The sequence below is a fragment of the Haemaphysalis longicornis genome, unplaced genomic scaffold (genome assembly GCF_048455015.1).
Source record: "Haemaphysalis longicornis isolate Haplotype H1 unplaced genomic scaffold, Haemaphysalis longicornis Haplotype H1 scaffold_4, whole genome shotgun sequence".
Classification (NCBI taxonomy): domain Eukaryota; kingdom Metazoa; phylum Arthropoda; class Arachnida; order Ixodida; family Ixodidae; genus Haemaphysalis; species Haemaphysalis longicornis.
This window is the reverse complement of record NW_027526361.1, coordinates 44,986,182-45,130,360: the sequence shown is the minus strand read 5'-3', so window position 1 is coordinate 45,130,360 and position 144,179 is coordinate 44,986,182. Positions and strand designations below refer to the sequence as shown.

The window sequence follows — 144,179 nt, the reverse complement described above, 5'->3', positions numbered from 1 at the left end:
GCGAGGAGAAAAACGGAGTGCCGCGGGGGTCGTTCTAGGCGTACTTTGAGGGAACGACCCTCTACGAGATGGCGTGAGAGTAGCACGCCCCTCGTGTGTTCTGCGATGACGCAATTACTAAGGCATGCGGTGAGGGCGTCCACCGATACCATACATGGTAACAGAGCGCGGCATGAGAGGAGTAATATGTGGAGGATAAAATGGGACTTTAACCGTACATACATGTCTGTCTGAAGTTTTTTGCCAGAGCATATTCCGCAAAGACGAAACAACTAACAGCTGCGCTCGAATTTCCCATTAGGGAGTATCGTAACCTTAGCCATTTTTTTTTTCTTTTCAAATCTCTTAGCTGTAAAAACGCAGTGCCCTCTGTTGCTGCAGTCACCTTGCCCGAATAATGCTTGAAGGAGAGCGTAGTTGAGCTTACAACCGATGAGGAAATGTAGCTACCAGTACTGCTCTTGAACGGAGGCGTGTGCACGATCGGACCAGTCACCTCCGAGTCAATGCGGAGAACATTCCATAGAGCTGGGTAGAATAGCAGAAGTGTGCCCCCTTTTTGCAATGCGACAATTTCATAAATAGTTTGCGCAGGGACAGCATTTTTGCTGGGGTCCGAATTACTGGAAGGCTTTATGGCATCCTATATGTGACATAGGGTGCGGATGGTGCTTGATAGTCCTCTTATAGTATCAGAAAATGTATCTCTCTAGTTTGTGCAGAAAAGTTTATGGTAGACAAAAACACCTATTTTGATTTGATTTGATTTGATTTGATTTGATTTGATTTTTTGGCGAGAACCAAGGGCAGGCTGAGACTAACTGCGGATGCAGTAATTTAAACAAAATTAAGCATAATAGCACAATCGTGATAGCACAATAGCACAAAAGCGCATTCATTAATACATTTCCTAAGTATTATGCAATGCATAGCTCTAAAACGCACCGAAGACGGAAGCGTACACAAAAACATAGTAATTCACACACATTAAGTTTCAACGATTACACTGCTACATCACAGTCACGTAATGATGTATTTTAGTTTGCAAATATTCTTAACTCCATCCTTTAAGGGAGAAAATCGACATACACTTCAAACACGTAATTATACGTCAGTATTGCAGGCGTTTTCCTTCCGTAACATGTCTTTAACCTGTTTTTGAAACGTGGGTTCACTGGCGTCGAAATTTGATTTTTCTACATGTTTATTTATTATTTCACTTGACTGGTAAATGAAAGACTGCTCACCATAGTTCGTTCTCATACCTTCGCAATACCTTTGCAATATATTCGTACTTAGCGAATCCTAAGGTCCTACTCATCATGGTCTTAATGCTCTATCTGGCATAACTTATTTTTGTGTCTAAGCTTTAGTTAAAGCCTAATCTTGCAATGAAAAAGCAGTTGTTAGAAAACTGTTTATTCTTGGTAATTCTCATCAACCCATCAGAATACTCGCTATACATGAAATTAACGCTCTTTCCTGCATACGTGCCCAGCGCTCCCCTTTTAGTCCAGGTGTTTCCAGTAATCAATGCGTAGCAGTCTTCCTGTCTCTCATTAGACTAATGCAGCATGTATGAACCCCGATTTCTTCAATATTTCACCAACTAGGAAGGTGGTACTGAGATTTAAATACACTGAGCTCCATTTTTATCATCCTCCTTGCATTGCTTACGTACTTCACAAGTGTATACAAAGGCAGTTGGACCCGTATGGCCAGTTAGCACCATTTTTTTTCACCCTCCACAACTGCTCCAATGAAAGCGTGAATTGAAAAAACTCAAAGCTTCCGAATTACGTTTCTAAGAACAAGTACAAATAAAAAAGAAAACAATAAGCGCAGGAATGAAGCCAGATTCAGCTCTCCCGATTCGGGAGGTCGGGTAGAAACGGCTGCAGTGGTGTCTAAAAAACAACTCATAAAAATCAACGCGGCATCTGGAGACGAAGTGACAGGCAGTAAAAGGGAAATGACACTCCTTTTCTCGCAAAACAAATCACTTTTACGCAAGGAAACAGACAGACAGCTCAACAACAGAGAATGCGTCCCTTAACTTGTAACGCCTTCCTTTCTTGTTGAAGAAAGAAGTTTCCTTTTTCGCGAAATAGGTTCTTTTATACTCACGTTGCATTGATGCTATCAAACACCGACCCGCTGAAAGCGCCCCTTTTCTAGAGAAAAAAAAACAAGCGGGTTCCGGTACTTTGTAAGTTGGTGGGAGAACGTGCCGTCGTTGCTTAAATTCAGTCACAAACCGTTTGCTCTTACTTTGAATTGCGCCTTTTATTTTACGCGAACTCGAAAAACGCGGTGAAAAGCAGCTTTTATCTTTTGTTTAGGTGTGTCTGAAGCAATTTAATTCCATGCTTTTTACGGCAGTAAAGCAAAAAGTGCTGATAAAATAGGTTGCCCTTCGAGCTGCCGGATCTGGGACAAGCCTGAGAAATTCGAAGGTATACACCCGTATTCTCTCGATTCTAAGCACCCCTTTTTCTCACGATCGCTATGGCCAACATGAGGGCAGTGCTTACATTCGAAACACCTGTATCACGCCCCCCCCCCCCCCCCCTTCCACTTTTTTTCGCGGCCGTATGTCGAAGAGACGGTCACTAGGAGAAATGTTTCATTTGCAAAAAATTCAAAAGAATAATAGGTGCAAACAGTGAACCCACCACTTACGTATGATAATGAATCCCCCTCACTACCATTCGAGTCCGTTGTGGAGTTTTGGCCGCCGCTCCCATTCTCCCCCAGCAGGTCGTCTTCTGCTCCGATGAAGTGGTTTGTAATTAAGAACTACATAAATTAATTGGCCACAACGTCATCTAGGGCCCGCTTCCACGTGTATGAAATCCGCCTTGCGATGGTTGCTTAGAAAGGGGGAGGGGGGGGGGAGGGGGCTTAGATTTGCTTGCAAACTTTCTTTCCCGATGGTAGGCAAGGGTGCTGAGAATCTTGGGGTGCTTATATTTGCAAAAAATACGGTAACTACAAGTTCGGCTTTCTGAAGTTTATAGGTGTTGGCACACTGTTTGTATTTGCAAGATATAAAAAACAGTATTTTTTTTCTTTTGGGGTTGGGGCGTTAGGTCACTAGAATAAATTACTTCGCAACAGAATCCAGAGAAATTTGCATCGAAGCGTGCAAACTCTATAAAAAAATTACCCCAATCGTGCGAAAATACGTCTTTTCAAACTCCATTTCAAATGGTAACTTCAGGGCTATAACAAACGACAAGAAAGAACTCAGTAAACACGACAAAGCTATGCCAAAATGTTGCGCCAAATAAAGCTCATGTCGTACAGTTTCCAGCTCGATTGCCCCAACGAGAGGAAAAAAAGCCCAGAGCCAGGTATAAGAGAAAATGACTGACGTCATGTAATACTAATGCCCAAGAGAACACTTTCCTCTATATAAATCCTTCGTGGCGTCTTTCGTGGAGGAACTCGGGTCAAAAACCACCCCTGAACATGCGAAGTCGCTCATCTTGATGTAAACCGACATTGCTCGCCGTTAGCGCCAAAGAAATTTCTACTCACTCCCAAGAAGAAGAAGAAGCTTGCCAAAGCGACGTTGCAAAAATACTACCATCTTGTAGACGGCAGTTAAACAGTAGCGTTTAGTTGGTTGTCGTGTTACCGGGTTAACTGCCAAGGGGATTGAATTCATGGCTGTTTGTAAAGGAGGCCTATAGGGAAAATGTCAGCGATTTATCAAGCCCCTTCCAGTGTATTTAATATGCCGCCAGCTTCTATATACGTCTTTTCTTGCAGCTGCGATCGGTTTGTAGCGGCACCAGTGACTTATACTGGCACCTCGCCGCAGTGCTTGGTTTGCAGTCGCATGCTGCTGTCACAAAGTGCAACGTGTCAGCGCGCTCCACCGTCGTCATTACTGATAAGCAGGTGCCAGGTTTGCCTTACAATGGCTTTTTCCCACAAGCCGACGTGTAATGCGGGGAAAAAGCAAAACAAGGGTGGCCACCAAAGGAAATTACGACAGCGTTGCCTGGTGAGAACGTATGATAATATTCACAATATTTTTCTTATAATTTCTGATAAATTATGTTTTGCGAATCAGCAGCTAGAAGGCGAGCTAGCAGCTAGAATCAGTAGCTAGAATGCGAATCAGTAGCTAGAAAACAAGACGGCATTGCCTGATTTCGAGGGAACGGTACAAGCAGAATTTTTCCATGATATTCACGACAACATCTATTCCACATGCAGCAAAGTCAAACATTTATACCGCTCCAACTGCTCCGTACGTTGCCGACCAGTGTTGAAAAAAAAGAATATCGTTTAAAGGACCGCTAACATTGCAACCGAAAGTGTAGGGATTGTTGTCGACTTCTTCACACATGGTTTTGGTGCATCATTTGTCACATTCCGAACGCTCTCATCGATGTGGCTGAGAACCCCTGAATTATATGTAGCTCTAAAAGAAATGACACCTCTTGAACAGCCTCTATAACGAGCGTGTATCTACCCGCTCTGAAGCCGGCCGTTCATCAGCGGTATCATTTATCAAAGCCCTGGAAAGAAGCGGTGAGCTTCTGGGGATATGTATTTTCCGGTCTGTGCTTTTAGAAAATCAATGGAAAACACGGAGAAGATCATGGCTCCCGATATGCGAATTCACGCAATATTGAGAAGGCGTCAATGTCCCATTCGATTTAAGTACCGCAGAGATTTATGAATCCGGTTCGTCGTTCATACAAAACGAGAATATGTAGTTGCTTTATAACTAACTTGTTATGTGGACGCAGCTCCGATATTTTGTGAGTGTGTATTAATCTGACCCTACATTCTTCATAGCGGCCACCCGCTATAATTTTTTGTGATTGGCCGCAGTCTTGCATGTTTTGTGTTATGCGCAATATCAAGCAACGACCAGTCACGAACTGCCCTCAAGGGCTAACCGTCACGTGAATCATTAGATGGGTCTTTCACTGAGACTCAGACAGTCATTATTATGCTAGTAAAGGAACCATAAAATTCCAAATTACTGCGTGTGGGCACCAGTGGCGCATCTTAATGCTTAAGCATTTCTATCTGCTCCCGACAAGAAAATCCTGCTTTCTGTCTGTAACGCTTGATGTGATCTGTAACGCTTGATAGGAGGCATTAAGGCCTTCCCATTTTATATCATACTTGTTATCTAAAACTTTTTCCCAGCGCTCAAATGTGTACAGTGCTAAAACTGATTTTACTTAAAGCTGGGTGTGTAGCGTTTCATGAGCTCTTAAGAAGGTGTGTAAAAAGGGAGCCTCTTGGGTCATCGTACGGCCATGTCAAACCTATTTTACCGTCACTAAAACAGTTTTCTTAGCAATGTATTCAGGTAAACCAGTGCAGCCACCTTTACAAGTGCTTGGTGTATACTGCTTTATAGAGATATACGGGGTTTATTCGAAGTGTTCAATATAAGGGCTAAAATCTTCTTATTAAAAAAAGAAACTCTTCTTTCCCCCTGAAAAGGCTTCCCAGCAGAGCGCTATCACCGAATAGTAAAATGACTTTAAAATGGCTCGGTGGCAAAGCGGCCATTAAGGAAGAATACAATCTTGTTCAACTTGAGAGAACTGGGTTTCCGTAACTCACTTAATACTATTTCAGCCGCAAAAGAAATCTTTAATAAAAAAACGCAAAAAAAGGCAAGTAGCTCAAATTTCAAGCTACACAACGGCAACAGTGGCGCAATAACGGCAGCAATAACGCAATAAATGGAAACATTGAAACGATAGTTATTAGTGTATCAATTGCGCGTTCGCGTTCACGTGATTCGACCAAGGAAAGTACAGACCCCACTGCAACCGTCCAGTCATGTTTTTTGGCGATAACTACGGTCGTAGGCCCCCAAACGCACAAACAAGTTTCCGTGGCGTCATAGAGACCTTGCCAGAAAGTGGCTGGGAAGTATTTGCTGCTTCATCTGCTTTCTTATATAACTCTATTGCTCGCTCGAAGTTTTCTATTACATTGTTATAGTTGTTATCGGGACAAGGAAGCCTTTTTAAAAAAGTGCCTCAAGCATGTTTTTTTTCTTATACCTGCTTACCTCCTCACCTGCCCACCTGCCCTTCCGTCTGCTCGTCTGCCCGCCCGCCTGCCCGCCTGACGCCTGCTCGTCTTCCCGTCCGGCCATCCCTCCGTCCATCCATCCATCCCTCCATTCGTCCATATATCTGTCTGTCTGTCTGTCTGTCTGTCTGTCTGTCTGTCTGTCTGTCTGTCTGTCTGTCTGTCTGTCTGTCTGTCGGTCGGTCGGTCGGTCGGTCTGTGTGGCTGGCAGGCTGGCTGGCTGGCTGTGAATACGTGCCTGTATGAGAGAGAGGGAGAGAGATAACTTTAGAGGCCTCCAAAAGAAATATTCGCCAAGGCATTTCAACTCGTGTTGTCCTTCATAGGCTGGGAGTTTAATTACACAAATATCTGTGAAATTTGGTCACGTTTTGGATGGCGATATCAAAGTTATCACTTGTAATCTATTTACCAAAGTGGTAGGCCCACATCATGCAAGGGCATCAAAGCATAAACTTTTACGAGAGTCTCGAAGTTCATACCTTGAAAACTGACTTAATCGTAAGTCTGTAAACAACATACCTCGATCCTTCAATACACTCGGCGCCACGTTTCCAGCCACTGCAAAGTGAATGTGAACGGTACAAGCAGCCGCTCTCTGGAGACCGTGAAGCAACACGACGGGTATAGAAAAAAAGAAAAGGATAACGGAAGCGCTTGCGGCGGGACATAAATTAAAGCGTCGAGGCTGAGGTCAAACTGCTTCAAAACCGGGTCGGGAGCTTCCGCTCTCGAAGTCCCCCGATGGAAAGAGACTGGACGAAAATAAAAAGTGGAAGCGAGTGCAACTTCACTCGCCTTTAGGAAATGAAGGACGACGGAAGTATCGACACTTTTTGTGCGGGCGTATCATCTGCATTGACTAGTGCTTAAAGGGACCCTGCAACACTTGCCATCGACTACTAGTAATGTATTTTGGGATAAAGTCTATTGTCCCAGAAATCTCCTCCCGCAAGAATTATGAAAATCCGTTCACAATTAACGAAACTACGCGCGATGAGAAATCGCGCATAATCGTTCCCTCTCAACTCGACCGCGGACAACGCGACGAAAGCTGCGCGCTCTCTCCCGGAGAGGGGGCGGCTCGCGGCGTTCTCTTCGACGGCCTTCGATATATCAAATGCCGGGTAGTTTTCTCCTTTTCTCCGCAACGCGGAGGGGCCTATTTCCGGTCTGGTGCCACAAAAAAGCAGGCATGGGTGCCTGCTCGCAAGTGCGCGCTGAGGCTGGTAGGACGTTTTTGAAGCAATAAACGTTTGTAGTCGAGTGGTCCTGTTGAAAGGGAAGTATTGAGCTCATCACTCAAATTCCGCGCGCACTCAAAACACAAAAGAAACGGCAAAACTGTGCCTACAGGTTCAGGCATAGAAGAGGTTCGTACACAGCGATGACGACGACGGAAATGGGAGAATCTAGCCGCGAAGTTGACCAGTGACAGCCGATCGGGCAGCCATGCCCTATGTGACGTCCCTTAGGCCATGCCAGGGGTTGCATAATGAGGACAACTGAAGAGAGAGCGGTTGGTTTTTCCGCGTCTTTCACATCGATTTGCGCGCTCACCGCTTCACGTGCACGTGTAATATTTGGCTCAGGTATTCCTGGCAGTGTAATCTAAACGTCGCGCAGGTTTACTTGCACTGCTCAAAAAGTGTTGCAGGGTCCCTTTAATGCCTTGGTAACTATCTGTACAATATGCCTACCCCGGGCGACTTTTTGGATTTAGTCTTAAGAAACGTTGATGTGGGGCTTAAAAAATATGATGTTCATCTACCTGATCATTCCTTATTAAATGGACACTGCACCACTTTCGATAACCGCTTTCACTCTTCCCTTCGCGTCTAAAAGCACTGCGAAAGCTACAGTTATGGCCAACAGGGAGCGGCACTGCGTGATTTGCTCGTCGCACCAGATACGGCTTCCGTTTCTGCTTTGTTTTTGTGGCTTTATATTTAAAGTTGCTATCGAAAAGCGTTTATTGCTGCAACTGAAGGAAAACCGGCCAAAAGCCGCTACATGACCTCAGTGACGTAATTCGGGCCGTCGAAGAACGTCAAGACCGAGAAAGAGCGAAAGATCTTTTGAGCGACTTTCCAAGTTATCTGATGAGCATAGAGCAGTTATTTTTGGCTGAGGTGCTTTGCGACCCTCTAATCTAAGTACTGGGTGTGTTGGGTGACTACGTTCTGCAAGCCTTTAAGATTTCAAAAAATCTTGAAAAAACTGTTGCATCATCCCTTTAAGATTACCTAAAAGGCCTCTTTTTTACTGAGGGAAGGGAGCTCGTTGGATGTAGCTTTGCGGAAAGCTACACCGAACGAACTGCTTTATGGAAACGTCCCATTATTGAACGTATCTCTTCCATTTCCCGAATAAAGAGAGAGATGAGAGAAAAATCATGAAGAAACAAGGAAGAAAGGCTCGGGTGTTTGCGAGACGACATTTCCGATTGGGCTACCCTGCACTTAGGAATTGACTACATGGAGAAGAAGAGACGTTAAAGAAAGACAGAAGGAGACAAACACCGAATTATGGATAAGATGAGTAAGTGGTAAAAATCTATTAAAGCCTGTACGCAGAAGTTTCTACATTGCACATCCACATTTATAGAAGCTGTCACGCATGCCAGTAGACTTCAAGGACGTCGCGAGCGGTTAAAATAACAAATACGTATGTAAGATACATTTCGCTGGTCTCGAAAGTGATGATGCTACGTGGCGCGCACAGGGCATATACATCGTGGACAGGGCTACGCTAGTCGCCGCCAGGCTGGAGCCTGCGGCCACCCCGACCCCTTAAACCTACTGCAAATAATAAAGTTTTCTCTCTCTCTCTCTCTATACGCCTCGAGCTTCGTGATCGCTGCTCCGCCTGCCGCCGCTTCTCCGCGGCGTTGACGGGATGTGCGCTGCGTGGCTGATAGGGGCTCGTGCAGTGTTTTGGTTCTGTTTCGCTTCTTTTCGCATTTCCGCGTCCTAAAAAAAACTTGTTATGATGACGCATATAAGCAAAGAGTACGTTTAGGTCGCTTAAAAGGCAGCTGCGCCTTCGTAGAGCACGCGATCGCCTGAAAAAGCCACCCGCGGGGACGCGGTTCAGCGCGCATCGTCGCCGCTATTCCGGGCGTCGGCGACGGTAGCAGCATATCACCCCTGTCACCTCCAAATACGTCAGGCACAAATGAATTCTACTGTCACCTCGTTTAGACCTGATACTGGCACAGGGAGAGGTTGGCTTCATTTTGCAGCGTGGACAACGAACGCGGCTTTGTTTCGAATATATACGTCGTAGAAAAATATGTTTCGGGGATGTGATTAACCAATCCCGGACAATAACTTACGCATTTTATAAGAATATAAACCATGCGAAAATGTTCAGTATTTTCCAAGCCTGTACGTCGTTAAATTAGTGCGTGCACACACGCCTTATAGCAAGAACCAAGGCAATCTAATATGAAACCACGGAAAAATACATGCTGTGCAAGTGCGGAAGAAACATAATAGCTCTAACGGAAATTAAAAAAAAAAAGAGTGCAGCTTCTGACATGCTAAAGACGTTCGTCGAAAAACTTAAGCCAGGTAGGGCTCGCCAGACCAACTATACGCGAAATGCCCTGCTTTTTCGCGAGACATAGGTGGGGGGTAGGGGAGGGGGACGCTGTGTACAAATGCAGAGCGGTATCAAGCAATGAACATTTTAGTAATCACGCACACAAATCTCGCATTCACTGTAGTTTTGTTTTTCGACTTCAACGAACAGCTGATCGTTCGACGGATGCATTTTTGGAAGTATACAGGGTAGGCAGTTCACAAGCGATGAAAGGTGTCGTTGGAAGAGTGTGATATGTGATAAGTCCCTCTGATTTGAGTTTCCCCTTTATTTAGCAGGCTCGATCCCTGTGCCACGTGACGATATTTCGAAGAAGCGTTTAGTCACGGTCGCCGATTATATTTTAAGCCCGTCTGGCGCTGCTGGCAGAGGATATACGTAGCAGACGAATGTTTGCGGGCGCTCACCTCACGACAAGACGACTCTTTGTCGTGTGCTGATCCCCGAGTATATTCTGCATTATCCGTCGTACTTACGTTCAATATTCCCGAAAATAACACACACTGGCTTGTAAATTGTGGTGATCAATATATGAGGTATGATATTGGCAAACGTAACTGGCGTGCTGTCAGGTATCAGTGTTCCTCTGAATATGTAAGCGCACAAAACTGATTTACATCGTAGCGTATACCCGTAGCACGAACATCTGAGGCACCGGTGGTTACGGAGACGCTGCTAGTAAATTCAGTGTAGTGTAACTACAATCAGGTCCATGCATACGCCGGTTCTGCGACGCTGGCCTGTGACACGTACCTGGCGCTTATACAGACCACACTAAGATCGCGTCAAAAACATTTACACTCTCGTAAACACACCCCATTTGCGAACAGAGTGACTGCTCCACATAAACATGGATTTGCAACGCCCGCAAACAATAAATCTCAGTCGTGAACATGCCGCAAAAGCAGCGGCGACAGTGGGGAGTGGGACGGAGACTCCCGCGCCTGCTTTCGAAACGGGCCGCTAGGGGGATTTCAGTAGCGCCCCTACAGGCCGCGCTCGAGGCGTATAGCGAGCGGGACCGAAAAATGTAATGCGGCCGACAAATTTGATAGGAATTCAGCGTTACTAACAGGTACACCTTGTATACCGACACATAAGCCTGCAGAATTCGGTATGGTGTGCACCGGGAAAATAATTTGTTGCAGCAAATTTGTTTTTGCCCAGAAGCTTTTTCACTCGTTTCCTCGAGTACTGGTGGTGTGTAGAGTAACACCTTTTTAGCATTATTTTGTCTGAGTGTGGCGGCCGCCAATCCTATCCGGCAAGCGAAAGTGACTTCAATGAAGCGGACGAGGGAATAGGCGCTACATTCAGCCAGAGCAACGAGGCCGGCTCGTCGCTTTTCAAGGAGAAAGGGGAGGCCAAGAAACGAGGCCGTTGCGCCGTGGCCCTCTCGTCATGTCGTCGCGGAAGGAATTCGTTGACGGTCCTCGTTCTCCCGTGATCTTTGGAGGAGGAGGCCTGTAAAATGACTCCGCCGTTTTCGCCCCTAATCAGAGCGGGCTATATTTGTAAACCTATATCACGACGTGTGCGGTGTATAGGCCTCAAGCAAGGACACAACGCGCGTTGCGGAACGTATATCCAGAGAGGGCAGTCTCTGCACCTTTTGGAATGCTAGCGTCGGCGATGATGTTCTTTGACGTAAACTGATGTACTAGTCTTGTAGTTTCTGACAAAAAATGTGAAATAAACTATCCGTTACAAGAGCGATCTGAATGGTGCACAAAACCTGTCTACCCCATACTCGTCATTCGCTCTTCTTTCTATTACTTACAAGTTCGTGAATCAGCCTATCCATGAAGTTTGTTACAACCAACAGCTATAACAGCGTAACATCCATATATAAACCAGGACGTAAGTCTACTTGTAATCTACGGGCTGCTAAAGGGATACTAGGCGGCTGCCTCTTTGTGTTTGGCATAGGGCTTGCAACAGTGAGGTTTCCTTTTTTTTATTTTTTTAATCATTCTCTATAAGAAGCTTTGTTACGGTCAGACGTTTTGCTGCACAAGGTGACCTGAAAACCACAATGTTGATGCCTGCCCAGATTTCTAAATGTATTATTTTAAAGTCTCACTTTATCACCAACCCTTACAAACAAACATTTTACGAAAGTATTTCGATCACGAGGGCACGGACAAACATACCAGTGAGTACATAATTCCACCCTTTACATTTCACTCCAGAGTTCCGCTTTGTTGCGAGCAAAACGGCTGCCCAGACTTTTCGTACAGCTCGAGTACAGAACTACAGGTGACTTCATTTCTTGTCTGATTCACTCGGATTGGCTTCAAAACAAACATTTGCAGCGTAAAAGGCAGATTGCGAAAAAAATACAATAGTTCAAATAGTTTATTGTAACCTACACTCACAGAAATCGCCGCAGGTGAACTTCACAACAAATCCCCAGACCTAGCAATCAGCGTGACCAAATTTGCAAATTCGGCTAATCCTGAGACCACGTATTCCATTAGAGCAAACAAATTGAATCTGCGCTAGGACAACATCAGACATGCAAGCCTCGCGATGTTGTCTCACCACAGGTTATATTTTTTGCTATAATCGTATGCTCGTCCTCGTCATTCCCCAAATTTGCACATTTGGTCACGCTGGTTGGTAGTTCTGGGGATTTCTGATGAAGCCCACCTGTGACAATTTCTTAGTGTGTATCACCTTAAAAATAGATTTGGAATAAAATACCGTATCAACTTATCATTTCAACCGTGTCTGGTGATAGGTAGACCATAGGGTACTGCATGGAACAATATTTACCGTCGACGTATTACTTTGTGTTCGGTGGGGCACATATTTGATCACGAAACAGCTCTTCCTGTTGTGTGCTGTGCTTTATCGAGCGCCAGCACGGACAAGTACCTCCATCGCGTGGAGCCCGACGTGACCAATGACACGTGATTTAGCGTAGTCGCCTTATCAACACAGACGCTTGGCGGCGCACACACATGGTTGCCCGTATGCGTGCCACGCCAGTGAACACAACGTATACATACATCGTCAATAACCCCATCGGGTCGGCGGGTTCAGCTTTAACAAAAAGCGTCCCCAGACAGGCATGGAGGCCGTCGTAGTGAGTGAGTGAGTGAGTGAGTGAGTGAGTGAGTGAGTGAGTGAGTGAGTGAGTGAGTGAGTGAGTGAGTGAGCGAGAAAGAATTCTTTTATTGACTGAAAGTGCATATATGTATGCGTGCGTGTGTGAGGAGAGCGGGAGGAAGAGAGTAGACACTTTTATGGCTTCAGCACAGCCGTTCCCAAATGAGGGTCCTCGGACTCTAAAGGGTCCGTGAAGCCCCATCAGGGAATTCGGGCGTCCCTCCAGCGACACTCCCTCTTTCCAATTTTTTTACCAAAAGTTTCCGACAAAGCAAATAGTGTGACCTCGCCGTATGGCACGCATGTTTAACTTCTTCTAACATGCATTGCAGAGTGGGTTTAATAAAAGGCAGGAATATAAAATGTGTATGAGCGCATTTAGCTGCAAGAGCTCTTCATGTTGTTACAGAATATGACAGGTGTCATACGTCATCATGGGGTCCTGCATCACTTTCGGAAACTCAGAAGAGGTCCCCGGCAGGGTCATACATGAGAACCACTGCTTTAGCAGCATAAAATTCTTTTGGGATGAAAACTTCAAATTTAAAACGGCTTCAAAATAAAAGCTTGTCGTTTTGTTTTCAGGTCTCGTGGCATTACAGCTTCGTAAAAGAATAACCAAACCCTTACCTCTGGAATCAGGGGTCCGCGCGAAGCTTGAGCTCAGTGAAAACAAAAACAACCACAATCAACACGCAATGGCGGAAAAACCAAGACGAGAACATTTTCACCAAAATGAAAACGCAATGACTGAAACGAAAACGCAAAACCACCGATCGAAAAAACCGAAACCCTTTCACGTGTTCAACCATGCGGCGCAGCTCACAGCAGGACGTTTGGGCCTTGCGATTACTCATAAAAGGCCAATATTTTTAGCATGATTTGCAAGCACTTTACACCCCCCCCCCCCGCCCCCGCTGCCTATACTGTCTTATTCAACAAAATTAATAATAAGACCGGTGTATTCCTTGATGAGGGAAATAATTCGCTCAAACACCAAATAGTATGGGTACGCCAACGCACCCCAGATTTGCCCCCACTCCCCAGCTTCACCTTCGAGCCCTGGAGGGCTTCCCTGGTCAATCCGGACCCGGATCCCCAGCTCAACCTGGTGACTCGAGCGAGAACAGTTAGTCGAAGCTAAGGCGGGATGGGGATGCCTGTCGACTCACGGGGCAAGGCTCATAGCAATTGCCTCCGCTGGATAAATAAATACTTCTTTACGCTCTCTATCTCTCTCTCTCCCTCCCTCCCTCCCTCCCTCCCTCCCTCCCTCCCTCCCTCTCTCTCTCTCTCTCTCTCTCTCTCTCTCTTGCTTCATTTTGGGTGCAATAACCTCATTCGTGCGGGAACCTTTCAGCGCTGTTTAAAGGGTTGCGCCATGTAACACCGAAAGTTGGGCGAGTTGGTAAATCATCTTGGAAGAAACACACACAGCGCGCAAAACAACAGGGCGAAAGACGGAGGGATGTACAACACAACGCTTGTGTTGTACATCCTTCCGTCTTTCGTCCTGTTGTTTTGTGCGCTGTGTGTGTTTCTTCCAAGTTGCGCCATGTGTTGGCCCCCTTTCGACACTTTGAAGAGCGACATTGTCGTGAGCTATAAAGGTTTGTGTGTTTTAGACATAAATAACAAGTATTTCCCTTTTTAGAACTTTTTCTTCTGGCTTATTAGATATATAGTTTTTAGGTGCAGCAAAAATGGGAATACAAGCATAGTTATTTACCCAGTTAACACTACTGACATTTGAACACTGCACGGGCCGCAATTTTTAGGCCCTGCCCGGCCCGGCCCGGTAAGGACAATGCCTGGGCCCGGCCCGAGCCCAGCAAAACATTGGAATAGAAGCCCGAACCCGGCAGGAGCCCGACAAATTTACTAAAATACGAGCCCAAGCCCGGCCCGACTCCGGCCCGGGACGGACGAAATTTCATAAAATAATCCCGTGTCAGACAGACTCTAAACATAAACCAGAAAAAGTTTGGTCTGTTTAACCTACATTTACGCATAGTGGGAGTATATTGAGTTTAAATTTCTTTTAAGTTTGGACTGACCTTTGTGCAGCATAAGTATCCTGGCATCGAGAATGTATTTTCGAGAATCTTGGTGAAGTGTGCACTGTTTTTGCGAAAGTCTTCGAACTTAAGGCACACCGAGGTTCGAGTTCAAATTATGTTGAGAAAAGTGTATAATCTGTTTGTGCCTTTCTTGAACTGATATTGCACCTTGCGTTGTTTCATTAAATTTGTTTCACAAAAGACTCTCCTTCCTATATGTTTTTGACGCTGACATGCTCTGCCGAAAGCAAGTTTAACTTGTTCTTTTTTTTTTCATTTAATTCCCTAAGGTTTGTCCCCGGCGCCTATCAAAGTAGAGCCAAGTTCTTACCGTGTTCACAAAGTTGCCTACACAAAAACACGTGTTTATTCGCAAGAACAAAAATGCACAGAAGTGTAAGAAAGAACCCAAAGATACGTTAGCTCATCCTTGGTGGCGTGATCTGCACAAAGTGCAAAGTCAAGGTAACTTTCATGCTTTTTTTAGTTTGAAAAACAGTGGAAAAGACAATCATGTTGTACGTTGCGACCGGAGTGCCCTCGTTTTCTGACCCAATCCCTCCCACAATGCTGATGGAGCCCATGCGTTTTCTTTATTGGCTTTAGAACTTTACAAATGAAATGCGTGATGGTATTTTTGTTATTTTTTAACTGCGCCGTAGTGCCTGCACTTAGATTTCTTTTTTTTATTTAACCTAAAGGATGAATGAGCGAAATTTTTGTTATCAAAAATTTAATATTTGTTGCAGATGGGTGCCGCACCACAGGCCCTGGCCGGGCTGGCTCGGGCCGGCACGGTCCGAAAATTGTTCTGTTCAAGCACGAGCCCAGGCCGGGCTCGAAGAAATACCGGCCACCCTGCCCGAGCCCGGCCCCGGGCCGTCCCGGTCCCATGCAGTGCACTAACTCACATGTCTAAGCGGTCCACCAGCGCTTGTAAAAGTGTAAACGAAAACGCCAAGTACGTCTCTTTCCTTCAGGCTGCATTATACATCAGGAAGACAGCGCGCATCACCTGTACATTTTCTGTGTTTAAAGCGAAAGCTTTCTTAGTGGGACCCATGGCATTCTGTCAAAAAGCTATATAATGCATTTTCCCATAGACAGGTTGGTCGACCGAAGAGCTCTGGTAAGATATCAGGACACACGGTGCGCGTTGTGTCGAAACGGTAACTTTAAAATTGTGAAAAAGGAATGGTTCTACATAAGACAATATAGGCATCTATCATAAAGAAAGAGTACAAGGGCATACCTTTATCTCATAAACCACGTATCAGTATACATTTAGACGGTTCGTTGATGCGTTTAGTTGGTGCGCGATAAATTGTCGCATGGACTCCTTTTTCGTTTGCGATTTGAGACTTTGAAGGCTTGCCGATCGATTGAACGCGCTTTCAGCGAAGGTTATACGCACTTCAAGCTTGCGCACTTCTCGCAACTTTCTTTAGAAAGGTTGATAATTTTTTCACCGTTTTCCCACTTACGTATTCATGAATCGCATAGCGAGAAGTTCCTTGCTATTTCTTTAGGGCTCCGTGAATAAAGATGGGGATCTTACTGATTACAAAACAACTTTCTTGGGATACAGAGGAGCGTTTATCGCTTGCCCGGCCGGACTCGGTCGCCTCCTGAAATAAAAGACCCGGTCCCTTCAGGCAGCTCGAAATTGGTCGCTGCAAGTTCCGAGCGCGGTAATTAAAAAAGTAATGAACAGGTGCTTCATTGCGTTCAAAACTATCTTATTGTTTTTTTTTCTCCCGAGATTGGCGTATAGAGTAGCCTGATTTTTGAATGATAGCTTTTTTTAAATTTTCTGTACTTCTCCATGCAATAACTAAAAAGATAGGGAATAGAAGCAACAAGTTATATTCGAAGTGGGCCACAACGGGCCGTACGGGAAAAGACGAAAACCCGTTCCCGAGAAGCGGCTTGATGGAGACAATTTGGAGCTCTCAATTCCTCCGTCGATTTATCGGGCTTACTTCTCTCCCGCACAATATTTGGGATTGCGATTTGTGAATCTCGGATTGCAAGTTTTGTTGTCATCGTGTTCTCGCGTAAGCGCTATATGGTGTAGTTTATTTCTCGGCCAATATGTCATAACAAAAATATTGCAATACAAGGTAGCTGCATAATTATTATGTTCCTTGATACTTTTGCATGAATTATTTGTTTTCACTAATAAATTCCGACCTGCTATAAAGCGAAGATTTTTATCAACGGTTACGAAATTTTCAATGTTTGCACAGTGTGAAAACGTTTGCCTGTGTCGGTGAGTCCCAATGCATCTGTGCGGACAGAGAGATGAATTGTACTATGGGGTTTAATGCGGAATGTATTATATTCTCATGCTGCATTCGCAGACCTGTCCCGCGTGCTTTGAAAATAGGACGTTCAAGTGGCACAGGTGCCTGTGTGTTAGCTGAAACTCGCGGTCGTGGGTGGCAAGGACAGACTTCTGGAAGAATCTTTTCCCAGCGTAGTTTACAAGGTACTTGGCGGAGATCGTGACTATGGGCCGTATTCCGAGTGCGTCCTCCACTGCATGTGCTCCCTCGACTCGGCAGACTTACCCTGGTATTCTGAATCCTTCCTCCACTCGAGCCTCCAGTGGAGCAGGCCCTTGAAATCGATTTCCCCATGCATAGGCAATGGGGAATCCTTCCCTTCAGCCAAGTGGAGGGAGCAATCGGAGTGGAGGAGGGACTCAGAATACGGCCCTTAGGGACCCTACAATGCAAAATGGCTTCCAAGGATCTCCTCCACTGGAGGCTTGAGTGGAGGAGGCATTCAGAGTACCAGGGTATGTCTTCGTCGGTTAATCGGGCAGCTTAAGTCAGATGTGTAGCCAGCGTCACAATAATGCCGAAAAGAGAAGAACTACGCCAATTGCTCTCGCAGAGCACGCGGATGCTACGGGTTACAGTATTCATTGATTGATTGTAGGGTTTAACGCGCCGACGCAGCGCAGGCGCGCCATAGTGGAGGGCTCCGGATTAATTTTGACCACCTGGGGATCGTTAACGTGCGCCTAAATCTCGTACACACGGGCGTTTTTGCTTTTCGCCTCCATCAGAAAAGCGGCTGCTGCAGCCGGGAATCGAAACCGCGAACTCGTGTTCAGCAGCACAAAGATCCCAGTATTTGACTGGGCAAGTTCAAAAATGATGGGTCAAGAAAGTAACTGGAAATCATGACTTCATATGGAATACATAGAAATACAAGCCACACGTCAGGCTCTGAGTCGAAATGAAGGGACCCTCCCGATGTCGTACACGCTGTGCGTACGTTACGTGCTGAACAATATATAAGCAAACACGAACCATCCTTCGCCCCATCGGGAACAACGCTACTATGGTGGAACCGAAATGTCTATTGCTGGGTTTCTGTTTTCAATTTTTGAAAGCTTATTTTAAAGCCGTAATAGTTTTGTGTATTTTAAAGCTTCAAAAGTTTCATTCGTTCGGTGTCCATCCTTGCTTAGCGTATTTGTTAGCTACGTCTAAGCAGCTTTTTCAATTTTTATAGACACACCAATCACCAATAAAGAACTTCAAGCCGTACGCGCCATAAAAGATGAAGTACTGGTACTTTCACTTTAATCTGCATATTCATGGTAAAAGAAGGCGCAGTCAAACTTATATACTCTTGTTAATTCTTTGTTTCTTGGTCCGTGAGCGTGAAAGGCCCGTGGTGCATTGTTGCCTAGGCATGCAGCGCTGCAAATGCAGCAATAACCAGGGTCAGAACGTGCTGTTGGTATGAACAAAGTCCTCAAAGATGCTAAACCTTCGCAATTTGTGCTTTACCGTACAAATGATCTGTGTTTAGGTGAACCCTGAAGCAGCAGAAAAAAAATGCAGTAAATTCTCCTGCACCTGAAATATCAAGGGACGCCATTCACGCCGACCGACGTTAGTGTTAGCCGCCGTTAGACACTAACGCATGTGAAGTTAGTGTCACATGCGTTCTATACATTCTTATTACCTTGAAGCCAAATAAATTTGTTTCGGCTGGAAAATACATTGGGCGGCCAATGAATGCCCGAGGAGACGTTTGACATGGAAATTTGGTTGTACACGACGGGGTTCGTCGCATTTGATGTGAAAGACAGCGCTCTCATGTCGAGCGAGGTTTTGTTGCTACGCGGAGTTATCTCCATGGCACACGTCAAGGCTCGGCATTCGGCAGGGCCCTGAAACTCGTGCGTATAGCCTGCCCTGCCTTGCTGCTTTGTATATGCTCACCGCGCCCCCCGCTATGGTCGGCCTCCTGTGGAGCGTAAAGCTGAGCCGCATGTTTCACCGCCTACCGCGCTATCTGAGGGCGGCGCAGCGAGCATTAATTCGGTCTCTTGTATACTCCCTTTGTAGAATCCCGGATGAATGCTCCGAGACAGCGTTCTATTCACTGCGGGATTACCAACGCGGGAGCAGCCGGCCGCTTGCGCGAACGCGGACCAGGGGCGGGCACGAGTGAAGAAAAGGAATGAAAACGAGACACCACAGGAATCGCGCTCTGTGAAAGAGCCCTCGCGTGGGGAGACGGTAAAAAGCTAAGCATGTTTAATTTTTTACCCTGATATGTCCATTTATTTCATTTGACTGCCTCTTCCCTCTTTCTGAGTGGATGAGAGAGAGAGAGAGAGAGAGAGAGAGAGAGAGAGAGAGAGAGAGAGAGAGAGAGAGAGAGAGAGAGAGAAAATACGCGCGCGCTCTGGGAAACAATCTAAAAAGACCTCTCAAATTAGCGCGCGAGGCTAATGTTTCCGGCGTTTCAGCCGCTCTATAGCGCTCAAATGGCGCAGATTGTTCGGCGTCCCTGCAGCTGTGTTAAGTGCTTTCGCGAATGACGATTCCTATGCCGTGGTAATCATACAGACACGATTAAGGAGTGAAGATATGCAGTAAATGCGCTTTACGAACCCATTTGCAGCCCATACCGCGTGCTTTTGGAAAACCGATCAGCGGATAAATTTTAACATTCCTCCGTCGTAGTCTGGCAGTGAGTGGAATGGGGGGAGGAAGTAAACAAGCTAATCTGGGTGCCGGGCATAGCAAAAATTCATTCTCTCGCGGGCGCGTTTTTTTAAGTATCTTTGGCCGCACTCGTTTTCGGGGATAGTGTGTCGTAAGTTGAAGCCTTTTTTGTTTTTTCGGTGATTATCCATATTTTTGTACACCTCAGCAAAGTCTCTCAATCAGATTTCGTTTCGCGTGCTTCATATGAACACATCGTACGCTTATAGAGTATAGACTGAGCGCCTCCAGTGTCAATCAGTGTCAGTGCTTTAGCGCTGGGTGTACGCGTCTGCTCCAACTTTTCTTCCTTCTTCTTTTCTCTTTTTTGCCTATTTTCCCTTTCCCACGTGCAGGATAGCAAGCTGGGCTCTAGCCAGGTTAACTTTCCTGTCTTCCTTTTACACCCTTCCTTCCTTCCTTTCAGGTTTACAGAAAAACCCTTAGGTGCAATATTTGAGGGCACGAAAAGCCAGAACTCCATCTTGTGCGCACAATTTTTATTCGGGTGCAAGCAAAATTACAATTCAAAAGTACGAGTACAGAACTTTCTTACCACGCATAGAATCTATTTATGACCCCTTTATGCATTTTAAATGGGATGTTTGGTAGTTTCCCTACCTTAAGGTCAGTTTCAGCTACTGTTTTGTAACCGGTTTTGTGGTTTTGCCTCTTTAAGATCAATTCGGGCTATTTTTGTTGAATATTTTTAACACCGTAATTGTTTCCCAGTTGGGTGGGTTTCGGTTTGAATTTAATCAAATGTGGGTGATTTTGTCCGGTTAAGTTGGTTTCGTGTCTCCACAGAGGCCAGAAAGGGCTGGCTGAGGTATCTGCGGTAAACATTTACGTACCGTACATTTTTTTTTATTTCGGTTGCTGCATCCATATTAGGTGCTCTTTGGGTGTTATTGTGCTGTGTGTATATGATGAGACGCAAGGGAAACCTGATCCGACGGCGCGCAGCCGGTGGCTCGGCCCGCCCGACGTAGGAATCTTGAAGGCGCGACCCGGGGAGGGGATTTGAAAAATAAAGGCACTCTCAGACTGAATTCCAACCGTGTCGGTTGTACATCTCTCGCGCTCCACGAACACTACAGTTGTTTATTTCAGTTCGTGCAGTTACGTGGTCCTTGAGGCTTGTGTTGTAATAAAACCCCCATAGCAAGCTCAGGGGATGCCTGGCTGTGCTGACTAGGAAACGCATATACGCAGCCCTAAGGGGCGTTACACTCGGGTGGCCGGCTGGAGCAATTAAGCGAAGTTTGTCGTGTCATAGTTCGGTTTTCACGCGGAGAGCGCGCAGTGAACGTGCACACAATTACACCGCAAGGCAGAACACACACGCTGCTCGCCACAGTAGCCAATCTAGGATGAACGGGCAGTGAAATGGATTCAGAAAGCGCCTCTTTGTGCCCTTCTCTGATGGCACACGCCCTTACTATTTCCCCCATCGCCATCTGTGCACACTTCCCCATGGAACGAACAAGCCATCAGACGCTTCCGCTCCGACAAACCGCATGAGGCGCTGGCTTGATATTGGCTGAGCTTGAAGGCGCAGACTGCGCTACAAGGAATTAAAAAAAAAACGACGCTTTTTCTGGGTTTATACTTGGGGTATTTATTTATTTATTTATTTATTATTTACTTATTTACATACTCTCAGGGCCATTCAGGCGTTACAGAGAGGACAGGGTACAAAGTACAAAAATAATAATAATCAAGAAACAAGCAAGAAATGGATGAAAATGGCCAACAATCTCAAGTTATACAGCCAAGGAGTGCGTTTTTGAAAGTGGAATGATCTGTGATTGATACAACAGAGGCCGGAAGGTGGTTCCAGTCCCTGCTGGTTCTGGGTACAAAAGAATCATAAAAAAGGTTAGTCCTGCATTGGGGTATGCCAACTTTCAAATCGTGGTCTATGCGACATGATAGGTAGCTGGGACGAGTGAAAAGACTTTCTTTTAGGATTGTATTGGTATAAAAAATTTTATGAAAGAGTGATAAACGAGATAATTGTCGGCGGGACGAAAGATCTGGAAGATGTAATGCAGATTTCATTTGCGTGACACTAGCTAAACGGGAATAATTTGAAAGTATAAGTCGTGCTGCGCGATTCTGGAGTGATTCAAGTGTGGAAATGAGCGTGTTAGTTGGTGTATCCCAAACTGATGAGGCGTATTCTACTTTTGACCGCACTAGCGTTTTATAAAGCAACAATTTTAGTGCGGTAGGGGCGAGAGAAAAGTTTCGACGAATAAAACCAAGCATGTTGGTTATGGGCTGAATGTGAGTGTGCCAGGTGAGGTCATTAGTAATGTAGACACCAAGGTATTTGTAACTCTTGACGGGGTATAAAGGCAAGTCATTCAGAAAATAAGCGGGGTCATGAAGATTAGTCTTCCGCGAAATTCTCATTGAATTTCACTTAGAAGTATTAAGTTTCATCATCCAGCAGTCACACCATGCAGAGATGTTGTTCAGGTCAGATTGAAGGCAAGAGACATCGGATTGGTTAGTAATCTGTCTATATATTACGCAATCATCAGCGAACAGCCGTATGGAAGAAGAAACAGATTCAGGAAGATCATTAATATATATGAGAAACAGGAGAGGGGCTAAAACTGACCCCTGTGGCACACCGGACGTCTCTGGGTGAAGGTTGGATTGGTAACCATTGACACTGACATATTGGGTACGGTTATGTAGGAAATACTCAATCCCTTTAAGTATGCTCGCGTCTAGGTTAAGTTTGCTCAGCTTAAAGAGAAGAAGTTGATGGGATACGGTGTCAAAAGCTTTCGCAAAATCGATGAAGATGCAGTCAATGAGCAACGAGTGATCTAACGCCGAAAGAAGGTCATTGGAAAAGGCTATTAATTGGGTCTCACAGGAATGATATTTACGAAATCCGTGTTGGTATGGTGAAAAGAAGAAATTTGATTCAAGGAAACTAATAAGATTATTATAGATTATATGTTCGAGGAGTTTACACAGAACAGAAGTGAGGCTAATTGGTCTGTAGTTAAAGGGAGAATGAACATCACCAGACTTGTGCACCGGGACCACCTTGCCGATACCCCAGTCTGAAGGAAGGGCGCCACTTCGTAAAGACTGTGAGAATATGTATGACCAGATAATGGATGAGTATGCTTCAGTGCTTTTTAGAAACTTGTAGTTAATTGCGTCGACACCCGAGGAGGATGAGAGCTTGGCCTTACGAATAAGTTTAGCAATGCCTTCTGACTCGATTGTAATATCATTCATTCGTTCAAACGGTACGGTGCAACGAGAAGGGAAAGTTATTGGTGTAGAATCTGTAAACGACAGGGAGAATGTGCTATTTAGGACGGCGCAACATTGGTGAGAGGGTACAGGTGTATCATCGGGTAGTCTTAATTGTACGTCATTGGTTCGGCGCATGGTAATCACGTTCCAAAACTTCCGTGGATTAGTGTTTAATAGATCAGGAAGAGCTTGCGTAAAAAACGTGTGTTTTGCGCTTGAGAGAGCGCGTTTGTATTCTGAAGCTGCGGAGAGATAAGGGGATAGTCTGTTGCTCGACCTGGAATGCTTGTAGCTGCGAAAGATGCGCTTTTTTTTTTATTAAGACGCCGTTTAAGCGTTAGGTTAAACCACGGCGACTTGTGCTGTGCCAACCGACGCAGTGGGATATATTTATCTGTTAGTTTTTTAACTATATCTTTGAATAAGCACCAGTTATCATCAATGCTACGCTCCCAGAATTGCGGAAAATATGAATCGACAAAGTTCGCAAGCTCCGAGTTAATTGCGTCAAAATTAGCCTTACTGTAGTCCCTAATTGTTTTGTAACACTTAAGCGGACGGGGTAGAGCGGAAGGAATGCTGAAGTGTATAACCGCGTGGTCGCTTAAACCGGGCAAAACAGTTAGGGAAGAGACAAAATCAGGTACCGTAGTCAATATTAGGTCTAGCACATTGGCTGAGGAAGTGGTTACGCGCGTAGGTGTTCTTACAATTTCTCACAGATGGAATGTGTTACACAAGTCAAGAAATGCTAGACATTCCGAGGAACCATTGGTTACTACAGGCTGGTCTTCCCATGAGATTGCGGGAAAATTAAAGTCTCCCAAAAGAAAAATTGGAGCGCTAGGATACCTCATAGTAATTTTGCTCAAACAGACAAATAGGTCAGCAGAAAAGGTATCTGCGGCGTTAGGTGCACGATAACATGCGCAGAACACTTATGCGCAGAACATGCGCATAACACTAATACCGCCTTAGATCTAAAACCATTATGAGATATTTTTAATCACAAATTGAGGTGGCCCTCCGTGGTCACATGACCCGGATGGAAAGCTGTATGCAACAAATAAGAGCGAGAGAGAGAGAAAAAATTTAATGAGCTCGGAAGTGAGAGTGAAACCCTAGTCCGGGAATCCATGCGTTGTTACAGCAGTCCTCGATGTCCAGCGAGTCTTGACACCTTGTTTGTGTTCCCTTGATATTTTGTAGGTGTTCCTAACACGTGCCAAGGCCTTTGCAGGTACTGAGTAATACTGATACTGAATAATATTTTTTTCTGTTCAATGAAATAGATCTAAAATTTTTGATGGACCTTGATCAACCCTTTACCACGATCTGTTGCAGCTTTGCTTGGGTGCGTAGGGACAGACCCATCTCGGGATTGTCGTTGAGACGCTTTCTCTTGCTTGCGATATTCGTTTGCGTCCTTCCTCCCGAGGCACCTTTGTTTTCTTTTAGGGGCCAAGCCCCGTAGGGGCTGGGGCTGTAGGCCTCTCCTGTCGTCGTCGTCGTCGTCGTAAACGTCGCCTCACGTAGTCACGGTGCTAAAACACCGGGACATTCGTTTACGCTTCGCGCCGAAACGCTTCGTAACCCGTACTAAAAGAACACCGGGACACTTGTTTACGCCTCGCGCTAGAACGCGTCGTGGTTCAAAGACACGAGACTTTTACAGCAAAGCTATATACACCCCAACGGTTTCATCTCCGTCGGGAAAAACGCCAAAGGGCCAAGAATACACTTGTACACTGCATGCTTCGCCCCTCACCAAGTTTCACGCTAGTGGAGATGGCCCGGGAATTTTTTTACGTCTCTTCGCCTAACTCGCCTACAATAGCACGGCGTTTGCCACGACACGCGCGCTACGCCACGCCATCCTTATGCATTCGGCGCGCTTCCGCTCCTAAGGCTGGGTCCCGGCGCTCCGCCCCTGCTGTCACGCTCTCCTATTGCGTAGCCGCGGTAGTTCGCTCCGGAGACTTCGGCCATCTCGACGAACGGATGTGGCCGATGTGAGCTTCCTGTGCTTTTGCCTAAAATCTGTTATCGTCCCCATTGGCACATCTGAAAAATCCCGGGCCATCTTCGCTAACCTGAAACCTGGGGAGGGGCGAAGCATGCAGTGTGCGCCGGTGTTTCAAACAGCAAAATCACGGCTAATGGGCAATGCGAGATAGAAGACGATTTTGTTTCAACTATATACATGTGTACATTTATTTTATACAATCAGCAATCACGTAGCTAATCCCAGTCACTACGCATAATGTACTTCTTGGGTTCTTCTCCCTCGTCCTAATCAACCTGATGCTGATGAGGCTCCTGCGCTTCAATGTCGTAGATCGCGATGAGTTCAGGTAGAGGTATACAGCTTTGCTGAAAAGGCTCGTGTCTTCGAAGCACGAAGCGTTCTAGCGCGAGGCGTTGGAAAATGAGTGTCCTGATGTTTTAGCACCGTGACTACAGGAGCCGACGACAGGAGACGACGACAGGAGACGACGACAGGAGACGCCGACAGCCCGAACCCTTAAGGTACATCACCTCTAAACACACCTTATAACCCCCCCCCCTACAAACAGAAAATCTTGTGAGACAAAGAAGCGCATTTCAGTGTCACATTTTTTTATTGAAGCGGTGGATGGGATAGATACCAGGTGCTTTTTCGCGGAGGAGCCTAAAGACGGACGAAATGCAGGCAGTCGGCGTATTGTACTGAAGTGTAGAGAGACGAGCTATAGTTGGGAGTTTAGATACGAAGGCGAGGCCTTTTTTTTTTTGTAATAACTTATATGCGCATGTGCAGCGGCCACACGTGCGTGTTCGTTGGGCTCTGATGGGGTATATGTGATTTCTTTGAAAATAAAGTACTCACTTGATAGTAAGTGCCGGGGTCATCCAGCTTTTTGGTCCTTGTTTCAGTTCGCGCTTAAATTTCAACGATGAGCGTTTTGTGTTTGTGCTTTGCGTGTGTGCGTTCCTGCTGTAACGCGTTCATGACAAAAAGCGGAACATGCTTGCCATGTTTTCCGATTTCGGAAAATGGTAATTCGAGAAAATCGGGAGGCGCCCACATCTCGTATGTGAAATCCACCGCGCGCTGCGCGCTGCGCTCCTCGTCTTCCTTGGCAACGGGGGGAGATGGGCGCGCGCTGCCTGGCCGCTGACATGGCACATACCCACGTGGGGGATTGGCCAGGAATCTCCTCGTCTTCCTTGGCAACGGGTGGAGATGGGCGCGCGCTGCCTGGCCGCTGACATGGCACATACCCACGTGGGGGATTGGCCAAGAATCGGGCGTGAGAAGGGCTAATGCACCCGCTTAAAGGAGTACTGACACGAAATTTCAAAGCTGAGATCCGCTCTAGCAATCAAGTACAACGACAACACAAATAGGTGTCTGTGAATAAATGCATCTTTCTTTCTTTGTAGTTGTGTGTGTGTGTGTGATCTCTCTTTCGCGAACATTACCGAACCGCGCAAATTCAACTCGTGCATTCGCACTTTCACATTCTTCCCCTCGGGGAAATGCGGGGAATTTTTTTAATACGAGCTGCGTCATCAGTTGACTTAATGTTATGTAAGGATAAACAATTCCACAAAAATGCCTGTCTGGGTTTTCCGTAATGTGTGTTTGTAACTTTATGCAGTTAGCCCGTAGAGTTTAGTCGCATTTATGTTCGAAATAATATTTTTCGCAAGGACGTGAAACATTTAGCAGCGTTAGGAAGATACCTCCCCATTATCTGCGTTTTCTTTTGTTTTCAATTTTATCCGCACAGGCGGAAAACCACCGCGACGTTTGGAGGCTTTTAGGTTCGTTGCTAAACAAAAATAAAAGCGCAACTGCAACCATTCATATCAGTGTAATTGGCCTTTTTTTTACCGAAATGGTGAAAGCACTCGCGTGAGCCCATAGTGACATTTTTCGATAAACATGCTTCATGGTCCGGCCTACCGTTCTTTGGTGGACTATATCCGGGATGCTAATTTACCTTCCCGCATATTGTCGCGTACAGAAAATGCGCGTTGGGGGTGTTGGTGAGCTTTACTAAAACGCTAATAGAAGAAGCAGCGGAGAAGAACGCTCTTGACCACGCAGCACTCGAGCTGCCAGAGCAAAACACTGATGATGATGGGTTCTGGGTAGCACTCGTTCGTCGTCGTCATCGCCTTGGCTGGCATGTCACAAATTAAATGTTCATTCAGATGCTTGGGGGTACGTGACAATATAGATCGGACTCACTTCGTATCTACTAAGCCTTGAGGCTACGGAAAAAACGAAAACGCAACAATACACAAAGCATTGAGGTGCCTTTTTTCAGATTTTTAGTGGCATGCGGGTAATGGGGTTGGCAAGAACACGCATGGTATAGCAGTGGCGCCCGCAGAATTATTGCACATTGAACTTTGAATTGACCGTTTGGTTGATAACTTCGGAAATGACAGTTGTTTCGCCAAGTGCCTCGAGACATTGCGCAGATTTATGAAATTGGTCGGTTGCATTAACCTTTGCGCGTCACGCAAATTTCAATTCGGGCAGTGCATTGGTATTTTAGGTTATCGTCGTCATCGCCCTTGTCATTGTCCTTATTGTGATTCATATCGGCTATTTGATTAGGTATCCTTGAAAGAGAATTCAATTCTTGTAGAACTTGTTTATCGATACCGGCTAGTGAAAGGCTGTTTCTGGGGTAAAATCTCGGTGGCGTGCAGTTTACTTATTCGATACAAAACACTCAGAACAATTACAGTGTTTTTTTTTTTTTTGCATTGCGGGTCTAGGTGACTAAGACTTGCAGTTATCGCTGAGTTCATAGATGTGTGACCACTGACAGAAGTAAAAGCGCCCTAGCAATCATTCCTGCTTCTTAACTTATCATCATGATCGAATATCCGTAATACCTCAGGCTTTTTCCAAACTCAGATACACTCGCTTTGTGCTTCCCCCCCAGTAAGGCCTTCAACACTTAACAGTCATGCAGCACTAGACTTCAATCTTTAGAGAAGTTCTGCATGAAGCATCTTACCGCCGTAGTGTGCTCGCATTTGAGGGGGAAAAAAAAAACCTCAACGGCGAAGTGTCGAGCGCAAGCTGGCGCCTCGATTAGGAGAATAACAGAATGAAATCCATCGGTTCTCTCACGACAAGCGTTCAGTCCGTGAGCCCCGTTCTTCTACTACGATGACCCAAGTTCGAGCTACAATGCTGAAAGGAGCAACAAAGTCGAGGTTTCACAGCACGGCGAACTGACCTGCAAACCAGACAGAGCGACGTTGTCGCCCCTTCTGATGTTGACTATATGCAAACAGATCAGCCGTTGTCACCACCTACGTAAACCACTCGTTTATAGCTCGAAACCGCACGCCGTTGCGATTTCAGGGCGCTACAGTAATGTATGTATGCATCCAAGTATGAAAAAAATGCTTTACTGATGAGATTTAAGTAGAATACAAAGCAGGTCGACGGTATGAAATTTCTGCCGAAACCAGATCCTTTGACACCGCTTTTCTATCTCGCTTCCACCGTTCTTGCCCTCTCCGTTTCATCGATCGGTAAATGAGAACGCCACTGCTACGCTGTAAAAGGGCTTTGCAACCTCGTCCACCACCGCCTTATCTCTCTCTCTCTTTTTTTTTTTTTTTACAGTTCGCACTTCTGCCGGAGGCTTTACTTGCCGGACAGAGGGTCACGGTGAACCGAATGCACGGAAACTGCACCGTGTCAACCGGGGATCAATCCTTGCGCCGGTCTTCCGATGGATGTGGGTTTATTTCTCTGCCTGATATTTTGATCATTCCGACGCTAGATACCGACAGCCAACTACTTTCAACGTTTCCCATTTTTGACTAAATTGTTGATCTTTGATACCATCAGCTGCTCTCAGCTTTTTATTTTTTGTTTATTAGAAAGCAACTTATTCAGACTGGCATTTTATTTCTGTTTATTTTTATTTTGCAAACAATCAATTGTTGAAACTTTTTACCATTTGATTCACGCATGGATCCTTCTCGGTCATATGCGACTTGTCTACTTTGTTAAACGTTTTATTCTCATATCTGCTTTATAACAAACCTGCGTGAGATCCTGTCCCTGGCAGATGTTTCAGCTTTTTTGTCGCGACATAACACCCCCTTTATTAGCTTTGAACTGACCATTTCATCTTGCTTTTTTTTATCCAATCACCTCCGGATTTTCTACACGACGCATATCCCTCCTTCTTAGTTTTTGTTCTGCCCTCACCTTCTTCCTTTATAAATTTTAGGGGATTAAAGTTTTTCTTTCTCGTTTCCAATTGCGCAGTCAAAAACAGCGCTGTCTCGCTAGTGATGATTGGGCAGAATGCATTCGCAGAAAATGGAGGAAACTTTGAAACTCTTTGAAATATAATGTTTCTACTGCCCTCTCTGCAAGCGTGGCAGGCAAGAAGGAAATGTCACGACCCGGAGAAAAACCTCAACGCATCCCGTTCTGCAGTAAAAAAGTTGATAGAGGACAACCCGGTTGGTAAGATTATCGAGAAAAAAATTCAGCAGTGAGAGAAAGTTCTGATCAGACGGTTTTGTAACTTACTGAAATCTCACCACTTTTTGTTTCTTCTTTTAAGCGTACATTAGCGTTACATCACGCTGCGCCAAGGTTGAATTTATCGGTGCTTCTACATAAAGCCGCAGAGACAAAAGAAAGGTGGCTTGGGGACTTAAGCTTGAGAATCGACAGTAATAAGAAAAATGTAACGTTAACTATAAGTATCAGTTTGAACGAAAGTAAGAGAAACCAAGCGCTTTTGTGTTACTTTATACGCTTTTTCATTGTACTCACAATGATTTCAGTGCTCCCCGCGGGTGGTATTACGAATTGCACAGGAAATAAGAGCTAAACGGGGATAACTGCTCAGATCAGTTTGACGAGGGGGAAACAGAAAGCCAGCAGCGCTCAGACTTTCCATTGGGCCGCCTTAGCTAGGCAGGGACTGTTTCCAATGTTTTTGTTTCTTTATTTCAATGGCAGTAAACATCTTTCCTAGAAAGGACAGCGTTGATTTGATGGATGACTGCTCCCACAAAGCCACCGCTCGTATTCTACTCCTCGTCGAAATCGAAGCGCCCCTGCGTCTAGGAATAAATTACGTCCCAGTGGGATCAAATTTGCGCGGCGCTTTAGAGGAACTGGCAGGATGACGAAGCAGAGGGACACAGAAACCTACAAAAATAGGCTTTGAATTCTGATAAAAATAGCCTTTCAGAGCCGGCTTAAAACAAAAACACGCGCGAAGATAGAAAGCCAGGCCAAATAATGTAAATACGACGCACGCTGAGATGGTGTTTGCTTTGTCGCTTCGGGTAGAGTTCCAGGGTCGGTGCGTGCACGCCGGGTGACCGAGTGTGTATGACGCTGCGCCGCATAACACGATCGCAAGGGCACGTCCTCGGCGTCCTCGGCGGCTTGAAAACAGACATGACAAAACAGAAGAGGGGGCGAGGAGAAGGGGAGGGCAGTGAGAAATGGCGATGCACGCGGTGCGCCCTTCATCTATAGTTCTCGCTCGGCTTCCCAATGGTCCTGGCTGTCTGTCATGGGGTCGGCCATTCCCCGCGCTGACGTACCCCGCGTCTCTGCTTCCGGTCCTGAATCTCCTACCTTACCCTGGCAGCACGGCATCGGATAGAAAGTGGTCTCACACTCCAAGGTTTTTTATGCATTAAGGCCCTGTTAGTATAAGTTTCATGTGTCGGCTGAAATTAGCCGTCGGCTCCATCGTTGCGTGCGTGCCAGTACACCACATACTTTACACCAAATGTCCTTTACTGCGCTTCTTTCGAAAGATCGAAGGTCATGCTTTCGATTTAGAGGTTACAGCCGTGTAGAATTCTCAGGGAAAAACAAGATAACTTCAAGGATATGCACCGTCCTTGGAGTTATCCGTGAAGACTAGAGTCTAACTTTAATTAAGCCCACGTGAAGAAATGTATGTACGAAGGCCCGCAGAGTGCTTCAATCTTGCAACCATCGCGGTGGTTCAGCGCATTTGGGCTTCAACAAGAAGCAGAGGAACGATTTCTCTTTTAGCCCCGAGAATGCATTTATAATGAAAAGAAAGTGCAACAGGGGCCTGAGAAAATGCCATTCTAGGCCTATTAGAGCAGATGATTGTATGTGCTCTGTTCAGGCATACGACGACCCTCAAGTTGCGAATAGAAATTCGGCTTGATAAAACTTGAAGTACTTCGGCCTTGCTGATACCAATGCAGGAAGCGTACGCTAAGGCAGTGTTTAAGCATATCTGCGCTGTATTCGGTTTTCTCAGCAGTTCAGGCGGGACGGTGGCATACCTGCGACTGGTTCATTTTACGAAGAGTGAGCTCTTCTTGCAGAACGACAGTTCAGGCGAGTCCCCGGTCGTTGCCAGATCTGTCCAGGTAGTGGTAGTTGCATGGTTCTCACGTCAGCAAGCGTAACTTAAAAAGTAATTCCCTATTTACACCTGCAGGAGCGTTAAATACTCACGGAAAACAATATGGTACCAATATTGTAAAACGCACGTGGGTTCGGTCATGGTGCATGCAGCCGGCTCGTATAAACTTCACATTTTATTTCTAGATCCTTTTAAACTCCTAAATATTTCTATTCACATCTGCCTCCTAGCTCATGAATCTGTATATTCTGATGGATGGCAATTTATAATTTTTTTTTACGGTACACCAAAGGGGACAAACGGAGTTTGCGAGAATTTGTTTCTGTTGGTCTAGAGTTTCAGTTTTACCGAGTGCATTTTTTTTTTCAGCAGGAGAAAATAAAGCTGGAATGAAAGGCTATAGTTTGACTGAGGTGTTTGGTGCATGTGGCTCCGGTGATGGACAGTGAACGTACACGGTAAGAACCAATTCGCTTCATCCTTTATTTTATGGCAGTCATGCAGTTTGCAGTCCTCACTGTCATCTCCAGGAAGCGCTTCGTTCATCTCCCTTACGAACGCAATTCGTGTGCTCTTATGCCTGCCCTAGCCGCTTCGCTGCATCCGCGCCTCGAGTGCATTACAACGCCGAATGACCTTTAAAGACCCGTCTCGTTGTGTGCTTTGTTCAGAAACTGTATAAAATTCTAGTGCAAGGCGTTTCATGAAGAAAAGTTTGTGTCGATCATTTTTTTTTCTTTATTACATACTGCGGACCATTGCAGGTCTGTGCACGGTTGGTGTTGGCATAGTAATAAAAGCAAGGAATACATACATTGCAAACATGAATGCAGGGAAACAAAACAACAAACCTCACAGCAAACGATATATGGGCTCTGTAAGGGAATTTTATTCGGCTATTGTGCGATGGAAGAAAGGAAATTTAAACGTGTCAGTACCTAGAAAAATGCGGTGCTAGGAGATGAGGGTTGTGATGGCGCGTTTTTCGAGTCACTAAACGGGATAGACACGGTGTGACGTCAATATGCCTAGTCGGTTGTTAACCAGTTGCGCGAGAAAATGCAGGTGGAATTTTTTCCTTCGTAGCTGAAGGGGTGAGATATTGTTAGCTTGCATAAGGTAAGAGAGGGAATTTAACGGGGAAAATTTGGGCAAAAATATCCAAAGGCTTTTCTTTGAATCCTTTTGGTTTTTTTTAAATCTTAGAATCGGTGAACGGATCCCATACGATGCAGGTATATTCAACTTTAGGGCGGATATGGAGTGATAGCCATGTAATTTTACATTTGGGGTTGTTTTATAGAGTTTGTGCCGTACAAAGCAGAGTTTGCGCAGAGCGGAGGAGCATATATTGTTGATATGAGAATTACAGGACAGATTATTGGTAATTGTTACACGTAAATACTTGTGGTTGGTAACCTGTTTCAAATGAGAAAAGCTTAGCGTACATGTGATAGGAATGGGCGTTTTTTACGAGTTATGCGAAGAATAACGAATTTTTTATTATTTAGCACCATGCTCCACTCCCTGCGCCACTAATTAATGTTATTTAGGCTTGCTTTCTCCCCTCATTGATCGTTGGGACAGAATATACTCGTGAACAAACGCAGTCACCCGCGAACAATCGGATACGAACACTGGGCACCACGACAGACACATTATTATTTATACATAATAAGAAAACCAAGGGTCCTAGTACACTTTTTAGGGGTATGCCTGAAGTCACTGGAGGGCAGCCCGACTGTTCTACACCAACCGCCACGCGCTGTACACGATTGCAGAAGTAGTAAATAATTTAGCTGATTATCATATTCGGGAGGCCTACTCCTCTTAATTTTAAAATTAGTTTGTCATACGGGACCTTGTCCAATTGTGCTGAAGAATGAAAAAAAATTGGATCAATTCGACCGTCATTATAAATTACCGAAGTGAATGAATGAACTATCATTACTATCTGTGTTTCGGTTGAATAACATTTCCTGAAGCCATGGTGCCTAGGCGTTAATACTGCACGTTCTTTCAAGTAATCTAGTATATGCTAAGCTATAGTGAGTTCAATCAATTTGCAACAAGACGATGTCAACGAGATAGGCCAGTAGCTTCGGGGAAGGGATGGGTCATCTCTTTTTAAAGGTTGTTACAACTCGGGCTGCCTGCAGTCGTCAGGTAGCACACTAGACATCAGTGAAGCACGGTGTTTTCGTTCTTGTTTTTCGTTCTTGAAGAATAAGGATTATATTGCAAATGATGAAGAAGAGAACAACGACAATCATTATAATGGTGGGGTTGAAGCTGGTCGTTATAATGATGAGAAAGGTAGTAACGGCATCTCAACGAGTACTACGTGGGAAATAATGTACGGGAACGGGAAAACACAAAATTCACGGTTGTGCCCCAAAGAAAAAAAAACACAACAGGTCTTTGCTGTTTGCCTTATGATATAGCTCACTCAGGATGAACTCAAGACAAACTTGGAATATTTATTTTACAGAGGATTGCAGACTAACCTATCGTTTGCGTTTGTCAATGCGTCAAACTTCTAAGCGTTTCCTACAATTACATAATATAGATTACGGTAAAGCGCAAGGGAAAGTTGAGTTCACATTCAAGGTGAAATAATGAGTGGCATGAAGTTTCTAAAAGATACCGATCTACACCTCAGCTATGAGGAGCGCCGTAGGGCTCCGGTATAATTTTGACGATTTCCGTATCCTTAACGTGCGCTTTAATCTCGACACAGGGTCGTTCTCGCTTTTTGCCTCCTCCTAAAAAGCAGGCGCCGCGGACGGTATCCAACTACGGTTAAGTGGCACAAAGTATAAACAAGGTATATTTCTGTGTCTTATGAATACCTGCGTGATGAAATTTACTACCGTGTGTTAGAAAACCCGAGGTCGCGGGTTCGATTCCGGGCCGCGGCGGCTGCTTTTCTGTTGGAGGCGAAAAGCGAAAACTCCCGTGTGTCGAGATTTCGGCGCAAATTACATATCTCCAGGTGGTCAAAATTAATCTGGAGCACTCCACTACGGCGCGCCTTATAGTACAGGTGTAGGTTCAGCGCGTTAAACCCTACAATCAATCAAAGTCGTGGTTGTATGTTTTCTACACAGAAATTAACCCGGTAGATAGTTAAGGCAGTTTCACAGACAGTCTTAAGGCCCAAAGAACCGTAAGAATAAACGCTACGACCAAATAAATTCCCAAACGCAAAAACGACAAAAACAAAAAAAGAAACTTCGACGGCGATACACGGCGGAGCCAAGCGGTCTAGCGAAAAGGAAGGCCATGTCCAATAAAGCTACCGCTAATGGGATCTACTTGTATAAATGTCAGAAGCTTCTGTGTGGGTGATTTTCACAGATTCACAGGCGGCGCTTCAGCAACTAGCATCATTGCCGCGCGAGCAACTGGCCCACGAAATACACACCCTGCATACACAGGCTGCCAGCATGCTTCACGGGGTAGTGTTACAGTGACTACCTGGACATTGTGGGGTGCATGGGAATGTGGTGGCCGACGAAACAGCTTGCGCGGCTTACACCCAATCTAGTGTCATCATCCCGATTCCTTTCTCTCGACGTGACGCCGCGACACTTGGGTACTCCGTGGCGCGGCAGTCACAGCTCTCCATATGGACGGACGGAACAAAAAATTATCAGCCATTATACATAATTGATCCCGCCTGCGCGCGGCAGTCACAGCTCTCCATATGAACGGACGGATCAAAAAATTATCAGCCATTATACATAATTGATCCCGCCTGCACTTTTCGAATCTCGTGTGGCCTGGGAAAGCGCGACGAAGCAGTCGTTCACCGCATTCGCCTCAACGTCGCTTTTACCAGCCACTACTTGCACAAGACGCGAGGAGTTGCTTCCCCTCACTGTCAAGTATGCAGTGTTCGTGAGGACATAGAGCATGTACTGTGTGTGTGTCCCCGTCATGACACCCCGCGGCTAACCTTGAAGACAACTTTGGGACTGCGTACTTGAAGCTTTGCGACGCCATTGGTCCATGGCACTCAACTGTCGCGGCAACACGGAGTACACGGGCCTTGGTGTCATTTCTCCGTGACTCCAGCCTGAACGAAACTCTGAATGTTTGCCTTAACTTCACTTCTGTTTGTGCGCTGTGTGCGTGATCCTGTGTTTGTCAGTTTGTGTACTTATTTGTTTTTGTAGTGTCTGTATAAGTTTTTGTGTCTTCGTTTCCTTTCACTTTCGCACATCTCATGTTCATATGGAGTAGCAAGCCAAGCTCTCTGCCAGGCTGACCTCTCTTCATCATTAAAGGCATTCCTCCTCCTTCAGGCTCTATGTCCCTCGAATCGTCCTTCCAATTCACGTTTGGTCTTCCTTAGTGAAGCCCATCAGCCGATGTGAACGTCGTGCCAGTGCCACTGCGTTCTGCAGGTCTCCGTCCATGCAACGCACTTCCCCCCCCCCCCCTCCGCTCGACTATAACCACAAGGCCAAAAAAGAAAGTTTTGATTCCTGTAGCGACGTTCGTGGACGTGGGACACCAATAGACGCTAAGGGAGATGGAGGAGGGAAGAGGCGGAGCTCATATAAAGGGCCAGCCATTGCGCAATAACAAAGGAGTGGTCGTCCCGGAGAAAACCCGCCATCGATCACTGCTTGGAAAAGAAAGCGCTCGCTTTCGTTATTATATGTGCGTTATTATCGGTACCTCTTTCATTTTCAGCTTCCTTTTTGTCTCGTTCACAGCGCGGATTTTTGAAGAGCGAGCGCAGGTGGCACCACTTCCGGTTTTACGTTGTCTTCGCCGAACAGCGCTTTGAAGCTTCCCTCTTCCTTCCGTTAAGCCTGACGACCCTCCCCTGGTTGGCGGCGCCAAAGGCTCGCCCAAACTGCGCTCAAATATTCACGACCCCAGTCCGGTTCCTCAGCCCATGCGAGGAACCCGGTGGGGGCAGGCAGTATGAACGGGGGCCTCACTTCAGTAGGTAGCCGATATGTCCACGTAGACGCCCATGTTCTCCCTGCCCACCTGCCCTCAGGGAATCCCCCTGTTCTTCTACCTCTCACTTCGCTCCTCTTAATTTCGATGCCCATGATGGGGCTTCCGACGCCATTTACTGTGATCCGTTCTTTCAACAGTCGAGGCGGCGAAGTAGAGAAGAGGAAAAAAACGACGCGGCGAGAACGACCGTCTTCCCCGAAAGAACAACACGCTTTATTTTGACCCACCTTATTGGTACCAGGGGCGACGGAGGTTGGACAAGTATGTGCACTTAAGGGATAAAATTTTCATGGCCCTGTCGGACCTGTCAGCGATAGAACATTAAACGCTAGCTAAAGGCGCTGCCACCTACGCACACTGTGTCCTTTTTTTTAACGCTACATCTTGATTGTGCGCACCTTAATGCCCACGATATGCCCCTTCTAGGTGTTAAAGGAGTATAGTATTTGAGGTAATTATCTTTTCCTGAAATTATTACGCTGCAATTATAAAATAGCACCTGAATAATGGCATTCAGAAATGTCTTTTCCTGTTTTCCGCAGGCAGTTGCAGGAAGATATGCAGCTGTATAAGATTATTGAGAAAATGTCTTCTGCGGTTGATGTTAAGTATAGGACCAAAAGACGACGACACTGGACATAGGACATAGATAGGAGGAAGAAAAAAAAAGGCCGCGTATCTGCTCCTTTCGTCGCAAATGCCCACAAAAGACGATAGTCTTTGTCAACATTTGCCAAGTGAATGCCTCCCTTCGCTTTCCCGCTCACCTCTCATGTTGTCCCTGTTGCGTCGCGCTCCTCCCAAGATAAACATCCAAAAGGTTTGCTCAAATCAGTTTACATTTACCGCGTTTCCCTGCTCCAGGCAGGGTGCCTCGATTCCAGCGCTGCCGTGCGGTGGAGACGCGCTTGAATCGAGGCCCCCTACTTCAACGTTTATAGAACCACGTTGCCCTAGTCCACGTGCGTCTCAAGCAGAACGTAGAAACTATCCAGTGAAACCTTTCGTAACTGTTACTGCTTGAATCCTTAAAATGCCACCAGAAGCTAAAGTGGCACGGGCGACAGCAAGCGACAGTATGATTTTTTTTCTGCATTAGACGTAGTATTTCATTTCGTAAAAAATCAGCATCTATGAATTTTTTATAAAGGAACACTGTAAATACCCCTTGTGTATTTATTTTCTGTCTTATATTTGCGTAATGTCTTGTGCAGCAACATTGAGAAGCATGAACATATAGACCGGACTTAAACGTTTAGATTTCGCTGTGGGTATATAATACTATTGCGCAGACTTCGTTTCACTTTGACCGGGTGGCTGAATCGAGTCTGTATGTCTGTCTGTCTGTGTCTGTATGTCTGTCTGTCTGTCTGTGTCTGTCTGTGTCTGTCTGTCTGTCTGTCTGTCTGTCTGTCTGTCTGTGTCTGTCTGTCTGTCTGTCTGTCTGTCTGACAGACAGACAGACAGACAGACAGACAGACAGACAGACAGACAGACAGACAGACAGACAGAGACAGACAGACAGACAGACCAAAATTTCTGGGTTTAGTAGCCCAAGAAAGGCTATCGTCGTTAAAAACTTCAAACGCAACGTTAAGCGTCAACTATAGGACGCAGAAGTATAGGACACCGAAATATGGGACAGTAGCAACCGCCGTGCGATACCGGTTCTGTGCGTGCCGCCAATCTTCAGTAATATACCTGATCTTCGTGGTGTTGTTTTATCATGCAGAAAGGAAAGACCGCTTTGCACCGATATACAAGAGAAGAAAACCAAACCGACTACAGCCAGCTTCTTTGTGCCTCGTCCTTTGCTCTGAAGCGCCCTTTTGTTATTATAAATTAGTGCTAACTGACCATTCTCTTTTACAGTGTTCCGTAGCTTCTCCCTTGCGCGAACTCGCGTAATTTAGTTTCTTAGCGCGACCTCTGCTTATTGATTCATTTCTCTTGAGTGACTTCCAGCCTTCTCGTTCTCCCTTCACAAACAACACTACCGGAAGAAGCTATTTGAAAGTTCTGTACAGTGCAAAGATGCGAAAAGAGCAATTTTGCAAAAGAAAACTTAAATTCCTCGCGTCATTTAAGAGAAAGCAAATCGCCTAATTTTCGTGAGGGTTTTCGGTCGCGCCAAGGAAATTACTCTAGAGAGCGAAAAAACTGCAAGTGGCGTCTCTGACTCAAATCCAGCATAGTGGGTGCAAAAACAAAACAAGAATAGTTTGCAACGCAGTTTACTGTCTGTCCACCCCCGTGCAACCATTCTTTCCGAGAGCTCATTCTCCACAGGGGCCACTATTTTTCCATCATTGCTGACCAGCAAAGGCAAATAAACACGCTTCGAAGTGAATGCAAGGAACGCCCTGTTGCGTCCGCACTCGATGTATTTGAGAAATTGTCGTTTGCCGGTGTAAAATGTTTATTCGTGCGTAAAGTACTGCGCTGCTTCATCCAGTCGAATACCGAAGCGGCGTTAAACCTCTCGGTATTTTTCTGCTTTTTCCTTACTTCGTGATATTTTTTTTTTAATTTTTGGTGCCCTTGTACTAGCTGTCAAGCTCCCCACCGTTATTAAACTTTTTGCTGACCGCCATAAAGAACAACTCGTGATTTGCCACTCGATATTGCTCTGAAATTTCCTTGTTGACTTAACTGAAGCTTCGCGCAGTTTAAAGATAATTAACGCTGACCATTTGATAGCACGCATGCACAGTTACAACTTTTTTTTTTCTAAAAGCGAGGCTTTCATGTTCACATATCAATGAAGAAGCACGGAGTTATTTTAGGCGAATGCCATGAAAATGTTTCGAAGAATCCTTTACAACTGACGCAAACTCAAGAGAAGAGTCTTGCGATGTTCTTCTGTTTTCGAAATAACTCTGCATCGCTATGTGGGCACTTTTCAAGCGAGCGGTGCAGTGTTTTAACAGCACAAGGTCCTCTTGTTTGGCCATATAGAGCATGATTGAATCTTTCCTCCGTTCCGCTTCGACAAGCGTGCGCCGACCTGCTCTGCAGTGACCAACTTGGGAATACCAGCTTCGCGAACCACGCTTCGAGCGTAAGAGTAACTTTCGCCCTTAAAACAATATGTCAATGAATAAATATTACATGCATCAGAAGGAACTGTTTTTTCCTGGTTGGCTTGGCAGTAAGGTCTTTCTTACTTACCAGTAAGAATACAACTATTGGCAACTGGTTAAAAATTATTTCATTCACTGAATTCTCGCCCGGGGAGCTATTTCTTCATTATCACTGGCCGGACAATTTAAACAAACACGTATTACAACGTATCTACAGAGAAACCTGATGATTCCACACTCAAGGTAAAAAGAAATGTTGCTTGCCGGTGGCAGTAAGCATTTAGTGAACTGCTCTGGTTATTATGAATTAATTTCTAAACACTTCACGGTCTGCGTGTCCTCACCGGGTAAACGATATTTGTTATTTGGTACCATTGCAATATTCGTTAAAAATCAGGCAATTCTGATATAATACCTTCAGCACTTCCCGCTCCCGTGCCTCGTCCCAACATCTGCCGTGGAATATATTAGGCGTCACTGACTCAAATATCGTCAAGCAGTATGTTTGTTTAAATCACTTAATTTCTTACTATGGAACATACGCAATAACAAAACTCTCGTTAATGCAAATTCCACCACGTGTGCCTCTAATTATAACTCCCTACTACTGCAGGTGCACAAATTACGGAAGGCAAACTGCTCGATCTGCGACCCTGGTATTTCATAATTTATGTTCAACTAACGTTAAACTCTCCTCGTAGTTACGTGAAATAAAATTCCGTCTTAATTGCTGCATTTCTGGTACCGTAATATTGCACACCAACACTTTACTGATCATGTGTAGCTAAAGTAAAAGCATGGTGTTTCACTGACCGTAATATCGTACACTAAACTTTACTGATCATCAGTAGGTAAAGTATAAACATGGTGTTTTCCGTTTACTTTTGCTGAGTATTCGCTCGCTTGCTCGCTCGTTGCTGGAAATGCGTCTGGTGTGAATGTTTTGTTTTTTATGAATAATTATCGGGGGCTTCCTCTCAGCCCCTTGCTCTGCGACCTTTCTGTGTTTTCTACGACGTGCGTTTGATCAACGCTAAGGTAAACCATATTCTGACATTCTGACATATCTCCCTGCCAAATATCACGACTGAAATCACTTGATATGAAAATACGGCAGGAGATGCTTGATATCAAACAGGGGCGGAACAAAAATAAGATTCCGGCAGGGCCTGATCTACTTTATTATTTGGGGAGGTTTTTTATATTGCTTTCAACGAAGGTTCAGAATATGGCTTGCGTTATAGAGCCAGGAGTTGGCCCTCGATGACGGCTGTTGTAGAAATTAGGTTTACATGCACTGTACAAAAAAGTCATGCGCGTCAATATCATGCTTTTTTCACCGACGACGAGTATTTTGGCCCCTTCAATATAAGCAATCCAATCTTAGCTCACCTGAGCGACCGAGATCTTTCACCTGTTTTCCCGTTTGATGATGAAAAAGCGCGTTGAGTTCCATTTCTGCCTATGCAGAGGGTCTCGAAATCTGCAACATTCGCGTTTGCCTGTTCATCTGCTCTTGAGCTCTCGCTACGCCATTCCTAAAATAGGGCAGCTGCTTTGTTCCCTCCACCGGGGGGTCCTGAATTATGCATGCGCCGGCGAACTAACTCGGTTTTCTCTCCGCTTGAATTGAGCGATGCGGAAAGTTGCAGAAGCCGGGGAATCCTCAAAAAAAGGAGCCCAACCACTGCTTCGCTCCCCTTCATTAATTATCTTGTATGCTAAGACAAAGCAAACGTTTTCCCTTAAGCGCTTAGAAGAAGGGAAGAAGAATGCAAAGACTAAGAATAACTAAAAAAAAAAAGAAGAATTCAACAAATAGGCCCAACCTATATTCAACACATAAGTACTTAATATTCAACAAACAGGCACCTATATTGTTTATTAGCATACTCTGGGACAGCCGATATATCTTAGTACCCTTTGTACCGGAAAAAGGCTGAAAAACACAACATCGATACTTTCAACACAGACAATAATACAATACGTACAATTACAGAGACCCAAACCGTCCTGACGCAATATAAAGACATACTTTCTCGTACAGATAAATGAGAACATATAAACGCTTGAGACGAGTGTTTGAAGTCAGCACAACAATGTATAACACGAAAATCACAATGCAAGTGAAGATTTAAAACCTTTAACGTGGATAGCATACAGTGCAAACAAAAAACAACAAACTACTACTGTAAAAAAATTAATTTATCCGGACGAAGCATATCAATAAATATATTTGACACTTTTTGTGGCATGAATCAAACTATAATAATAATAGTACAATTATAATAACAAATAAGGAGAAACAGGAAAATTTGGAGGTTGGGAGGGCGAGGAGGAATAATATGTGACCCCGAATATCACCATTATCATAATGAGACGAAGAATAAGGACAAGGCAACGACGAAGATGGTGGTGGTGGTGATGATGATGATGATGATGATGATGCTATAGGGTAAGGGGTAATTAAATGGTTTAGGAATTAGTACACTGTTTTCTTACTTTCTTACTGTAGGGTTTACGAACCAGCAACAACCCCAAGCAGCTTGCGTTAGTATCCAGTGTCGAACATTCGAAATCATTTCTTTTGTCATTTACTGACCTCTTGAGAATGTTTAAGCTTTGCACGCGTGACGTAATACGACGACACCAAGTGTGACGCCTAAATAACAAGCTATCCATCAGCCACTTGCTTGAATAGTACGCATGTTCTTTAAAGCAATGCAGAATTTCTACTATATATATATATATATATATATATATATATATATATAGGCAGAAAATAAGGGTTGGCAGTCAAGAAAACCTCGGAAAGCAAAGGGGAGGTTGTGGTGGGTCATAGAAAGAGATGAAGAATTTTTTGAGTCGAAAAGAAAGTGGTGCAAAAATGCCCGCCGGGTGGGATCCGAACCCACGACCTCCAGAATAGCGGTCTGGTGCGATAACCACTACGCTACCGGCGGTGCTGTTTCCCCAGCACTTTCTCGGGTATTTATGTTAAGGTATTTTTGTTTCCTGCACTTGGGGGTGGTAGCCAGCGCCACTCGGACTACTCGGGGTGAAGGGGACCTTCTTTTTAACCCCCGGGCCGTGACTCGAGTGTCTACGACATGTCGAGAGTGGTCGACCAGCGTTGAACCTGCTTAAGCTCCCTTTGGCACCAATACTGCCAGAACAGAGGCCCTCGCTAAGCATGTAGCGAATCAGAAAATGGGAAAATGAGGGGTTTCCGAGGTTTTCTTGACTGCCAAACCTTATTTTCTGTCTTATTCCACGGAGTCCCTCATTTTCACATTTTCCCATTTCCCATGGCTCAATGTTCCGATGTAGGCTGGCGACTTTATTGATCAGGCCATCACTTCCCCCGCAAACAGTAGAATTGTGACAAGTAATTCCTGTTTGTGATTGCGGAAAAGCACAATTGCGCTCCTCTGGTACGTAAAGGATACCAGAACAAACCGCTAGCCACCCATCCAGGAGCCCAACCTCCAATTCCGCGACGCCACGCCTTGTGACAGAAGAGCAAATACCGGCATAGAAAAAGAACACGGGGGTGAAGGGACAGAGTTCGCCGTGTAAGGGAGGACGGCGGGCCCAAACCCGGCGCTAGACTTCGGGTCTGCGGCGCGAAAAGCCTCGGGTTTGGCCTCCCTCTCTGCCACGCCGCGATTCTCGTAGTCAGGAAAGAGGGCGCTCGAGGCAGCGCGGCAGCGGCGCTCGGCCCTCCACCGCGATCCCTCACTCGGCCCCGGACCCGTGCACCGCGACGAGCGTGCCACACGAGTACGACGGATCGAAGCCGGCTTAGGGTGCTTTCGGGCTTCGGCCCAGTCTGACGAGCCCTACGAGCGGGCCACGGGTCGCCGCTGCCAGTGATCGCGGACCGGCGCTAGCCGTGTCCATGGAGGCAACGTCCCGGCCATGGAGTTGTGGGAGTTGTGCACCGCGCGCCACTGCGACTGTGCCTCTGGCAACCAACTCGGAAGACGCCGTACGCGGGTCGCCCTGCTCGTACTCTTGGCCGCTGCCGTGTCAGGTGAGAACCAACCGATGCGCTGCTGACGCGGTCACGCGCGACCCTTTGTGGCCCAGGATCGACACGCTGCAGAGGCGGTGCATTGCATGAACGAGTATCTGTGTGCATGCTCGCGGCGGTAGCTGCTCACGCGCACAATTCGGCGCTAAATTAAGGGCGGTGGTATCGACGTGTAATTTGAAAGACCTGCGCGGTTTGTGGTGCTGTCAGTAGAAAACTCCACCATGACGGTGCTGAATTGCGGTCTACGCCCTTTAAAACTTTCATTTTAAAAGCATCCGTGAGGAATGCTTACAGCTTGTCCGTCAGAGCTAAATTCTGTCATGTTCTCGCTCGGTATACATAAGCGATCTTTCGTATACTCAGCGCACAACACTTCCCTCTAGCAATGAATCAACTAGGGTAAAGTTCCGAGAGAACGCCCTCCCCAGAAACATCGCCCTCCCCCCTTTCGGGGTGAAATTTTCAATTTACTGAAAGACCCCAAACATCGGCCAAACCGTAAAATCGCGCTAGCTTAGACGACTTGGAAAGCCCGAGGAGCTCCCCCAAGAAAACTTCCCGCATCCGCGAACACCGTCAAGGTCTCGATTTTGTACAAAAGAGACACAACCTGTCCAGCTATTGTTATTTTTCACTCCTGACCCAGCAGTTCGCCCATCTCGTATTTTTCACTTGACAACTCTGTAATCTGAGTGGGCGTTCTTTCGAAACTTTACGTTAGCAATATTCGGCTTATATCCCAACTTACAAACACAGTATGCCCGACCGCGCTACATTTACAATTTGAACATGAGGCTCGGTAAAATAAAGAATGCATGGGTGACGTTAAGGTATTTTCTCTGAATCCCAAAATCTACATTACTTCGGTTTTAATACATCGGTTGCCTGAATAACAATTAGATTTGTGTGAACTGCACGGAATTGCTCGCCCCATACCCATTTCCCGCTTCCATATTGCAGCAAGCGGTTCGATTAAACTATAGCAATCTAAGCACTTAATGTAATCAAATTGTAGAAGTTAAGTCTATTACCTTCAATCATACTGTTCGATCGCAATAAGAAAATAAAAGAACACACTTGTTCTAATGTAATGTCGAGCATGTTCCCAAGGAATGCGTACAAGCTAAGGTACTATCAGTTTTCAACTCCGTAACGGTATTCTATTTTGTCGCACATTGATTCTCTCCGTTGGACAACGTTGACGCGGCATAATTTTAGGAGGAGTAGCGTAGGAGTATGCGTTAATGAAGCGAAAAATGTTCCGCCTTGTGCATCCTCACCAAAATACGTAATTGGGGAAGCGAAGACGATCATTCATTGTATTAGTCCAAAACATGATGATAGGTAGTTCCATAATGTGCGAGGGATAAAGGGCAATGACCACAGAAAAGACTACATATGCTCGTCAGGCCAACTTGAAAGCCTACTTTCCGGCATTAAGGGTAGGCATGCAGAAAAGCCATCTGTGAAGCTGCCGGGTGCGAAAAAAAAAATGGTAATAACTGATTGGTACATTTCACGACAATGTAATAGTGATACCATTAGCCTCGGTAAAAAGTGATGACGTCGCCACCACCACTTTCAGGCTGTAAAATATGGAAAGCAAGGAAAAACGAGCTACCGCGACTTGATAAGCAGCTTCGTCTCGGGAAAGGGAGAAGTAGAGGTAGGGTTCCGGATAAGTTGATACGATCGTTTTGAAAGGTTCGGACGCGCTGTCACGCGTTCCTTTAATGCCACCAAGAAAATATGTGATTGGTGAAACAAAAAAGACCGTACGCATGTTTGCAAATTAGTAAACAATTCGGATAATTTCTGTGCAGTTCCTTATCCAGAAACGACAAGGCAGCATAAAAACAAATATAAGTCGTGTGTAAACTGTTCGCCTACTTTTGCGTGGTATACGAACGATTCCTAATTCATCTCCCCTTTTTTCCTCGAACTGCTAAGTTACCGACTGCAGGCTACCGGAAAACACTTGTTTGACAGGGCTTTCGCGTGGCAGGTTATGCTCTAGTGACGAACCCGATGAAGGATTATCCTATTCGTAACGAGTGTCAAGCAATCAGACGCGTCACAGCTCATTACGGCTCTCTGAAGTCATCCTCTAAAAGTATGCCACAATTTATGACTAGCGATGTTTTAAATATTGCTGCTTGCGTGCTTTCGCGCAAGAAAGAGCATGCAATATTTAGTTTGCTTATTCATAAAACACGTAACGTGTCCGATTAGCCCTCAAGTGCAGCTACGCACAACGAACGCACTACGCACTGTACGCACAACGAAAACGGCCTTAATAGAGGTCAAAATTCTTCTCTCTTGATTTCCACAGCTTCAGCATTCCAATGAATGTTGACGAGGAAACAACAATGAATGACCATTTTGTTTATTATTTTAGTAGCTCAGTGCCTGAGGCTTCACCAGCTAACACTGGTGACGCGGCCGTGGCGGCTGCCTCCTTCCTTCCTTCCTTCCAGCCTCCTTCTAGGGTGTCCTTCTTGATTTTCCTGTTTTATTTCTAAAAGAAAAAAATGCGAGTTAAATCTTGAACGAAGGACTCGGGAGAGGACTACTGCCTTCCCTACAGCGAGCACGCCTCCGGGAGGAAAGCAAGGGAGCGAGGGCGGAAGGAAAAAAACGAACGTTGGCACCAGCAAGGAGGGTCGTTATACCCAACACCCGCTGTCACGGTAGCACGTGTGCTCTAGGGAGGCGCTCCAGCGGTTTGGAAAAAGGCGCGTTCTAGCAGGTAATTCAGAGGTGTAACTGGGAGAATCGGCCCAGCGAGTTTTTGGTCGCGCAGTCGGTATCACCATAAATGATGGCCAAACACCTGCGCTTTGAAAAGGTAAGCGCTATGTTGGTGTAAAAACAAAGACGGGTGCAAAAAATGGCAGCAACTCCACTCCGTGGATGATGGCGAGGGTGCGGAGTACGGGGACCCGAAATGACATCCAAGTTGCGCCCCGAGTGACACCCTATTTGCGCCCCGACCGTCATTCGACTTGAGCCGTGAGTCGCACCGTGATTATTCCCTAAATGAAACCGCAATTCACGGCTCAAGTCGAATTTCGCTTGATCTTCGCTTGATGGTGGTGTGCGCACGGGATGGACGCGGACGGACATTTGGAGGTCCTAAGGTACTCCTCACCATTACAGGCGAGGGGGTAAGCCGTTTGACTCTCGGGTACTAACTCACGCTCGTAGCCCAATGGGTGAGACGACCGACACCAACTCTGTCTGGTCTACCGACACATGCTCGAATCCTACCGGTGCCTGCGTGATTGTTTGCGATTGTAAATGCTATGCGCACGGACGCGGACGGACATTGTGCGGTCGTAAGGTCCTAAGGTAAGATGGCTATTACCTGCTTGAAGCACCGCGTATTCGACACGCACACCCGAAATCCGTGGTTCGCATGTAACGTGCGGCGAGATTGCGCAGGTGCGATCAGAACCTCCAGATTCGAGCTCACGAAGTCTCGTGTCGGGCCACCGAAGCCGATAGTACGTGCACCGCATTTCGGCTAATCGTCGGCAAATGCGTGAACGGAGGGAGATTTTTGGCAGCTTTGCCGCCTAGCACTATTCTCTTCTTCCTTACAAGCGTGGTTCGTTTCAAGCTTTGTCTCACCGTAAAAAAAAAAAAATAAACCTGCTTCCAGTGGAAAAATAAAAACGACGATATAGGTGGGAAAACAGAGGCTCGCGAACCACACACGCCTCTTTGCGCGTGCAAATACGCGTGGAAATTCCAACTCTGTTGCGTTCTGCCACATCGTTGTACCCGGTCTACACACGTCTTGTAGTTGCCGGACGCGTAATAAGTTCTGGTGGCATGGGGATCAGGTGTCACGTTGGTCTGAACAGCGCGAACTGACTCAAAACGTTTTTGCCAGCTGGGCATGAATTTTAGGCTTCATACAGAGTCAGATACTACCCTACTTGCACAACAGCAGGTTTTTCTTTTTTTTTCTTTTTACCTGGGTGCGTGCTATGCAGCTTTCTTTGTCGACAGTGCAGATGACACAAAGGAAATCCTAACGACGTGTTACCTCGGCCAGTACACGCCCACGTTAGCCCCCCGTAATGCGACACCATTATTAACTCGCACTGAAAGACATTGTTTGCCAATATAAAAGAAGAAAGCTATAAAAATAGGCGCAACAAGCAACCACCCAACTCCCCGCGTCGCAAGTGAACGTGCCGAAACTATGAAAGGCAAATATACATTGACACACGTCTTTCTATGTGGATATTAGGCTTTTCACTGAGGAAATACATTAAAACGTCTGGCATGATTAGAAGCCCTAGTTCAAAAATGGAATAGTTAGGGCGGAAGAGGCAGGGGTAGCGGGGGCGGGGGTCTTGTCAATAATGCCGATTTTTTGCCCGCCCCTTCTTAGGGCCCACTCCGGAGAACACAGACCTACGCGTTGCTTTAGCAGTGTTTTCTCTCACAAAATTCTCCTCGGCCACTACAGTGACAAATACATGAGCGAGCAACCAAATAAAAATTCCAAAGGACAAAAAAGTTATCGAATAAGGAAGCGAATAAATTCAGACGCTACCGTTTCTGTCCTTGTTATTCGCATCCATCTTTTTATTGTTTACGCTGTTTCGACGTAGCTGTTTTCTGATTGAACAATTTCCGGCTGTTAGTTTTATTTATGCAACTTACGCTAGGCGCTGATTACGTACTAGGCAATGTTTTATGCCAGAGATGTGTGTGAGGTGGCAAGGACTTTGTCGAACACCGTGTTTTTAGTCTCTGCGGCCTGCGGGAATCCTTCTGAAAGAAAGTTCAGGTGACATTTCCGAGAAAAATGTTTCACAGAGTCAAAACAATACAGCTAGTAGAAAGGGGAGGTGGGGTTATCGTGGTTTAACTTTTTGCACTCTTTGCATTGTTCACTCATTTAGGCTAAATTATAACACGTGAAAAAAACTTGTAATTAGCCCAAAGCTTGTGAAAATTACTCAATAATAATAAAGCGAGCAAATGACTTGGCACTCGCAGGCAGCTGGCGCCACCGTCGTGCCGTCTTAACTGGAGCAATTTACTGATCTAGACGTAGTAAAACGCCCGGCCCACACAATCTTCCAATCAATATGAAGCACGCAACAGCCTATATTGAGCATGAATTACAGCAGCTAGACCGACTTGGTACAACCGCTCTTCATCTATCAGTTCCCGTTCGAGCCGCAGGCCCTTTCAGTGTGCTTGGGTAAATATAGTCAGTATCCAGAATGTCGAGCGCCCGCATCAGAATGTTAAGGCGCAGAGCGAGCTGTCCAATCTATAGAAAGAGGGAGAAAACCATTTATGTCCGGGGTAAGATATACGTCAGGAAAACCCGCTGCCGAAGCCAATCTCGCCGAGCCAACCGAAATCACACGGGTTCCTCACGATCGCGGCGATTGCTTTCTCAGTCGATGGCGAAGCACATGTTTCTAGCATAAAAGGAAATACAGCATCGAGGTAGAAACACGGTCGTCAGGAGAGGTAAATACAAACAAAAACACAAACAGGTAATATAATAAAAAAAAAAACCTCGCGAAGACACGCAGTTTATTCGCTCTTGCGCGCATACAAGCCTTCTGCAGCCGCCGAGGCAAGATATTCCTACAGAAGTCCGGAATTGCAGCTGGAACTAGGCTCCACTCAGTGATAGGAAGCTCACTCCCTTGGCCACTTAGACAAAGACAAGTTACCCCGTCGACGAGCTGCTGTTCCTGCTCAGGCAGCTGTATGCGGGCAGCGGGTTCCGTCGTATAACGGGAAACCGTTATTCCATAGCGGCTCTCACGCGCGGCAGGCTCTCGGGAAACCGACTGGCTCCCTCCAATCATCATCTGTAATTCCTCTCCCCCGCGACCAGGCAAACTTTTCCTCCTTCCCCACTCGTCGAGAGAACCTGCCTCTTCCGCATCCTGTTCTTCATTTCTCTCACTCGTAATCTCCAGAAAGCACCGCCCCTTTCTGTCCAATTACCCTTTGTCACTGGTCTTTCCGTGTTACTAACGTGTTTTCCAATCTTGATTACACCCCATCTCTCTCTCTCTCTCTCTCTCTCTCTCTCTCTCTCTCTCTCTCTCTCTCTCACTCATTTTCTGCCGTTCCGTAAGAACAACGTTTGTAAAGCGTCACCACGTTCCCCTTTGCTTCTCCCTCGTCCTCATCGCTTCCTCTCAATCCGTTTTCCCTCCCGTCCGCTACCTTGTTCCGTCGCCCGTGTTCTCTATTACGCACAGTCGAAGCTGCAGACAGCGCGAGAATGCGCTGCCTCATTTCGCCCAGTTTTTTTTTTGTTTTCTTTTTTACACTTGTTCCTACGCAACGAGAAAGAAATTGCCAGCCCTGACCCGACACACGGTCCTAAATGCGCGCTCACTCGTGCCGTTTCGGAATCCTGTTTTCCCTTCATCGCCCCCACTGCCATTGTGACTCTACTCCTATCACTATTACCGCTTGTGCGCGATTATTTTCGCCTCCTTTCTTTTCCATTCTAAACTTTTGTCACTCTTGTTTCTTGCTCCGACCGATGCGAAAATGAGAAACAGCTAGCGACCAGCTTCGGTATTCTTGAAGTTGTTATTTGAGACGGCTGAGATAGAACGTGCTAGGCGTGTCATTTTTCTGATCGAATACGTTGCTAATTCTTGATGGTAGGGTAAGTCTTTATGAAGCACAGCGGGAGAAAAACCATCACTACACCTGTAACGCCTAATGCTTCACAATCGCCGTATTGTATTGACCATCGAAAAAACATCAAAAAACGACCAACTATAGAGAAATTGTGATAATAAAAGGCGCTCGGGCCCCCATACATTGATATCAAACCTCTTATTCTACACTGCCCTTAAAATAACCTTTTGACAGTGCACTATGGTGCATTTTAGTGTCGCCTAAATTAGAGTGTGCTCAGTCCATAACTCTTTATAGCGATCCTTTTCCATAGGGATGCGTCAAGCTCTTCTAAACCACCGGAATTAATTTCTTCCCTTATTGCATTTGTGCATTAAACTGAAGCCGGCTTCAAAGGGGCTCGGTGTATAGCGCTTTGTAAGGATGCATAGGGTTTTATGGAGGTATTTATTATAACTTCTGGGGCCCTTATACTGTGTTCTTATGTAGGACCTCGACTCTTTTCGAAAAACGTCTCCCGTGTAATGTATTTGTGTATCGTAGTGAAGCCGACTCTAAGGGTTTTTTTTTGTGGAGTTTGTGTTATGAAAGAATTCAATATAAGACCAATGGGGCACTCAAGTTTTCACGACCCCTTATAGTACTCCTAGAAAAACGTGTTCTTAGCAAGTACAGCCGGTAAAACGCTTGTCTATAACAGCGATTTCAACTTCAACCAGCAACATAAAAAAACTGGCGAAACATACTCGTTCCAAACATATCGGAGGCAAAAGCGAAGGGCTAAGACTTCAGAATTCCGCAGTAGTTTTATTCAAATCCCGCTCCGGCGGGGCAGGATAGGGCTGAGAGTACGAACGCTGTGTTATAGACAAGCCTTTTACCGGCTGTACTTGAGTATAAAGTGAAGCCGATTTAAAGGAACATGATATATAGCCTTGTTTACGTATACATAGAGTCTCATGGAGGTATTTCGTAAAAGGCACTACGGCATTCCAATTCTAGTGTCAGACTTTATAGGCTCCAGAAAAACATTCTACTCAGCCATTCATGGGTGTGTAGTAATAAAGCTGACTTCAAGGGGACTGGTGTACAGCTGAGTTGTTTAAGCATTTACTCAACAATCCAGACTCCGGAATTCGTGCCAATTTTTCTTTGTTTGTAACGCATACTAAATAAATAATGACGTTCATGGTGTCATGAGGAAATTGTTAGCATTTTTTATATGATTTCATGCTGCCGTCTCAGACAAGAAAATGGTACATATATGTAGCGCAACTTTATTCGAACGGAATAAATATGGTACGGATGCGTACCAATGCACTTTCCTTATACCTAACAAAAATTCAATCTAAACAAAGAAACCTCTCAGCAGATGTTGAAAGTAATTTCAGGCATCAAATGGTTTGGAGCACGAAACGCAGAGTATAAACGTTCATTCTGCACTACCAGGCAGGGGAAGTTTGGCAATAACTGCGCTGTAAGCACTAAGACCGTACCGAGGAGGTGTCGGTAAACACGGGCTCAGCGGCACAGCGCCTTAGCCAGAGAGACACCTCGGCGGACGGCCAGACTCGGAGAAAACAAATACACGAAGACCTCAAATGCGAACTATACTGGCACGTTTGACACCTATCAGACGAGAATACAGTCTAGCCATTTCAACAAAGACACGCGATAGTGAATAAATGCAATCAGCTTTATCAAAAGGAACAAAAGCTCTTGTTCTCTATTGTTGTTGCTTGTCCGCACTCACTAAAAAAAGCCACGACCGATAGAGTGAATTTCTGCAATTCTATAACTTGCAACGGATGTTTCTAAAGCACAAAAAATCACGTGAAATGCGGTTGCATGATTGAATCAGAATATCTTCATTATTGGCTGCTTCAAACGTAATTTATTTTCTTGCATCCCGACAGTTTATTTTTTTGGTTGTATGAAGAAACCAATAACGTTGTTCATCATCTCTTTTGGACAGAGTTTCCAATTACCAGATACAATCGCTGTACTGGCACCGACTCCGGCAGCGAAAAGCGATTTCCTGACAAAATTTAAAGAAAGAGAGGATGGAGATATGGCCATTTTGATGATAACGGCTAACGTCCGAAAGAATGGAACGCTAAGCGACCGTTACGAAAGAAGGCCTGAACCCTAACGAACGTCCAGCTTTTTTTGTCCTTTATTTCTTCCGCTTTAGAAAGAAATCTGGGATGTCTTCAGTGCCATCCGCTGAACCGCAGTTTTTCTTTACTTCAGCTGAGCCCCATTCGATATGTGGGTTTTAATATTTTTCTCTTCAAAACTACTAATTACGCATGTGGGATAACACTGAGCAGCTTCATGAATGTGTGCACAAAATAAGTGTCGCTATTTTCCTTTACAGCCCATTAATGAAGAAAATGCGAATTTACTCCGTACAGCTCGGTTATCATAGATGTCTTTTATTAGCGTTACATCTCGTATTTATTCATTTACCCTAAAGGCCCTTACGGGCGTTACATAGGGGTCGCAATGAAAAAAAGAACACATTGCAACATTAAAAACAGCAACACCCAAAAAAATGCGAATACAAATACATTCATGTCGAAATGCATATTTTCAAAAAAAAGGGTACACAAAAGGCGCACAACAGTTATCCAATCCCTAAAATGCGAGGGTTAAAAAATGACCCAGGTTCAAAATAACACAAACATCGAACATTGAACCAATCTAAGAGGTTCAAAAATGACACAAACACTGAAAAATGATTTATACATTGAGGAATAACTGCAACTCTTTGATAAATGAGTCGTGATTACTGAGGGTGACGATGTTACCTGGGAGCTGATTCCAGTGACGAATAGCAAGTAAGAGTGGCGAAAAGAAAAATAGGTTGGTACGCGCGAATATTGGTTGAACTTTGAATGCATGATCTAAACGGGGAAAAACGCGACCAGCGGGTCTTATGTGCGAGGCAGCGAAAGAAGACTGGCTGTGGTATAGCCTATGAAAAACCGATAAAAGACTATAAAGCCGGCGTTGTTGTAGAGGTGGTAAGTTCAGGGATTGTTTCATTTCTGTTATACTTGATGTTCGTGAGTAGTTCCTGAGAATGAATCGGGCAGCTTTATTTTGGAGTGCCTCAAGTTTATTTACGAGATACGACTGATGGGGGTTCCAGATTAGCGCTGCATATTCAATCTTTGATCGAACAAGTGTTTGGTAGGCCAGAAGCTTTGTGGATGTGTTAGCTGAATGCAGATTTCGCCTAATGAATCCGAGTGATTTAGAAGCTTTGCTGGTTATTGTATCGATATGGTGATTCCAGGTTAGATCAGACGTTATGTGGACCCCCAAGTATTTTACCATGGTTACGGTTTGTACAGGCATACTATTGAGAAAATAGTGACGGGGCTCAGACGCGCTAGTTTTGGTAAATGTTATGGCGTTAGTTTTGGGCACATTTACTTCCATCTGCCAATCCCTACACCATTTCGTCAGTTGGCAGTAAGCGTCACGTTTTTAATGTTTCGTTAAATGTAGGTTTCCCCAGACGCTCGGGTATTACTTTTTCCCCGCAAAGAACTAATCTGTAGATTCCAGAGTTTTTTTGTTTTGCCTATTTCGCCGAAAATAAATGAAAGTCCTGAACTTCACTATAAGCCATCCTTAAATATCCTTCCCTAGGCGAACGAGTTTTGTCGCTTACGTTTAGCAAGAACTCGCAACCCTACAAACTTGGGTGGCGAATTTTTTTCTCAAATGCCCGGTGCATATATTTCTTACTAATTTTTCCGGTACGTTACTTAGTTGGCATCCTACTTGCCCGTCAGCATCGTTATTTTTTTCAACTTGCCTCATAGGGATTTTTTTTAGGATGGGGTATTTTGTTTAAATGATTACCCGAAGTTCTCATCCTCATCGGTGTTTCTCTATTTGTTTCCAAAGCTTGCGTTAAAAAAATATGCACTCCTGCATCGAACGGGAGCGATGGTTAAACGCGCAGCTTTCTTCTGAGGAATTCCTGGGTTTTCGTCTGAGTTTAGACTATGACTGGCAGGTGGTTTGGACTTTGACTCTTTCATTTTGACTCGCACGTAGTTTCGACTTTCGACCAAAGCGGCTTTGTCTTTGAACCTGGTTAATTTGATTTCGCACAAAAAAAGCTTCGCGTTAATCTATCGTTGTTGTGAGACGGAAGGGTTCATAATTTTTCTGTTTAATTTTGCACGTCCTTGCACTGCTCTCCAAATCGGAACTTCTTCGACCGTGTGGGAATGGCGCATCCGTATAGACGTCCGCTTTAGAATTAGAGAGATTTAGGTTCGATTCTGACAACGGGGAGCGTTTTAATTTTTCTCCATTTCACCCATGATCATCACCATCGCAAGAGAAATTTGTCTTTTCCGCAGGACGTTTCTGACGCGATATACGCCATCAATAGGCCATTGAAAGCTTCGCTTTAATAATACAGGATCCTCTTTATTTAGGTTTATATGCGGTATATTGGTGCATTTGTGTAATTATATATGCTTCAAAAGGCTATAAAACAGGCGGGCTTAGGAAAAAAATTCATAGTTCAATACCCTTGACCAACCGCCAAAGCTGCTTCTACAACTCGTCGACTTTGGTCAATCGATTGCAATTCTCACGCACACCGACGCACAAAACGGTCTTCAGCTCAGGCTTAAAAAGAGCGCTCTGTGTTGTTCCGTACTTGGAAACTAACCACAAGTGATGAATGGGGTTTTGCTACATTGGTACGCCCCTGGCGCGAATTCCGTTACTGCAATTAGCTCATTACCTGTAATTCAATCCACACAGCCCAGTGCCGCAAAACTGAGGTGGCCACAAAAATTGAAGGGGAAAGAGAGAGAGAGAGAAATAGAGAGACTGAGAGAAACTGGGTGAGGGAGAAAGCTTACCCTGTATGCGGTCCCCTTCCCAGCACATAGACGAAAAAGTATAAACAGCAGAGTCTGCAGGCAGGCTGCGCCGACCGTACCTGCGCGTAGAACCGGCGCCGCGATGGCCGAAGACAGGACGGCTTAAACGAAGAAGGATGCCCCGGAGAACCATCGAGGCGGCGTTCTAATTGGCCGCAGGGAAGCCTTCGCGTCATCGATCATTGAATTACCACCGTTGTATAAAATTGAATTCCGCCCTGGGGAGAAGAACGCTACGTGCCGCGTTTCGCCGCTGTAGCGTTGAGAGCAACAAATGTGCTTTCCTTTCAATTCTTCTTCTTTTCTGTAATGAAGGCGAGTAAAATCTCGCTATTTGGAGTATACGTAGACAAAAAAATTTGTAGCTGGTGTCATTAAACTTGTATGTTCAGCGTTCCTGCGCCAGGACGTAACTAATGTGTTTTCTGGGGGTAACTCTTTTGTCAGTGGGACAAATCGAAAAGCAAAAGAGAAGTTATTTTGGGGAAACATCGATTTTACTAACTCGGCATTGCGTACTTTTTTTATATGGCATTGTAGTCCCCTTTTATAGTTATGATGGATCTCACTTGGAACGACGAAGCGTTTTGATACAGAATGGCCTTTTTTCTCGCACATTGCGTCGGCGATAGTCTCACGCCTACACAGAAATGACGGCATCTAAATCTCGCGGTATTTTCGAGGGCTAAAACTCATTTCAATAAATAAACTTTTCAAAAATCTCGAGAAAGGCTTCTTCGTATCGTACATTTTTCTATCTTCGAGGCTGGGAAACTCTGTGGGAAGTGTCTTGGGTTGAAATTATCTCCGTGAGCGTGTCATGAATACTTCTGTTTGTGTGAGAGGCACTTAGTATTGATACTCACCATATATGCTTTGATAGCAACACTAGACGTGCTCAAGGAAAGCGCGCACAAAGAAATAGGAGCGTAACAAATATTTCTTTCAACGTGCGCGTGCTTTCAAACGAAACACGGATTTACGAGTTGAACAATACTGTTCTCGTACGACGACTAGAAATGATTGTCCATCCACTATATCCGACGGCGGACACATTCAAGAAACAATGGCTGCATTCAAAACACCAGCACACGCCATTTACTTGTTTTCGATGTTGCTCATGCTTACCATCTTATCTATTTTTGTTTGAAGGGTGCGAATTCACACAAAAAATGTGATATCCAACAAAGCAGTAGATGCTCGATAAACGGAACTTCAAGTGTCCGAAAAAAATATTTCCATTCAAAGGAGTTCCGTTTACTGAGAGAGATGTGCAAAATTGCCGTTGAAAGAACCGCCATTGAAACAATGGATATTAAAGGCCTCAACTTCGCGAGTGCTTACAAACCACCGAATTTAGAAAATGCAACGCTGTAATAAAGCATGAGGGCATGAACGAGGCGGCAGGAGCTAAGTCCTATAACCTCGGCGATTTGAATCGAGACTGAACGGGTACAACAAGTACTGCGATGTGGCATTCGTCGCGCTAATACTTCTGACTACTAACGAGACGACGCTTGCGAGACCTACGAGACGAAAAATAACAAAACAGCCGGAACCGGAAAAAGCTGATGCTCGTGTCAGTGGGTCCCACAAGAAGTTCCATTTACCGTTCCGTTTACACGGTGACGCGGAAATTTTAATTCCGATTACCGAAAGTTTTTTTCACGTTATCTGAGTACAAAACCAAACAACTCACAGGCCACTGTTCCGTTTAAGCCGCAATTTCGTTTAAGCGATTTCCGTTTATAGAGATTCTACTGTACTTGGTAAATCGAAACAGCGTTGTATTAAGAGCTGGTAATTACCGGCTTCGTGGAAGCATGCCCTTGAATACTTCATTCGACGCCTCCATCAAAAAAAAAAAAAAAGAAAATAATGCAAACCCGAAGGGAACGTTAAAATGACTGTTAAGAACCGTAGCGCAATTCACGCCTAATTTACTCTGGCGGATTTCTCCTCAAGCGGCGAAAAATGGTATCTAAAATGCGCTCCACTGCATGGTCTCGCCCCATCGTGTTCGCTCCACCGTTTGGCCAATTTAGGCCGGTAAACGCCGCACCACCGAGGCCGCTCGGGGCACAGGGGCCGTTAACGCGTCCGCCAAATGGATGCTCATCCTGGAGCTACTGCCGCAGGTTCTACCGGCGCATGCGGAGCACAACTGCCACCATTTCCACCGCTCGGCCGCTTCATGATACATGTAGCGCCTGCCTCTCGTAAGCAAACGCATTCATTCCCGTGATCGAAACACGTCCGCTGGCACCCGCTGACCCACTCAGTGCCACGGTGGATAACGTATCGGCATCGATCTGTATCCAGCGCCGATTCTGTGGCGCTGCACAGGAGTTGACCTCGGCAACGGCTAAGGTAGGCCCCATCATGACGTCCACCCGCTGCCATCGGCTCCCCCTGTCGACACCTTCTCCCGCAGCCCTGCCTCTATCCCTCCTTCCCTCGCATTTGGCTCCCTTCGTTCCCGCTTTCTGCCTATCCCGCCGTTTTCTTTCCGTAGACTTCTTCTCCACGGGCACGTGGGCATACGTAACCTTGTTTTTGATTTTGTACAACACTCAATACCTCTCCGAATGGGGACAATCATCGTAAGGCGGGGTTTAGTTCTTCCGTTGTAGCGGGATAGCCTGGTTTTCGCTGTAACGTAACCTGTGTTGCAGCCGCTGCTATGATCACCCCGCTTCTTATAATGGCACTTAGGGTATTTCGGGAAAGATACTTAAACATAGCCGCAAAGTATGTTTTAGCTGCGAGATACCGGCAAGATTTTCTAGTGGTTTTGTTAGTACCGCAATGGCACTTCCGCGTAATTATTATTTGGGACATTTTTATTGTCATTGCGATTTAGAAAATCCTTCATCACTGTCTCCTTTTATACTGGATTTAGTTTTGCTGTATATTGAGGAACACTTAATAGCTCCCAATTTTACCTTCAGTAGTGATTGAGGTACCGGTTAACCTAGAAATAGCTTCACCTTGCCGAGCGAATAAAATTGGCCACTGTAAAGAGGGCTTCGCTGCTTTAGTTCATGAGTTACGCTTTCTAATGCATTTCTGATAAAATAGAAGCAAGGCAAAACACCTCCGCGCTATGCACTAATAATTTTTGTGAAGGTTAGAGAACGTAGGACGAACAAAATTAATCACGTGCGCATCGTACTACTAATACTCATAGACCGGTGTTCGCTTCGTTACGTAAAACCACACGTTATAATTACATATCTAAGGTTAAAATACCATTGTTTCATGCGGAGCGTTCCTGACAACTTATAATTAAAAATCTGCATCTGTAGTGTTTTTGCGAAGTAGGCAAAAAGTAGTAACTAACTTTTTTGAAGTGATCGAACTCCATGTTTAGCGTGAGCCTATTTCTTGGCTTGGGGGAACGCCTAGTAGAGGGCATTTCATTACACTGCTCTTATCGGCGTTTTTTAAAGTTGACCTGAGGCCGTGTGAAGGCACACCTCTTTTTTTTTTAACAAAAGAGTTCTTAAAATCTAAAGGGATTGCAGCATAAGTTTTAACTGCCCTAACAATTTTACGTTGCCAAAGGCTCTGCAACACATATGTATCAAACATTTACGATGACGCCACGAAAACGCCAACTCGCAGGCTACAGCACTTATAAATGCACTGCTGGATTCACCGCTGTTTTGAAAGTGCGCTGCGTTCCTCAAGCAATTAAACTCGCCGCTAGGCCGAAAAACTCCTCGTTGTGGACCCTATAGTGTGCACTTAGGCACCATTTCGTCCCCTACCCTATTATTCTTGCACTAATGTTGAACCGTTGCGCGGAGCGGCTTCCGAAACGACGTCCGGTGAATGCATACGCTCCTGGGAAAGAAAATTGCTCTGTACGTCATTACTTACATCTTAGAGCTAATTTATTCTTTCAAGCAATCTCTGACGTGAGAAAGTATTTTTCAAGTGCTAGAATGGTTCTTTGCTGTTTCAGCGAGAAGGGCGGCCCTAGCCTTGTCTGCTAGTCACAAATAAGTTTTTGAATTGCGAACGGTCCTTTTAACATCAAATGAAATTTCTCGGCGGCCTTGTGACCAGCTTACAAGTCCAGCTTTAAAATACAGCGTCCAGGTAGCTTGCTCAGGGGATAAACTTGCCCCTTCCTAATGTAGTTTACATAACGCTAAAAAAGTTCTTTGATGCAGTTTCGTAGAGACTAAATCGATGGCAAGAGTACCGATATACCCATGAAGTTGGAATAGCTGGAACTGGGATAATTGGTTACATGGCACACAAGGTATTCCAAAGTGTCTGAGAGGTAAGGAGCAAATTCTGTCATCAGGGTTTGAAGGAGATAAATATTTTCCATTTGGACTTTCCAAGCATTTCGCGTGCCAGCCTTCTGTATTGAAATGGTTAAGGTGAGCCCTTCAATATTAAATGCTTGCCACGGGACAGATAAAGAAGGTAAGCGATTGAAAACTGAGTTGTTCGGGTCGAACAAAAACTACGGTGATACCAATTGATCCCTTACAACCTCAAATCCTGACGCGAATAATTCATTCGGTCAGCAGACCTGTTGTTGCTGGCCGTAACTTGAGCGGGGTGTGGAGTCATCAGAAAACTGGGTCATAGTTACACCCGTTGTTTACCGCGCATGTGAGCGCCCGCCTCACGAGGAGTGCCCGGCGTCGTCCAGGCTTGCGCGTGGCGCTCGCAAAAATCATGCACCCCTCCGTCCAACGGCAACGATGGTTGAACGTGAAGCTCGTGACGGATTCTTTCGTTGTCGTCTGAGTTTGGACTGAGTTTCGACCATGTCGCACGGGAGAAACCGGATAGACGCCGGCTTCATAACGCGAAGGACTCAGGTTTGATTCTGGCCAATGAAGCGTTGTTTTTTTTTTTTTTTTTTCACTTCACCCACGATCATTCATCATCACCGCCAGAAAAAGTTGGCTTTCCTGCTAGGTGTTCCCGCGTTACAGACGCAATCAGTGAGAACACCAAAGATTCTACTGAAAAAAATACCAAGAAAACAGTTTCCGTGCGTCCACGCCTCAGGGGGGAGTGCAAGGCAGCTCCACTGACCTCCCCTGGTCGAGATCAGTGGGCAGCTCCCGCTACAGACGCCCAGTTCGCAAAGCCGGTTGCCGCCGGTTCTTGCGCTTGCCCACACGTTTCACTTGGGAGCAAAGTGCAAGCCTGCGGACAAAGCGATCTGGGCCCGCCAGTCACGCATGAGGAAGACGATGATATAGATGGATATGACGGTGACTACTACTACTACTACTACTACTACTACTACTACTACTACTACTACTACTACTACTCTGAAAAGCGACGACGAAACATGTAAATACACAATTTTAAACCTAATTCAAAGCGTGGTGGTATGTCCTTCAGTACTCACATAGAAAGTAATCCTCCACCTTCGCTATGGTGCAAGCCTTGCGGGACGTACGCAAGCTTCAACGATTTTTGTTTGTTTGCCTGTTTTTTTTGTTGTTTCTTCTCTCGTTCCTTCCTTTCTCCCTTTAAATGCTATTTTGTTCATTTCTTTATTCATTAATTAGGTCACTGCAGGAGAGTTTTTGGACTGCCGGAGGAGCAAATAAAATAAAAGCCGTTCCACTCAATGTGGAAGCTGCCGGAAGGGCAGAGCCGTGATTCGCCATAACGGGATGTAGCGCCGTTCAATAAACCGCTCCCTGGTACCACCCACTTTAATTAAAATTTCCCACCTTTGGAGTGCTCGCGCGCCCCCTTCCTGAAACTGCGCCAGCAGAAGTTCTGTTCTTTTTGTGCTTGTTTTTCCTCGCGCACGTGCCGGCGTTGCTCTGCCACTTTTTTTCGCTTACTATCGTAAAAGCCAACCCAACGAGCATTCCCAACTAAATGAACGCGGGCGCTGCGGGCTAAGTACGTATATTTTGCCCCAAATGTGCGTGCACCTTCCTTTGCGCTAAACAACGGGAAGGTGTATGACAAGCGCCAGCGGTTCACGAGTTTAGAACACTTTTGACTATATAAACCACTTGGCTTTCGAAGCTTCTGCGTTACGCCGCGACGGCGGAACGCCCTGTGTCTCTACTTGGGCCCATCGAGCGAGCTACGACGACAAGGCGAGCCACTAAAGTACTCTGCACTAAACATTCACAATGCCCTCGTGCCTAAAATTATGGCGAAAAAGAAAGTAGTTTCAATGTAGTCGAACTGAGTTCAAAGCCATATTAAAACCAAAATTTTCGATCACATTAATGGGTCAATCGTTAACTACACAAAATTCCTTCAGAAAATTCCTTACCTAAATAATTTGCTGCCAGTGTACCTGCCGTCTCTTCCTCCCTCCTCTAATCTACTCACTCCTCCGTTCTTTCTGTCCACTTTTACCAAGGCTTTACACACGGATAGTTTGGCAAATGAGGGTGGACAGGAACAAACATACGGCAAAAGGGAGGAGTTATTTCAGCGGTGTTAATGCACTAATAGCGATCTGTATTCTTGCATACTTTATTCGACCGGGTTGCCACTGCATCTGCGCATATTATGGAATGTGAGATCACATCCAACACCGCCTCTTGTGGCGCCATCATAAGCGGAAATGATGGTCACTACAAGAAGGTGTCATTTCTCTGCACGGCATTTGCGGTGAGAGAGACAGAAGGTTTATTTACACCACTAGCTTAGGGGCTGCCGTGGCGGCCCGAAGGGACGCCACCACACCTTGTGCTCGGGCGACCATTGGGCAGTGAGAATTTTCGTCCGAGTGGCCTAGGTCCTCCGTCCAGTGGTCAGGGGAGATTAAGGGGAGGTGGGGGCCAGAGGAGCAGGCTCACTTGTAGTGTAGCACTGGATTTGGCGCCACAGTGTGGGTAGAGGGGAGAGAGGTAGGCGGACGGGTAGATGACATAAGGGGCTTGGTTGGGAAGCGATTCAGTTTGGAGGCGGCGCCACAGCCGTTCCTCCGAGCGGGTAAGGGATGGGTGAGCCGGGGATGGGGTTGGTAGGTGGAAAACTGGAGGTCCCTGAATTTCTGGTTCTATCTCACTACGGTGGACCGTCGCATTACGGCAAGAGTGCATTGCGGCTGAGCGTAGCAACGCGGCGGAGAGTCTGACTACGGCGAAAAGTGCGTTACGGCTGAACGTCGCAACTCGGCGGAAGGGGGACAGTTTCAGTGGTTCAGCCGTTCATATGATCTGCAGCTAGTTCCATTGTAGCTAGCCGTTCATATGATCTGTGCGGTGCGTGCAATAGCCTGCATATTGATTGCCGCGAACCATGCATTGTGTTTGTTTATGTTTTGTTTTTTCCGACAATGCCACGAACCGGCTGCGCCGGGCTGTGTTATCCGTGTGCCAAGTGAAGCCCGTGTTCCATTCTTCATTTTTATGCCACACGTGTTATCTCTTTTGACAGGGAGATCATTTCGAACTAAGGTCAACAGTCTACAATAATCTTCTTTGATCTGCAGTGTTCTGGTTGAAATCGGCGGTTCAAGAAACACTCGCGCCCAAAGATAAATTCTCGCAGAGCAGACGCCGCGGCATTCGACTCGCCGAGGCTCGCCTGAGCACGTAACTGTGTTGACTGCTGCTTCGCCACCTGTGTATTCTTTGAGTTGTTAGGGGAGCACAAGTTCGCTCCAATAAACTTGTTTTCCTTGAAAACAACTGCGTCGTCTTTGGCTTCGTGACATCTCATGCTTCGTGACATCTTTATGACGTATTTATACCCTTTATGCTCCCTACGACCTCTGGAAGCTGCTAAGCCAGTCCAACTAGAGCCAGCCGCCGACTGCAAGATTTACTGCCCGAATTCGGTCTTCTGCCAGAAGGGCCCAAGAGAACTCACGCTGCAACCAACATCATGGTGCGAGAAGCAACGTCGCCAATCGTCCTGCAGCAGCCCCGGGAACCGCCATCGTTCCATGGAGCCCCCGCTGAAAACCCCGAAGAATGGTTGGAGATGCTGGAGCGCGTCCGCATCTTCGACAGGTGGGGCGATGAAGAAACTTTCCAGCCCGTCTCCTTTTACTTACCTTTTACTTAGAAGATGCAGCCCGAATTTGGCTCGAGAACCATGAGAGCTCTTTTACAGACTGGACTCAATTCAAAAGCGAGTTCCTTAAGACCTTCACTACCGTGGTGAGAAAAGAGCGAGCTGCGCTTTTGCTTGAAACTCGAACAGAGCACCCCAACGAAGGAGTTGTGATCTTAGTCGAAGAAATGAAGCGACTTTTTCGCAGTGCGGACCCGGAAATGACGGAAGAAAGAAACAGATTTCTTATGCGAGGAGTAAAGCAAGAACTCTTTGCTTGCCTTGTCCGCAACCCCCTTAAAACGGTGGCCGAATTCGCGTCTGAAGCTGCCGCGTTGGAGGAGACGCTGAAAATTTGTACGAGGTAGTACGACCGCCCCATCATTTCGCTTACTTCGGTGACGGTGTCTTTCCAACATTTTATTGTTTTCCAGCCCTCGTTTTATTTTTTGCGTGTTTTGCCTGTTTATTTTTTACGGATGAAGGTGGTGTCACAGCTAAATATGCGTTTATTTTTTAAATACGAATTATTTCTAGAGGGATTGGAAGTAGCGAACATTATTCCTGTACTCAAAAAAGGTCTCGCGGGTTTTATGGATAATTACCACCCCATATCTATTCTTTTCTCAGATAAGGTTTTAAAAAAAACTCATTGAGACCAGTCTTTCCCGCCATCTTGAAAAAAGGCGCTTGCTCCCCCTTTCTCAGTTTGGTTTTCGTGCTGTCCTATCTACTAACATTATGACTGTGTGCCTAACAGACAAAATTAAATCGTTCATTGACCGCGGTGACGTTGCTGCTGCCGTTTTCATGGATTTTTCAACAGCTAGCATTTGACACCAGGGACTATGACGTTCTTTTCATTTAGCTTGAGTGTTATGGGATAACAGGCCCTGCCATAACTTCGATACGAAGCCATCTACTAATCAGGCAACAGACCGTTTTAAATTCTGCAGCAACATCATACCCTGTCACAGTTAATAGAGGAGTTCCACAAGGCTTGACCTTAGGCCCATCGCTCTTTTTTATTTTCACAAATGATCTTCCTCTCTGTTTTACTTACTCAATGCGTACTGCATGTAGACGGCACCACCGTCTTTAACTGCCATCAAAATAGCTGTGCCTTGATCCAAATGGTACAGACTGACCTGTTTTCCTTCCAATAATTGCGTCGCCTTAAAAATTATCTTAACTTACCTAAAACTTGCTTTTTGCTTCTCAGTTCCCTCAACAGAAATTTTAGCCATCCACTCCGTTTATTTTTTAGGTGACAAGGCAGAACTTGGCCACAGTACTTCTGTTTGGAGGGAGGGGGAGTGTGTGATGGTCGATTCTCCCTTAAATTTTATGAGCACGTACTTTCCATGTCAAAGAAAGTTCTATTTGGCATCAGAGTTTAATCAGAGTTGGCCGTACTTCAACTCGAAAACACTCCTAACCCTGTATTAAGTTTTTCTCCCCAATCACATAAATTACTACATTTCTTCCTGGGCTTGTGCCCACGATACCCACATCGACAGTTAAGAACACTGCAGAAACAAGTGCTACGCATTATTACATTCTCCCGCGTGCAAGCATAATCTCCCCCATTATTCTATAAGCTTCGTGTTTTACCTTTACACCAACGTTATGGCTACATCGTTGGTATCAGAATTCAACCCACTTTGCTTAGCGCCGACTTTGCTACTTTTATGTCTACACACTAACTACGGCAAACAAGTGATTAAATTCCTCGCCATTTCGTATTGGAATTAGACGGTTCTTTATTTAAATCTTCCAATTCCCTTGCGTTTTAACTAAAAACTTGCTCGGTGAACACTTCAGGTTTGATAGAATTGTAAATGCGATATTACCTGCTTGTTTTGTGATTATAGCATTCATATCCGATTTTGTGAATGGATTTCTATTGTGTCATTGTCCTTTTTTAGTGTACTTGCTTCTTAGTCTCATATTTTTTCTTAGGTTCTTGTTTTATCCATGTTCCGATTTTTTCTGTTGAGTGTTTATTTACTGTTTTCAACATTTGTGTTCTAGTGATGCATGCTATTTTCGCATTCTTTCGCAAATGAGTGGATAACAAATGGCACAGGATGGGCGAAAAATTGACAGATAAAACACTGGATCATTTAATCTTTCAGTCAATCTTTCAAACAGAAAATCTCACAGGCAATCTTATCGCTCTTGCGAAATCTTTGACCGGCATTTGTCGGTGATTCAGGCAAACGCGCATGATGCTTGTGTAGCAGAGCGCAAGTATACGCGCCTGCAACACTACTGCGCATGTCACGGCTACAGACGGCGCTTATCAGCTTCAGGTTGTGTTCCCGGCATCGTGTAAGCAAGGCAGCGAGATGTTTGTCATGTTCTTCCCGGGAGCTTCCCCAGACTAATAAATCGTCCATGACGACAGCTACGCCGGTCAAACCATCGACTTCTTCGTGCGTAGCGCGCTGAAAAACGTCTGGGGCCGATGCAATGCCGAACGGCATGCGCAAAAACGTGTATCGTCCATAGGGAGTGCTCATGGTGCATAAAGAAGAGCTTTCTTCGTCAAGACAAACCTGCCAGAATCCTGATGATGCTCATGGTGCATAAAGAAGAGCTTTCTTCGTCAAGACAAACCTGCCAGAATCCTGATGAAGCATCCAGCGCGGAAAAGTACTTGGCACCATGCAAACGTGGAAGTATGTCCTCTAAAGTAGGCAGGTGGTAGTGCTCTCTGATAATGGCTTTGTTCAGATCTGACGGATCTAAACATATACGCACTTTGCCATTCTTGACTACTACAACCATGTAGCTGGACCATAACGAAGGCTCTGTTACCTTTGCAATGACGCCGTCGCGTTCCATCTCGCCGAGCTTTGCTTTCACAGGCACTTGAAGGGCGACCGGGATTCTTCTGGCCGACTTTATGGTTGGTCTCGCTTCGGGCTTCAGTTGCATATGATACGTGACGCCTTAAAGTTGACCCAGGTCCTGAAAGACGACTTCAAACCCCTTTGTGCAATCTTGAGAATCTTCGGCATTGAGCGTAGCTATGCGGGTTATCAGGCCCAGACGCTGAGGAACGGCTCTGCTCAAGGTAACGGGCACATTTGGCCGCACCACGAAAAAACTTGCCTCAGTGCTTTGTGCTTTGTAGGAGAGAGCGAGGTTTATCTTCTTTGCAGCCTGTTCTGTGTGTCCGAAGAACGTGTGCAGTGTGGCGGAACATTTCTGCGTGCGCGCAGCCGTTATCGTTCGCAGCACAGCTTCTGACATGACACAGCAGTTCGCCCCCTGTGTCTATTACACTGGACGGCGGTGCCTTCGATAAGTATGGTTACCGACCACTGTTCACGACTGGAAAGTGCGTTAACTTGAAGCTTTGCAAGAAAATATTCGTCCTCATGACTAGCCACTTCCACTTGGTGTACATAGCGCCCTTGTTATCACGTTTTCGCATCCGCAAAGCGACACATCCTCGCAAAATGGTTTCGGCGACCACACTTTTTGCACTGTCTGCCTATGGCGGGGCATTTTCCAGCTTTGTGCTGCTCCAGGCCGCATCTCGAGCAGGGTGGGCTACCTGCTTTTATAGCGTGTATCTCTGACGAAACTGGCGATCGTTCCACTGCGGCTTGAATCTCGGTGATTTGTTCTTTACTCTGCTCTCTGGCCCGGCACATTTCAACTGTTTTGGAGAAGGAAGGGTTTTCCGCGATGAGCCTTTGCTGCATCTCTTTGTCCCTAATACCCAGTATTATTCTGCTGCGCAAAAGTCGCTCTTCAAGTTCAAATTCACAACTCTTCGCGAGCGTTTTTAGCTCGGTTAGCTAATCAGTAAATGATTAGCCCTCATGTTGATTTCTAGAGCCAAAACGAAACTCGTTGAAAGTTAGGTTTGTTGCCGGCTGGAAATGAGCTTCGAACTTCTGCATCAAAACTTTCAAGTCTTTTTTCTCACTTTCGAAGGTGAAGGTATAAAAAGCCCGTCGCGCCTCTTCCCCAAATTGCCATGAGAAACATTGCCGCTTGCACATCTGCATCTTGTTCCTTTAGTTTGGTTGCAGTCGCGAAAGCTCGAACTCACTTTTCCAGACGTTCCAGTTGTGAAGCAAGTCGCCCGTCGTGTTAAGGGGCTTCGGTGGCGGAAGGAGTGTTCTAGTTATCGCTTGTGCACCAGGAAAGCTTCAAGGATTACGCCTCCATGCTATAACTTGGTAAACGTAGTAGGCGGCAGAACTGAAACGCCGCCCCACTTCTGACACCATGTGTTTGGGCAAGCAGCTGGGAAGGAAAAGAGGCTTTATTGAACAACGCGCAAGCATTTATACATGTGAGCTCAGATGCGCCGTCTGTAGCCGTGACATGCTCAGTAGCGTTGCAGGCGCGTATGCTTGCGCTCTGCTGCACTTGCTCGTGCAACGACTGCTCTTTTTTCCGTTGGCGGCTTGTGGCGTTGGCGGCTTCTGCCACAAGGTGTATATTTGACAACAGCAATCTAGATACACTGAAGAACACCACTAAGGGATATTACGCGTGGGGTTAGGGTTGATGGCATAGTGGTTATTATTGTAATACAAAAACGTAGAAAAATATATGCTTGAGAGGTATCAATTAACAAACAAAAAATAAAACAAGTGCCCGAAAACAATGAAAATGCGGGAAAGACACGTCAACATATGTATGCAGGCTCTTGCACGTAACGCACAGCTGCGACAATGCTGAACGAAACTAGCTGCAGATCATTTGAACGGCTGAACGTCTGAAACTGTCCCCGTTCTGCCGAATTGCGACGTTCAGCCGTAACGTACTGTTCGCCGTAGTGAGACTCACCGCCATGTTGCGACGCTCAGCCGTAACGCACTTTTCGCCGTAGTGAGATTCTCCGCCGTGTTGCGACGTTCAGCCGTAGCGCACTTTTCGCCGTAGTGAGACTCACCACCGTGTTGCGACGTTCAGCCGTAACGTACTTTTCGCCGTAGTGATACTCACTGCCGTGTTGCGACGTTCAGCCGTAACGCACTTTTCGCCGTAGTGAGATTCTCCGCCGTGTTGCGACGTTCAGCCGTAACGCACTTTTCATCGTAGTGAGACTCTCCGCCGTGTTACGTTGTTCAGCCGTAACGCACTTTTCGCTGTAGTGAGACTCTTCGCCGTGCTGCGACGCTCAGCCGCAATTCACTCTTCGCCGTAACGCGACTGTCCGCCGTAGTGGGACGATGCCGAATTTGTAGTGTGCAGTGCGATTTTTTAGGAATGCCTTTGCGGAATTGTAGGTACGTTCACCAGGAACTAATTCGGACAAGGTCTATAAATATGGCTTGATGAGTTACGTGATCAAATGCTTTTTTAATATCTAGTGCCAAGATGGCCGAATAGTCGTGTTTGGGGGGTTGGTGGAGGGGATCACGGTACAGAGGCAGGTGCACTTCATTAGCCGCAAGGCCTGCGCGGAATCCATACATGTGTGGGGAAAGCAATTGTTTGCCATCAATATATATATTTAGTCGGGTAAGTTCTATTTGGCTCATTCGGCATTGCTATCGCTTCCAACGCATGGGGCGGGGGTCGGATTCTCGTCAGTAACACAGGTGAAAATTCGTTCTGGTTGCTAAATTTGTTTACTTGGCGGAAACGTGTAGACATAGACCGACATAACGCTAAGTGGCTGCGGTTCGCAAACAATGCTAAGAGCATACAATCATTTTACTGCAGGCTGGCTGTAACGTATTCCGTGAAGTTTCTGTGCTGAATAGATAACAAAAATTACGCCCACCTCCCCTCGCGGGAACCCTGTGTAGATGCGACGCATCGCGGGTTTCCCTCCGCGTTTCCGTTGGGTTGATTCTCCCATCGCGTGAAACGTGCCGTGAACGCGTACAATGCATTTCCGTCTACTACGGGGTTCCCGCGAGGGGAGGTGGGCGTAATGTGTTGTTGTTAGTCTTCATTCAAAGCAGCGTTGGACATCGGAGCACCGGCGTTGGAACGACGGAGCGGAGCGGCGCAGGTACCGCGTTTTATACCGCCGCATAACGGTGAAGGGAATGAGAGAGAGCAGCGCATGCGCATGCGTTAACCGAGCGCTCGCGCGCGCCGACGCAAAGCTGGCATTGCGAGGAGCGAGCGCTAACCCGCAGATAACGCTGCGGTGAGAGCGGCAGAGAGCGCAGCTGGCGCGGCGAGGAGAATGGGGGAGGGCGCGGACAACGACGACGCCGGATGGATGGAAGGATGCATGCATGCATGGACAAGGCGGGTGAATGAGATGTGTTGCATCTAAAAACAGGCGTCATTTTGTTGAATTTTTGACAAATTTACCTCCTAACTCTATACTTGCTCGAAAGCAATATTGACAATAGTAATAGTCTTTGTTGGTTGTTTTGTGCTTATTTTACTATGCAACTATGTTGGCAATTCTGTGTTAAAATATACCTTCCTAATGTATACATCATCAAGACATGAAGTAGCATGCCTACAGAAATTCTTGGTTGCTAAACATCTTTTAGTTTATGATTCCAGCAATACCGCCGAGCCAGTAATGCCGGAAAGCAATAACGAGTGATACACTTGAAACAAATAAAAATAAAATCTGTGATCAAGTAAAAAATTGCCTCGATATTGTGCATTTCTTTTAAAAACTCAGCGAGAGATTTAAAGTTTCCAAGAGGCCACTCGAGCTCGAGCACAATTCGATGTAGCGAGCTTCCAACATCAACAAAGTAATTAGCAGAAAACAATCTAGCCACTTTTTTGCTTTGGACAATTCTACTAAGCAGGTTAATCATAAAGGTAGAAGCCTATCGGTAAAGCTCGCGAGGTTTCTGTTCCGTTTCGCCAAAAAGTAATGATGCGATGACGGCCGTAAAATTGCTTCTCCGGTGGCGCCTATCAAACAACCCTTCTTCCCATGGCCCATCACTTCAACACGCCACCACCTACATGCATAGAAGGCCTGCTGGCATTTTCATTTGCGCATTTCTTGCTTTCAGTGACAACACTATTCGAGCCTGAACCCGTTATATTTCTCCACATCGCAAGCTCAGACGCGTAATTTCGGATGAACTCCATCACGTTCTATGGTCATATCAAGGCCTCATCATCAGTGTGTGGTGGTACATCCACGATAGACGCTCGGCAATAAGAGCGCAGTGAGCTGCGAGAAAGGGTTCCGCCGCTGCCCGACCCCATAAACTCAGCGCCGCCGTGAGACCGTTCGTTTACGACAGGCGTGCTTACTACGCTGTACGTATCCTTTGCGCCATGCGAATTCTGCGAGTCACAGGGACACATCTATGACGCTCCCGTGGTACACGCCTGGAAGGATATCGGGCCATCAACGCGTAGCGTATACGACTCATAAAAGTTCGGTGCAGGACGTTCTCTTGGAGAGAGCCTTGTTATATGCTCCTCCGTATAGGGTGCAGGTGTGAGCCTAGCTATGGGCAAACAAGTTGTAGAGATGGTTCTTAGATGAGGCGCTACCAGGAGGGAAGCGTGCCGGTTTACTAGCAGCGAAAGAGGCGCGGCAGGCCAGTCCAGCTTGCGGCTGCATGGACAGTTCAGAATGGTCGGGGAAGAGTGCTTCGCGGGACATTTCTCGTGAGGGGTGAAGCGCACTGCAAAGCGCGGGAGAAACGAACCTTGTTTTAGCCAGACAAAGCCAAACTGAAAGTCCGCGTAATGCTTTTAGTATGGCTGATTGTGTAGAGCGTCTGCGTGCGTATCTGTGCAAATTACAGCTTGCGAAAAAAAAAAAACTGGGATAAATTGTCGTGCTGGGTGACCAACTTGCAACTCGCTGCATTGTTTCAAAACGGTAGGTAAGGCGCACTGCAAAGCCCCCTCCAGAAATGGCCGCGTATCTGCCCCTTTCTTCGTTGCAAATGACGACGGACGATAGTCGTCTGGCGCCCCTGCCAAGTAAATGCCCCCCTTCTTTTCCCGCTCACCTCTCATGCTGTTCCTCTCCCGTCACGTTTCTCCCGAGATAACAAGCTAGAGATTTGCTCAAGTCAATTTAAATTTATCGCGTTCTACTGCTCCAGGCCGGGTGCCTCGATGCCGTACGGCGGAGACGCGCGTGAATAGAGGCACCCTACTACAATATTTATAGAACCACGTTTCCCTGCTCCACGTGCATTCTAAGCGGAACATGGACCCTATCTAGTGTAACCTTTCGTGACTATTTCCGATGATTTCTTAAGATTCCGCCAGGAGCTATAGTGGCGCGGGCAACAGCAGGCGACGATTTTCTGCAGTTGATGTAGTATTTCATTTTCTATCGTAAAAACTAACCAACCATGAATTTTTTAATAAAGAAACACTGCAAATATCATTTATGCATTGATTTTCTGCCTCACATTTGCGTAATGTTTTGTTCTTGTTGAACAATGTTCACAGGTATGAAGATTGCCACCGGACTTTAACGTTTAGATTTGGCTGTGTGTATATAAAGCTTTTGCGCAGATTCAGTTTCCCTTTGGCCGGGTGGCTGAATCGAGTCATAGACAGACAGACAGACAGACAGACAGACCAAACTTTCTGCGTTTACGTAGCCCAAGAAAGACTACCGCTTTTAAAACGAAGGTCTCGAGACACATCAGGCTGTTAAGCCTACGACGGAGGCGTAGCGTAGACCGTGCAGAGCAGCAATTGTTAACGTGATGTGTTTGCTGTCTCCTGATTCGATTGTTGGCCTCTCACTTCCACCTCCTTTCTCGACGAGCAGTGAATAGACGCAATTTCTCAATGCTGGAAGCGTGAAGTATGAAGTAACTGAGGATTTTTAATTTATATTTAGGTGTTTTTGTGTGTTTTTAATCCGCTGAATTTCCTCCTTGTATTGCTCTGGAAAAAGTCCCAGTGGGAGTACCAGAAGAAATTTCCCAGGGCATTTAACATATTTTAACGCTTGATATTTTTCTACAAAATGTTTATTTTTTCTGAAAACCACCATTAATCTTAATTTAGTAATTTAATTTATTAGTAAACATATAAGGATATTATGCTGATGTCAGCCATGCAATATAAGCACTGGTTATCTCGAGGTTAGCTTAATTCTTTTCCCTCAAACTCACGTATTGCTCTCTGTCAAAATTTTGCTTTGGTAAGAATTTGGAAGGCGGGAAAGCAGAAGATAGAGTGACTGGAAAATGCAGCAAAGTGTGGCAAGAGAATAAAATCTCTCATAAATATGCCATTTATTAAAACAGGTAGAAAATAACGTATAAATCATTAGAATATTGAATAGCAACCAGAAAAAAATGTTACCAAAATTGAATCCAGAATGCCCTCGAAATTGCGGCCTTTTTTTTCAAGAACGGCGACACGTCACCGGTTCTACTTTCAGTTTTACTTTGACAATCCACTTTTAAAGATTTGCCATTACTGATAACAGCAGATCTAAATATGACCTCCCAGCAGACAACCTACACGACTGCTCTAATACGAAAAAATCAAGTGAACAACTACTTAGCGTCTACAGAGGGAATCTCTTTGCAACGAAACAAAGGCTAATAAAAGACTGGAACACTAAACACTTTGGCAGAAATGACAATCGTAAGTATCCACAATACCCCAAAATATTGACACCCTCGGTTTATGCAACGTAGCCACAAAAACACACATGTTTACGAGCGCTTCACATCAACGCAAAAGGAGCGTCGAATCACACAAGAAATATTAAAGACGACAGTCTTTCTAGAGATACTTCAACAAGATGATTTTAGTCTGTCTGTCTGTCTGTCTGTCTGTCTGTCTGTCTGTCTGTCTTTTCTGTTTGCTGGCTCACTCCCGCGCTCGTTTGTTCGTTTCTTTGTTTGTTTGCATGTTTGTTTTTTGTTCGTTCTTTCTTTCGTTCGTATGTTTGTTTCTTTGTTTGTTTCTTTGTTTGCACTGGTCCTTAAACGGAAAATCCGAGGTCTAAAAATTGACATGAATCAACGTGCTTGTCTATCGTTTTTTGCCACACGAACCATTTTATTGCTTTCTTTTTTCTAATTGAAAACGTAGCCCAACAGTATCGAGTTGCTCGCGAAGATGTACACGATGTGATTCAGCGGAGTCTTGCGTCAAGGAACGATGCGAAAGGAGCGGTAGAGCAATCTGGATAAGGGTATGTGCATTGACACCGACATTACCAAATATCAACGTTATAGACGCTTCTAGACAAACTTCGCATACGGTATTCCAAGCAGGAACAAGGAAGGGGAAATAAACGGACGCGAAAAGGCGGCGGGGAAAGATATTATCTTAAGTATGCTAACCAAGACAAATAACGAAAATAAGTTGCGGAAAAGAAGAAACCTGTCAGTATTGTTTTTTTTTCGGGACACGATAAATGAGCGTACAGTGAATCGATGAGGCGGACAAAAACCAAAGAGAAGCGCAACCACATGGGGAGATGGATTGCAGCAGGCTATGGCACCTTATTTATGGTGCTAAGCTTCAATGAATTCATTCCGTCCCTCCGCGCTCGTTTATCGTGTTCGTGTACATCGTTTATGCAATAACGAGTAAAACCAATAACTTACACTTTCACTAATATCGTGCATCGCGGGACCAGTGGATCATAAAAGAAAGACGGAGCCCTTACATGCTCCGATATTCGTGCGATCAATTGTGACCGCCCCAAATAATGGCGACGTCCTCACTCTGCAAAAGCTGCTGCACATGAAAGCGAGCACCACAAAAATAGCAGCTCTTATTATCGCTTTGTAATTCCGGTGGGCACTAAACTTCTTTGTACGCAGAGCGGATTTTGCGTCTTCCAAATGTACACGCGCTTCATAAAGAGGCCCACTGTATGATTACGGTTCCTATGGAAAACACGCGAGTTGTATTTCTTTATCATACAAGATCTTGTTTCAGCTTATTCGTTTCATAATCATGCTTCGTATGCTTACCTTGCATACGCTGTTATAAATTTTAAAAAGTAGAACTTGAGACTCATTAAGGCTCAAGGATTGCCTAAGTCACCGAATGATGGAGCAGTCAATAGGCGATACTGCAGTTAATTCCCAAAATGACTCCCGGCAAGTAATGGCTTAAGGTTAAACCTAAATTGTCCTACATGTGCTAATTATATCTAACTTCAATAACAAGACCAGAACTTTAACCGCACTAACTTGGGACTTCGCATATACCCGAAGCAAGATCAGACGTCGATATACTCTGTAGAGCAGGTTTAAGCACCAGTCGGGCGTGGTGAAGCATAATTTTATGACAGGTTTCTTGCCTGTCGTTACCTCGTCACTCTCGGCCTCAATGAAATTCTGAAATAGGGGCCCAAGCTCCAACTCATGATCTCGCACCCTGCGATGATGACTTTCCAAATTCGAAACCCGTGTGATTAAAATTTAGGGGATGAGTAATACAGCTCGTTCAAGTTCCACAATGGCTGCGAGCCACTTTACAGCAAATGTCCTGGGTGAATATGATCAATACTGTCTACCTTGCTACCATCAGCTTGCAAAAAATTGCATGCGGCACGCGGGCCTTTTTTCTGTATTTCACCTCCATCAGGCATGGCGGCATCGGTATTCAATCCCGTAGCTTCATGCTCAGCACCAAAACCTATTCTCCACTGATCCACCGAAGGGGGTGGCAAATTCATTTAATGAAAGTGATATAACAGTAGTTGGTTTTGCGTTTAACTTACTGTAACTTCTGGCAATAAGTGGGGAACATTTGTTTGCAATTTGTCCTGATTTTTCTCTCCCGGAGCCTTCCGGATTCTTTTCTTCAACGCAAGTCGCCTTCTTAAAGAACACCAATAAATACACAGCTTCGTGAAAAAAAGCATCGAGGCGCACCCAAGCCTCGAGTGTGAGAGAAAGCACGAGATGGAGGTTAAAAAAGCTGGGGCCAAGGAATGCAACAACGAGGCAGGTTTCTCCCGCCTTTCTTTGCTCCGACGGCGCACGCCGATTGCGCTGTAGACGCATGGGACGCCCCTCCAACAGAAGCACGCTTCCGCAAACTGCTCGCCAGCAGCTTCTCGCTCCGTCCACTCCCTCTCTTTTTCCTGTTGTCTCTTCGTGCTTGCTTTCTGCCAGCTGGTCATTGAAGCGGCTCGCACCGCGACTGCTCGCACTGCGACTGCCATCGCCGAATCCAGCAACGACATGTGCCTTTGAGTGCACTCTTGCAAGCGCGAGCAAAATGAAACTCTTGAAGAAAGCAGAAAGAAGCCAAATCAAACTCACACGCAGTGCCTGCAGAAACGAAGGTCGAACAACTTTTTCTTGGATGGGCTGTGTTCTTCGCATGTTTACCATGAATCGCTGCTATCTCTGACGGTCTTCAGTGTTGCCTTCGTTGCGACGTGCAGTACTACCGAGCCTATCGGTTCTTTAGCCACGCTCCTGTCGTTTGCACCGGTAAGCACAATGGCATCTCTGACGTACGTGCCTCTCCAACAACACACGAGAGAACCTTTCTTAGCACGCGACTTTGATGCTGGCTACTCCAGTATATGCGGTTCGGCAACAGCACATGACAGGAAGGTTTTTTTTTATGCGACTCTGGTGTCTCCTTGCGTTATAATTAGAAGCACCGGGACGTGCTTGTTAGGTTCGTTGCTTTCGTAAGGGAGGTTGGTTTATCGATTTCCGTTATTTATTTTTTTCTCCAATCAAGTGGGCTGATTGGTATGAATTCCAGGCTTGTTCGAGGCAGCGCGGCAAGAGAAATCAAATGGGGAAGCAACATCACGTACGGGCGCCAGGCACAGTTGGTAATAGGTGATAAAGGAGGATAACTGATATGGTACGCGCAAGTGATGGTAAGGGAGCAATCCATATAAGCACACAACGTCACGGTTACAGATGTATAATTTTTTTTCACATTTTTATTACTCCCGTGCTAATATTTCGTACCTCTGTACTGTACTGATAGAGAATTCACACGGTATCTTATGTTATCCTTAAAAAAAAACTTGAAGACGAAAGCCTCAATGGGGGTCTAATAAAGACAGACACATATATTCCTTCGTATCAAGTTCTCTTTTTCCACGTCCACGTTTATCATTGGCATACCTTTCTTCCTCTTCCGGCGTGATTATTTTGCCGGCAAGATTTGTAAATGTCTACGGAAATTCACTTTTTTTTTCTCCACATTTTTTCCACTTTATATGCCAGCATAAAGAGTAGCGTTAATTAGTTGTTACATAAATATCTTAAGTGGTTGGTCTAATTATCTTAGTCGTCTTCCTATTTCGCCCAGTCATCCCCTTTAAATTAGTGACTCATCCGATTTATTGGTTTTGTCATCTATCTTATTTCACTGAGTCATCCACCATCTTAAATCCCAGATTTTCTGATAGAGAAGAAAGGCTAAGACTCCCATGTGTCGAGATTTCGGCGCACGTTTAAGATCCCCGAGGGGTCAAAATAATCCCTCGCAATCCACAACAGTGCGCTTCATAGACAAGGTGTTGATTTAATACAGAAAGCTCCCCAAATTCGATTTTATTCACTTTGATTCAAGTAAATTTACTTAGTAATCCACTTTGATTAACTGAAATTCCCTTTGGGTTTTCTAAATTTTCTTTGATATACCTCAGTTCACTGAGTCATTCACTTTGATTCACTGTGAGTCCTCTCAAATCATGTTCATTGGTATTAATTGGCTTTGTCATCCTTCGTTTGATCCATCTTAATTCACTTAGATAGCTGTAATTCATTTCTATTTCTGTTAATTCACTTTGACTACTCTTAATTCGCTTTTTCATCCACTCATGCTCCTAAATGCTTTTGTCCGCTCTAACTGTCTTTAACTCGCTGGAGCCGTCTATAGCCTTTTTTTATACAGAGTTCTGACAACCTCTTTGGCTCCGTCATTGATGAAAGGATCTGTAGTTACGATCCGTAGTTGATGCGCACCCACGTTTAAGTTTGGTTATGCAAAAATCAATCTTTTTTAGTCATGGCGCACAGTCCTGACGAACTCCACCGAACCTAGCCCTGGTTTGTCCAGCTACCCCCGTCTATGAGGAAAAGTAAGAGGAGGAATAAACTTTTACTGATTCCTGTAAAAGAAAAATTGAGCACTGGATGGTCTTCATTGTAGTAGAGTAATCATCTAGGGTGGAGCCTTCAAAGTGCGCTTAGAAAAGAATTGCCCGCGTATCTGCTCCTTTTGCTTCAAATGTCGACAAAAGACGATATCCTTTCGCCGACATTTGCTAAGTAAATTCCTTCATTCGCTTTCCGCTCACCTATCATGCTGTTCCTCTCCCGTCACGCTCCTCCCAAGGTAGATAGGCTAGTGGTTTGCTCGAGTCAATTTAAATTTACCGCGTTCCACCGCACCAGGCCGGGTATCTCGATGCCAGCGCTGCCGTACGGCGGAGACGCGTGTGAATTGATGAGGTACCCTACTTCAACGTTTATAGAACCACGTTGCCTTTCCCGCCCTTTTCCACGTCTGTTTCAAGCGGAACGTAGAACCCATCTAGTGGAACTTTCGTAACTATTCCCGTCAGATTTCTTAAAATGTCGACAGATGTGGCGCGGGAAACAGCAGCTACGGAGTGAATTTTTTTCTGCTATAGATGTAGAATTTGCTAACGCAAAAATCAAGAATTCGTCAACTTTTATAAAGGAACACTGCAAATAACACTCATGTATTGATTTTTTGCCTCATATTCACGTAATGTATTCTTCTTGCTCAAAGATGTTGCAAGTATAAACATCGCCACCGTACTTAGACGTTCAGATTTGGCTGTGGGTATATAAGCCTGTTGTGCAGCATCTGTTTGGCCGGCTGGCTGAATCGAGCCACAGACAGACAGACAGACAGACAAACAGACCAAAACTTCTGCGTTTAAGTAGCCCAAGAAAGACTACCGTCTTTAAAACTTTTGTCACTGCGCGGAACTGGCCTCATTCCATTTGCATGACAGATGTTAACGTTCGCTACAAAACGTTGTGCGAGGTTAACCTTGCCACATTTCCCATTATATCTAACTTGAGCTAGATTGAAGAGGGATACCTGCCACCCATGACGTCACCACACAAATTTTTCACCATCGCACAGAACATTAATACAATTCTCAAATGATACTTCTATTCACCTAGGGCCGATTTTGCCTTTATAATTTATTTCTTCACGATAAAAGGGCGCTCCCCTGCAAAATTGCCAAAGTCACTCAACAAGTCGAAAATAAAATGTCTCTCTTATCCGAGGTAAAACACCGTAAGCCCATTAGGTTATTAAAAATCGACTGGTAATGGCTTAATCCAGATTAGGCTCGCAGAAAGTTAAAGCGCCGGTTTTAAAAGGCCCCAGTAGTCGCCTCTAGGCCTAAGCTTACGGCCTCTTGAGAAAACGTAATCGCTGAGTGGAATGTCAGCTTACGAAAAATCCCCTTGGACCGCAACAATTTCTGCGCTGCCAGTCTCGCTGGGCGTGCCTGTACAGTGAGACTACCGTATACCCTATACCTTTCTCATTCGTTATTCGTCGATTCCGCTCTTCATGTTTTTCATGCATGTGCTTTCTTCGAACTCAAGGGAGGTGCGCGGGGTGTAGAAAAGCAGGCGCAAGCGTCTCCACTCCCCGGGCGCCGAAATGCTTTCATCGTATAGTGGAGCCTTTCGGGCGCGTAGTCGGGTAAAACGGCTGTGTTTTTACAGCACCCGCTACGAAGGATTATCACACGTGGTAACATCCACCCCGCGTCCCTAACCAGGCTGATATAGTATTACTCGTCGATCGACGTGTCGCCCCAGAGATACGTTATAAAATGTGAGGTGTATGGGTGGGCACCGTAGATATATACTTTTAAAGACGATAGCTTTTCTCATGCTAGCTAAACCTGCTGTGCAGCAACCGTTGCGAAGGGCGCGATTTACCTCCCCCTCTTCTTATTCGGGACTTTACGCCATCCTGTCTTAATAAAGTTTGCTTCCTTCCTTCCTTGCTAGTTAAACGCTGAAGTCTGTCTGTCTGTCTCTCTGTCTGTCTGTCTGTCTGTCTGTCTGTCTGTCTGTCTGTCTGTCTGTCTGTCTGTCTGTCTGTCTGTCTGTCTGTCTGTCTGTCTGTCTGTCTGTCTGTCTGTCTGTTCTGTGGAAGCAGGATCAAAGTGGGGGAAATTTATTTATTTACATACCTTAAAGGCCCCGAGGGGCATTACATAGGGGGGGGGGGGTTATTTACACAAGCAATACAACAGAAGAAAGAAAAGGTATGCGCAGGAAGCGGGACATCAGGGTGAACTTGAACGATAACATGGCGGGTTTAAAATCGGGTCAAAGTCGCGTATAGTCAACAGTCACTTTCAACATTGTACAATCGCTTACAATCAATGCACAGTTGTTGACTCGAGATAGGCAAAAAGGACTCTCTGAAATGAAGCAGATTCCCTTGTTGCCACAATGCATTCCGCTAACGCTTTCCATTCCTTGATTTACAATAAAAGAGTTTCATACTTGACTGTTCTTTGCAAAGATGCGCGATACCTTGTGAATGTGATCAACTGGCGCGGAAATGTGATGCGCAGGAAGAATATGCGCTGCCGGGAAGGAAGAATCAGCAAAATATAAAGTGAAAAAAGGACAAAACCTAGAAACGTGCGTCTAGTGTCAAGGTTTAAAAGATTGAGTGTGCGTTTTAAAAGGGAAATCAGTATGCATCAACGCATTTTTGTTTCAGCGTTTGCGTCTGGTAGTCGGCGTTTAAGAAGGCCTAACTTCTTAAAGGCTGTTTTGGTGATATAATCTACGGGCGTATCCCAAGCCAAGTCAGACCCAAAAAAGACGCCCAGATATTTAAAACAGTCAACTTGTTCGATCTGAAGGTTGTCAATCGTGTGAGAATTTTGGGGCGTGTTGGCGAGCGTGGAAAAGGAAAGGAACTTGAGGGTAAGCGTGAGGCAGGGGGAAGAGGGGGCGCTATGGTGAGGAGAAGGAGGAAGTAAACGAGAAGGCGAGCACAGCTGGGGGAAAGGGGAGGGAGGAGAGGGAGATTTAGAGAGAAGGCAAAGGGAAGGGAAAGTGGGATGAAAGAAGGTAGCGGAAGTGGTCGAGAAGGACAGAAGTGGCAAGTAAGTTGTACGTAGGTAGGTAAGTGGCAGGTAAAATGATGTTGGAGGAGCTGGACTGTGAACTTGGAAAGAACAAGGGGAAGGGGAGAGGAGGACGGTGTGGAGGGGAAGGGGGATGGAATGAAAAAGAGCATAAAAAGGAGTTGAGAGATTGGAAGGATAACGAGAAGCAGGGAGGGGGAAGGACAAGAGGGGGAATACAGGGGAAAAAGGGAGAAGAAAGAAGAGTAGAGCAACAGTGGGAAACGAAAGAGGAAGGACATGGTTTTAGCACTATGGGAACAACAAGATCCAGTACAGCGTACATGCTTTTACGTTTCTTGCCACCACCAAATATTAACAAAGCCTACTTTTGTTAGCGCCATAAAAAAAGCCCCAATAGTTTCTAAAAAATGAAGGCAGGCTGTTTTTAGCTGCTGTTCTTTTTTTAGTACTTTTTTTCCCTTAGTGTTTTACTTCGATTTTCCCTTCCCCTTCAACCAGCCGATTCCTTTTACAGAAGTCGCGTATCACCTTTTTGCTTTCCAACTGCGAAATGGCATTTGAGACATGCTCATTTTTACTCGCCGCGTTATCCAAGAGGATGACACATAGGATGATGACATTGATCCCACTTGAGACAAATAGAGCAGCACACATCAAAATCCCCGTAAAAACTGCTTATTTCAAAGAGGTCCTAATCTGCATGTCTCTACACAAACTGCCCAACACAAAAAATACCCCACGTGGATGTTTCGGGCGGTTAGTGTAGCGTGACGTGGAATGAGGTACCGTATGCAGGCTGCACCCGGGAACAACCTTTGGCGAGCCGTTGGTGGCGTGGGCAGTATGAAGTGTCGGACAACAAACAACAGGGACATCGTGTAGATAAGGTGCACGTCAAGAGTTGGTGTTAGCCTTACGACATTACACAGTCTCACGCAACCTCACGCAACCATTCCCTGAATTTTATAAAAGAGGTTTCGTCAAAAAGTTTTTTGCACAACTGTCTGTTCCTGATTCAAAACTCGCCATTATCGCTTTCGACCCTTAGGCAAGCCTCCCTGTCCGACGAAAGTAAACCCAAACCTGTCCTCACACTTGCGTGATATAGGCAGCATACTCGGAGCCCGTAGCTTAGAATAAATTCAGCGAAATCGCAACTTTTGCCCACTGGGGCTCAACACATCCAGCGCTTTACACTGCCTCATTTTTCGCGTGAGTGATTCACACAATAACGCGCATGGCGGGGGACGCGTACATTACAAAGTCCGCTGGCCGCGCACCCGAGTTCCGTCAGTGAGCGAAGTCCATCACCCAAGCAAATGTGCCAGGAGTAATGCGGTCGGTTAGGAGTAAGAACACGTCCGAGCAGTCCGCTAAATGCGTGCGATCCTGGAGAGTGTGACCCACCGCCGATTTCCTCCGCGTCTCCCTTCGACCGATCCAGCGCAAGGCACGCGCCGGTTTTTTTGGTGCCAGTTTCCACAAACTGGGAGCGCTGCTTCCCTCCTTGGCTTGGCGTGGCTTCAGTAAGTACAGGCTTAGCCCTATCAAAGCAGGAAGGAAAGCCCAAACGACTCCGCTTTTCCTGCAGTGCCATCAAGCTCCGTGTTGCGAGCTCTTAATTTAATTCTCACGCTACCGGCTTTGGACCAACGCATCCCCTAGCTTCTTGTTGAAATGTCGTGTCACCGTATTTATTGCTTCCTTTTGGAAAATGAAACGAGAGGGAGCAAACGTTGGTGCTTTACAATTGGTAGAGACAGTCTGTGCACATAGTATAATAGGCCATGAGCACAAAATGCGACTTTGTTTATTTTGAAAGAACTAGCTTTTGGTAACACTCAGCTTCATTTCTGCAACGAAAAACGTTTTTTAACAAAAAAACACAAGAAACATTACAAGAAGCTTTCAAATTTCGCGATACAGTGACGTAATATGGGCCAGCAGTAAAAACATAGTTGCAAGTTTGTTAACTCCACGTTAGTGTTCCATTGATACTATGAAGCATCATCAGCATTCTCAAGTTCATTTTTTCCCGATGCAATAACCCTTTGGAATTCGCTACCCGATAATATAGCATCATGCTCTGACCGCGCATCGTTTCTAAAAAAATGGACGACAATTATCACAACTTCGGACATCACTGCTGATTCATACGCCTTACTAGCTTAAACCAGTGTAATCGCTCTTGCTTGTCTTTTTTTTTTTGTTCTTGTTTTTTGTCTTGTAACTGAACCTGTATTAGTTTTCTCTTATCTGCCCTTTTTCTGTTAGTTGTGCTGACTGATGCATGTCAGTCACTGTTATTTTGTTGATGCCCAGATGTGTTTTTCTTATACGTATTCATTGTATTTCGTATATGTGTTTGCCCCTACCCTTATTTAATGCCTTCGGGCCCTTAAGGAAAAAATAAATAAAATGAAATGGAACTAGAGGCCCACAACAATCGCCCCGTCATGTATCTTGACGGTGGCCCAGGGCGGTGGCCGATAATGGCGCAAACAAGATCCTCCAAAAAGACGTCGCCGCAAAATGGCTGGAGAGTCACCAATGCTTCATGTATGTTTTCTTTATTATCTCAATTGTTTTTTTTAATTTGCGATAAAATTGTGATTAGTGTTACGGGGATACAGAAGTCTTTTAATTGAGCCTGACTTGTATTTTGTCTTTCTGGCCTATTTAAAAATGGCCGCGTGTCTGCGCCATTCGTTGCAAATGTCGCCGAAAGACGATAGTCGACTGGCGCCCCTGCCAAGTAAACTCCTCCCTTCTCTTTCCCGCTTACTTCTCACGCTGTTCCTTTTCCGTCTCGGTCCTCCCAAGATAACACGCTAGAGGCTTGCTCAAGTCAATTTAAATTTACTGCGTTCTACTGCTCCACGTCGGGTGTTTCGATGCCAGCGCTCCGTGCGACGGAGACGAGCGTGAATTGAGGCAACCTAATACAACATTTATAGAACCACGATGCCCTCCTGAACAAGCGTTTCAAACGGAATGTGGATCCCCCGTAGTGGAATCCCCCGTAGTGGAACCTTTCGTTCCTATTGCCGTTTGATTTCTTAAATGCCGCCAGGAGGTAGCGCTGGCAAAAGCAGGTGACGGTTTTGGGCCGTTGAAGTAGTATTTCATTTGTTATCGCGAAAACCAAGCATCTATAATTTTTTTAATAAAGGAACATTGGAAACATCACTTATGTATTGAATTTCTGCCTTATATTTTCGTAATGTTCTGTTCTTGTTCAACAATGTTCACAAGTATGAACACTGACACCGGACTTAGACATTTAGATTTTGCTGTGAGTATATAAGACTATTGCACAGGATTTACTTCATTTTGGGCAGGTGGCTGAATAGCGCCACAGACAGACCGAAATTGCCGCGTTTAAGTAGCCCAAGAAAGACTATCGTCTTCAAAACCAATTTGTGAGGTGGCGCAGTAATGTTCCCGGCGAAACGTCTTCCCTCCTTAACAATTTTGGCTTCTGTCTTTTCTTGAGTTTCGCCGCCATACCTAGTAACCATTTAATAAAATTCCCCAAAACTTCCTTGACCGTCAGAGCAAACCAGGATAGCTGGGGAGAAAAGAAGTCCGAAGCGAAGTCCAGAAGCCTTGTCCGGTTGTTTCGATAAACGGGCAGCAAATTGTTTGAGGCCTTAACTCAAGCCTACAACTAACAAAAGGGTGTCAAGTAGCTACAAGTAATAAATCATGTAAAACTGTTAAGAATAAGGTGAAGTCTGTGAATCTTAGAAAAAAAGAAACGAGATGCTCGGAGTACCCAAGCAGCCATTTTCATCTTGTTGTTCGTTTTTCTTTCTCGCTTTCGGACACCCGCGTGCTTACCTTGGCCTGGAAATGTTGCAGAACAGCAATGTCCTGCGTTTACATTTGCTAGATTGTTTTAAATTTCTGTTGTTAATGTTTTTTAGACCAACAAGAGCTGCAATTCGGACGACAACAAAAATTGAGTGCAAAATGCAATCTTGTCTCATGTGTTAGCGAACGACGCATTGCGTGTCGGTTGCTAACGAAAAACTATAATTTTCAGCACTGTGCTCTGCATGGTTGCTCGCAGCCACTCATCCAAACAATTCGGGGCAACGAGAATTTCTTCGTGCTTTCTTCGCACTGCTGGAAAGAATAATTTTTTACTCATTCCTTGACGCTTGTTCCTTTTTTATTTTTTCTTACCTTTTCTAGATGTTTTTCTTGGAATTTCCTGTTATCTCCAACCATAGTTTCACTAGAGAACGGTGACATTTTTCTCCTCTCCACGCTCTTCCCGCTCCCGCGTTCCTGATACCATTAGGGAAATGAGCCCGCCATATTCCTGGCACCGGCAGCTCTCCTAAAAGACGAGTCTACAAAACGTAAGAAACAGTGAACCGAAACACATACTCGCTGTCACGCATACAAAAGCGAAACTACCCTCCCTCTCCCGGAATAAAGGTAACAAAAACACGTTCGTGGATCACCGTCCTCCCCAAACGGGACGCCGCGTAGAGGAATGTCGAATCTGCCATGCGAGCACTTCCTATTTCTTCCCTAGAAATCCCCGTGCATTCGCTTTTGTACCCATACAAAAAGGTCTTAGTATATATTGGTTTCTCCGTTTTCTTATTTCACCGGTTACTCGGTGCTCGTTTATTTTCGCCTGTCATCTCTGCGTTGAATAACTATGTCACAGAAGGCTGTCTCTAGCTTCTATGAAGCGGATTTAATCAGCGAAGAGAGAGGGAACATGTGCAGTCTTTGTCGCCGAGACGAGGACGTTCAGGAACGCGAAAAAAAAAAAAAACACACAGAAGAAAGGTGCCACCTCGGTAGTAGTGCAATTGCCTTTCTTTACACTAGTAGCGTTTCCGCACGCTAAAACATTCATTCTAACAAGTTGTCTTTCGCCGTCATGCTAGCGAGGCAGACATGTCGACGTGTAATGGGAGTCAGAGGGAAGGCACTCACGTGGTAAATATTTAAGCATGTCTGTGAGACTCCTTCGAACAGATGTTCGTTGAAAAGATTGAATCGACTTGTGCTTATTATTATAATAAGCGTACGCCACTGTACGACGTAATTAAATGTGCTTTTGGGGAGATCCACTATTTACTTTTAATCAGAGGCGTTGACATGTGCAGGCGATTTTGTGATTAGGTTATCTCGTTTCTTTTTCAGCTTCGAGAAATTTAACTGATCTTTTTGAGATTGTTAGCGCTCTTTTACTTGTTAATATATAACGTGGGGCGGACGCGTAGTACACGACAACAAAAGAGCTAATTTGTGCCCCGGTTGAAATGAAAACGTCCTCCAAATGCAACGTGGAATAAAGCTGAAATCAAGAATTCGAACTGTCGAAAGCAAAGGCTACAGTATTGTCAATTGTCAACGTTTTTACCGCAGCGGTGGCTCAGAGGTACAGCACTCGCCTCGTATGCGGAAGGTACTGGGTTCGAATCCTGGTACTGCCGGGCACCCACCGGTTTCTTTAATGGGTATCGGCGTCCCTGGTCGAGTGCGGACCCTTGAAAGGGGAATCCACGTCTGGAAAGCTGCCTTTACCCTATCGAGGGGCCCCTGACCCTTGTCCATCTGGCGGGGCCCCCGGCCATCATGCCGCGTTGCGCCATTGCCGGGGGTGAAAGAGCCTGGCGGCATGTCCTGCCACAGGCGGTTGCAAGTTGAGCGTCCATCGTGGCTGTGGAAGGCACCATGTGAATTCGTGTTCCTTGGTGGCGCCGGGCACCTACCGGTAAAATAGGTACAAGCGACTCCCCGGCCTGGTGCTCGGCCCTTGTGTGGGACTACAACGCTTGGAAAGTTCACCCGGCTTGCACGGGAAATCGCCCCTATGGAAAGGGGCGGCTGCAAAAACGCAGGAACTTTTTTTATATATATATTGACAATGTATTGTCAATATTGTATGTATTGTCAATGTTATAGGAGTATTTTCTAAACAATTTTAAATGCTTAGTCATCAATGTACGCATAATATGAGCTTGTAACAGGTGGATCGACTGATTAAAGATTTTTGGCCAGTAGTTACTCCCATGAGTGCTTTATAACCACGTTTAAATACTTTGTCATCAGTGTATGCCCAATAGAAGCTTGTAACTGGTGTCTGGATGGCCTAAAGGGGCCATGCAGACAAAACACAACTTTGGTTCATTCGAAATATTGCCGCGTTAGAATCACACTGACACCACGTTTAACGTAAACTTCGCTCAAATAAGCTTCATAATTAGGAAAAAAGGCAATGACCGCGATACTCACTAGCTCATTTCCCGCCACAGAACCTATGATGTCATAACAACTGGCTGTGCGATTGGCTGAGGCCGGCAAAGCCAAATGCAATTTATGCAGTGCTTATAACCTTGCCTGTGTTTGAATTTACGACCACTAAAACGTTTCAATTCAAGCCAATGAAGAAAGTAAGGTGAGCGTGCGGCCTAATGGAGGAACATGACGACATAGACGGCCTTCACGCGAGCCGCACAGACGCTAGCGCCAGTTTCCTCTCTAGTGTATGTTGTAAGAATCTCTACGCCATGCATAACCCAGCGGCACTACATTCCCTCGAGCGCTACCACTCGCACTTACCTTAGTGAAAGGACTTATTGCACCTCAGCGCATCTGCCGTAATATTCAAGACGTGCGTTGCGGACGTATAAGACTGGGTGATAAAAGTTCGCGTGTACAACGTCAGCCATGAAATCTTTGAAGCGCTGCCGTCACGCAGAATTATGTTTTAAATTTCGGTGTAAATTAGAGAAAGACTCACATAAAAATTAGTATAAACGATTGGATAAAAAAAAAAAAAAACATTATATTGGATAAGTGACAGTACAAATGAAAGCGCGCTCGTGCAAAAATGCTAGTTCACTTGGTAGAACGACCTTATTTTGGCTGTTCATTGTTTTTAGTTCTATTTTAAATCTGTCTATGCGTTATGCTCCTCTTAGCAATTTGCTTTTCTCAAATGAAAAGAACAAATTACTTTTCCATACAAAATTGCTGCAGCTTCTCAATTCTTGTTTGGCTTTGCCACACCAAGTGTCTTTTAAAGGTGAAACAAGCTTTACAGGCTACGCACTGGCCAACATGGTTCACATGTGAAAACACTTAGCGGAAATGAAGCGATTTGCTTTGTTTGCGCGTGAATGTATATCCCTAGTCTTGAAGATGCGCGTCGTTGTGAGTGAAGGTACTTTTTTCGTCCCAATCTACCCCAATTCAATGGCCAAAGGTCGTTTCCTCAGCTGCATCAACGGCTATAAGGGTCTTAGTTTCGCTGTCTACATTGTATAATCGGTTCGTATTGTGCACGCTTGATTTGGTTCGTAATGCACTCCTGGTATTGCGTCTACAATTCTGTGCTTATGCCTCCGGTGTGTTCGCGCTAGACATGGCAAAAGCATTGGAAGAATTTCTCAAGTTCCTTTCGCCACGAGAACATTAAAACTTGTTAGTGAATAATTAAAATCCTATAGTTTGTGTTCCTGCCAACCATGCCGATTGTATTACGTGTCGTATTTTGTATAAGTATGATTATGACATGTTCTCAGTATTTATAAATTATTTCTCTTTTCCTTATTCCCTTCATGTTCTTCCTTCCTGCATGTCCTCCCATTGCACGTCCCCCTTATGACACCCATGGGCAGAAATCAGAGCGATAACATATTCGAGGGCAGTTGTGTATTTCTGGAAGGCTCGAGCCATCCGTGTTTTTATGCAAAGGCAGATATTTAAAGTTTGCTATACGAAATAAATGCTTCCGTCAGAGTTTCCGGAACTGACGCTTATAGTAAACTTATTCGCGGCACTAAACGAACCATTTCTCGTCTTATCGCGAACGCGGCCGGACTGCGAGAAAATGCTCCATGTCCATTTGGCATCTTTTTCCATCAGCGGCGTCTCGTAAGCTGGGTCAGCGCTCCACACATGTGGAAAGTGAGGCACTCCAGAGCGGAATATCAGCGTTGTCCGCAGTCGGTACTATCCCAACGGGTGCTAGCTGCCTGCGGGTAGCCAGTGGTGGCAAGGCGTGCGTGTCGGTCCCAGGGAACGTCCGCCCGTGTGCGTGCATAAGTATACGCACGCGAAAACACTCTGTAAGGACGTCCATTCCGTTGCTTCCTGGGCATTTCCGGCCGCAAGCGCATTTCCGCAATACACCGAAAGGGGGTGTGGAGTGGACACCGGGAAGGGGGAGCAGAGCGCGAAAACAGCGCTTGTGCTCGTCGCCTCCCTGTGTCCTCTGTCTTTTTTTTTTTTCTTTTGCGCTACTCGAAGTCAGTGATTACCACTGTTATTGAGTCCCGCGGAGGGTTATTGTTCGAGCGCGATCTGCACCCGCAGAGGCTTTAGAAGTGGCGTTGCTGCGAAGGGCGGGTAATGCGATAAGAGTCAGCCGCACAGGCAGCTTCGGAAACCGCAATCGCGCCGACTTGTTTCGGCGCTGTCACCCGCAGTCACCGACGCTTCAGCCCCGGGGAGACAGGGAGGTCGAGGTGGACAATGCCGGCCTCCACGCGCAACCAACAGCGCGTTTCGTGCGTTCGGAATCGCCCACGGACTGGCGCCAGAATGCGCGTCCACGACTGCGCAAACTTGACACTCAACCCTAGGCTGTACGTTTGTGTTGAAAGTGGGAGCACTCATTACGGCGTCAATTGTGTGGCCGCTCAACACGCCGAAAACGCAAATGCATAACTGACTAATATTGAAGGAGGGTGACACACTGGCCGGTCGAGGAAAGATGGGGGAGTTGTTGGTCATTAGGGGTCTCCAATCTTCATGTTCTATTTACGAGGTGGGCCTTCAGAACGCCAGAAGGCTTAGTTGGCAAGATGTACTGCCAGAAGGACTATACCAAGGAGGCTTTAAAAAAAAACCTCCTTGGATTATACCTTGCTAGGGTACCATTCAGAACCCTACATGACAACAGTAGGTGGCCGGTTACTTGGTCGGCTAAATAAACAACACTCGTGTAAGCGGCTATTGTATCAGGTGGGCCGCAACTAGCTGCTGAAAACACTTTCCACACAATGGTCTGCTATGCCTTGCTACCACTAAAGTTGGTATGCTATGGCATGATACAAACGATATTTTTTTATCATGTTAACAAAGGGCGGAGTAAGTGCACCATACATTTTTAGGATCCGGCTTTAGTGGAGGTTTCGGTATTACTTGCGTATGCGGTTTTACCTGTGTATTGCAAATTTTGTGTACCTTTTAAACAACTTTAGTGATTGAACTTCTCAGTTGCTCAGAGTGCAGTGTGCAAATCTGTTGTTCCCCCCCCTATGTAATGCCCGCAAAGGCCTTTAGGGTAAGGAAAATGAAAACAAAAAATGAAAAAAAAGAAATAAGGTACGCCAGCTTTTCAACCGGTGCCTTTTGCCACACAGCTGCAGCGATTAGAGGCTTCACCACACTGCTCGTACGTCACGGCCTGTCTTACAAGCCCATGGCGTGTGGTATATTAGAATTTAAACTTTTATTCTCGACACTGTGACATTTATAATTCAGCGTGCAGTAACAGCATATCTTTTTTTTTATATTTCCCCTTCCGACAACCAAATTCTCTTCCATGCAGACAGTAATTAAGTAACTTCTCGTCTCCTCCCTCTAATATGCGCCTATATTCCCAGCCGTTACATGGACGATGGTGTTACAGAGCCCCTCACGTCGTAATGTAGCGCAGAAGCTCGAGCACAAGATAAGAGGAAGATAAGGATACAGCAGAAGGGAAAAAGAAACTAATGGCGAAATTGCATCACCATAAACAAAAATCGTCTGGAAGAGGGCTTATTCGCAAGTAACAATCTCGTTACGCTAGCACCTCTCAAGCAAAGTCACGCTGCTGTAATTTTGTCAGGGGTATGTCCGCCCGAAAGACGACAAGCCGATTATAAGAGTGCGTGACAAAGAAAGGCATACGGGTAAAAATCCTAACACTGCGTGCAAAAAGACCTTCAACATTTCAACGCTCCTAGAAGCCCTCGTCCTGATTCCCCATTTAAATTCGCGAATCTAGGGGAAAATATGATCCAGGCACGGCTCTAAGGAGGAGAAGAAAAGAGGGAGCTATGTAAAAACGAAAGGGAAGATGAAATCACCTCTCGAGGAACGCGTGTCCCGCGTTATGCGATAGGAAAGGGGAAAGATAAAAACAAGCAAAACAAGTCCGCAATGGAAGAGGCCACGGACGGGGCTGCTCCGCTCGTGTCTTAAAGTTTGTTTTCGTCTTATTTCTTGGCGAGAACGAAGATGCGTTCTGGAGCTCTGCCTAAGCGGTCGAAAATCAGGGTTATTTTTGAGGGGAGAAAAGTGCTTTGTCGCGATGTTCAAGGGAAGCCAGGAGTGAAGGTGGCTAAAATACAAGAAAAAAGAAAGAAGAGACGTGTCAGCGACCGTCATTTTGCATGCCCGTCTCTTGAGAAAGAAAACTGGTTGAATATTACAAGTAGACATCATAGTCCCTACCGTGGTCCTCCCTGCGGCAGCACACAGTAGCAAGAGACGTTGCTTTGACATTCGCAGACTAAAACGTTTCTTCACAGCAAACTGCGCACTTTTACTGTTTAAAATCACACGACTGGGCACTTTGCGCCATAGAAGTAACGTTGCACATAGAAACAGATTTTGTTTTTGAGTTCTGTTGATGCCGATTGCCAACAGAAAACTCCGCTCGAAAAAAAAAAAAGCGCTTTCCGTGGTCGGAATCAAACCTGGGTCCCTCGAATTATGAAACCGGTGTCTATCTCATCGCGCTATCATCGCATTCCGGGCGCACAGCATTATCATTTGGTTCCTAGCGCGGTTGTTCGCTTTGGACTTTGGCTGAGTTCAAGTGGACTTTGGCTTCGGGCTTTGGCAGTTTGGATTCTGGACTTTAGGATGGCAGATTGTGGAGTTTCATTTTATTCAGATTGCATGAAGAAAGCTTCGCTTTTTGAACCACATATCTCTTTAAGAAAGGGGCAGACCTGAGAAAAGTCAGGTTAAAGCTGGGGAAGACCACAATCTCCGCTGTTTTCTCAGTCTTCGCATCTGAATTGCGAAGGTGGGTGAATTAAAAAAAAAAAATCGATACTGCGAAAAAAAATATTTTAGCAACTTATCATGATGATCTTATTGTTTTGCTTTTTTTTCACCTGGACATTCTCTCTGTATATAAGTTTTCCCAAATTGACAATTACTTAAAAAAATACTTTGAAGATGACCTTTTCGTTGTATTTGTTGGTTGCAGAGTGCTCGTAGTGTCTGCTTCGGGTCTCCCGCAGACGCTGCTAGCCAAAGACCGCACGCGACAGTCAAACCTTTGCCCTCAGACTTCTTAAGAGTTGGCCGTTGCATACCATATCATAAGTTCATAAAGTTTACGATATAACATTGACAAGCTCTAAGGCTAGTGCAAAAACGCCTGCCTTGCTGCTCTTTTTCTTTCAAAACAAAAAGCGAAGCGATTTTTTTTCTTCCACCCGGCTACTGCTTCATCGATCGCTTATCCCCTCGGGACATACGCTTCGTCCCGATCAGAAGGTCCGCATCCTTTTCCTCCCACCATCCCCAAGCAAAGAACGCTCAACAGTCGTGCTGACTTTATACATTAGGATCGGCCCTGACTTCCGCTCCCCGACGGTGAAAGCCGGAAGATGGGCGCTACGTCATCGCAGTACTTTCAATAGAGTCGCTCAGGGTCGAATATTTCTTTACTTCCTCCGCCTTTATATAGCTGGTATGCCCGCATACAGTTTCGCGGCAGTTCCCTTTTATCGGCTTTCCCGGAAGCGCAGATCTTGGTCTATTGGGACCTAGGAAGGGAATGTGTCAGTCAGCACGGAAACAACGAGAAGAGCGCTGTTTTCTGTCAGCTTTGCCAAGGACGACTTTTCGGCTGCGTAGTTCATTTTGTTGCAATAGTGAATTCTATAACTACCAAGAGCAGCACGAGTTTTATTGTGATGTGGACGATGAATGTTACTGGGTAATAAGGTTTTTCTAAAGCATAATTTCATCTTTTATTCAGGCTGTTCACAAAAAATGGTTTTTTACATGACATACGACGAACAGGCGACAAACCGCTTTGCTTATTTTTGCAGACATCTCCCTGTTTACACCACCACAGTAACGTTTTAGACAAATAAATATCTATAACTGCACTTTAGGTTAATATCATGTTAGCTGTGGTGCTAAAAAAATACAAACTGGCATAGTCATTAGCGCAACAGTCTTTTTCGCCCGAACCCGAAAAATCAGGTTTTACATAAAGCTTCCTTTTAGACTAACGGCACTTTTTGTACTGGACACAATCCCGAGAGCCGAACTGGCTTCTCAGCGTCAGCACCAAAAGAGCCGGGCTCGTCATGCCGCTATCAGCGCACAGTTCCCGTCCATCCCGTTCGATGAAATCATCGCCACTTATTCGGAAACAAATTCGATCACGGGAACAAGCTAGACTTACTAAATACGTAATTCGGTTGGAACCGTGTGGCAGTCACTGTTTCCTTCTCTCGATGTTTATTTCAACGAAACGTACGGAGAATATTACTGAGTAATTACGCGTGAACAATTTCTTACATTCCACCGCTTTTACCAGTAAGAGTAAAGTTCCGCAAAGAGAGACGCACGCACTGCGATCTTCCGCCAAGACCACACAGCTAATGGCGCCCGTAAGCGAAGCAAACTTCGCCCCTTTTTCTGAGCGAGCTCAAGGCCCTGTAATGGCCTCTGCGCGATCATTAATTGACCAGCCGCTCCGACAGCTTACTGTGCGCGCACTAGTGAGGAGGGGGGGGTCCCCCCTTCCCCCCCCCGTGAGCAATGCTGTATCATTCCTCACGCAACCATTCCTCCTTTCCAATACCGTCACGTCACACCGGCTACACAAACAGGTGCACTGGGAATGCACGGAACTATGTGCTTGAACTGCACGCATAACAACCCGCCGCGGTGACTCAGTGGCTAAGGCGTTGCGCTGCTGAGCACGAGGTCGCGGGTTCGATTCCCGGCCGCGGCGGCCGCTTTTCTGATGGAGGCGAAAAGCAAAAACGTCCGTGTGTGCGAGATTTCGGCGCACGTTAAAGATCCCCAGGTGGTCAAAATTAATCCGGAGCCCTCCACTACGGCGCGCCTCATCGCCTGCGTTGCGTCGGCGCGTTAAACCCCACAATCAATCAATGCACGCATAACAGCTTCCTTATACAAGCAAACACATCCAGGCCAACGTACACACACACACGCGCGCACACGATTTTAGCCGATACTGTGAAGAGCTCTCGTTGGCCAGCTGGCTTGCGTGCGTGCATGATTGAGTGAATGATCGAGGGATCAATCGATTGATCGACTGACTGACCGGCTGACTGACTGACTGACTGATTGAATGATTGATTGGTTGGTTGGTTGGTTGGTTGGTTGGTTGGTTGGTTGGTTGGTTGATCGATTGATTGATTGATTGCTTGATTGATTGATTGATTGCTTGATTGTTTGATTAATTGATTGATTGATTGATTGATTGATTGAGTGGCAAGTGGGCGTAGCTAGCATTGCGAGGCGTGCCGTACACCTACGTGTAAGGTGATTGATTGGAAACGAACAACACGGCCGTTTTCCTTGAGCTGCTGAACAGGACTTGCGTAAGAGAGTATTCTTGTTTTGTTTTGGTAACTCTATGTATCGAAAGTTTCTGCGCTGCTTTACAGTCCCTAGCGCGACAGTGCGCTGCAATCCAAGCGATTTATACTCATTTGATTTTGAAGCTGCCTCCGTAACAAAAAACTCCGCCGTTGTGGATGATGTCGTGTGGTCTAGAAGACCAGCCCACGAAACGTTCTAGGCAGGGAAGGGCCGCTGTCCTGATTTTCAGTGCCCTGTCGTCAGAGGTAGCCATGATAACTTGAACCATGTATTGATTCGTCCATTACAAGTTCTCAAATACTAACGACATGGTCTCGGCCACTGGTATAAATGGCTTCGAAGGATGCCGGGAATGGCTAGTGCGCACACCAAACTGACAAAAGACCAAGGAGGTTCCAAGCTCCGCCGTGTGTTATTTTCGCCATCATGGGTAATGACATTGTGGGTTACAAAACGGGCATATGGGCGAGTCCATGCTTATGCGTAGACATCTGAACAATGCCATCCCGGCACAAGACTCTCCGGGACGAAAGAGTGTCAGCAGCGGTGTCTTTGAAACCATCAAGCGGAGGGGAGGAAACTGCGACTCGTTGAGAACTTGGGTTTTTGACTCCGCGTGGGGAACTCCGAAGGATGTCTTAATCCCCTTTCTGTGAAGTGGTTCCAGGCGATTCTACAAACCGTGAATTAGAAAGTAGGGGTAACTTATAAAAAGCACGGCTCAATACGAGTGCTGAGGGGATCCGAACCGAAATCATTGGTGGCTTCCCCAGTGACTTTCAGCCTTACATCGTAGCACGTCGCAATGTGAAATCAACGGCGGGATGAGTGACTTCATGGCCTGCCGCCAGAACAGCTTGTAGTCATTGTTTTCTCCGAAAAACTTTGCACGATTATCTTTCCGGGTGGCGATGCCCTCCCCTGCATTCTCACTAGGTGAACTTGACGCGTGTACCTATCCGCTTCCTCCCCTGGAAGGAAGCAAACCTGGCTTTTTTCCTCCGATGTGTTAGCTCCGTCGACGACAGATAGGCTTGAATGGAACCAGTAGATTGTTGGGCAATCACTGCCAACCGGTTTTGTTGAAACCCAATGAAGCAATTGCACATGTAGTCTGCACATAGTGACAAATGAAATGACCTGCTGACCTTTTTTAGAGCCCTAGATAGGCCAGCCACAGCCACATTGAAAAGTGTAAGAGACAAAACACTACCCTGAAGAACACCTCACGAGATGCTTCTTGTGGCAATTAACACGTCCAATTATCGCACCTGCACCGAGAGGTCCGAAAGGAAAGTGTAGACGAAGCAGAAGTGGTCACTGTGATTCCCATTTCTTGTAAGTTCATCATAATGCCATTTTACGAAAAGCCGTACGCTTTGAAGACGTCAAAAAGTAAAGCCACTGTTGACATCCTCCGTGTCCGTTGGTGTTCGATGTGGCTAAGAGGTCCTCGACAGTGTCTTGTGTGCTTTAACGTGATCAAGAACCAGCCATGCACCAGGAACGCCTTTATTCTCAGTGAACTATGACACACGATGTGAGCGAAACGGGCCGGAATGATGCAATGCTTACGTGGTACTTGTCAGGCTTCTGTACCGGTACCTACCTTGCAGGCTTCTATAATGAAACCATGTTCTTTATACCCCAAACCAAGCCGAAATGCCAGAGCAAGTCTTGTTTGGCCTCCGACGGCAAGTTCCAAAGCAGTCGGTGGCTGATCTCATCAGAACCTGCTGCGCAGTGGTGGCATATACTGTTCACGCAGAACAAGAGGTCCTGAAGGTACAGGGAACATACATGAGGGACGCATATAAGGAAAGCGTAAGACTAGATGGATAGCCTTCCTGGATGCATTGCATAGGCGTTAGAGAAGTCCGCAGCCAAGGCAATAAGTGTTTTTCTCTCTTGAGAGGTCGACAATCAACGCCCTGACCGGCGGCCCGTTCCCAGAAAGCGCATTGACAACGTTCTAAGTTGTTTTCCCTCTTTTTGGTTCTTGTCCTGCAGGCGTTCTTGGCGTGGTGGTGACCGAGGTGCGGCTGCTGTCGGACAGCAACAAGACGCAGTACGTGCTGCAGGGTGAAGGCGCCACGCTGCTGTGCTTCTTCGTGCTGTCGCCACGCGAGGAGCTCCGGCGCGTCCTTTGGTTCAAAGATGGCGCCGAGGTCTACGTGTGGCGCAGGGGCCGCCGCCCGCTCGCCAGGAACCTGTTCGACAAGCGCGTGGACCTCAACAACCGCTCGCCCTCGTTCATCTCCATCCTCAGCGCGCACATGTCCATGCAGGGAAACTACACCTGCAAGGTCGAGACGGACTCAGCCACATCGCAGAACGACTTCTTTCTCACCGTCATCGTGGGCGAGTTCTCCTTCACGCCTCCTTGGGCCTCGCAGTATCACACGCTCTCGGTGGTTGCGTGTTCGATGTGGACATGGGCAGACGAGATAACGATTCCGGATAACGAACACGCATGTTTTTGAAGATAAGCCGATTTGCTTAACCCATGTCTATTCGATAACGAGAATTGATCATATATGCCTAACTACAGGTGTCGATGACTGAGTGTGGAAACCTCACGCATATAACTATGATTGGAATGATTGTACAGTTATGGTAACCTGCAACAGCAATTCAATGACGGCGGCAGCGGTTCGCCCACCCCTCAAAACCTAGCCCACCCAATGGTGTACCTTGAGGGGATTCTCTGAATTGCCTTGTATGGTCCGCTTGCGTTTGACACTTGTAATTTTGTTTCAAGAACCCCATAAATCGTTTGCACCAGTTTGTTTTATTACTACCACCTACGAACCCGATATCAACCCTGGTTTCAGTCAGTGGTGTTGCCGCGTGGAAACCTTTTGCAAAGCTCGACGCGCTGTATGTAGCGGTCGCGCATTTATATATCCAGGTATCTGGTGTTTGACGGGCAGTTGTTGCTGTCGTTGAGAATTGCAAGGGCATTTCTAGAGCAAATGTTCGCGTATGGCAGACTCAAGAAAGCAACGAGAATGAACTGTCCTGCAAAGGTTTCACCTCGGAAATAATGGGCTTTGTGCGAAAAAGCATCCGCACAAATTTCAGGGACGGTAAGCTACACACCTCCAAAGTTAAGTTAGTGTGGGCATTGATATGTGCGGTACATGGCGTGGAGGGAAGTTGTAGCTGAGGCAATTCGTAACCAACACACGTACGTACAAATTCTTCACCGAAGTGAGGCATTCCTAACATGAAGCTGTCAAAAAAAGGGAACATTTGCACACTTGGGCCGCCCTTCGCAGCAGACTCGTGCAAGGAGGACAGCTGGACGACGTACTCGGACCGCGTGTCGTGCACGGAGACGGTGGAGCTGCAGTGCGGCGGCATGTTCCCCAAGCCGTCGCCGGCGTGCGGAGTGTACAACGACCAGACGGGCGTGTACCTAAACACGGTGCCCTTCGACCGCGTCGAGCCGGCGGCCAACGCCACCTACGAGGTGCGCCTGCACCGCGTGTTCCAGGTGCGCGACTGGCTCGCCTTCCGCAACCTCACCTTCCGCTGCCACATCATCGTGCTCGGCACCGACTGGAGGAGCGGCATCTCGCACAAGCTCTTCGGAGGTGGGTAAGGGTGGCTGTGTCTCTTCGGCACATACACCCATCGCCTACGTTCAGTCGCACTTGTAGGAACTGTGATTACCATACTTTTATTTTTTCAACAATCTGCCGGTGAATTCCCCCACAAGCGCCCCACAATGTGACTGTGTTACATTCAAAGCTGAATTACCATAATGTCCTTGTGCCCCGATAATTTGTTCTACTATGAAAGTAACCAAAACATTTTCGTTGATATGACTGCGAAGTGGCTGAGGAATATTGGTCAAAATTAGCGAGCGATTCACCGCGTGCTGGGAACGTATTGTAGTTTCTCTCTTTTCCATGATAAAAGCTCCTAGTTTTGATGTTCGGGAAATATTTAACTGCTCTCCTTATATTTTGGAAACTTTTTGCCGACCATCTGTACCGGAAAATTGGGCGCAACAACGAAAATTGGGCGCAACAAGACACAAGGACGAACAAAGTACGGCGCCCGGCACTGTGCGCATCATCGAACTACTTTAAGCTGAGTGAACCATGCATGTGGGTCTTTAAAAGGAATTCTCTGATTATTCATCGACATAGAGCGATGAGAGAACAGAAAACCACAGCAATGGCAGAGGCATGACGTCACGCGAGCCGTCGTGGGCATTGGCTTCGGTGGCGCCGCGTTGCACCGCTGTTAGGAGCCCCCTTGTCATAGTGGCTAGGGAGATATCACGACCAAGCGTGCCCACCCGATTCTCCGTCTAAGAGCCCCTCGAATGGAGTCACGACTTTATCCCGTTACCGATTGTACGTGTTGTAAAGTGGACTTTACTGCTACGGAGGGCCGAGTGGGCGATTTGGGAACCATGGCGACGAAATGGCGATACTCGTGGACAATAAAATCAGAGAGAAGCAGCCATTGACGCTGCTAAATTGAGCACACGGAAGAATTGAGACAATTAGAATGCAAAGCACAGTTACCCGGGTGTGTGAGGGGAGATAGAGAAACTCCGTTTGTCAGGCCTCTAACGCCAGAGGAAGGTGTCCTTCCAAATGCCATTGTTCCTTCACCTTTCCATTCAGTATGCTACGACTCGCGCTGAAGTGCCGCAAAGAGCCCGTCGAAGTCTCACTTCTGGCGGTCTTTGTGCTCACGCAGACGCCGGGTGCCCTCCAGAGCCCCCAGAGATAGTGAACGGCTACTACAACGTGAGCGGCGAGGAGACCTGCTGGAACACTCCGGCCGAGGGGTCGCTCACGAGCTACTACTGCCTCGAGGGCTTCGAACTGCAGGGACCCCGGGAGCTAGTCTGCCGAAACGGGTCCTGGGTGCTACCGATGCCCCTACTCACGTCGTCCGCGGGGCCTCCGCAGGGCCCCGCAGCAACGAGACCCTTCAAGAACGTTATCTGCGGTGCGACCTGTTCTTGACTCATTAAGAACCACCACTGTACATGCGAGGATTCAATCTTTGGAATGATGTCAAGCGTACGCAAATCGAATGTTAAAAATCACCTTTAAAATGCGATAGTGAGTATACATCTGCCGTTAAAGCGGTTAGGCTGGATTTGCAACCATAATCAGCTTCTCAGGTCTATTGCAGGACGAAGGCCTCTCCCAGTGACCTCCAACCACTCTTGTCCTGGGCTGCTCGAGTCCGTAGTTTACCTCCGAAGTTCCGTATTCCATCCCTCCATTGGGTTATAGGCCTACCCTTTTTTCCAGACCCATCTCTTGGTACCCGCTCTGTTACTCTAACTGTCCACCGGTTGTCGGTTCGTCTCACTACATGGCCAGCCCAACTATATTTTCTTTTCGTGATTGTAACGATGATATCTTCTGCTCTAGTTTGTTCTCTGATACAGGTAGCTCATTTCCTGTCCCTGAGTGTTATTCCTAACATTACTGCTTCCATGCACCGTTGGGCCTACTGAAGATTGCTTTCGAGTTGTTTAGTAAGGCGTCATGTTTCTGCTCCGCAAGTCATCACCGCCAGTTTGCACTGCTTGTAGATTTGTTTTTAGCTTACTTTTGATTATTTGGGAGTGTTTGCCGAGTGCTCCCCAGCCCACATCCATTCTACGCCGGATTTCTTGCTCTCGTGAATGGGGTGGGCAGTAATCATCTGTCTGAGGTAGTTATATAATGTTACTTCTAGCATTTCGTATGCTATGTGGAAGAAGACGTTCTCGGCGTACTTATTCCTTACTATATTATATTTACTAATGTCTATTGTTAGCCCCATGGCCGTGCTTTTTAAGAGAGAGAGAGAGAGAGAGAGAGAGAGAGAGAGAGAGAGAGAGAGAAAACACTTTATTAGAGGGAAAGGCGAGATGTTTGTCGGAATTTCGACACCGGCATGCTACTCGGCGTGGAAGGGAGAAAGGAGGAAAGAAAAACACCCGATAGGATTTTTGATTGTAGTTCCTCAAACATTGTTTGCAGGTGTTCTGCAGTCTCACTCAGCAAAACATGTCGTTCGCAAATCTCAAATGGCTCAAGTATTCTCCGTTTATCCTGAATCCTATGTTTTCTCAGTCAAGCTGTCTAAATACGCTCTCTAGACACACTGTGAATAGTTTCGGAGAGATGGTATCTCTCTGTCTCACTCCCTTTCGTATCGTAAATTTATTTCTTTGCTTGTGGAGGGTTATCCTACCCGTGCATGTATTATAAATGTCTTGTAGAAGGCTTATGTAGGTTTACTTTATCCCCTGATAGATTAATGCTTCTAAAACGGCTGCAGTGTGTACTAAATCAATCCCTTTCTCGTAATCTATAAATTCCATGTAGAAGGCGTGTAGTGTACTCTGCGGATTTTTCTATCACTTGGTTGACGGCATGGAAGTCATCCATGGTTGAGTACCCTTTCCTAAAGCCACCCTGCTCTCTGCGATGATGCGAATCCAGACTGTAACCTGTGCGGCTATCTATAACTTGGGTACACGGCTTGTAAACAAGTGAGAGTTGGCTGATGGTTCTGTAATTCTTGAGGTACTTGGGAGCTCCCTTCTTACGAATCAGAAAAATGTTGAAGTTTTTCCGAGCTATGGGCACTTTTAGAGTCTTCAAGCATTCCGAAAATATTGTTACGTGGTGGCAGTAGAGACGATATGAACCATGAGACAGTCGAACGATGTATTTACAGCTTATTTACATGGCGGCAAAGCCTGAGCCCGCGCAGGCAGCGCGCACCCACAGATCTTCTTCGTCGTCGTAGACAGGGATCACAAACCACGCTGCATTGTCCTCTTCGTCGTCTTTTCGTAACAATATTACAGCAAGCTTTCCCAGGAAAAAAGGTCTATGACTATGTCAAAGATTTCCTCTCGGGGCGGACTGCACAACTACTTATCGGAGGATTGGAATCTGGCGTGATCAAAATTGGTAGCAGAGGGACGCCGCAAGGGTCTGTTCTCTCTCCCTTTCTCTTTAATGTCGCCATGATTAATCTGCCACAGCAGCTAAACAAAATAGAAGGACTGCACCACAGCATATATGCTGATGACGTCACACTGTGGGTTGCCGGTGGCAGTGACGGAGAAATTCAAGAAAAACTACAACAGGCGATAGACGTTGTAGTGGCTTATGTGACCCCCAAGGGACTTAGCTGCTCGCCACAAAAATCTGAATTGCTTATTTGCAGACCAACCAGGAGAGGCTGCAAACGAGACCGCGATGTTGCCAATATCCAGCTATATGCGGACGGCAGACCCATTCCCATGGTACAGAGTACCAGAGTCCTTGGTCTTCGCATACAGGCCAATGGTTGCAATACAGAGACCATAAAGGCTCTCGAAACGAGTGTACACCAGACAGTCCGCCTCATCTCCAGAATTGCCAACCGGCATCATGGTATGAAAGAAGGTAACCTCGTCAGATTAGTGCAGGCTTTTGTTCTTAGCCGCATAGTCTACGCGACGCCCTTCTTGGCACTAAAGGCCGATGAAAGGAAAAAAATCAATAACATCATTAAGCGAGCCTACAAGCAGGCACTAGGTATACCCATTACGGCACCAAATGAACGCTTTGGAGCGATGGGGCTGCACAATACCATAGACGAGCTTGTAGAAGCCCAAAAAATAGCACAGCTAGAAAGACTCTCCAAAACCGCAACAGGCAGACACATTCTACAAGAGCTTCAAATCACCTATGCGGCTCAACAAGGAAAAAAGGTGGATATCCTTAGCGAGCAGAGGGCACGTATATACACAACCCCTCTGTGCAGAAATATGCATCCCGTGCATAACCTACAACGCAGGAATGAAAGAGCCAAAGCCCTCCAAAAGCGATTCGAACAATCTGATGACGTGGTCTACGTGGACGCGGCCGAGTACTGTGAACACAACGCCAGGGCCGTGGCAGTAGTCGATCGGCAGGGCCATTGCATTGCCTCCGCAACGATCCGCACGGACACTCCGGAGGTAGGAGAAGAGGCAGCCATTGCACTGGCGCTTTCTTCTACAAGAGCGAAATACATAATAAGCGATTCCAAATCTGCAATTGTAAACTTCACAAAGGGAAGGATCTCACCCGAGGCCCAAGGAATCCTTAGATGATTCAAAGAATTAAGACTCCGAGGGGTCCAAATTATATGGGCACCAGCGCACTCTGCACTTCCGGGGAACGAAAACGCTCACGAGGCAGCTCGAGGTCTAAGCTTCCGAGACTGCCCAGAAACACCTGAGGCATCGTTTCGCACGGGGGGTAGGGACCGCATGGTGACCTATAGGGAGATAATCGACCATTACAGGTTAGGGAGGGCCAGATATCCCGCAGCTCATCGCACCTTGGGAAAGTGGCAGTCAGTGGCATGGCGTCTACTTCAGTCCTACACTTTTCCGAACCCGGTGACGTACAGTCATTGTTACCCCGGTCTATACGAAAACAAGTGTAAATTATGTTCAGCAAGGGCCGACCTTGAACACATTTTATGGGCCTGCCCCCTTAAGGTGAACACCACACCTCAAGCACTAGACATCACTTCCTCAGAGCAGTGGGAGACCGTGCTGCTCAGTTCAGACCCGGGCGTTCAACTCCGGGCCGTCCAGATGGCCGAAGACGCCGCCAGGGAGCAAGGACTCCTGGCCGCCGTCTGAGGGGGGAAGAATGAAGGGGACTCCCATCTTACTTCTTCCCTTACCCCCGTCTCGGGCTCAATAAAGTTATGCACTCACTCACTCCAGTACAATAGCTCCTCCCTCCCTCAAAACATTCCCGGTTATGCCGTCTACACCCGCAGCTTTTCCTTATTTCATTTGTTCGAGAACCTGTCCAACTTCCTCTTTAGTTACTAGTAGGGTTATCGAAATCGCAAGCTAAGCGTGTACTTTCTGTAGTTCCCCTCGTCTAACGTCGCTGGCTCACAGGTTGGTGTAGAATCGTTTCGCTACCTTTATTATCTAGTCCAAGTTGTGCGTAATGTTACCCTGCGCGTCTCTCAGTGCATCCGTCCTGTCTTTGCCGATGGCTAGCTTTCTCTTACCTGCTTTCAAGCTTCCCAATATTTGCAGCGTTTCCTCGATCACTGCATTGTTATATGCACGAATATCCTTTGTTTTATTTCTGTTAGTAAGTTTTGACAGCTTGGGTAATTCAATCCGATCCATCGTAGTTGACGCTTGCATTTTTTTACGTTTGGCAATTCGTTCATTCGTTTTCTTAGTTTTCCGGTTTGTTCTCTACATGTTGCTTCTTCCACACCTGCTGCCAATTCACTGAGTGCCGATGTTAGGTTGTCGTTTAGCCTATCTAAATTGACCTTGTTGTGTTCATTGAAAATTAAGAATTTATTTTGAAGAGTAGTTTAAACTCCTTCGACCTGGCTCTTACTGATTCCATGCGGGGTTCCTTAATTTTCCGGAGTTCCGTTCTCTCACTTCTGAGCTTCAGCTTTTGCTTGCATCGAATCATCCTCTGATCGCTGCTTCGAATCTTAGGTAGCACCTCTACGTCTTGCACGATACCCGGGTTTTCACTTAGAATGAAGTCAATTTCGTTTTTGGTTGTACCAACGGGACTTTTCCTTGTCTATTTTCTATTCTTTCGTTTGTGAAAGAATGGGTTTATTAACCTGAGGTTTCTCCTCTTTGGAAATCCCACCAGTGTATCTGCTGGAATGTTGCGATTGTTTATTGCGAATTTTCCCACTGACCTTTCTCCCATTTGCTACGTACCGACCTATCCTTTAGTCTTCCATCCCCGTCGTGAACTGTGTTTTTGCTTTCTTTATTGCTGATTCGACGTCCTCGTAGAAGCTATTTTGGGCTTCATCATCATAGCTTGTTGTTAGCACGTAGGTTTTTACTATATTTAATCTGTGTCGCTCATTTAGCTTGACCACAACAACCGCGGCTCTCGCGGATATGCTGAAAAACTCCTGCAATTTTCCTGCTATCTCTCTGGGGAAAACATCTCGCCCCTTGTTCTTTCTTCTCTTGGAGTCCACTGTAGCATAGAATATGCCAAAAAGTGATCTCCACGAACCCTTTTCCTGTCCTTCTCCTTTCGCTTAACCCTATAATGTCCAAGTTTAGATCATAGAGTTCCTCTAGTGGCACAGGTACGCTTCCCTCGCTAAACAAAGTGCACGCGTGAAATGTTGCCAGGGTGAAATTCCAATTTACGGACTCTCCGAATCCAGAGATTCTTACCCCCTTTGCTGTATCGCTGTTCTGACCGCCACCGTGGACAGGTGCTCTACAGGTGTTTGGTCTGAGGGCCGAGTGTTGAGTTGGTTAGTAATGGGAGGTGGCGGCCAACTACTACACCAGGGTAACCAGGTCCCTGTCTGTTGAGGGAGTGCTGTTCGTGTCCCCAAGAGCCTTCGTCGCCTGGTTGAACCTTCCTAGTGTAACCCCTAAGGTATCCCGGGTGATGGTTACTTCTGGAGCAGGTAGCGTTCCATACCTGCATGGTTTGGGCATAGAGAGCCAAACGAAAAAGAGCGGCAGAGCGAGAGAGTTTCCCGCCAACGACGTTGTCGCGCACGTCTGTAGTAACACTGACCCAGCGTTTGTCGGTTTTGCTTTCTATACTCGTGGTAATGAAGGATTAAGCTGACACGCTGGCTTACTGATGAGATTTCCTTACGTCTGACCGTTGGAAAGGTGAGCCATGGACATGTTTAAGTATAGCTACAAAAAATAATTAGTTTGAAGCTCAGCTGGCCAAAAAGAAGCTGGCCAAGAGACTTAGCTGACCTTCTCAGCTGACGTTCAGCTCGACAGTGTAAAGCTCATTTCGCGCAGCTAAGCGTGACCGCCATGAATGGAGTTGCTATGAGGTTACAATTTGGTACAAAGGGGCCCTAGAACTTTACGAAAGAGGAATGCGAAAGCATTAGAACTTACATGGCAGATTTCCTGACGAAAATGTAAAAATGCACGCGGGTCCGTCCAAACACGCCCGCCATGTGGAAGCTTCTCGAACGTATGGTGACCGTTTGTTCACGTTTTGGCTTTTGGCTGTAACCTTACCAAAAATGCGCCTAGCGAGCTGTTTTAACTTGTAAAACTTTTGCGACACAACGCAACAAAGCGAGTATGCTCTTTAAATGGTCACCTTGTCGCGGAAGTTGCGTAGGATTGTTTTGCTTCCGTTTGACTCAGCGCACGCGGCCGCCCAGATTTCGAAGCAAAAGAAAACGTTTACAACTGTAAAACTATTTGTGCTAAAAGATTCAAATTTTGGTTTGCAATAACTATTTCAAAAGGATAGGCTGCTGTGCGTGAAGTCGTTGAACCCATTCTGGCAAAGTTTGTCAATTTGGTACTTGAATGACATGCTCTTCGTGGTTCGAATTATTATCAAGATACGCCAAATATGGCGACAACTTATGTTGCAGCGTACTCGCACAAGGCGAGATAATATGTGCTTGTAGAGGAGGTTCAATGGTACTTATGTGGAAACTTCAACTAGCTGCTTAAAACCCGGCAGTGTGCCAAATAGTTACGTTCATCTTGCTGAGTTGAAGACCTAGCAAATGGGTGCTAATTTAGATTAGATCAGTCGCAAGGACTCAAATTTCAAGAAACCCGTTCGGATTTTGCAATCAATTGAGAGCATGGAGTACACATAGCCTGCGGATATTCCCTTATTGCTGGTTGACCTTACCACGCGTTAATGAACGTTTAAAAACAGCAGCATCAATCGTACTTGCGTCTGCGCTTGTCTTTGCAGCCATTAACGGCCAGTACCAAGCAAGATGGAATCGTGTGCTCACTGCCATCACAACAATACTGCCCGCGTTGCTGTCCCTCTGCTCGACATCTTCAACATAGCAGCCGCCACAGTTGACGCCGCCGGTAAAGACATGAACAATGACCCTGTGGGCTTGCGCAGGACACTGTGCTCACGAGTAGAGAAAACGGCTTCTTTTCCGGGCACAGATTGCTGAAAGCCCATCCACAAAAGGTGCCACTGCCAAGATATTCTATATCTCTCTGTGCATGCGTGCGAGTGTGCATGCGCGTGTGCGTGCGCGTGTTTGTAAGTGTTTGTGGGTATGCGCGCGTATGTGTCTATGTTCGGGATGCAAAAATGTTCTCGTGGGTGTGTATCCTACGTTTTCTGACTTAATTTACGAGCCTCCTTTCTACATCCATTTCCTTCTGCAACTGCTGGTGACGCCTTAGTTATAACAGCTAGGTTGTTAATCAGCACGCCTGAACCATCCCCATCCCCGAAGGTTAACACCACGAATCTCGTCTGCAGTTTTAGCCCTAGTTCTTGCACCTGGTCGCTTACAACCTGTACGCTAAATTTCTTTCCTTTCTTTCTTGCTCAACCCTTCTCTTTTAGAATCTATCCTCTGCACTTCGACATTTTGTGGTCCCTGCCATGCTTAGTCCCTCCATATCCTGCACAATACGTGTGGGAAAGAGGCCATGTCTCAGGGCTTCCCCAGAGCTTAGAATTTGCGGCGAAAAGCTAGTGCATGTATATAGGTTGCGCCAAGCGCTACGCTTCAGCAAGAAAGTAAACATTTTCAGGGAGTGTGCCAGGTGCATCCGTTTTGTCATTCGAAAGGGCCGACGTTCAGTTTCGTTTTCATGCCAGCCTGCACTGGAGGTTTGTTTAGGTTCTTTTCATTGCCAGAATAGTCAGATTATCTTCACGTGGCATTGCAGTTTGCAAAAAACGCAATGTTAACTACCATTTCCTGTTGCTGTTTCTTTTTCAGGCAAACAAGAAGAGCTTGGGTGCTAGAAATAACCAGAAGTACTTGAAGCCACGGTGGATGGGCCCAATGTCGAACAACTACGAACAGCGTTGTACGTGCACACGGCAATGCCGAGCGAGGAATATTAGAACTCCTCGGCTTACGTCAACACTAGCAGGGACAATTTATTGGGGAGAAATGAAGGAGCCCTAGGGTGCGGTGGCCGTCCAAAAAAAGGAAGGCAGGAAATAAAGTTTATTTTTTCAATCTCCCTCAGCCCAAAATCCCGACTTTGGAAACTCTGGCCAAGACTTTGTCTGTCATGGAAAACAGCAGGAGCTGCGTCCCCGCGCTGGGGTTAGCCATCCACACCTGCCATGATGACATAATTGGGTTGGGAATGAGGGTCAACGATAAACTCCGCGGAATGAGCAAGTAGGGACCGGGTAGATTCCAGAAGAGATGTGTGTTATCTTCGGTGGGTAATGTGTTGGTCTGTATTTATCGGAGGAGGACGGACTGCTTCCTTGGAAGTGCATGAGGGATGGGGTGAGGGATGTACCTTGCGCTGCGCGAAAAAGCTGGAGCTGTGCGCGCGAGCGGAAAGATGGTTGTGAATTGCTTAACGTTAGAGGATCGGCTCCAGTGTAAATATTTGCTTGGGCGAGCGCACGTGCCCGCTCATTTTCTGTTTAACTCTCGTACCCAGGGACCGTTACCCGAACGCGATAAGCCAGGGAAAAAAATCCCGCCATCTCCACGAAGTGAATGATGATGGGAGGGGCGAAGCTAAAATGCTTATCGGTAAAACCGTGAAACATTCGCCCACACATCATATAAAGACTCGACACGTGAAGCTTTCCACCGCTCCGTTGACAAGCCCGTCGACGACGTCGATGTTTGTGGTGATTATGTAGGGCTTGTTTGGGATGATGAGAATCTCCATGGGTAAGTTGGCTAATTCGGTGTGTGACATTTATCCACCTTGGCCGTCGCCTTCTGCAGAGCGTCTTGTGTCGCGTACCCCCGGTACGTGTCTTCAGCTCGCAGGCGACGAACGACAACCTCTTCTTCTTCCTCTCCTCCTTGTTGGGTAGCAACGAACGCGTTGAACGTTTTGACCTCTTCGGCCAATCTTTGGTTGGCCAATCCCCAGGGAGAACCTGCCACAATCATCATCATTCCGTCGTGTATGGCAGCAACGAGGGACGGTACAGGGCCCGAGCAAGAGTCTTGAGCTCGCAGGCGACGAACGACAACCTCTTCTTCTTCCTCTCCTTCTTGTTGGGTAGCAACGAACGCGTTGAACGTCATGACCTGTTCGGCCAATCTTTGGTTGGCCAATCCCTAGGGGGATCTTGCCACTATCATCATCAATGTGCCATGTACAATGTGCCGTGTATGGCCGGGACAGGGCACAAGCAAGAGGAGCTTCGCCCCTAAAAGTTCTCTACTAGGTCTTAGGCGCTCCTTAGAAGATAAGTCATTTGTTCGAAACCGAAACAAGCGCGCGGATAAATAGGCCCGCGTATTCGCCGCCTTATTCACGTAGAAAGGTCCCGCCCAGCCCATACTTGCAGAATTATTTAAAACATGGCTGCCGTCTGCCGCTAACCCACATCGGCTCCGAGCTCTGGTGCTGGGGCTGTCGTTGAGCACACAGTGGGTTTTTCGCGACAGCATGCACCTGTTCGATCTGTACGACCGACGAAGTCTTGCGCCGGCGATGAAATGAACCCTGCAATACTCTTTTGGACATTTTTTTTTTAATATTAAATGCTTCCAGAACGCACTCACCCAACACACCCTGTACTTAGATTAGGGGGTCGCGAAGTACCTCAGCCAAGAATTACTGCTCTATGCCCATCAGATAGCTTGAAAACTCGTTCAAAAGATTTTTCTCTCTTTCGCGCTCTTGACGCTCTTCGACGGCCCAAATTACGTCACTGAGGCCATATAGCGGCTGTTGGCCGGTGTTTCTTTAGTTGCAGCAATGAACGCTTTTCGATAACAACTTTAAAATAAAGCAACAAAAACAAAGCGAAAACGCAATGCGTATCTGGTGCGACGAGCAAATCACGCAGTGCCGCTTCATGCTGGCGATAACTGTAGCTTTCGCAGTGCTTCCAGACGCTAAGGAAAGAGTGAAAGCGTTTATAAAAAAGTGTTGAAAGGTCCCTTTAAGGTTTGGTCTGGACGGCCCTCGGTTTATCGCCGAACTGATAGGCGCCTACATCTAGCGCCGAAGCCCTGCCTACCTGCCTACAAGTGATGGCGGCGTTGCAGTTTTTAGCCACTGACAAGTACCTCATCACTTGAGGCAACATCACCGGCGTGAACATCGGGACAGCTACAAAGACGGGAGGGGGGGAGAGGGGGGAGGTGCGCTGGCCCTTGAGAAGATGCTTGCGGCTTTCGTTCGGCGAGTACTTTAGGCTGCCCCCATGTTGTGTGCACGCCTTACGCCGCGCCCGTAAAGTTGCTCATTGTACTGGGATAACAGCTATACATCAAATAGCCAGCCTTGCTTATATAGTTCGGTACACGTGCGAATGGTATTTTGCAGTCCAACGATACGTTTTATGCAATCACGTCAAAGAGAAAAACAGTACTAGCTCCGGGAATTGAGAGAAGCCTTTGGCACATCCGTTGATTTCAGTATCACACGAGCGGCGGCAAGTATGTGTTCCTATTCAGTTTATTTTGAGAACGCAGGAGGCTCGCTGGAGGTTTACTCGCACTTGTGATACAAGTGTTAACCCTGCACAAGGCTTTGCAGACGTCACCGCTTCCGTGTTGATTAATACTGCCCTGCATGTCTTTCTGACAGAGTCCAAAGATCGCGGACGAATCCTTGAGCAATAGATGCCACTCTTAGTTTACGCGTAGTGGCCGGTAGCTGCATGGGCTCTGACTGTGACCGCATATGTAGCTGTTGATACCACCATGATAGTGTTAGATTCAGCGATAGGCCCTGATTACATGTATGTGTTACTCCTTGTGTTCAAGAATAAGAAATCTACTGATGACCCTATGTATGTGGGATCCCAAAATTGACCACTTTCCTTCAAACACTATATATTTAGAGGTACTCTTGGCCGATTGAACTGTTACATGGGTAGGTTAAAAATCTGTAATTAAACGCATTTATTGCTAACATAAAGTATCAATTAAATTTAATTCATGGGATTAGAAATAACGACGTACCATACTGCATTACAAAATCTGACATAAAAATTCATGTCAATATAAGTATAGACGGTACAAACCAAAATTGCACGTCACGATACCCCGAATTTGCATGATACATCAGATACATCACACCATTATGCATTGCAATACTTCATACTTCAATCTAGATGAGAAATGCCACATCAGATGCGCGCGATTTCAATCCTATCAAAAAAAAAGCAAACTGCCGTGGAGATTCACTTTGGAAATAATGTCAAACATTGGTTTCAAAATTTTCTGCAGTTTGAGAATTATATATAGCATCTGGTAAGTCATTCTAGTCTTTTATGGTTCTAAGCGAAAAAAAAAAGATTATGCATGTGTTGATTCACGGACTAGAAACTTTCTCATGTGATCACTTTTTAGGCTCCTGTCTTGTCGCAGAATTTCGTACTGCACTGCATCAATGTGAAATATATTTTGCGAGAGAAAAAAACCATAATTTTCAGTTTTGGTATACGACGGCGTTTCAAGAGGCGGGGTAAATTTAGTTATTGCAACATCTCTGTTACAGAATGAGTGCAAGGTTATCTTGAGAGAATATATCTAGCCGCCCTTCTTTGTTGCTTTCGCGTATTCATTGAGAGTTTTCGCATATCAATCCCTCGCAGAGCTGTCCTTAGAAGATAAAGAGAGTTTATACGCAATGTTGGAGTGCGGCCCCACAAACATATCTTTGCGGCTCCACGCAAACACGTAACATTCGCCGTCTCTAAAAGCGGCAGGGACGCCCCATCCAAGATGTGGATGGGAATTGGGGGCTATATCGGTATTCATACCATCCTCCACCACCTTCATCGCACATTTTTCTGCCTTTACTTCATCTCTGTGTGTCCCGATGCAGAGTAGATTGCAATACCTCTACCTGATGGTAACTTTTTTGTCTTTCACATCATTAAACTTTGCCTACTTTGTTCGTTCAAGCTCCATTACCAAAACCATACGGGAAGAAAAAGTGCTCAACTCAGCGTCCAGTCCCATCCTTTTGTTTCGCCTCGTCTGGCACTTACGTACGCACAACAGCGACCACGTATCCCATTTAGGGTCCCGCACGGGAGACCGAAACTGGAATATGAGTGACTCTCCCGCAACGTCCCAGCAAGGGTGTCTATGTACCGACCGGTCTACCAATTGATTGATTGATTGATTGATTGATTGATTGATTGATTGATTGATTGATTGATTGATTGATTGATTGATTGATTGATTGATTGATTGATTGATTGATTGATTGATTGGTTGATTGATTGATTGATTGATTGATTGATTTAAGGGAAGCATATAGTAATGCTTACGCATCATAGCAGTGACGACGCATGGGACAGAGCAATTTTTAGTAGAAAAAGCATGAGACATTTCACTGTGTGAATGAACGTGGATGTCCAGCGAAGCTCGTAGCTCACGACAGAAAGGTGACACAGAACTTAGTTGAAGCATATGAGCAAATATTATTTCTCTTCAGTGTTTAAATCGGTCATTCCGACGGAGGACACCTGCAGGCTACAGTTACAGCCATTTTCTGCTGAGTATTCGATATCAATTTGACCTTCCCGCATGGCGTTTTTGCACGCGCTGAACGGCAAACGACGGAACTCAAGCCTGTGTGTACTCAAGGAGTACCCTGGGACTGCTTACGATAAAATCCGCAGTTCGTCCTTCCTTTCTCTTTTCTTTTTGAATCAATAAACAGCAACGCCTTTAACGTGTCACTTGCGGCGTGGACTCATGGCTTAATACCGCGTCGCTATGTCTGACGACACACAAGGCTCGATTCGAGAGTCGAGGCGGCCAAGAAAGTACAATTCGGCGGGAGAGGACAGAGCAGCTCGAAATGCCGCTCGTAACCTCCGACTGAAGGAAGCGGCTTTGGATGAAGCTGCGACAGTAAGTTTAGGAAAGAAAGCTCAACATCGGATCAACAGAAAATTCGACAAGGCTTTTGCCTTCACATTCTTAGGGAGTTTTAAGGATCCCCCCCAACTGTTTTTGTCAACATTTGGGGCGAAAAAGAAATACTAAGAACGGTAATACCGAGAAAATGAGAAAGTAAATAAAAAGGGCAATGTGGCATCGAATTTTTAAACAAAGTTCCTTAACATGCGAAAACGCTTCAGCAATTATCTATGCTTGTCTTTTGAGTATTTGAAATGCGAGAAGACCGATTCGCTTAAGCTACGCGGGTCCTTGGCACTTTTTGTGTGCAGTGCATTTCCTACGTTGTGATGGGGTTGTGTTTACGATAAAGATTGCTCGTCTAATAGCCACGTTAATTCTTCACTATATACAAAAAGAAAAAAGGAATGTAACGATGGAATGAACAGACGAGGCAACAAACAAATAGTGACGTTAAATCCCAAACTAACAAAGTAATGAATGTCATTATTGCGTCAGGTCATGGCGCTAAGAACCTAGCAAAAAATTAAGAAGAAAGAACTGGTGGAAAAAATCGACTGAGAACTTAGGAAGGAGATACTTCATAACAGCTCGACCCAATTTTGGCGCGAACACTGAAACATGAGCAAAGGCCCGCCCACGCGCTTGTTCTCTGGGGCCGGGGAGGTGGGGGGCGGGGAGGGTTGTATGTGTTGATGCGAAAAATATTCCCGTAAAAGGTCTGTCGCCATATTTAGCTGGCTGATGCTACCAGCTAGACGAGAACTATTTCCAAAATTCAAGCTTTCGCGTGAACTCAGTGAGTATATAAATCTCTTGGTCAGGTGAGGCTATCGTCTCATATGAGGAAAGCTACAAAAGGGGCCTCTGAAATCGCACAATAACTTCAGCATCAGCCCGCAGCCTGGGCGATCAATAAACATGGGCTCTGTTTACCAAAGCGAGCATCCTCCCAGGAAACTGCAGTTCATTACTTTCTAAACTTGATGCATTATTCAAACTTTCAAAAACTCAAGCGAGCATTTCATGCGAACTCTGCTACGATTGGTGAGATCGTATCGGTTCTCCGGGGAAGGTGAAAAGAGGGAAAATGAAGAAATTAAAAAAAAAATAATTGCGGCTTCAGCCATTACGTGGTAACCAATAACTAACAATTTCAGATTGCTTGCTTTTCTGGGCAGGATGTGGAATGGATTGCCCCTAAAATTTCTTTAGGTCCGCTAAGAACGAAACAAGTTCCGGATTCAACAGCTAGTATTAGGAAATTGATTTGATGATTCTAGGGTTTAACGCGCCGACGCAACGCAGGCGATGAGGCGCGCCGTAGTGGAGGACTCCGGATTAATTTTGACCACCTGGGGATCTTTAACGTGCGCCGAAATCTCGTACATACGGGGGGCGTTTTTGCTTTTCGCCTCCATCAGAAAAGCGGCCGCCGCGGCAGGGAATCGAACCCGCGACCTCGTGCTCAGCAGCGCAACGCCTTAGCCACTGAGCCACCGCGGCGGGTAGTATTAGGAAATTAGGAGTTCTCACGGTTTTCATTACCTCAGAGAACTTCAAAAACGTAAGTATTATTATTATTTCTTTGCCGTACGCCAGCACAAAGACCCTCGCGCCTTCTTAATAATTGATTGATTGATTGATTGATTGATTGATTGATTGATTGATTGATTGATTGATTGATTGATGGATGGATGGATGGATGGATGGATGGATGGATGGATGGATGGATGGATGGATGGATGGATGGATGGATGGATGGATGGATGGATTGGTGGATGGATTGATAGATTGATATACTGACTGATTGATTGATTGATTGATTGATTTGTTGATTGATTGATTGATTGATTGATTGATTGATTTGTTGATTGATTGATTGATTGATTGATTGATTGATTGATTGATTGATTGATTGATTGATTGATTGATTGATTGATTGATTGATTGATTGATTGATTGAACACAAATATTCGTGCTCTGTACGTCACAGTGATGAGAACCCCTAGAATGCTGCTGAATAATATACACCTCACATCTCGCGATTGAAATGCTAACAGCGTATACGCACAGTAAAAAGTACCAGCTCTCTCTAGAAATCTGATGCCTTGTTTCTGCCAAGAATATGAAATAAAGAGGGTTCAGCATACAGATCAAACTTTTTGCCAAGCTTTCTATAACGCAGAAGTTTTTCTCCGATTCCGAGGAACATTGTATTGAGGAATTGAGCTACGCAAGTATTGGACTTTCTTAACGCCGATGAACACTTCTCTAGGAAAAGAAAGCGTTCAAGAAGCACGGTTGGTCCTTGAAATAATGACCCGACGGAGCGATTTTGAGGCCATGTTTCGCTGGAGAAGTTTCATCTATAATTCGAAACGTCGGGGTACGCCATTTCCGTGGACGCTTTACGACGCTGAGTGCCTGAGCGCAAGCACCCTTAGCATGTAAGCCGAGTACATTGTTTGCGTGCACCGAACAGAACGCCATATCGGAATAAAGTATTCCTGGAAGCAATCACGCTAAAAGCACTGAGGGATACAGTACGCGACCCGTGGGATTTGAAACGACTGCACGCAGTAGATCGTAACTTTTTTAATATTCGATATGCTTTCTCGAGAAGAATATTTTCTTTATTCTGTTTTCTTAGCTCTGTTATAGCGATAGGACAGATCTTTCTCAAATAAAAACAATAAAACAAGCCATAAAAATGGCGTAGTGCTGGTCGTTTTATGTTATAGCTTAACTCAAACGCCAATGGCGATCATAGAAGGGCAGCATATTTTAGCCGAAGGCCTTATAGTTTTGAGGCATAAGTTCATAGGTAGGTTGTCAAGGAGCTTATTAGCGCTCATATACACTCGACAAACCAACTTGAAAAACAGCCACATGCGGGGCACCATTTACTGCTGCATAAGAAAATTCATTACACAGAAGGGCCTATTGGCCCTAACTTTTTGGCAGTTTTAAGTGTTTTTTTTTTTTGGGGGGGGGGGGGCACAATAAACGTATCTCTCTCTCTCTCTCTCTCTCTCTCTCTCTCTCTCTCTCTCTCTCTCTCTCTCTCTCTCTCTCTCTCTCTCTCTCTCTCTCTCTCTCTCTCTCTCTCTCTCTCTCTCTCTCTCTCTTCGATTTTTACGCCTTTCGGCCTTCCTGGGTCGAGGCAAAAATGTGAAGATTTTTGAAGTTGATGTTAGAAAAATACTTCCACAGGTGCACGTGGTGCGGTGTGCCTTCCGCTTCCCTCCATCACGTAGTGGGAGCTTGCCCTTACAACATCCCCCCCCCCCCCCGTCCCTTAAATACTTCTCTGTCCCTGCCCCTTACTGTGAATGAGAGGAATGGGAGGCTAGACTGTTCAGCTCCGACCCACAAGTGCAAGAGTGTGTGATTCAGCTGGCCGGACTCGCCGCTAGGGCCCACGGGCTCCTGGCCGTCGACTAGGAGACTGTAGGTGCTCCCAGCCGGCGCCTCGATATATCCAGCTTTGGACCAATAAAGCTTGTACCACCCCCAACAACAACGGAAGGCCGGGGCGAGGCCTGCAAGAGTAATCATGATAGAGAGGATTGGCGGCGGTTTGAAGACAGCGACGGCTATGCCACCAAAGCTATGAAGTCTGTAAAGGGAATCATCTATATTCACGTTATTTACACACAGAACAGTCGCGATGGCTATTAATGTTGCTCGCCGTTGTCTTCTCCCAACTGCCCATCCGCTCGATCATGATGACTCTTGCAAGGGTTGCCCTGACCTTCTGTTGGTCACACTTTTCTCCAACATCTTGTCCCGCCTGCAATGCGAGTAGCCAAGGCTTGTCTGAAAAAATTTCTATTCTTATGTTGTTACAGACAAAACTTCTCCACAGGGCGCTGTCGTTCCTCTTCGTTCCTTGTACCCGCAACTGCGGTAACGTCTTTGTCTTTTGCAGAATAAAGTTCTAACTATTGGGGCCTTTTTCTTCCGTTAATTTTTGATATACAGCGAGCCGTTTGATACGACGAAGGAGACCCCTATTCAGACTGACAAAGTCGAGATCGAAAAAAAAATTCTAGCAACGCGAGAATTTACGCGCTGTCTTTAGTATATTGCGGTGAAAGCTGAGCTTCCCAATTCCTGCCGGAACGATAAAACTTGCTTCCAAAAGACCACAACGCTGACTTGATGAATGACATCAATAAGAAATCGCTCCACTGGTTCCAAGCCGTTAAATATTTTGAGCATCTCGATGAATTTTGAAATAAACCACTTTTTTGAATGAATGAAAAAGTCAGTGAAGAGGGTCAATGCAGATGCAAACGTAAAAAGGCGGAGTAAAATGACATCGATCTTCGCCAAAGCGGACGAAGCAGCACAGAAAAATAAAAAAAAAATGTTACATCATGTTAAATGTTACAAACGTTACTGTGACATCAAAATGTTACACGCAAAACAGACACCCTAGGTTTACAGTTGGTTTCTTTCTTCGTGGCCAAGAGGGACGCAGGAAACAGTAGGCAAAGAAAACCTCGAGCCACGGCGCCGTTGACATTGACCCATCGCAGTAAGAGAGAAGGCCCTTCAGTGGCCCACAATTAAGGCGTCCTCCCAGAACCATTCGCTTGGCTTCACAACGGTGCTGGATGGCCGCCATCAGGGGTGAACGCATTGTCCGAGCGTTATGGAGGCATTCCGAGCAGCAGCATATAAGCCTTTTAACACCATTAACCGGTGTTCGCGATGGAATGACGGGCTGACCTCTGCTTCCCGCCGTCGTTACGACTTCCCCCGCAGAAGCGTGGCCAATCACGTCAGGTAATCAGTCAGCGCTTACAGGCCGTGTCCCGCATCTGTGTTTCTCCCACCCTACCCCGCTTCCACTGATGACAAGATGTAGATGGAGCCGATATCAGCCGTTGCGGGTAGTGTCTGTGGGGCGTGTGGGGTAGTGGCGAGTACGTTCGTCTGAAAAGCGCAGGCGACGGGAATCGCGGTCGCTAACATTTGTGCACTATCAACTTATCCGCCCGCATTGTTAACTACAGTGCGTTAATTAACCAAAATTAGCACAGAGTAGTATAACCTGACGATCACTTCGAGACGGGTGGGAAGGGGGAAAAAGGATAGGAGAAGATGAAGAAGTAAAAATGACACGGAAAGTAAAGGGACAAGCAATATAATCAGGACTCCATGCAGCAAAACAGCCATTGAGTGTTTAGTCTTAGCACGAGGCTGTTGCCTGTAGTGCAGTTTGAGAGGTTCTGTATTGCAAAATTTATGCGCGCCTGACCTGGGCCGGAAGAACCACTAGAGCACGGACTGAAATGTCACCTTTCCGAGCCATCTCAACAGGTCATAAGGCCCACTCAAGAGCCAGGTATCTTCACTTGACAAATATAAATTGCCAGCATTAATTAGTACGTTTTTCTTCCTTGAGGAAGAGCTTCTTTGCATTAGTGAGGTAAGCTAAAGGTGTTTTATTTTCGATACGAACATCAATTTTTGTCGCTTTTAATGAAGCTACGTAGCTTTTAGGTTTCAACTGGTGTGTTTTCCCTCTTGTTATTCTTTATTATTTGTGAGCTATTGTTTCCTTTTTACTGTCTCAATTGTTTTTCTCTTGCCGTGAAAAATTGGTGGGAAAAGCAGAAAAAAATACAGTCTGAAGGGAGTTGCGTCCTTCAGGTGAGAACGTGCTCCTTAAACCCCTAAGGCTGTAACTAAAAAAAGGAAACAATGAAAATGCAAGCACCAGCTTATACTCCTCGTGCTACCCTCTCTGTGCGTTGCCTACCCGTTATTCTTTTTACGCCTATGGCCTTTTTTTCCCTCGGCATACAAGGCTGTGGCGCTCCGGTTCCCGCGTGCCGGGATGATGCACGGCCTCCAACTTCCTTGTATGGCGAATATGACGCTCCCAAGTGGTGCTTCGTCATTCCTTTATCGCTTCGTTTTTCCTCTCTCCGTGCCTCATCCAACTTATCCTCCCTCACAGCGGCCACTTTCTTTCCCCTGTCTGCGCTCTCAGTTGATAGGCGAAAGGACGCCAATGACATGCTACAAGGATCCATTTTCCAGGCACCCCTACAACTGCACCATGCATGCTGCTTCTGTGCATAGATCATTGCATACGATCGGCGGAAAAGACGGTGCCGTTGAAAAACGAGTGCTAGGATATCAGAGAATTTTAATTGTCTGTGATTGCGAAAACATAAAAGTCAATTTATAGCCTGAGACGCTTTGCTTCCGCGTCGCGTTGTCGAAAGGCCTTCTATCATCCTTGATACCAATGATAGCAAATATTCGGCGGTGGCACTCTGAGTGGAATGACTTTCCTCAAGCTCTGCCGGAAAGCGAAGCCATGAAACTGGGGGCCCGGTCTTCTTCACGGCTCTTGAGCGCTGTGTGCTTGGCAGATCCACGGGGTGACGTGTTCACCGGCAAACACTGTTGCAGCTGCCATGTTGCGAACGTGAAGGAGATACAGTAATTAGGGCAGTCATGTTTTGATGGCAGTCAGCAGACAATTTTATCTTGTTGGGCTTGGTCGTTAATGTCTGCAAAAAAAAAGAATACAAGAGCACACAGGTGTACGATAATTGACGCAGTTGTTTTTTAGAAAAAATACCAACGCTTGGTAAAGCCAACAAGCAAGAATCGGATAGCTATACACTGCCCGTGGGGCGGCCCGCGTTTCTGCCAATTCATTGCAAAAGCCGAATGGTTTTTTTTTCTAATGTAAGGCTTCAAACCTAAACCAATGAAAATACACAGCCGTTTCCTAACGCTTGAGCCCAGCAAGATGCTGGCAAAAGGCGCGATTCCAGTCTTTTGCAGCACCCGCTCACTCAAGCTTCCCTGCCAATACCACTGAATTGTTCTCTATAGAAACACACACGTCAGCGTGGGCGAGAGCGCTGCTACTGCGACATTAACAGCGAAGCTATCGAGCAAATCGTTTGTGTGTGGTGCCCGCAGTTAAAATGCAAAGTAAAGGCCCAGCGCTCGTGCACTCGTGCCTCCAGCGCACGTTCGTAGAGCCAAGCATACCCCCTTAAGTAGATTGGCCAACATTGGCCACACGAAACTCCAGCGTTCGCCGTACTGTGGCAACTTTTGCAAGAATGCTATACCAACACGCCCAAGCTTATACCTTCGATAAAGACACGTCATAGCGTACGCCCCTCACTCGTTCGTGCTCGTGTCGTCGTGCGCAGGTGCTCTGTACACTACAAAAGCCGCGACTTGAAAGTCGAAACTGTTCTTGGTGATCATTGACTCGACATGGCCCGGCCGCGGATAGTTCGCATGACCGAGGAAGATGCCGTGTTTCTAGAGGCTCGGCGTGCAAAGCATCCGCTAGAGGCAATAAGTCGCGCTTGCAGAGTGGCGAACGAAAATGTCGACCAAAACATCAAGCTCACTCTGAAGTTGCTCAGCATAAGGTCATCGAAATGCCAGACCGCAGGCGGTGACCACGACACCACAACGATACTAAAACTCAACTTTGTGTCCCTTAATGATCACCTACAACCGCTTCGCCATTCAAGTCTTGCGAGTGAGTGCAAACTTCCCTAAATTTTTTTGGTGATATTTCCTATTAATGGCGACCAGAAAATGGGGTCACGCGACGCTTAAGAAAAACCTAGCAAATTCAATAGGAAGTTGCAATTCGCAGCCGCCGAATCCACAGGGTCGATTTCCTGTGACCCCATAAATAAGTAAGCAGGTAACGTAGAATGTGGGCAATGGCGAACGGACCGTGTACTGCATTGATTTGACGTAGCACCCCTTTTTAGCGGCGTACACTGTGGCACGCTTCCTTCTTTCACTAACCTATACAAGGCGAAAGCCAACGTATCGCTATTCTAGAGTACCGAAATGATCTTCTGCGTTCGATTCCGTGCCCGTCCAGCGACCTGAAAATAGAACATTTTGGTATTTTGACCAGTACAAGGCTCAGTGTTGGCGTAGCTTCTCGCAACCGTAATGACCCAGTGGCGTCCGTATGGCGGTGCAGGGTTCCATACAACCGGTATAATATGGATAGTCGAAGTCGGGGAAAGCCGTCAGATGAAACGCCCTGCACTGCGTTTCAGGCAATGGCACCATACGGCGTATAACTGAGGGAAGAAGCGGGACGGACATTTGACCTGAGTGTACATCCTTCAAACGCCAACTTTGCATCTGAAATACAGCCTCCCAAATTTTTAATAATATAGCGGAAGCGAGGACCGACCGGCATGTCAGCGCTTTATCACGGTGCTCAGCAGCGAAATAAGCGAGAGTACGCGCACGCGCATAGGGCTATCTGCTGTATGAGTTTCGTCTGCTACGCTGTTTCCTTGAGAGTGGTACACCCCCTGCCACTGCATCTGAATGACTTCGTGCCCCGCGCTGCTTAGCTACCTTTGGCGGTAGCGAAATGACATTACAAGATAAGAAAAACAAGAGGTGTGTTGTCCTGAGAAGAACAGCGTAGCAGACGACGCTCCCACACCAAATTGTTCTATGCGCGTGGGCATACCCTCGCCTATTTTGCCGGTGAACACCGTGATAAGGCGCTGACATGCCGATCGGTCGTCGCTCCCGCTATATTATTAAAAATTTGGGAGGTTGTGCTGCGCCTTCACGTTGTATATCACGAGCCATGTTTAATGCACGATAGCGGTATGTGTCGTTCTTTATTCAGTTTTGGACCGCTGTGTACGAAGCACGGAGCTTGCAAATAGCGAGATGCTCCAATATAGATCAAAGGCTGTTACGATATCTAATCTATTGATGGCTGGGAGCAAGAAGCGCCAGTGGCGCGTGAGCGATGGCTGCCGAAGCCTGTAATTTGCGGGCTCACAGAAAGTGGAAAATTGTTCTGCCTTTGCCGCAGTGAGCTGATGTCTACCGACTGGAGATTTTCAGGTTGTTAACCCGTTGTAAGCAGCCTGAAAAACTGAAAATCTATGAGATAAAATTTGGATTCATAACACTGCTTTCACCCGACATGAATGCGTTCGAAACGTCACGAATATGCTCTTCTTTACAGCGTAAAACACACGGATCTGCTCTATTGAGTGCGCGATGCCGGCGAGAGGAGCAGGGAGCAGCGGAGGACGAGGGAGAAATGCCTCATTGATCCAAAAACGGGAGTCGGGTGCATGATAAAAGCCGAAATATACAGCTATGTTGGATGCGTCAAGGAGAGATCCGTTTTGCATCGCACCACGCTGTTGACAGTTCCTGAACGAGTTTCACCACAAAGCCCCACACACATGTCAACACCAGAGCCGGGGGCGCTCGAAGATGGTTCCGCGCGACGCACTTTGACCCAGCTCCTCTTTGGCGATGAAGGACCGGATGAGTTACAATGTTCCAGATACCGCGGGGTCTTCACTGGCACAGCTTTGAAAATGGGGAGCGCGAGAATCACCAGTCCTATGCAAGTACGAGTGAACGTATTAGACCATGGCACAGGCATGCCGAAAAGATAGCACCCACCTCCGAAGAGCCTGTGCGAGATGCCGCTCCTAAAGTCGGTGCCGAGGACGATAATGTGGCAGTGAAAGGTTAGGTTCCGGAAAGCGAGTTAGTCGTGCACATGGAACACGTGGGCAGCCGCACCTCGTAGGTGGCGTCCACCGCAGGCTCGACGCGGTCAAAGGACGCCGTGTTAAGTTACACGCCCGTCTGGTCGTTGTACACGCCGCACGGGCGCGACGGCTTGGGGAACATGCCACCGCACTGCAGCTCCACCGTCTCCGTGCACGACACGCGCTCCGAGTACGTCGTCCAGCTGTTCTCCTTGCACGGGCCTGCTTCGAAGGGCGGCCCAAGCGTGCAAATATTGCCTTTCTTTCTTTTTCTTTTTCCAACTACAATGATAGAATAGAAGCAAGTTGAAACCTAAAATGTTTCAAACTCAAGAGACCCTGCTGCCGTCTTCTAACCTACGAAGAAATCATCCAGTATAACAGGACTAGTGGATAGACACTCCCAAGCCCTTACAAATTACTTAGCAAAATCACATTAACAAAAATTGAAACAGACACTTTACTACACACCGTGAGAATGCATTTATTAAAGCGAAGCTTCAGTGTTCTAAGTGATGACGTCTGTAACGCCTGACATGAAGCCAACTTTCTCTGACGATGATGTTGAATTATCGTGGGTGAAGTCTAAGAAAAAACGGAACTCGTTCCCGGAATCCAAGCTGAGACCTTCGCGTTATAAAGCCGGCGTCTATCCGACTGCTTTATTTAGACGCCGTCGAAGTGGCTTGGAATGCTCAGACGACAAGAAAAGAATCCGGCACGAGAAAGCTTCACGTTCAACCATCGTCGTCGTTAGGCGGAGTATGAATGATTTTATTGTGACCGACATGAAACACAACCGAATTTACATTCTGCAATAAATCAAGGACGTCCGGGGCATCTGTGTGGACTACAAGAAAATTCCCGACCTGCCACCCCTTTAAAATGGACCCCGCTACTGAGCAACAGAAGGTACTGTTGACTAGCGGTCACCTGGAGGGCCGAACACTCTTGGTTACCCGGGTTACGATGGCGCGGTCAACATATTGCTTGTGGAATAAGCATCCATATATCAATATAAGCATTCTATATATCAATAAGGGTTTTCTCTTTCTCACTTCCAAAATTAATGTCAGCACTTCACGCTGCATTTATCTCTTTAAAATAATTATATCTGTAAATGGGCTTGCAAAAGCAAATCGGCTGACGTCGAAAACAAAGATTCAATATCTGTATCTCTGCTGGTCCGCCTAGGTGCCTTGCGCACACGGAACCGCCGTAAATGTGAAATGTCAAGGCCTAGTAAGATGTGAGACAAGAGAAATCGCCTACGGCGACCGTGAGGAAGAAGGTGTGCGACGTGGCCGAGTTCGTCTCGACCTTGCAGGTGTAGAATTCTCTGCATAGAAATGTGCGCGCTGAGTATGGAGATGGAGACGGTTTCCTTTGGTCAATTTTTAGGCCCAAAATCACAATATTCCCCTTAACTTACCCTATTTCTTTCCTAAAATCCGGCGCACTTAACTGTTTCCTTACAATTTTCCTTAAAAATGCTCCCTTAAACATTTCTGCAAAGAAGCCAGGACATCGTGATGCATCTTCACCGAAATAAACAGCATTCTGAAGTTTGGCCCACAGCGTCCCACTGTTCGAAAAACCGGCGTTCTTCTCGTTATTGTTTTTAGCCCAATACATGAAATGGCCACTGCTGTGGAGAGTAGATAAACAACAGATTCGATTTTGTTTGTGAATTGAACCCGAGCCTCAAGAGAAGGAGCCGAGTGCGTTACTACCGTGCTTCCTCATCACGTCGTCAGCGGTGGAACAAAAGTTGGCCCAGCACGTCCTCGTGACAGCTCAACGTGACAGCCCGTGAGTACAACGGGTGCGCGCCAGCAATGGAGAACTCTGATTCAGAGGAAACTGTGGCGTGAAGTGTCGCTAGTGAGCCTGTCGATGTAGATTGCTCCAGATGACAACATAAAAAGAAAGCGACGCGAAAGACGCAAACACGATACAGCAATGAAGGAGCCTTTGATTAGTGTATTCAAGGGAATCCCTGTTGTTTCCACCTTGAAACCATATGAGCAGACTAAAATGCCCCGACGAATTTTTTATTCACTCCTCACAATGGTGGCCATTTCCCGCGCAGTACAACAACAACAATGCGGAAATTTTCCCAATTTGGTACGTAACATTTTCGCCTTAAACCTCATTCTTTCGAAGCCTTACGGTTAACGAGTCGGTCTTCCATATGCTGCCACCATAGAACTAAACTCAATGCCGTAGCTAACGCCCAGTCAGCACAAAAGCTGAGCGTTCTTTGTTTGCAACTGAAAAAAGGGATTCCGGCCCTTTGATCTTACCGGTGTTGTGCGTCCTGAGGGGGTGAGCGATCGATTCCCCGATGGCCAAAGTAGCGAGAGAGGAAATCGTGTAGTCTTTGCTCCCAACGAAAAAGTACAGCGTAGCAGGTTGTTTGGCCAAAGTTCGGTAATCCGAAACAAGTTTATCGTAAACTTTGCACACTCATAACTTATGAAACCAGTAATCTTTAAGACCTGAGGAAAGTAAAGGAGTTTCACCGTCGCGTATGCATATGACGATGGACGAACACAAGGAGGGTGCCTCCGACAACCAAATTCAACGTAAAGAACACCTAAAAATGTCCCGAATTAATTTTCAACTATAAAAAGCTGTTAAGAAGTAAATTTATGATGCAAACAAAAAGAAATAAAAATACTACGAGCATAATGTAAGTTTCATGTCTTTGTCTTTCTTTTTTTAGAAGAATAAGTTAATTCTGCAAAACCAACAGTATTACGAATATGCCGCATTACTCCGACGTCTTGCAATGCCTAGACGTTAATTGAATTTTTTACTAGTAAAAGTCGCAATTTTCCTACAGAAAATGGGACAATACATTCTGTGAATGGCGCAACAACAGCCTTTGGTCGTTTGCGCTTGTGCACGATAACCACCGACACTGACTACGAAACCACCTCCCTTTATTCTTTGACCTGCTTAATTTCCACAAGGGGGCACTGTGATGACTTTTGCCAGAATATTTTTTCTTCGATCTCGGGCGTCGCTCTCCCTCCCCTTTTTTCTATTTCGCTTTGATTGTCCTTGTAAAGCACTTTCGTAAATAACCCGAATCACAGGCCGCATAGTCTGAGTGCCAGCATACGCATCGCTTCTCAGCTGCAAACAAAACTGCACAATCTCGAAGGTGCCGCGAACAAAGTTCGAGGGAGTGCCGCTTGCAATTCAGGCTATTTCGGCATTCTTTTTATTATCCCATTTCCTACCCCTGCACCGGAGGCCCCCTCCTGCATAACGGAGGACACGCACTCAGCCACGGGCCCCTCCGCTTGCTTTTCTTTTTTTTACTGCTATCTGCTTTGTCTTTTACACATAAACATACACCTGCATTTCTTCGATTTGCAAACATATATGAGTGAATTAAGGTATTTTAACGAGTATAACGCGCATATTTTTTCGCTAGAAGTATTCATCCAATTTGTGCGCGCGTTACAATCGGGCTCACAATCGAAATAAGCTTTAAACTAAACAGCATCGTTGCCTTTCCTCTACTCCCAAAATCTCAAAATCCTTCCGAAATCACACTTAATCTTATGCAAAACAATTTGTCAACATCACGTGAGTAAAATTTGGTGCGTCTTTTCCTAACTGGACATGCCTTAGCCAGCTGTTGCACACATTTCTAATGCTGCATTCACCAGATTGTTTTAGCCATTGTGGCTATGGATACGCACAAACGTCCATCAAGCGCAAGATAATTTTACTAGCCATCCTCCTTTCTTCCCCTTCCTCAACAACGGCTATGTGGCCTCCCCCATCTTAATAAATCATTCATTCATTACTTGAGTACAGCGAGGGGCACCGAATGGCATTATTCACACTGGGCGTCCCGGATATGTGAGTGTGCGATTGACGTAAACAAACCAGAGACATATTTCAATACAATGCTTCATCGGCCACGAGTACGGACGTTTTTGATAAGTTGAAGACTCCCAGGCGCCATTATAAAAAGCAGCAAATGAACCAAGGGCCCATCACGTCTAAACCGATAAAGTTTTAGGCACATGACGTAGAAAATGCTTTTAACGTTCTAAACTCCTGTTTGTATGCCAGCAAGAGCTGGATAATCAAATTTATGAAGCAAAAGAAATTTTTGCAGCTGAGGTTGCGTGCATCAAATAAAATGTGTTCTGTCATGCACGTGCCGTCATGTCTTTTACGCCTGCGCGGTGCAATCGGCATCAAGTTTTTCTTACAAATTGTGCCCTCCAGACTTACCTGTGCTTTGCAAGCGGTGCGCATTATAATCGTCGAAATGCAATACTACGATGGCTTTGAGGCGGTACAAAGTGCCGAAGGTTTTCTTCTAGCCAGCACTGAAATTTTCAGTTGCATGCCTTCTTTTGCACCGCCACCGCCTTTGTGCCAGGAAATCAAGTCACAGTTAGATTTTCTTGAGATTGTAGGTTAAAATAAAATCCTACTGTAGATTTTATTAGGCGCTGGTAGTGTGATGAGAATGTGAATGTTCCAATGAACACTCTTTTAAAAAGATGTTTCTTTCTTAATCATGGATTCATGCAACTAATGTTTCCTCTTGCGCTCTAGTTTTTTTTTTTTTTTTTTTTGAGGAATAATTATTCCGCGCGAAGTCCGTCCCGGCGATGAGTCATCTGTGGCACTAGCTTCACATACTTTTGCAGATGTTTCCACGTAGATAGGAGAAGTATACTCGGTTGGGATGAGCAAATAAGGTTATTATGATTCTCAGAACAACCAAAGAAAAGTAATAGAAAAAGAGCTCAGGATTAACACTTCTAAACCTACTTAACTGGAGCGAAAGCAAAGACCTTACACACCATCCAATGACTTGAAAATACCTCTGCACGCGATTTCGAAGCCTGCCGTCTAGCTGTACCTGCTGGATGATTGAAGTCATCCTTTCGCTTTCCCTTAATAGCACGCAAAGACAACCCAGCTGGCGCACCATCGATGGCAAGACTAAGGTAGAAGTTTGACTAAGGTAGACTCATAGCAGCCGTAAAAACGCTGCTTCATTTGTGTGCGTCTTGTGCTGCTGAGCACAAGGACGCGGGTGCGATTCCCGGCCGTGGCGGCCGCTTTTTTTATGCAGGCGAACAGCAAAACAGCAAAAACGCCCGTTTGTACGATATTTCGGCGCACGTTAAATATTCCCAGGTGGTCAAAATTAATGCTGAACCCTCCACTACGGCGCGCCTCATCGCCTGCGTTGCGTCGTCGCGTTAAACACTACAATCAATAAATGAATTTGCGTGCATCGGGCTTTTCTCTCTTCGCTCCTGTAAAGGCAGTCAGATTAGCGTTTTCATATACGAGTTGTTACGCCCTTCCCTCACTAAACTTTCTTACACCCTTTTAAGTGCGAATGCACTTCTTAAGCGAGCCTGAAGCGTCCGCCGCCGTCCGCATAGCAACAGCTGCGGGTGCGCGCGCTCCTCGTCTTCCTTGGCAACGGGGGGAGATGGGCGCGCGCTGCCTGGCCGCTGACATGGCACATACCCACGTGGGGGATTGGCCAGGAATCTCCTCGTCTTCCTTGGCAACGGGGGGAGATAGGCGCGCGCTGCCTGGCCGCTGACATGGGACATACCCACGTGGGGAATTGGCCAAGAATCGGGCGTGAGAAGGGCTAATGCATCCGCTTAAAGGAGTACTGACACGAAATTTCAAAGCTGAGATCCGCTCTAGCAATCAAGTACAACGACAACACAAATAGGTGTCTGTGAATAAATGCATCTTTCTTTCTTTGTAGTTGTGTGTGTGTGTGTGTGATCTCTCTTTCGCGAACATTACCGAACCGCGCAAATTCAACTTGCTGCATTCGCACTTTCACATTCTTCCCCTCGGAGAAATGCGGGGAAGTTTTTTTGGCCGAAAATGGTGTAAGAATCTCGTCGCATGGCGAAAATCTTTAAAAGGTGTTTTGGCGAAAAAAGGGTGTGCGTGTGAGAACACCCTAAAAAATGGAATAAGGTTGCTGAACACCCAAAAATAAAGGTGTGGCAAGGGCAGCAGCTACATGTGGCAATGTGAATCGGCGGAACGCACAGCTTTCCACAGAAACAGCGAATACGCACAATTTACACTTGGAACACAAATGAATTGAGCAAGAAAACCAACGGGATGCAACCGGTACAGGAAGTGCATACTTAATTATTATTACATGTGCTCCTCTTGCTTTTATATCCAGCAAAGGAAAGCCCCCCGATCGAGTCGGTGGGCTTGTCGCAAAGAAGATATTTTAGCGTTAATTTTGCAACTATGGATTTTGCTATAAGAATATGCAAATAAACACGGGGATTTGCAAAAACGTTTTAATCACGAGGTAGTTTTTGTGTTCCATAACTTACAGAATTTTATTAGACACCGAACAAATCTTCCCCGCCATTTCCAGACCCTTCAAAAAGGGTGTTCATTATTTCAACACTCTTTTTCCCACAAGGGTGTAAAGCTACAAATTAGGGTGTTCGATACTAAGAAAAAGGGCGTAAAGAAAAAAAGATGTAAGAAGAAGGGTGTAAGAAAAGACCGCCAACTAAGAAAAAAAAATTCCCCCGCATTTCCCCGAGGGGGAGAATGTGAAAGTGCGAATGCACGGTTGCCGGCCCGCTTGCGGCGCTTGCGCTCGGCCCCCGCAGCCCACCGCCTCGCCGCCTTCTCTTCCATCTCTTCCATCGGGTTTGTAGTATCACGTGTACACCACGCAGTTATCAAGCCGCTATAACGCCGCTGAGTCGCCAACGCACGCCGCTGACGACGTAGTTTGAATGCGTTAAAGATATAAGGCGTGTCACTAACACTGATATCACCGTCGCGTCCGTGGCTTGGACGGTAGAGCATCGCGCTGCGGCCGCAAAGTCCTCGGATCGAAACCTGGCGCCGGATGCTGTTTCTTTTTTAAATATAGAGGAGCACTGCGGACGCCGCCGCCGGCGGTGGATGGTTTGGGGTCACTTAAAAAGGTGAAGAGACTTCCAACTTTGGAGGCATTTTGTACCTGTTTACACGGGTGGACTGAACATTTGCTACAAGTGGTGGGTCTTTTGTACCTCACGATGTTTAAGGCAATATGAATTGGCATAATGTATTGCCAGTGAAGCTGTTTAAGCTTGAGCTTAGTTTCGGTGGCGTTAGCAAAAAAAATACAAAGAAAAAGAACTGTGGCACATGTAAAGGATGCACCACCACAGATTGGGTAATATAACAGTGAAGTCGGCTTTCGAGCGTATGTGCATGCGCACCTCTCACTATACTATTTCAAAGGTACTAGTATTTTTTGGATTCGAAAAGGAAAAAAAATTGGCGCAGCTTGCAATAGTGGTGCAAGGCTGGAGAAACAGCATTGCTGGGGGTAGACCTAGCCTGTTTCCACCTTGGATCCCCTGGCAATGGGGGTGGGGACACAGTGGAACAGCCTTGTAAAAAGCGGTTAAACTTGGCCTCACCCCTTAGAGGTCATCCTAGCTTAGCAAGAACATTACAAAGCTTAGCAAACATGGCAAAACTTAGCAACACCGGAAGAAACTAGGCCTACCCCCAGCTCCGGTGTTCTTTTTTTTTGCAACTAAAAACCTATTTTACACCATTTCAACACCCTACAGAAATCCAAGCGTGTTGCAGTCGGTAGACACCCTTTTCGCCACACGACTATAGTCTTTGATTTTGAAGATTCAAATTGGTGTTTCACGTGACAAAGCTAACCTTGGGGCATGAGGTGCACCGCATATGAAACGAGCGATCCTTGCATACCAGCAATTTTTCTTTTGCGTTTGAAAATTTCTTGCGGGTAGAGAAGTATATGAGGGAATGTCTTGCTCTTTACAGTGCTATATGTATCCAAGCATGTCGTTATTCAATGAACAGCTGAACACCTTTTACACACCCTTTCAACATCCTGAGAAAAACCAAATGTGTGGAAGTTGATAAACACCCTTTTTTCCACACAAAAAGGGTGTAGAGCTATGAAAAGGGTGTTGATATTCAAGAAAAAGGGTGTAAAGGCCCCCCAACACTCTTTTTCCACTTATGCTACACCCGTTTTTGCTAAAAAGGTGTAAAAACGTTTAGTGTCACGTGGCTCACTCGCGCTGAATATACCGCACAAACCGCCCAGTCGCCGCTGAGCGATTAGGTTCAAACGAAGCAGCCATTTTACCCTCCTTGCCGAAGCGCTGAGCAAGTGAAGCGATACAAAAGGCGCAACCTGCGCGCCGATGGCTGAAGGCCAATTGCGGCTTGATGAATGGTCTTGAAAGACGTACGTAGTGCTCCCGCTTTAACAGTCAGAATGTGAGAGGAAACTGTAAACTAACGACGCTTCGCTTTCAGAAACAGAGCAGACTGTTTACTTCTTCAAGAGCGCAAGAATGTGCTCGCACAAGGTGAGTTTTGATCAATTCGCGCTTAGATTTCGCGCTAGGTGCCTCCTCTTTTCGCGAACATGGCGTGGCGTTGAGTTAACCCCACAACCGGTTATGGTGATCGCGGCGCAGAACGCTCTGTTGGCACCAAATGAAGGCCGTCAGTGCACCCCAATTACATTCTTCTTTCTGGAACTGCAGCTGCCACGTCGTTGACGACGGGTGACAGCACCGAAGTGAGTCGACGCAATTTCGGCCGCCGAAGCTGCCTCTACGGCTGGCTGTCTTCGTTATCCGCCCTACGCAACAACGCCTCTGCCGAGGCATCTGCCCGTGCAGATAGAACTAGACGAACAAGCCGTCATGCGACTCACAGAAAGGGATCTCCTCTCAGGTGTCCCTTCTTTACCACGCTTCGACATCCTTCCGTAGCCTAGGGAGGGCGTGCTGGGCTTTGCGCAGAAATGCGCTCTCGGCACGTCGCGACAACTGGGTAGCGGCTGCTCCCAGCAGGAGGGGCCGACTGCGCACAGGGCTGATATTCCGCACTGAAGTGGCTCACTTACCGCTTGACAGGGGAGGTAACTCAGCTCCCAAGTGCAATCTCACACGGACATACATACATACATACATACATACATACATACATACATACATACATACATACATACATACATACATACATACATACATACATACATACATATATACATACATACATACATACATACATACATACATACATACATACATACATACATACATACATACATACATACATACATACATACATACATGCAGAGATAGATACGGATGGAAGGACGGACATTCATACGGACGGTGGACAGACAGACAGACAGACATGAGTAAATGGAGCTTTCAATAGCTCCCCGGTACCACACGAAGTACAACCGGTTATACCCAATTGCAACAGTACAAAAATAGGGCCAACCGGCAAAGAGAATTTTGTCCACACAAGGTGGAGAGAAATTAACGGGAAAGACTTTCTTGCGACCCACCACCAGGGGAGCGGGGCCGGGGGGACCCCTCTTGTCCCCCCTAGGAAAAAGCCGGATAGGGTGGGTTGCTGGGAACGGGAACTTGGGCATCGGGTTTGGGTTATGGGAAAAGGGCGGGAATGAGGGAAGCAATTTTGCTCCAATCCTTTTGTCTGACTCTCTTCCAAGACTGATTGCTCAGCGAGGGCATCAGACAGTGCCAATTGCCAAATATGCGGTCCCTGCCACGGGTTACCGCTCACCCATAGGGTCCGATAACTGGGCCCCAACTGTCGGAGACAGGAAGTACCCTATTTAGTGGCGACGGTCAGGTCCTTCCCGACCCCCAGCTCTGCGGCCGATGCGTACTAACGTCCTCGATCAACTGTCCCGCACAGGGTACTCATGAATCACCAATGAAGCTTTCCACTATACACGGGTAGACAGACAGACAGACAGGCAGACAGACAGACAGACAGACAGACAGACAGACGCGCGCACTCACGCCTCGTGCTTATTTTCGCGCGCCAAAGCGTGAGGATGTTTCTTGTGAAAAAATAAAATGCCTTAGCATTGCAGATTTCAATTCCTTTATGCGCCTGCTGAGTTGAAGAGAGCGAGTTTCGACTGCGAAAACACTTTTTTTTTTGCTTAACAGAGGTGTGGAGGGTTTCGCTTTTAATAGGCTTATCGGCAACTTATTCTTTTGTATTTCGTGTTTTCTTCTCCCCGTTGCATCTTTGCGAAAGGCTGCCACTTCCGGTAGTACGGCAAGCTGATTTTCCTCACAGTGTCAGAAAGCACTGACGGGGAAGAGTGTCAACCAGGTGGTAACAATGTCGCCGTGATAACGCGAGACTCTGATGCTGATACCGTGAAATACCAGGAGAAGCGCCAGCAAAAGACTTAAGGCAAAAAAGAATAAACAAACAAACAAGAAAGAATCAACCAGAATACATGTTAGCAGTGCGAAAAAAAAAAACGCGAAACAATTTTTGTTTAATCCAGTGCTTCAGACACTAGCTGCGTAACGTTGCTAGTTGCAGTGGTAAACAGATATCATTCGCAGCAGGGGGCAATGCACCATAAGCCATGCCCAATAACCTTAGGTAGTGAAATTTCGTGATCCCTTCGTTTCTTGCTTGTCCACAAACTTTAACGATTCTTGAATTCCGAAACAACTTTAATAACAGTATGAAAAAACAAGAAAACAAGTGTAAACGATGGATACACCTGTTCTACGTCGTTTACGGGCCAGGGTAAGCTGGCTGGTAACGGGAAGTCCCCAACGCCAACAACAACAACAAAAAATAACGTGCACATTACAAGTGGCGTCTGAGTTGGCGGACGAGTGGACTTTTTTTTATTTTTTACGGGCTTTCTTGCCTCGTGTTTCGTCACATTTTCTGTAAGCTGTAGGCTTGTGTTAGAGCCTGAAGAACTTTGTTGCCATTTTTTTCGACCGGACGGTCTTATACATGTGGTTTGGCTTGAAACTCTTATATCACAGCAGCAAAATATTCCAATTTGCTCAGGTGGTCAACCCAGAGGGAGGGTAGGCCACAGCTTTGTTCATATCCTCCTAAACACGGTGATACAAATAAATGCCAATCATGAAGAATGCTTCCGTTGCTAAAGACGTCCCACATTGTATGCTGCGTATCATAACACGCACATCCCCCATCGTTGTTCCTGTGTTAATTTGCTAAAATTTCTCCATACCGACATTAGATCGCAAAACTTTGCCTGTTCTCTTTTTCTCTCGCGGAATAATAAAGATGCTACACGGCATTTCAACGGGAAGTTACGAGCTACCTTGGTCCGAAAATGGTCGCGTGAGAATTAAATTAGGAAGAGCACGCCAACCTAAAGTGCCTCTTGAGCGGGGTTGGCTTACCCTTCATGCCTTTGGCAACCAGAACCCGAGAAGCAGTGGAGGAGCGGTTTCCGTTTGCGGGACGCGACATTTTTTTCTGCTTGCGTGGGATCGATCGAAAGCATCAATGTAGACTGAGCAGAAAAATTTTTGCCCAGCCACATTGACCGGGGTCGCTGGTATTAGGTAAACGGTTGGAGAGTCGCTTGACCGCACTGCCCACGGCATGTTTGCTTGACTGATGATGATGTGTCACTCTAGCATTTTGCAATGCAGCCGGCTGAGCTTTAGAGACGGGCTTCTGCGACCATGCTACTGACTACGTAAGCCTTGGGACAAATGATAAAATTTTAAGTCGGTGGTAGGTGAGCGGATGCTGATGGGTGAAAGCTGCTTCCCAGTGAGTTGTTTCTGGGGTATCCGTGCCCTTAAATTAAACAAGGTTGCCGAGCAAAAAATATGGCTTCATTTGTGGGTAAAAGGGGTGCATATCAAACGTGTAGAGATTTTTATCGACGGAAAATTAACTTTTACGCACCAAGGTATGTGAATTGTATATATCGCTTGCGGAAAGAAAACTGCATGCGTTATTTTTTGCTGGAACTAATAAAAAGACGTAATGGTTGCGCATGTGCATCCGACAGCTGAAGCAAGCAAATATAAGGTCCAATGGTCACTATTCACACATTTAACATTTTTAGAAACTTTATTGCTTCCAAATTCAGTCTTGGTCTAAACCTTAAATCCTCCTTAGTTATTGAGGTTAGTTATTGATGTATGCAATGTATTACGTTAGCAGTCAAATACCATCCGTACTATAAATAAATAAAACAAGAACAAAACAACTACGTGTTTAACATCTCTTTATCACTGGAATTGGTTTCATTATTCACCGGAAAGAAAAACAAAATTCAGGCGTCCTGGGTGCGAGCTGCATTCATTGCTTTGTAAGAGGCCGTACCATATTCAAAAACTCCCTCGAGGTTTGCTTGTTCTCAATAAAAACCATTTGCAAGCGGAAATAATTTCCTAAGAAGAAAAAAGTGAATCTTGACAAAACACACATATAAAAAAAAAGTAGTACGGGTTATGATAGCGTTTGAAATTATGCAAACATCCCCCTCGCGAGGGGCACGATCAAATGCAGAGCATTTCCGCGGGGTGCGCGCCTGCAAGTCGTATGGATTACGTATTGGTTGTTGTTGTTGTTGTAATTGTTGTCTTCCAGCGTAGACATTGTCGATGAAGTCGATGGTGAAACGTGAAACGTGCCGTGAACCCCCTGCTGCGGCTATGACGCAACGTGGAGCGGCTATGACGCAACACAATCCAACACAATCCACTTTAAAGGGGCACTGACACAAAAATTTTGCATCTTGTTTTTTTTGTTGCGATAAGTAGCTAGTGACCTACTTATAACCTGTAGAAACCTCATTTGCTTCAGCGTGCGACGGTTGTTTAATTAGAGGCATTTTCAATGCGGCCAGTCGCAGTTTCGGTTTCAGCGAGTGCCGCGAAACGATGGATTTTGTGGATTTTGTGTGAACAAAGCTGACCACGTGACCGTCGGAGGGATATCACAGAGCAGAGCCGCCGTAGCACTGTCGAATCCGCATCGACGGCAGTTTCTGCGAATGCCCCCACGTACTGATCTCGTGAGGCGCTTAATTAAAAAGCGACCGTGGATGTGACGCAGGCGCTGCGAGTGCAAATGCTACCGCGGCTAAAGAACGACGCGCGACGCTCGAGACGGTGGGTGGCAAGACGCGCGCTGGGAGCAGCCGGCCGGTCTGCCTACAGGTCCGCCTACAGATGTGTTCGGCCTAGCACTGCGGCGGATATTCGAGGGCCGCTCTCGTAAGCGGTGCAGATGACAATTTTTAATGCAACCCGCCATCGCATCATTAACTCCTTTCTCATGTAAGCCACCAAGATCGGGACTTGGGGACAATTTCGTGCAGCGGTAACAAGCTATCACTCGAGCTACCTGCGCCGGCCAGGGCCACTTCGCGGCCGTGGCCGCTGCCTGCACAGCGACCGTGCGGCTAGCTCAGTGGGCTTTTCGTGCCTCCGGCGCGTTTTCGCATCCAATGGTAATAAACAGTAATAGAAACAGAGTGCCTGGAATTGCTGTAGAACTTTGGTCGCGGCCAGCTGCCCGATGAGCTGACGAAATCACAGCGCCTCCGCCGCCAACGATCGGGTCATTCGTTCTCGAGAGCAGAAGCTCCGCCCTCCGGCCCTCCGATTGGAGCGGCGAGCCGGCGAAAAACGCCGGCAGTGCGGAAGCGGCAAACACAAACTCGTGACGTGTGGGATGTTGTTTATTTACACAATATCCTCGGGATGTCGATTGCGCGTGGTCCTTTGCTGGCTGCTCGGTTGCGTTTGGCACACTTTAAAATTGATTTTAAATATGTTCTAGGCTGTGTTCGCCGCTGATATTTTGCAGATGATGTAAATGTGTTCCCACCAATCTATCTCCGAAGTTATCTCGCCTTCAAAATTTTGTGTCAGTGCCCCTTTAATCCAATCCAAATCCAAACCAATCCAAGCCAAGCCAATCCAAGCCAATCCAATCGAATCCAATCCAATGCCCCTCGCGAGAGAGTGTTATAGCGCCGAAATCGCGCCACCACACGAACGCGTGATGTTGACGTCACGATCACGCCACAGATGTCAGCGACCGGAGAGCGCACGAACGACATATGTGGTTTAAGCGCGAACCGACCGCGGCGAGAGAGCGCGATGCGAGCGCCCCCACCTGTTCTTGCGCGCGAACCGAACGCGGCGAGAGAGGGTGTTGCGAGCGCAGAGAAGGCGAGGAGGACGCGGGGGAGAGGGCGCACCTGTGGCCGACGGTTGAATGAGTCAAGGATATAAGGCGCGTTCGTAACCTTCTACTCTGTGTCGGCTTTGTGGCGCAGTGGTTAGAGCGACGTGCACCTTGCGTTCTGCTCGCAGAGTCGTGGGATCGAAACCTGGCGCCGGTAGGTATTATTTCTTTATATAGTGTAGGGGGAGCGATGCGGACTACGGACGCCAACGCGGGTGACATCGTGAGTTACTGAAATGCTCTGCATTTAAAATGTTAGGACAATCCATTCCAGATTCATTATAGGTGATCCGTTTTTGAAGTTTCGTTGATATACCCTTGTTTTGCTTATGATGATCCCCTCTGTTTTGCTGAGACAGCTGGGTTTGCTCGAGACGACTGACGCTTTTCCCTCTATTCAGCCACAACTTGACTGGTTGTCTACCATATGCGAAACATCGTGTTTGCCCACTCAAGACAAATAACTATGCGCTGTAACTCCTGACTGCTTTGCCGTGGGCCACGTTATTGCTGCCATCGGCGGTGCCACACCTCGGCCACGTGACCTCACGCTACTCTCTTAGTTTGTTCAAGAAAACAGCGAACGGGCAACCCGCAAGCTAGAGGAGAGAGCTAGCCAGCATTTGTTCTTTGTTTTGTTTCGGTTGTGTTTGCGCCACTCGTGCAAGTGCGGGTCAGTGCAGCTCGCTGAGCCAGAAAAAAAACGCAAACCCGCAGAACAGAAGAGACAACACACACTTGTCTCTTCTCTCGTTCATGTTTGCGTCTTTTTTTCCTGGTTGTCCGATCGCGAGGGAGTCTTGAGCATCCGAGGTGCGCCGCGCCGGTTCCGGCGCCTGTCACGAACGGATCCGGCGGATTTTGGCCTCCTTGTGCTCATGCAATAAAAAAAAAAAAAAAAACCTTACATCGCGCTTGCCCGTACCTAACACGCCCTACAATATTTTGGACAGTATACCGGCGCGTATTTTGACCCACCTGGACCATAAGGTGAAGGGAGGCTACCATGTGTGGATATTCTTCGTACCATGTGCTCCAAAAATAGGGCTGCTTTAGCTACTAGGATGATACCACTACGCGATAAGCGCCTATAAGAACCGGAGATTGGAAACCCTGTGGTCAGTTTCTTTCTGCCCGGGAAAAGAAAAAACATCATGACCGACGACAAAAACATAAACGAGGATGAAGCTAGGATAGCTTCCGATCTGGTGGCACGCCGACCACTGCACAGAAATTGTTGGCGCCCGAGAGGATTTTGTGTAAGCCGAAATTCAACTCGAAGATTATTTCTGGGCCGGCTTAAAGGGCGTCCATTCAGAGGCCCCGGCCGCGGCGGCCGCTTTTCTGATGGAGGCGAAAAGCAAAAACGCCCGTGTGTACGAGATTTCGGCGCACGATAAAGATCCCCAGGTGGTCAAAATTAATCCGGAGCCCTCCACTACGGCGCGCCTCATCGCCTGCGTTGCGTCGGCGCGTTAAACCCCAGAATCAATCAATCAATCATTCAGAGGAAGCCACAGCTTACTTTCAATGCCGGCGCATTATTTTCAGCCGCTCGCCTATACATGTATAATCCGGATTAGGGCCTCACCGGCCAGTTATAACCAAATGCTCCCGGAAATATTTACCGCGATTACCAAGGACACGTTTGCGTATTGTTTCCAAGTGAATTTCCGGTTTTCGAGTTGTTGTCGACTAAGCTAATTTCAGGCTTTTGTGGTCCGGCTTGTATTGCGTAAGATGAGCTTACCACCGTCTCCTGCACCCCTTTTATTAACCGTCTTACTTTGAACATAGTTCAAATCATGACGTGATGGGAGATTTGTGGGGCGACAGCAACAGCGACGTGAGTGCAATGCAGTGGGCTACAACTAAAGTATTTCCTGGGGCACTGAAATGAAAAAATCTACAGAAATTCACAGAATTCTCTACTAATTCCTAGCATTTTAATGCCGCGTGTGTAGAGTGTGAGTTCTTTACAGCCATTTTTTTTTTGGTTTTTCTAAATTCTGTTGGAACAACTATCTCCATCTACGCTATTATAACGATTACTGGTGGGACATCCACCAAATCTGTATTTTTGTGGAAATGCAGGGCGCTACATGGTCCTGGCTGTGGGGATATCCGGCAAAAAATGCTACGCCTTAAAAAAATATTCGATTCATTTCCAGTTACACTTAGTGCAGCAGTGACCTTGTGTCCGGAAATGACATGTTGAAATCCGGCTAGTGACTTGTTTTTTCACCTTTAAATGGCACGTATTGCACGAAAAAACAATAACAAAAGGGTGACCTATTGCGCTCTAGAATTCCGTAATTCTGGTAGTTTTTTTCTGTGGAATAAATGTCATTATGTGAGTTACAATGTTTTTTTTACAAGACTCAGTGAAACTATCTACTGTGGTCATCACTGGCAGGCAGGTGGCAACGGGTGTAATGAAACACCACTAAAGATAAAGAAAAACAAACTAGCAGTAAGTCATGCCTTTTTCGTGCAAGAAGGTGGCTTCTAAATCGCACGAAAGAAAGCAAATGAAGAAAAAAATGTTCGCTCCCAGTGGTGTCCGAGGCCCATTGTTTTTCGCATCCTTGACTGTGGGATTTTTTTTTCTTATCCCAGCAGGGACAGACTATTCGCAGTATGCTCTACTAAAACCACTTGCGGCTTTTCTTCGGCGTTGTTATGGTTCAAACAAGGGTCATTGTTTGTGTGATTAGCGGTAGTAACTGCACTTGACAATTCGAAAAAAAAATGCCAGAAGCCCACTCCACGCCATCAGCTGCTAATAACACCGCAAGCGCCAGAAAAAAAAGAGAAAAAAAGTAACATGAAACGCCTTCTGGGGCGCTTCCTGCCACTAAAGCTTGTTTGATACTGATGGCGTATGGCCTAAGAACCCTCTCTATAACTTGTTTATTATATATATAGCTGTTTGCTGGCACCTCTGCCGCATCGGAGCATATACCAAGTTTCTCCAAGGGGATTTGCTACACCTTGTTTTTACGAGTCGTATACACTCCCCGTTGAGGGTCCGCCTATAATCAGACGTGCGACCCGGGAGCGTCATGAGCGTATACAGCATGGGACACCCGGCCTCCGCTCTAGCAGGGGACGTATACTTTGGTGCGTAAAAGCACGCGTGCCCCAAACGCGCACCCTCCTGACAGCACTAAGTTTGTGTGGTAGTTGAGTGGAGGTGAATCCTATTCTCATAGCTCACCGACATCTTAGTTGCTTCGCGTCTATCGTTGGGGTGACACCTCGTATTCTGGGGACGAGGCTATTACATCATGACAACATACAACGCGGGATCACCGAAATCTCCTCTTCTGAGTGGCATACGTGTAGAAACGTAACTAAAGAACAATGTAAATTATCTTGTCGACTTACTACAAAAACAGCAGAGTTAGAAAGTCTAGCAGGCCTCTTATGCGGTGAGCAGCAGCGGTGGGCACTGGGCCACGAGCAACAGGGTTGTTTGATAGACGCCGCCGCTGAAGCGATTTCACGTCCATGATTGTGTGGTTAGGAGTGAACCAAGTGGGACAGAGACCTCCTGAACTTTGGCGAATGTATGTTAGCGACTTTTTTGTCCACTGGAGTTGTTCGTGATTAGTGCAGTGGCTGGTATGATTTAATAGTATTGTTCATTCTGGAAGTTAGTTAATAAAAACGCACGAACTAAGTGACATGGTGCTATCAAATAAAATAATACCCGTTAAATCCAAAAATGTACGATTTGTTTTAGCTTAAAAGATCGCCTTTTTGAATGAATGAATGAATGAATGAATGAATGAATGTGTAGAACAAACTTTTGAATGTGTAACCGTAACGTCGTGTTAATCAAGGCATTATAATTCCCCCTTTGTGGGGTGCACGCCTCCTTAATTCACTCTATGTTGGAATCATCCCAAGACCCCTTACCTCTAATCACTAGTAGCAAGCAGTGGAGAGAGGTGTTGGGGAGCTCTGACCGAACTATTTAAGACGCTCTGGTCAAAACAGCCACGGAAGTCACAACCAGCTTACGGCCGACACCCCCCGCGCTTCTATGAACACTTACTCAAATCAAGTCTCTCTCTCTCTCTCTCTCTCTCTCTCTCTCTCTCTCTCTCTCTAAGGGAACGAATAAGAGCAAATAACTGCCTGTTCGAGCCCTTGTACGCGACACTGAAACATTGCATCCGATCACAAATGCTTTCTATAGAGATACTAAATATTCAATCCAAAAAGCGCGACATCGGCCCCATCAAGTCAAATGATGTGTATTGAACCAAAATGGCAACAGCAGTGGTAGGAAAGCACAAAATTTTCCCCTCTCCTTTCTACAGCAAGAAGCCGAATATTTTTACTAAACGCGCCACCCGCTATGGTGGCTGAGACAAGAAAAAAACGAGTCGCGGTGGATCAGGGGCTACGACATTATACCGCTGAGCCCAAGGGCGCCGGTTAGATTACCGTTCGTGGCGGCTATTTTTCAGATCGAGACGGAAAGCAAAAATACCCATGTGTCGTGGTTTCGGTACAAGTTAGAGATTACTATGTGGTTATTAATTAATCCATAGAACTCCACTACGTCGCGCCTCATAGCCCGGGTATACCTTCGGTCCGTAAAAAAATGTCGGGTAGATCAAATACTAAAAGCGCCCGGCATTATTGCTTGTATAAGGGCACTTGTTACTCCGCTTTGCCGCGTTGTTGTTCCGCTTTCGACGTAGGCCGGCGCTGCAACTGTCGCTATCGTTAGAAGTCTCATAACAAGGTACCCGCCGTGGTGGCTCAGTGGGTATGGCGTTGTGCTACTGAGCCCAAGGACGCGGGTTCGATTGCTGGTCACGGCGGCCGCTTTTCTGATGGAGGCGAAAAGCGAAACCGCCCATGTGTTCGAAATTTCGGGGCGCGTTAAAGATCCGCAGGTAGTCAAAATTAATCCGGAGCCCTCCACTAGGGCACGCCTCACGCCTGCGCATCATCGGCGCGTTAAACCCCACATTCAATCCCATAACAAGCTCGATGCGGCAAGTCAGATGTGCTTAAAACGGCTTTGACGCAATATGTTACACGTTTATCTACCGGAGTGGCGCGGCATTTTTTTTTCTGTGTGCGTAGATGTCTTGCGTAGGTCCTTATTTTTGTGCCGCTTTGTTTTTTGAGCCACATGCCAACGCCGAGGAACGCACGGTCGCTTACTGCGACCGCAGCTTTCTGTGAAATCTTATGCACCGTAATCGAGTACTTGCAAGCAAAACACATAAAAAATTGTGGAAAATTGTCATTCAGTTGTGTTGTGTGCGCGAAATTTCATATCACCTGCTTTACATTAAAATATTATTTTATTTCTTCAATATCTAATGGAAGGACATCGAATATTGCATGTTTTCAGCAGCATAATCATAGTGATAAAAACAAAAAATTCGCGCCAATCCACCCTGCGAATGTGGTTGGAAAGCAAAGCTGTAAACGCCACCACAACGATTACCCATGCGACGTCACTTAAATTAACTCACGTGGCTCTACATGGAGTGAAACCAAAGACAAGTGAAATGCAATTAACCACACCCTTTATTACTTCAAAGAGATGTGCTTTGCTAAGGTTAAATCAAAGCATGATGCATGAACGGTGGTTGGTTGTTGTATCGGTGTAGCGCATGAGTAGAAGCTCATTTTTTATACAATAAAGGAAGCTCAAACACGGTGTTACACGTTGTCACTTCTACGTCTCAGCCGCCGCCGCCGGAGGCGACGACATCGGCGGCAGAGACAGAGGAGGTGCAGGAGGAGGGGAAATGGAATGATGGCCTGGCCATCAAGGAATATTTGAATGTCTTCCTTGATGTGGCGTTTGGCGTGAGGGCGGAGGACAAGAATCTCTGATTTTTGTGGTGAACACAGGAGGCCACAGGCTTTAGCACATTCGCGTACTAGAAGTGAGATGCCATGCGTTGGTGAGAGCTTCCTTTAATTTTTGGAGCTACTTGCGCATGCTCAAGGTGCGCACACGGCCGCTACATGTGCCGTGGGCGGAGCGCACAGCGGCGCGAGAGGTCGCGTGACGCTATCACATGGCATTCAGTGAGAATGCAAGGAATAAACCCGCAGATGTGCTTGGTGAGTGCCCTACCTGTCTTCGCCGTGTCCGCGTAGGCTCGTAGCTCAAAAGGTGAGACAACGGGCTCTCGCTTTGTTACTCGATTAGTTCCAGGTTCGATTCCTGGCGGTGCAAGTAACTTATTTTATTTGTTCGCGGGAGTTTTCTGTTGACACCAACGGTCGCAAAAGAACCCTTGGGGGGTAGAGGTAAAAAACTTTGCTTTAATATCATTCCATGAATTTCAAAATCTTTCATTGCATCGGTGTTTGGGATCGAAGGTCGTCGTTCGTTCTCAGTTGAAGTTGGATTCAAACGGGGTGATGTTTCTGTTCGTGCCTCGTGCTTCGGTTGAGGATTTAAAACGTTGGCAGTTATAGCTTATGGAGGCGGGAAATTATGTGCGCTTGAAAAGCATGAAGATCAAAAGGGCCTCTTACTGTCCCGCCCCCAATAAAGGTGTTTTCCAACGGGGAACGTAGAGTCCGTTTTCGGCAAGTCCGACGCACTTTCACATCGATTTCGTGTCCATAAACGTGACATCACGGTAAATGACGTTTAGGGTTACGTAACTGACGTTAAGAACAGTGAAGTATTTGTACTGAGGGAGCTATTTGGCGATGCTTACACCATACAACCTCAGTGAAAAAAAACTTTATTTATTAAAACAGACACCCCGCAATATATAAAAGTTGTTAATAGTCAACAAGGCAGGAATAGTCGTTGTTCTTTAACGTCGCGGAAACCGCTGTCGCTTTAAGGAATAGATAAGCTCCGCAGTGTAGCTAACGACGTCGAAAGCAGTTTTCTTTCACTGCAGCGTATATATTTACCGATAACTCCACACCGTCGTGTCGGAAGCCACTAAGCACGACGTTTCTACAATGGCGCCATAGGAGTGAAGACCAAATGGTACCCAAAGGCGTAGCTGGGTACACGACGATGAGTTTTTGACCGGGGTGGCGAGTTTAATTGCAGGAATGTCTTAGCTTGCAGCTCAAGTACAGCGGTTTACCGTGGTGAAATTCCAACTGTTGGAGCCCGTGAGTTTACGGTGCTTGTGACGTCGTTGTATATTTTGGATAAAAATAGAAGGTAACGCAACCTACAGCGACTGTTGCTTACGAAATCCTAAGGGATGACATAATTTTTCAAGGAAAATTTTTTATACCCTAGGTTATGTATTCGTAGGTAAAAACAAAACAAATAAAACAGACAGTAGCGTGGACATGGCCATACGGCTATATGTAGATATCATCCTGGGGCAGGTAACACTTCACATACGCTAGTAAGGCTTCCACATTGACAATTTTTTGTTAATCTGTCGGGCAGATGTGTGTAAGAGAATGTTGCATACGTGGCTTGACAAGGGAGGGGGGGATGTACGGCGTGTGCCTCGACATACGTACTGTGCGTGTGTACTCGCGTCACTACTCAACTGCTGTACATGCTGATGATTTTGCGACTGCGTGATGACGCACGCCTGAATCTCGCAGATGTCCGCGTTCCAAAGCACTCGGCTGCCGCAGCGTTGCGGGCTACAAGGGCCTACGTGTCTTCCGCGACTGCGGTTGGTGCCGAACTCCTAGAAATTAAATTTGAATGCACTGATTCTCTGGTGTGCGTACTGCGTCGGAGATTATTAGTCCGTCAACGTCTGCATGTTCTTTTGAGTGCTTGGGTGTTTCACCTTTTTTCATTGCCATTGTATTGCAGTCTCTGGTAGCCTCAAGCTGTGCACCGAGCCGTACTTCATGATTAGACTCAACTAAAAATGACTTTTAATATATAATCAATAAATGAATTAACAATTTAATCATTATACTTTATTAATTAACAATTTAATAATACATACTTTAATAATTATTAATTAATTAATATTTGAAAGATTTAAACCTAATCAGCAAGCAGCTAGGCTTTTTTTAAATGGCTGACTGGAAATCAGGAGGGCCGTATCCTCCGCTCACAAAACAGCTTCAGCGTGTTTGAATGAACGGTCGTAAGGGTAATGTAAAAAGAAAATATACAGCACGAACAGGGCACCGAAAGGAAATGGTAAATACGACACAAACTAACGCACATGAACCCACGCGAAAAAAAATCTAGCAATACCGCCAGTACTTCACTGAGAGTAGGCACTTCTCGGCTCCCAAGCTCCCAACGCCCACCGCGTTGTCCGAGTGCCAGTGCAAGAAGAGGGACAAACAATGCAGCGCCCAGGACGTCATATAAGTAGAAATGAGATCTTTCATCTCGCGCTATACAGCCCGATACTGGGGCACCGCCCATGTGCAGTTCTCGCTGGCCAGAGATATCTGATGCTAAGCGAAAGCGTGGACGAGTCAGCAATTACCGGCGTGTGCGGGGAAAACAGGTTGATCGCAAGGAAATGAGACGGGGAGCGGGCAAAACGACTCGTAAGAAGACGGGCGAGGGAAGGAGAGTGACGAGGGGATGGTCAGGGCCACAGAAGCAGGTGGCAACAGTGTGAGCCGGAGTCGACAGCAGGCGCAATATGATCGGGTGACCTGGGCCGTCAGCGAGGTCAACTCCTCTTCTGCACCTCCGGAGAATGCGCGCTGGATACGAATCAATGCCAGTGCAGTACCCATCGCGGCAGTCTGCGCTGCTAGGATTCCATCGGG

At 46.2% G+C, this 144,179-nt stretch overlaps 1 protein-coding gene and 1 non-coding gene across 2 annotated transcripts; one reads left to right on the top strand and one right to left on the bottom strand.

Annotated features, from left to right (window-relative positions):
• Positions 1 to 42,540: 42,540 nt before the first annotated feature.
• Trnas-gcu (transfer RNA serine (anticodon GCU)) lies at positions 42,541 to 42,613 on the bottom strand. Its single transcript has one exon. It is a non-coding gene; the product is annotated as a tRNA-Ser (tRNA).
• A 768-nt stretch (positions 42,614 to 43,381) lies between these two features.
• On the top strand, positions 43,382 to 106,924 carry LOC144180329 (uncharacterized). Its single transcript, XM_077708700.1, has 6 exons — positions 43,382 to 43,686; positions 95,944 to 96,294; positions 97,218 to 97,532; positions 98,656 to 98,910; positions 105,678 to 105,911; positions 106,681 to 106,924. Exons 1-5 carry the CDS (start codon positions 43,572 to 43,574, stop codon positions 105,776 to 105,778), a joined length of 1,137 nt encoding a protein of 378 aa, XP_077564826.1. The 5' UTR covers positions 43,382 to 43,571; the 3' UTR covers positions 105,779 to 105,911; positions 106,681 to 106,924.
• The last annotated feature ends 37,255 nt before the right edge of the window (positions 106,925 to 144,179 follow it).

Bases quoted from the DNA above. Each gene is read 5' to 3' on its own strand.
- LOC144180329 (XM_077708700.1), top strand. From the start codon at position 43,572: ATGGAGTTGTGGGAGTTGTGCACCGCGCGCCACTGCGACTGTGCCTCT. The intron at 96,295-97,217 runs GCGAGTTCTCCT...CCTTCGCAGCAG, and splicing joins CTTTCTCACCGTCATCGTGG to ACTCGTGCAAGGAGGACAGC. The intron at 98,911-105,677 runs GTGCGACCTGTT...TTGTCTTTGCAG, and splicing joins CTTCAAGAACGTTATCTGCG to CCATTAACGGCCAGTACCAA.